At 54.8% G+C, this 137,319-nt stretch overlaps 8 protein-coding genes across 9 annotated transcripts in view; 5 read left to right on the forward strand and 3 right to left on the reverse strand.

The window, feature by feature from the left end:
- Positions 1 to 6,680: 6,680 nt before the first annotated feature.
- Positions 6,681 to 52,430, forward strand: ARHGEF18 (Rho/Rac guanine nucleotide exchange factor 18; the record flags this gene model as incomplete). Its single annotated transcript, XM_082011114.1, has 31 exons — positions 6,681 to 6,756; positions 11,901 to 12,037; positions 12,511 to 13,010; positions 14,628 to 14,832; positions 15,712 to 15,826; positions 16,769 to 16,826; positions 17,042 to 17,086; positions 17,292 to 17,372; positions 17,771 to 17,876; positions 18,418 to 18,592; positions 30,487 to 30,554; positions 32,142 to 32,205; positions 35,278 to 35,422; positions 36,237 to 36,349; positions 36,503 to 36,643; positions 37,145 to 37,395; positions 38,139 to 38,264; positions 39,535 to 39,652; positions 40,074 to 40,322; positions 41,153 to 41,229; positions 43,479 to 43,657; positions 44,576 to 44,667; positions 44,982 to 45,170; positions 45,830 to 45,967; positions 47,039 to 47,160; positions 47,609 to 47,665; positions 48,324 to 48,371; positions 48,966 to 49,433; positions 50,086 to 50,413; positions 52,058 to 52,180; positions 52,270 to 52,430. The coding sequence occupies 31 exons, from the start codon at positions 6,681 to 6,683 to the stop codon at positions 52,428 to 52,430; spliced, it is 4,755 nt and encodes a 1,584-aa protein (XP_081867240.1).
- A 10,962-nt stretch (positions 52,431 to 63,392) lies between these two features.
- Positions 63,393 to 65,162, reverse strand: LOC309413773 (ectoderm-neural cortex protein 1-like; the record flags this gene model as incomplete). The annotated part of the gene is made up of 1 exon (XM_082010982.1): positions 63,393 to 65,162. One exon carries the CDS (start codon positions 65,160 to 65,162, stop codon positions 63,393 to 63,395), a length of 1,770 nt encoding a protein of 589 aa, XP_081867108.1.
- A 2,933-nt stretch (positions 65,163 to 68,095) lies between these two features.
- PEX11G (peroxisomal biogenesis factor 11 gamma) lies at positions 68,096 to 69,238 on the reverse strand (the record flags this gene model as incomplete). Its single annotated transcript, XM_082011008.1, has 5 exons — positions 68,096 to 68,321; positions 68,398 to 68,448; positions 68,647 to 68,825; positions 68,908 to 69,096; positions 69,173 to 69,238. 5 exons carry the CDS (start codon positions 69,236 to 69,238, stop codon positions 68,096 to 68,098), a joined length of 711 nt encoding a protein of 236 aa, XP_081867134.1.
- Positions 69,239 to 69,390: 152 nt separating this feature from the next.
- On the forward strand, positions 69,391 to 73,644 carry SAXO5 (stabilizer of axonemal microtubules 5; the record flags this gene model as incomplete). Its single annotated transcript, XM_082010912.1, has 8 exons — positions 69,391 to 69,925; positions 70,441 to 70,544; positions 70,732 to 70,826; positions 70,918 to 71,033; positions 71,384 to 71,502; positions 71,702 to 71,903; positions 72,871 to 72,956; positions 73,456 to 73,644. 8 exons carry the CDS (start codon positions 69,391 to 69,393, stop codon positions 73,642 to 73,644), a joined length of 1,446 nt encoding a protein of 481 aa, XP_081867038.1.
- Positions 73,645 to 80,126: 6,482 nt separating this feature from the next.
- Positions 80,127 to 83,643, forward strand: ARRDC2 (arrestin domain containing 2; the record flags this gene model as incomplete). The annotated part of the gene is made up of 8 exons (XM_082011055.1): positions 80,127 to 80,403; positions 81,254 to 81,320; positions 81,468 to 81,615; positions 81,955 to 82,057; positions 82,330 to 82,586; positions 82,937 to 83,096; positions 83,348 to 83,499; positions 83,590 to 83,643. The coding sequence occupies 8 exons, from the start codon at positions 80,127 to 80,129 to the stop codon at positions 83,641 to 83,643; spliced, it is 1,218 nt and encodes a 405-aa protein (XP_081867181.1).
- Positions 83,644 to 93,200: 9,557 nt separating this feature from the next.
- IL12RB1 (interleukin 12 receptor subunit beta 1) lies at positions 93,201 to 98,361 on the reverse strand (the record flags this gene model as incomplete). The annotated part of the gene is made up of 14 exons (XM_082010856.1): positions 93,201 to 94,552; positions 94,650 to 94,731; positions 94,812 to 94,908; positions 95,032 to 95,175; positions 95,257 to 95,406; positions 95,504 to 95,605; positions 95,683 to 95,853; positions 95,944 to 96,169; positions 96,249 to 96,331; positions 96,415 to 96,525; positions 97,237 to 97,416; positions 97,484 to 97,653; positions 97,826 to 97,940; positions 98,316 to 98,361. 14 exons carry the CDS (start codon positions 98,359 to 98,361, stop codon positions 94,142 to 94,144), a joined length of 2,088 nt encoding a protein of 695 aa, XP_081866982.1. The 3' UTR covers positions 93,201 to 94,141.
- A 996-nt stretch (positions 98,362 to 99,357) lies between these two features.
- On the forward strand, positions 99,358 to 124,642 carry MAST3 (microtubule associated serine/threonine kinase 3). Its single transcript, XM_082010808.1, has 29 exons — positions 99,358 to 99,802; positions 102,622 to 102,653; positions 104,145 to 104,234; positions 111,400 to 111,488; positions 111,741 to 111,813; positions 112,038 to 112,058; positions 113,128 to 113,206; positions 113,723 to 113,880; positions 115,552 to 115,627; positions 116,017 to 116,226; positions 116,308 to 116,409; positions 116,915 to 117,047; positions 117,558 to 117,625; positions 118,022 to 118,107; positions 118,249 to 118,457; positions 118,795 to 118,933; positions 119,165 to 119,297; positions 119,408 to 119,573; positions 119,720 to 119,821; positions 120,094 to 120,216; positions 120,550 to 120,659; positions 120,802 to 120,947; positions 121,129 to 121,361; positions 121,473 to 121,673; positions 121,757 to 121,983; positions 122,108 to 122,230; positions 122,384 to 122,520; positions 122,723 to 122,904; positions 123,020 to 124,642. The coding sequence occupies exons 1-29, from the start codon at positions 99,764 to 99,766 to the stop codon at positions 124,063 to 124,065; spliced, it is 4,533 nt and encodes a 1,510-aa protein (XP_081866934.1). The 5' UTR covers positions 99,358 to 99,763; the 3' UTR covers positions 124,066 to 124,642.
- A 9,469-nt stretch (positions 124,643 to 134,111) lies between these two features.
- Positions 134,112 to 137,319, forward strand: part of PIK3R2 (phosphoinositide-3-kinase regulatory subunit 2) — a gene marked incomplete at its 3' end in the record, with an annotated part of 9,927 nt that continues 6,719 nt past the window's right edge. For both annotated transcript variants that reach the window (XM_082010857.1, XM_082010858.1), the window contains exon 1: positions 134,112 to 134,520. In XM_082010857.1, coding sequence (XP_081866983.1) covers positions 134,181 to 134,520 — 340 coding nt within the window. In that variant the 5' untranslated portion in view covers positions 134,112 to 134,180. The remainder of the gene's footprint in view (positions 134,521 to 137,319) is intronic.

The raw sequence follows: 137,319 nt of genomic DNA on the forward strand, positions 1-137,319 counted from the left end.
AGCTCTGCTGGTATGAAGAGGCTGCTCTTGGGTTGCTAAAGAATACTCCTAATTTACAGGCAGGAGATCTCTGTCCTCCTAGCTTTGTAATCGTAGCGATGGGTCACTTTGCTTCAGCGTGTTGTGTATAACGTTGGTATCTCTTTGGAAAAATCTCAAAGTCGCCGACGGTGTTACTGACCTAACCGTGACGAAGGCAAATAGGAAAAGACAGGAGCAAGAAGGGTGCCGTGTGGGTTATTCTTGAGCCTCCATTTTAGGGGAGGGAGAGAGGCAATCCAGTTCCCTCTTAACGTCACTGTGAGATGAAGACGGACCCCGAGGTACTCCGGGCCCTTCACCGCACGCAGTGATTCCCAAAACCAAGACTGGAACCTCGTTTTACGAGTCAGAAAGTAAAATGTCTTTGTGCCATAAAAACCTTACTCCCAAGGCTGTGCTGGGTGCTCCCGTGATCCCTGTGAGATCGGTTCAGAGCCTGGAGTGAGCAAGAAACTGCAGCTAAGCCCTCCGATGCTCTCGCTGTGTCCCAGCCTCCCTCGGAGCTGCCGCCGTGGGGAGCCTCGCAGGCGCGGCCACCGCAGGACCCCCTTCCCTGCCGCGAAAGAGCCGATGCCCCTCGTCGTTTCCTGCGCGCGTGGCCCGGGGAGAGGAGCGGCTGAATGGGTTGGAGTCAAGAAATAAGTTACTTCAGAAATACGTGAAATTCGAAAGAAGAAGATTAGCTTGGTATCTGTATGGACTTAATTGAATTTGGCCTTTTTATTACCTTCTGCTTGGCGCTGTGTTGACTCTGCTTGGATTCTGTACGTGAATGTTGGTGTAAGAGCATTAACGTGTTCAGCCTGTTCCGTTCCGGCTTGCCTTGTTACGAGCATCGCAAGAGCGAAGCCAGTCGTACCATTGACTTTTCGAGGAACCTGACTGTTCAAAAGCAATTCTAAAGCTACCATTTTTAGCAAACCTGCTGTCATTAAACGTGTATTTCCTTTTTCAATGAAATTGCTTGTCCTTCTCGAAAGTAAGCACTTATTCTTGCAGTTTTCAGCAAATCAACTGCAGCACAATGCAAGCTATAAGGGGACAGGTAGAGAAATGACTTTTTAAATATTGCATAATAAAGTTAGTATTAACTCCTACAGCGTTGTTATCTTTTTTTGCCAACAGATGTGAAATCGGCAAGGAATCGCGTTTCCAGTAGTCTTTTTTTCCCCGAGCCCAGTGGTCCAACTACGTAGTTTCTTCTTCTCAGGAGGTCCAGAAGGTCCCTGTGGGAGCAGGGTCCGGCCGGCAGGACCTGGGATAGTTCTGGCAGCTAAAGAGGAGCCACCAGCGGAGTTGAAATGTGGGCACAGACGCGCTGGCTTAGCTGAGTCCCAGCCCGTGTGAAGTCCCAGCATCGCCGGTAAAGCTTGAGCTCAGGACTAATTACCTGAGAGATCTGAGCTGGACGTAATACCAAAGCCCTTCTGTTAATCCAGACCCTCCCAGCAGCATCCGGCAACGCTTCCACCATCCCGGTTTCTGAATGTTTCCCCCATAACCCAGCCCCGTGAAAACTGGCCGATGGGGAATTTTAGAAAGGCCACTTCTAAATCCAAAAAGACAGAATGAGATTTAAAGAGGAAAAGCGTTGCCTTTTGCTTTAGTTTGGGGAATGATTTTATTCTTGGACTATCAAAACTGGTTTGTGTTTGAGGACCTGCATGGATGGGGTTACTGGGCATCAGCTTTATCAACCACAGCCAAAAGCAAATGCTTGCTGCTTGCACTTAAATAAACTTTTAAAGACAGTTTTGGTTACATGTTAAGCGATGGTGTGTGAAGCCTTTTTTTTTTTCTTGGTCTTTTTTTTTCCCTGTTTAATCTGGCTGCTCCCACCTTTCTGCATATCTAAGGTCCCAGAATACAAGTAGTATTGCAGATACCCCTGGTTTGAAATAAAGGATGAAATGTGCCATGGTTTTGTTGTTTTTTTTTTCAAAAAGGAAGAAAAAAAAATAAAAACTTTCCCCCTTGATTTACTTTTTCAATGTTTTCATATATAAGAACTAAGCAGCGACACGTACAGAAGATACCTTTGAATATCAAGAAAAAAAAATCTTGCTGTGTGTCAGAATATTGAACAATTAAGTGTTTATATTAAAACTGAATAAATTATCCAAGAATAACTGTTCATTTTGTGTCTGCTGTCCGCACAGCACTGAATGCTGCTTTACCACAGAGAAAGCACTAAATTCGTATCTTGGAATAAGCAACATTTTCAGTTGCAAAATGAATGGTGTGAAGAAAAAAAAAAAACAAAACAAAACAATCTGCCAGTTATAGGCTTGTGGTCTGAAGGCGGTTCAGCTCCTCTGCCTGATGGCTCGGGCGACCCACGCTGGGCTGCGTCCTCGCCGCGGGGTTCTCGGTAGCCTGATGCCATCAGGTAAACGTTGGTAAAGGGATTCCTTCTGCCTGAAACCGCGAGAACTGCAGCTCTGTAATTCTGTTATTTCCACACGCGCGGACCCAGGCTTCCCTCCCCGTGGGGGGACGAACTCCCGCGCAGGCAGTTTTAAAAAATAAAAGTCGGAGGATCTGCTTCATCCCTGTCCCACGGCCGGGCAGAGGAACCAGCTTTGCACCGGGAGCCGTCTCGCCTCCCGTCCTGCCGCTCTGGAAGCGTAAACTCTTTCTAACTTGACTCTTGTTTTGTTTCACCAGAGGTGAGATTTCCTTCCTGATGGGCTGCGCCGGCGAGGTGGGGGACTTACTGTTGCTGGTTTTCCTTTCGCTGTATTGAGCTGCTCGGTTAAGGTATCCTGCTTCCCTCCCCTTCGGCACAATCGTTCCGTGTTGCATCGTTCCTCGTAGCCTTGGGCTTGCCACCGCCCGCGTCCGCAGGAGCTGCCGCTGGCCGGGCGGGATGGTGCAGCTGGTGGAATTAATAGTTTTGCCTTAATATTTCCTCGCCCGCGGCTCTGTGCAGCCGCTGCATGGTTTGCCCAGCGCCCTGGCCCTTCACGTCTCAGCCCTGGCAATGGTCCTTCCCTGCCCCTGGGTTTGGGGCTGCTCCGGCCGGGCGCGGAGCTCTGCCCGCCGCTGCGGGAGGACCCGGGGTATCGTTTGACGCTCACGCAACGAATTGTTATAAAAACGAGTAGCGTGATTTTTCTTTTTGCAAAAAGTGCTTCTTTTTTGGAGGGGTCAAGGTGAATTCCTCACCGCACTCTTCCCCTGTTGCCGACGAGTTCCAGAAACTGTTTCCTCAGCCCAGGGCTGGGATGGGCTGGGAGGGAGATGATGTCGCTGGTTGAACACAAACCGTGCGGTTTTGATGCCACCTAGTGCCTCCGAACGTGGGACTGGACAAGGCAACCAGAGCGGGCCGAGCTCTGCCCGCCGCCCCGCGCCCATCGGGCACCCCAAGGAGCTCAGCCGGACTCCAGCCCTTTCCTAAGCCCAGCTGGAGTTCTCTTGCCGTGAGAGCGATGAGAAACAAACTGGTATTTTAAAACGTTTTGGAGTTGCCTCTTCTGGCACAGGCTTGTTCTCCAGGGGACCCTAAAATGCAAAATTAAGCAAAGCCACAAAACTTGAACTTGCTGTCACGGGAGGTTTGCTGCCTGCTGGGCTCTCTGGGATGCCGTGGAGAAGCTGCCGAGGCTCGGCCAGCCCTCGTGCCGTTACCCCTCATCACTCCTCCAGGCTGCCTCCACGGCTCCACTTCGGTCACCCCCAAACTGTGTCAGACACGGGGCAGGAGGAGAAGACCCTGTCCTCGTCTGAGCTGAAGACAGCTCACCACCCCCTTGGCCGGGGCAGCTGCCTGGTATTTAGGAGCAGCCCTGATCTCTGATACTAATCGAGCTCTTGTGGACTTGAGCGAAATTAAACTTTAATTCCTCTTTGCTCTTGTGGTTTCCTGGAGCACGGGGTAATTACTGTTCCAAGCGCTGCCAAAGCTGCGGTCTCTGAGTAATTGGAGTGTGAGCGAATCTTGTTCTGACTAGGGCTTGGCTGGGGCCGGCGCGTGCTCGGGGCGGTGGGATGAGGAGCGTGTGCTCCGCAGCCCACGGGGCTCGTTGGGAAGGAGCGACCAGCCGTGCCGGGGGCTCTGCCGGCCGGAGCGCATGCGGCGAGGGCAGGGGCGTCGCTGCCTCGTCCCTCACCCCGCTGGCTTTGGGAGCTGAGGTGTCTGTCTCTCACCTGCACGGATGACTGTGGCCAGCACAGGGGTTTCTGCGCTTTGCTGTCGCTTCATCCCGTGTAAGACCCGCTGGGCTTCGGGGTCTCCGTTGCTGCCCAAGGTCAACCCGCGACACCGAAGGCGAAGGGCTTGTTAACAGGAGCCCTGCGCGAGGCCTCGCTGCGCCAGCAGGAGGGTAACGAGCGATGGTGCAACCAGCCTGCGGGCGCAGCCCGTGCGCGCCGGGCTCGCGGGGCACACACCGAGCGGTTTTTCTCTGAACGGAACAGGAAGCAGTTTGCCGCAATTGCTGTCCTCGCAGCCATCGCTGGTTCAGCGGCTTTCCGGGCCCCTGCACCGGGCGCTTCGGGGTGCACCACCCCCGGGCGATCCTGCCGGACCCTCCTGGAGCCCCGGCCACCGCGAGGGTGGGAGCGAGCGTCGGGGCGGCAGCGGGGCCCCCGTCGCAGGGATGCAGCGTGGGAGAGGCGGGTTGGTTTGTGCCGTCGGAAAGGGGAAGCGGTGAGGTGGTTGAGCCAGAGGCCCCCACGAGCAAACCAGCTGCACGGCTGCTGCTTCCCCGATGAGTCTCCGCTTCTCGCTTCGCTCCAGCAGCTGGAGAAGGAGCCGGGGCTGTCAGGTGCAAGCGTGCACGGGGAGCCCGCCAGAGAGATGCCTTCAGCCCTCAGGGTAAGTCGCTCTCTGCGTGAGCTCCATCCCACGACAACGGGGTTGTCACTCATCTTCCTCAGGGCCTCGTGAGGAAGCAGCTTGTCTTGAAGCCAGAAGTCCAAGTGCTGGGTTTCGTTCGGCCTCCCCCCTGCACGCGTTCAAAAGCGAAACGCTGGGGAGCCTCGGCCTGCAAGGAGCTTCGCTCTGCCGCGCGCGAAGAGGAGGGGAGGTCGGGGTTTAACCCGCAGCGTGTCCCCATGGCTGGCGCTGGGACGGCGCTGGGGTGGCTGGACACCCTACGGGTGCTGCTCTCGGCTCCTGCTGCTGTGCCACAGCTGAAGGTTTGCAAGGACGCCTTGGCACTGCCCCCAGCTGGCTTTGGGCTGGGCACAAGAGGGGTCCACACTTGGGTCCCCAAATCCCCCTCCAAACTGCCTGCTCCAGGGCTGGGCACCCATGCTGTCGGGGAGGTGGCAGCAGAGGGGTGTGGGGAGGGCTGTGCTGGGCAGGTGATGCTTTGGGGTTTGTGGCCGGGCGAGGGAAATGGAGCATGGTCTCCGTGCCCTGGGGCGCCTGTGGCCGTTCCCACGGGCTGGGCTCCGCTCAGCGAGGCCGCAAGTGCGAGCGAGCTGGGGCGGCTCAGCCTGGAGACGAGAAGGCTCCAGGGAGACCTTACTGCAGCCGGCCAGGGCTGAAAGGGGCTTAGAAGAAAGATGGGGACAGAGTTTTTAGCAGGGCCTGGAGCAATGGGAGAAGGGGTGATGGTTTTAAGCTAAAAGAGAGCAGATTTAGACTAGATCTAAGGCAGAATTTTTTCACAATGAGGGTGGTGAAACCCTGGCCCAGGGTGCCCAGAGCGGTGGTCGATGCCCCATCCCTGGACACATCCCAGGTTGGGTTGGACGGGGCTCTGAGCAACCTGCTCTGGTTGAAGATGTCCCTGCCCACGGCAGAGGGGTTGGACTAGATGGCCTTTAAAGGTCCCTTCCAACCCAAAGTTTTCTGTGTTTCTATGATTCTAAGTGTGAGCTGAACAGCAGGGAGAAGGTTCAGTCTGGCCTAAGAGCCCAGCAGCTGCACAGGGGTAAAACTCGGCTTCATCAGCCTAATCGAGGGGCTGGGAGCAAAGTTTGGAGTTGGGCTGGGCTGTGGGGCTGGTGCCAGTTGGGACCAGTGAGCTTGGAGACCTCAAGGTGGGGAGTTTGGTCTCTTGGGGCAGTTTGGAGATAGCTGAGATGGCTGCAAGATGACGCTGATGTGGCAGACAGTCAGAGTCTCGCACCTTCCCTTGCAGGGGCTCTGCCACGGCACTCGAAAATGATGCCAAGGTGCGAACATCAAGCCTGTGGTCTTAACTCTTACCCTACGTTGATGGCAAAGGTGACTCTCACCCAGGTGAAGGTTCGGTCCCGGCAGAACTGCCGGTGGTGGTTTGTCAGGCTGACAGTGAGAGTCATGAATGGAGCAGGGCGGTTTTGGCAGAGAGGGGAAGGGGGTTATGGTGTGTTAACAGCTTGTTTTCTGTTTCCATCTGCAAGCCTCGAGCAGCATTTGGGGGCTGTGTGTGCTCCGGGACCACTAATCCCCGGGCCCCGCTGTAGGAAGTCACTGACCCGTCACACAGGTGGGAACGCCAGAGACCAGGAATTTCTCTCTGGCTACAGCTTCCATCAGCTGATACTTCTGACAAAACACTTGGCTTCTCCACTCCCCCTTGGCAGCCCCTGGGCTGCAGCCTGCAGTGCTGCCTGAGACCGCGCTGAGCTCTGCCGTGCTCCGTGCTGTCGTCTCCTGCTCGGGGTTATACCTTGCGCGGGGCTCGGAGGGCTCCCCAATGTCAGACTCGCTGCTCAACCACTCCTGGCCATCGTTTTCAAAGCGCTGGAAGAAGAGATGGTCTTTTAAGCGAGGTAACGGCCTTGCGTGCGGGGAGAACGGTCTGAGCCGTGCGTCGGGAGCTGGGCTGCTGCAGGGGGGTCGGGAGAGCCCATCCCACACGAGCAGGTAGCATCGAGCGCTGGGGACCCCGGGCAGGGCTTGGTGTTGGGTGCACCCCACTCCTCTCTGCAGGGGACACTGCCTAAATGTTGGTTAATGCTTCTCCTTCCATTTCATCTTCTTTTCAAGGCACGTTAATGCTTTTAGGAGCTGGGTAAGGGGTTAATTATCAGCTTTCTGGTTTTGTAATAAATTTGTTTGGTTGCTGCCAGCGAGTTGGAGGTTGCGGTGTTTGCAGACAGCTCTCTCCATGGCTGCCTGGCGAGGGCTGAGCCGTATGTCGAGAGTCCAGTGTTTGAGCAGATGCTGGGGAAAAGATTCCTCCAGCCTCTCAGGGAGGGCTGACGAGTGGAGCCCCCGTGTTCAGAGCACAGGCTGAGCCGTGGCGGTTCGGGTGGCACCAGCCGGGCTTCACGGTGCCTGACAGCAGGGACGGGAAATGCCAGCAGTGGTGTGAGCTGGCCTCATTCCTGCACGCAGTGCCGTGACTTGGAATGAGGGAAGCGACAGCCCTGGGAAGCCGGACGCTTGCGGTCCCGGAGGAGCTGGACACTGCTGTCCTTGCCTGCAAACACTGTCTTCAGGCTGATGCTTTCGGGTACCTTTATCTGTGGCATTAGAGCTCTTGAAAACTCTTTCTGCCTTATTATTCCCCCTGCTCCCTGTCCTCTTCCAATGTGGATGTTCAGGAGACCACGATCCAAACTGAACAGTCAAAGGAAGGTTAATTCAGAGCAGGAGGCTGGGTCGTGCAGGCTCTGATCTGTGGTGAGCCCCGAGCAGCTCCCCTGCGCCCCGGCTAGGACACCCCGCTCCAGCCTCCCTCCTGCCGTGCCTGCTGGGGCGGTTACGGGCTCACTGGGAAGGCTCAGGTGGGCTAATTTCTATAATAAATAAACCAGCCTTATGGTGCTCGCAAGCACTGACTGCTTTGGAAGTAAAGCCCTCTCCCTCCAGCATGTGCTTGCAGAGCAGTTTGTCCCACCGGGGCTCGTGCTGTGGGCACAAAACACTTGGGTCTTGCTCAGCTCCATTCCCGGCACTGGCCTTCTGCACCGCGGCACTCGCCGGCCCGCGTGCGACCTTCCCTCGGTGCCCGGCAGAGCCACTGGAGGAAGCTGCACAGTGACTCTTCCTTGTGACCGGGAGAGTATCAGCGGGGCTGCAAACCCCTCTCAGCTCTGCCGAGACCCTTCAGCTGAGAGGGAGCTGAGGACTGCGCTGGCTCCCCACTCCCCTGGCCCTTCATGCCCAAAAACGAGGCCCCGAACGCAGCGATAAGAGTGCAGCTCGCTGCACAGTATGTTGTGGTGTAGGACGGCTTATCTTCTCCCCTCCTCCAGCCCCGGCCGCATGAGCCAATCCCCACCGCTGCCAACGGCCGACGATGTGGGGCCCAGACCAGGCGAGGGACTGCACTTCATCCCATTTTGGCACGGAAAGCTTAGCGCTTGCTTTACAGAGGTTTCACCCCATAGCTCTGGACATCCTGCACGGGGTCAGCAGGGCAGGAGCCAGGACGAGACGGAATACTTCTTGCTTCTTGTCTGTGATGCTCCCCGTGGTTTCCCAGCAGATGCTCTGGTCTTTCGTTTCCTCCCGTGAGCGTTTCACGTAGCCGAACTAACCCGTGCCTTTGTCCTGCCGCGCTTGGTGCGGCCTTTCCCCAGCGGAAATGCAGCGAGTGCTTGATGCCTGGAGGATGAGACCCCCGCGGCGAGAGCTCACATCCGTGTTTCCTCGGGTGTTCTCCCTGCCAGCCTCAGCCTGGCTCCAGGGCGGCTCGGGGACCTGCAGCACCCCGCACCGAGCGGCAGAGCAGGCACGGGAGGACGGGCCACGGCGGCAGAGCTTCTTCCAGCGCTGGCCGCTCTGGTGCTGTCTCCTGCTGTGACCCTCATGGTGCGTCTCCAGTGACCAGCCTGGCCAAGTGAAATCAGCAGAGGCAGTTGCAGGAGGGAGGACTCAACTGTAGGTCTGAAATAGCAGTATTTATATTTTTGCTGGGCTCCCGGTGGCCTTGCACACACTTAACAGCAACATGGAGTTTTATTCTGGGAGACGAACCAGCTCAGCTGGATCCCACCGTCCCCACGGCATCAAAACCCCCGAGACAGTCCCAGCCTGTCCCATGAAGCGGACGCCTCTCACCGCTTCCTTCCTCCCCGGGCAGGAGCCTGGAGTCCTCCTGTTTCGCCTGCCAGGACGTTCTGGCACGGTGCGGAGGAGCCCGGCTCGTGTGCCGGGACCGGCCTGGCCCGGCCAGCACGGCTTCCCCCCGGCTCTGCCCTGGGAATTCCTCCGATGAGGCTGCTCCCTGCAGCAATAACCTTTTATGGTTCCCGGCCAGAGGCGAATTAAGCAACTCCAATACCTAATCTGCTCAGTGCTCTCCTAAAGCAAGCAGCGTACGCTCTTGAAAGTGTCGTTTTGTCACCCCGTCTGCAGCTTCAGCTGAGTAAAGGTGAACGCTGCTGTCTGCCGTGCCGGGGGAGACGAGATGCCCCATCCCGTTACCACCATGCCGCGGCTAGACGGAGCAGGGGTCCTTCCCAACAGCCTCGAGCGCGGAGTCCAGGAGACTTGAGGGGCTCCGGAGTTCGCCGTGTTTGCTGATACATGGGTGACCACCTCGATCCTGGATACAGGGATGCTCACAGCTCCCCAGACCCGCCTCCCTCCTGTGCATGCTCCATGCTGGTCCCTCCTTGCTCATCATGCCAGAACCTGATGCCTGAAAGCACTTTTTTCCCCCGTGAGCCCCTCCGGCAGCCTCCCCTTGCCCAAGCTGTCCGCACGGCTCGGCTCTACACGTGGTGCCAGCCCAGCATCGACCGACGGAGCCGTTAGATGCGGGGAGCCCTGAATCGTCACGGCTGGTGCTCACACATTGCCTAAAATGGCCTCCCCATCGCTGTAGTCCCGCGTACGCCGCCGAATTCGCCGGAGGCTGGCTGCAAACCTGATTTATCACATATTAAACGGGAGCGTCTGAAGTCTCCCGGGAGGATACGAGCCGTCGGGTGGGCCTGGAGGGGATCTGTTGGCTGTAGCCTATGTCTTGGCCAAATCCTGCGCCCTGCACGGCACAGGCAGAGCACGGGGAGTATTTTCCAGGCCTCCGAGGAGCTGACTCTGTTCCAGGGATCCACTTCAGAGCTACAGGCTGGAGCCTGGGCAGGACGGCCGGACCCTGCTCGGGAGGAAAAAAACCTCTTTGTTTTAGCTAAAAGAGAGCCCAGGGCTCTGGCCTCTGTCAGGCCACGGCGCTGGTCAGCCCCCTCGGGGCCTTCCTGCTTCCTCTGCAGTGAGTTTGCTGCTGCAAGGGGTGGCGAGGGCAGGGAATCTCCTCTTCCTTCCTTCCTTGGACTTGTATGAGGGGAAGCACCATTTGTCCCGGTCCCCCTGGGACCCTCCCCACCACCTGGTTGCTCCCCGTGGGTCCGTTCTTCCTTCGCCTTCATCCCAGCCTGGTTTGGGGGTTCGGCGGCTTTTACTGCCCGCTGACACCTTTGGCTGCTCCGTTTCTTACAAGCTCATGCCAAAACCTGCACTGGTTCAAATGCATATTCACTTCAAAATACTGTTTTTTTAATTACAAGCTGATCAGAGGCAATCGAGGCGCATCTGAGGAAAGCAAAAGGTGGTGTTCGATAGCTCAGTAAACCTCTGCCAGTTTTACAGATAGAGCGTTATAGATGTTGGTCAAGGACATCCTGGGCAGGAGTTTGTCTATTAATCAAAAATGTCTTGTGAAGTAAATTCTACAACCTTGCCAGAAAGCCTGTTTCAAGTTTTCCCCACTCTTACAGTTAGAAGACCCTTAATTAAAATAGTGCCTCCCCAGAGCGCGTTCTCTCTCTATTACTTATAGACCTTCACGTGAAATTACCACACACATTTAAACACAAAAAACACTCCTTAGAACAGAAAATCTGGCATCTGCAGTGTGCAGCAGGATCCAAGGAACAAATCTCCAAACTCTCCCTCACGTTTGCTGCCTTTTTCTAGCTGGCACCGTGCAATTTCTGGCTGCATTGCATAGCATTAAAATCCACAGCAGGATGCAAGGTTTCCAAGAGTGTGTTTTTTAACAATATCGTCCTCATATTCGTATTTTATACTTGGTTTTCCTGGAGTATGATGGGTTTCTAGCAGTTTCTTGCTGTTTTTTTCCCACTGGATAGATATGGCCGCTTACAGTCTCTTGCTATTGTTCTCTGCATCTTCAGAGATCCACCACCGTGCTTCAGCCAACAGCCTGGCTTTTTTCCGTTCGCCTCAGCTGTGTGCATCTCGAAGGAATAAAAGGCCTCCGTGAGTCATGCGATGGTTTAGAGATCGTGGCTAACGTTTACAGCGTGTCTCGTTACATAGGAATGTGCTTCAGTCAGCTGGACGATCTATTGTATCGTGTAGCACGTCCAGACCTGGGTTTTGTTTCTCAATGAGTTATCGGATGGTGTACACACACTCGGGTTCACGCTCGCTCAGCACACCTGCGTGGCGAAAACCCACACGGGTGAGCCGGCACCGGGAGAATGCCGCAGTCTCGCTGTTGCGTGTTCAGTGTTGTCTGGAGTCACTAATGTGCCTCCAGTTTGACCTCCCAGCGGCGTGCTTTATTCCTTACGGATGAAGGTAAAATCACCGTCGGTATTTTTACTCATAGATTTCTGCTTTAAAGGTCCATAATGTCAGTAACAGCCACCAAAATGTGCTTAACTCTTCTGTTTTACTCTGGAAACAGCCTCTGCAGCGCAGGACACCCTACGAGTGGCTGGCTGGCACGATGCGAGCCTGGTCTCTGCTCTGGCACGTGCCGTGGCTCGAGGGGTGACGTTTCTGCTCTTAGGGGACCCCTGCACCAGGTTCCCACAGGATCACGGCTGCCGACGTCCTGAGATTGCCTGCCGGTGCCCGTCTGTCAGGGGCGAGGGAGCAGAGGGCCACGAGGAGCATTTCGGCCATGCCTAATGCCGCCCCTCCGTGCATGGCTGACTTTACATCCCTCCTGGCCATCTGCTCACGTGCCGTGGCCTTCTCTGTCTTGCAGGGTCTGACTGCAAGCCGTGCTTAGGGGAATTCACTGACCGCAGCACCCCTGCTTTGGACTACCACAACCCCAAAAGCTTCCTCCCATCCCCGACTGCTGAGGATGACACCTTCTGCACCAGCATGGCTGAAGAAAAGGCAAGTGTCCTCTTTCCTTCCGCTACCACCGTGCGAGGCAGGAGCCAGGGTCAGCAAACCGGCTGGTCAGCATCATATTCAGAGGGGTCTGTGGTGGAGTAAGAATGGGGGAAAGGGGTACCGATCCGGACTACCACAGAATACAAGGTTATATTGCTTCTGCTGCTGGGAAAAATCATACCTGTGTGCTTTGTATCGGTGTCAGGGGGGATAAGGCACGGAGGGGCCTCGGGGACTGGAGGAGCCGAGCGGCTGGGGCTGGAGCAGGACTGGCCGCAAGGTGCGGTAGGAAAGTGCTGCTCTCAGAAAGTCTGGTTTGAGAAACCCAGCTGCAGGCCTGGCCCTGCCGGCTGCAGGTGGGCTGTTTGCCATGGGATGGGAAAAAAAGCAGCTCCAGCCCCGCATGGGAGGTGTCCGCTCAGCAGGAGGGGTGCAAGGCTCTCAGGCGGGCTAAGCTGCCGCTGTCTTTGCAGGAGGACTCGTCTTCCACGGAGCTGGATGTCCCAGCAGCGGACTCGCACAGCAGCACAGAGGATCTCCTCTCAGACTCCGCTCTCCACGGCACGGAGTATTACAGAGATCTGGGACTCCTGAGCCCACCAGCTGCCAAAACAGCGCCAGAGACGGCCGCGCAGCCGGAACGAGCAACCCAGGCTGTGTCAGCCGTTCGCTTATTGGAAGAGAGACCAGGGGCTCTGAACAAAATGTCTGTGGATGTTGCTTTTTCCAATCCCGTTTCCTGCTCGGTACGTTACGGCGAGGCCGACTGCCGCTTTCTGAACAAAGGCCACATTTGCTCCAGTGCGGCGGTGCCGGAAGATGGTACCAGCACTTCTGAGAGTCCTGCAGAGGCAGACGAAGAGCTGGACACGCAGGAGGCCAAGGAGTCCTTCCCCCCTCTGGTGAGATCTATGTCTACTTCTCGGAGGCACAGCTGGGAGAGCCCTTTGTCCCCGGTGGACTGCAAGCGCAGGTACAGCAGGACTGTGAGCAATATTTGATGTATAGAGCCACACCACGCCGCATCAGGCTGGAGCAGTCACACTGCCCTGAGCGATAGCCGCTGCCGGGTGGTCTCCCTCCCTCGTCAGCATCTGCCAAAGCAGCTGGACGCCTACTGCTCCTGTTGGGTGGGATGTGGAGGAACAGATGCTAGGGCAGCAAGAGGCTTTAATGTCCCCTTGGCAGTAGGAAGACCCTCTTTTCCCAGTCTTGGGACTGGGAAGAGGATCTCTCATCTGGGGAGAGCTTGTCTGGAGGGAACCTTGAACAGCATCAGCTGCCCTGACGGCCTCCATCCTCTGCCTCAGAGGGAACTTTGCCCACCCCGGCAGGAGTAAGAGAGCTCTGTCGAATCGTTCTTCTTCTTGACTGCGAGTTGGCTTGCTGGGGCCTGTGCCTGCGATCACCGCAGTGTCCTCCAGCCCTCTGTCCTCCCCGCGGCTGCAGAGGAGAGTCTGTTTTGTGGCATGATGCTGAGCTCCGGCTGGGAGCGCTTCCCAAGCCTGGCGTTACGGCCGTGCTGTGCTCCTGCCACATGAACGCCTTGGGCTCCAGGCTCCTCCATGCATGCTTTCCCTGCTGACAAATGTATTGATCTCCCGGATGGCTGGGAGTTAGGTGCAAGCCAGCAAGGACTATTTTTATCTCTCCTCCTTATAAGGTACCCTAAAATTATCTCAGCCTGAAATCTTGGCAGTTCTTTACCGAGCTCAGACTACGGTTCTCAGACCTATTGTCGTTCCGTGTGCCACGGATCGTTCACAGTTTATGCTGTGTAACAGGCACACGAGCAACGGCGGCACAGGGCGGCTGTTCGCGTCAGGGACGTGTTCGGTCCCCTCGATGCGTGATGAAGCATGTGTGAGCACGGGGCCAGGGAAGGGGAATACACCCCGCTGTCCCCTAAGCAAATGCTTCCTGAAGCCTGTCTCTGGCAGCGGGAATGAAGTGGCAGTGATCTGCAGACAGAACCCATGCAGAGAGTAAGATTTTCCACTGAGCCCTATCCATCATTCTGCTCCTATGCTGCTGGCACCACGACAGTACTTGGTGTTCAGGAAACCGTGGGGCACTGGGGGAGCTGGTTCACCCCTCATTTGCCAGAAAAGGATTGCTTTTCCCTTCCTCAAAGCTGGGCCCCGGTAGGAGCAGAATTTTTGACATGATGCTACAGTGATGATTCGATAAACGTCAACATCTGCCACTTCTAAATGCCCAGAGGGACTTTCCTGACATGGCAGCTAGCAGGGCAGCAGCTCTCACGCAGCTGAGGCAGGCTGCTGTCTGGGTGGCTGCACAGCCTCGGAGTTGCTAAATGATCAGCGAGAGCCGTCCAGTGACCAAGGAGCTCGTGGACTCGCTAATGGCAGCCAGAGAAGCTGTCTCTTACAGGCTCGAGACTTGGTGTCCAGGCTGACACTTCCTGGCATTTCCTTTTCCATGTGCCTGCTGTGGTGACCCTCCTCATCCCAGTTGCATGAGCTCTTTAGGACCGTCCACCCAAGGCCAGGACACTGCAGGGGCTGTGCCGTGTCTGGCACAATGGGACAGGTCTGCTAAACTGGCTTGTTCCTCTTCCCTGAATTAGGCTCAGCCTGGACGCCACAGAGATGGGCAGCAACCCAGAGCAGGAGGACGTGGAGGAGAGGAGCCAGTCCTGCCCGCAGCCTCGCGTGTCCCTTCAGCCGCCCAAAGGGGAACTGGAAACGTGGAGCAGCGTCGGGGGTGGCACGGTGATCAAAGTGGAGATAGAACCGTTGCGGCCGAAGCTCACGGTCAGCAAGGAGGAGGCGGTGAGTGTGCGAGGGCTGTGTGCGTTTCGGCAGCAGGGCAAGCCGGGGGTGCAGAAGTCAACACACGCAGGTGTCGGCTGCAGGCTGGACTCCTCCGATGCCAGCGTTGAACCCGGTATGCCAGGAGGTCTGCAGGAATCTCTGCAAGGATGGGCTTTCTCTGCTCTGGGACAAGCTGCCCCTTCTTGTGGGATACAGGCCCTGGGAGCTGGCTGATGCACAGCCCTCTTTTCCCATAAATCCAGCTGGAATTTCCCTCGCTGCAGCCTGTGCCTGTTGCCTCTTGTCCTGTCGCTGTGCACCTCTAAGAAGAGTCTGGCTCCATCTTTTCTATAATCCTCTGCTAGGTAGTTGAAGACGGCGGTGTCACCCCCCCATCCTTTCACACTGCTTTCCTCTGGGGAATTTTGTTGGATTCGATTAATATTAAAAGGACAATTGTATCACAGTGCTACGTACCCTGTAAAAGTGAGAAGAGCCTGAGAAAGTTTCAGCCACAAATGTCACTCGCTCCAGCCTCCCTGGAGCCCACAACTGAAGCCGACAAACAGCTGGGCCTTATGGTGTCCTGTCATCATAGCCCTGACAAAACAAGAGAGGGAAGGGGTGACGAGTCAGCCTGTTCCCAGCGATATCTTGGGTCTTGATCTAATCCTGTGCTCTGATATACCACAGGTATCAAACCACGCAAGCAAGGGAATCTGCCCTCGGGCTCTCAGGGTGGGCATGGAGGGTAGGAGGCTGTGGGAAGGTGGGGATGATCACTGGTACTTAAATCGAGATTCCCTGCCTTGCACCTTGTCAGCCATGCTGTGCCCCGATGGTGGCTCCCTCGGTGCACAAAGGACCAAAGTCACCCATGACTTTTTACTTCTCCAGGAATGTGGCAGCAGCGGGAAGAGACTGAGGTCGAAGTCCGTCCCGGCAGCCTGTGAGACGGTTGCGTCCCCTCAGACACCTTGCGGTTTTGACACTTCTCTTCCGGCCATGGAAGGTTACTATAGACTATAGATATGGCATTAAATGAGTTCAAGGTGTTTGTGATTGAGAAGACTAAAAACTGGAGATGTAGCCTCTGCAAGCCTAGACAGCCTCTGCCCTTCCCTTCTACATGGTCCCAGGAGCTCCTGAAATAGTCAGTCAAGCTGACTTTGAGTCTGATCCTGGCTAACAGCATAGTCTGAGCTTGGACGTGCCCGTCCCCCGTGACACATTGCCGTATAACCTCTCTGTGGCTGCTGCATCGGTCACTCACACAAGGCAAAAATGGTTTCCTAGGAACAAAAGGCCCTGCTTCATCTGCCTGGGTTTAAATGTGCCCTTTCTCCTGTACCCCAAAGAATGGGGCAAACACGGTCTGTGTGGAGGCCTCTTCTGACAGCGGTGTCCTTAACTGACCCACCGTGCGCAGCTGGCAGGGGAGCAGGCTTTGGGGCAAGGCTGCCAGGTTGGAGTTTCTGCACTGCAGCCTGAAGAGCCTTAGAAAAACAGAGGCACCCTCACTCCTGTGAACTTAATTTTGGCCTTCTCTGTGCTGGTGGAATCCATTAACCTCTCCCACCTGTGAGGACCGCCCTGGGGCAAAACGCACAGACTTGTTAAGGGCACAGCCTGGGAAGTGGAGGGGAAGCTGGCTGTTGTGGGCAGGGGCTCTGGGGCAGTATCGGCTTCTACCCTCTAGCTGCAAGCAGAATCCTCAGAAGTTAATGTAATACAGACTGGAAAAGGGAGGGATAACACAGAAAAGTGATGCAGCCTTCCCCTCCCTCACAGAAGTGTCAGCCTTTTCTTCCCTAACTGCTCCCAGCACTTCTCCCTCCCCATTAACGGCAGAGTGGGAGCCCAGCAAGATTAATGGGGTCCAGTTGCATAGCTTGCAACATGGTGCTCTTCAAAGGCAGAGCAGGATCCCTGCTGAGAGTGTTTTGTGTTCCAGGTGTTGAACCCCCTGCTCTGGAGATGCTGGAGAAGGATCACGTGTCCCCAGACCACGTGTAGGTATTGTCAGTCCTGGCTGTTTTGAGATGGCTGAAGTTCTCTACTATATCTGAGCTACTGGAGATGCAAGAGCAAAGGAGATCCCAGCTCCATGCTGGGGCACAGCTGAGCAGCTGGTCGTAAACCAGCGCCTGATGCTTTGTGGGGTGCAGAATGCCTTTGCAAGGGCGTTTTCTAATCTCTGGCTTTTCCTTTGCCCCATCGCTGGCAGGCTGATTGTCCAGCAGGTACTTCAAGAGCTGAAACAATATCATGGGTAAGTGTGTCTGGGAGAGGGATGTGGGTGGGGAGGTCAGGGGTCTGCCTAGGACCCCCTGGCAAACGACACTCAGTCCCCTGAGGGGCAAATCTCCAGGGTACCAGAACCACCGTGTTTTTCCAGTGAAAGTAGGGTTTCCACCGACCCAAAAGTTCTCCTCTTGTATTCTTTGCTGTGTGCCTGATGTCTTCTCCCCACACAGGGCGAAGCAGAGAGCTTGTGTGCAAGAAGGCAGCGATTCTTCCCAGCAGAACCTCACCTGGTTTGAGTTCCTGTCTAATGAGTAAGTGAGACAGACAGTAACCCACACATTTCGTGTTCCCAGAGCAGACTGATTTCGAGCCCCCCTCCGTCTAAGCTCTACGGCCCTGCTAATACCATGTGCGCGACACTGGTATCCCCAGTGGTTCAGCCGGGATCGGGGCCTCGTTGTGCATGGCACTGAACAAAAACACAGAGGCAGCCAGAGCTTGCACAAATAACTTGAAAGCTCAGCTCCTTATTTGCAAGTGTCCCATTAATAAATTACATGACTGATGCCAAACCAGATCCTCCAGGAGATGGAAAGCTCAGAGATGGGGTCCTAAAGTAATGCTTCAGATGAACTTCATCAGCGATCCCCCTGAACTGTGCTTGGCCAGTTAACTTCCCCTTAATTAGATGTTTTCGGTCTTGTTTCAGAAATGAGGACAGTGGAAAGAGTGATAAAGCAGAGAAAGGCACGAAGGTAATGCGACGTCTGAGTTCCCTGCGGAGCCGAGTCACTGGGTCCTGGCAGAAGGATAAGGTGAGAGAGAGATGCTGAACTTGTGGAAGGAATTGCTGGATTCTTCAAATAGTAGAGGGGACCTGACCCCAGGGACCAGTTAGTTGGATTGCTTTTGGATGGCTGGGGCCTCTATACTGGTCAGCAGAGTATGATGCACCGGAGAGAGCGATCCCCGACTTTCAGCCTCCCTTGCTCCAGGGCATGTTCTGGCTGCCCTCCTGCTCTCGTAGCATGAGTCGTGCAGACCAGGAGAGAGTGCTGCGGCTGGGTGACTGCCTGCATCACCCGCTGCACCAAGGAGGAGAGCCTGCAGAGGCACAGACGCGTGCTGCGGTGCTGCGTCCTGCCCTTCATCACGCACGACCCTAGCCTAGAGGGACCGTCCCGAGCCTGGGGAAGGCATCTGGGAAAAGCACTACCATCCCAAAGGTTCGGGCACAAAGGTGCCCACCGTACTTGCCGCACGTCAGCATTCTGCGTGCTCGTTTTTACCAGGGGGGAAAGGAATGTGTGGGCAGTGCGAAGCCTGTAACGGAGCTGTGTTTTTCTCTCCTTTCAGGGTAAGAACAAAGAGCAACCAAAAGAGAGAGAGAAGGAGAAAGAGACAAAGGAGCCAAAAGAGAGGTGGAAAGAGATCAATAGGCACCAGCTTGTGCCAGGGGCTTTCTCCAGTTGCACCAGCTGCTCACTGTGTGCCAAACCTCTTGTGAATAAAAGTGGTCTGCAGTGCCTGAGTGAGTATGGCTGTCGCTGTCTGGCTCTGACCCCGCCTGGCTGTAACCCGCTCCCCGGCCTCCCCTGTGGCCCAGGCCGGCCATTCCTCGGCTTAAATCAGCCTCATGGATTGCTTCACTTTTCTGCCTGGCTTGACTGTACCCTGCCACCCAGCTTGGCCTGGCTTGGTTGTTTCTCCAGATAGTCTAAATGATCTCTAAATCCTGCAATAGTTTATCCTCGTTTTCTTTGGCCGCTTGACCATTTCCTGCCCCTTTCCCCCAAGGAGGGTTCTAGGTCAACTTTTCCTTTAATAATTTTTTTTTTCCCTACAAAGCTCTGCTTTGCCCAAGCAAATATCCCTGCTGCCTGTGTGAAGCTGGATCCTTTAGGCTGTTTTTTGCGGATGCAGTAATGTCTCGGCTCAGCATCTGCCCTACCATGGGCACAGGGATTTCTAGAACATCCAAAACTTTGTTAACTAGCATAAAAGTCGAATGGTGCCTCCCAGAAGCCACATGGGTGAGATTGTTGCTTTTCAGATGTAAGTAGTGCAGAGGAATGGCAGCTGCTCCTTTGCTGGTTTGCATGGGACTCCGTCCTCCCACTGCTTTCACTGTGACATTGCTGCATGGCTTTGGCTGAGGGACAAGTCCTGTCCCTCCTCTTTGGGGCAGGTACTCCGGGCACTGAAGAACATTTTAATTCCCAAGGGATTGTCTGTGGGCAGGGAAAATCTTCTGGAATTTAGAGAATTGCTCTCTTTCTCTACCTTGTATCCTCAAGCAATGCTTGTTCTCCAGTAAGGGTCTCTCAGAGGCTTTTAAGGTCAGTAAAACTTTCCTGGGGCATAAAAGAACTGGCTGCCCTTGGACATGTGCTGCAAGAAGCCAATTTTCCCTGCAGGGCAACTGGAGGGGAACTGAAAAGGGCCACAGGCCCCAGCGGTTAGTGAACATTTTTCAGGTGTCACAGCAAGGAGGAGGAAGCAGGGAGCTGAGTAAGAGCAAGGGCTTGGTGGATATTTAGAGAGAACCCAAATATTACCAGAGGAGGCAGAGTTAAGCCTTGTTATTCTTGTCTGAGGAACCTCCTAGCAGAGGCTCTGTTTGCATTCCTGCATGCTGCTTTACAAAAAAATATCTGAACCTGAGAGGATACAGACAGTCCTTGATCCCCAGTGTACCAAGAGCTTGGAGCCATGCTCTCTGTGGTCCTGGGAACTCTGAGATCATTGCCAGTGTGAGTGATTCTGCTCTGGACAACTGCTTTGGAGGTCTGTGATCTGGAGTGCAAGGGGTTGGAGCTAGCTGTTGAAACGAGTGTATGGCTCGGCATATCGTTTTCTGTCATAAATATGTGGGGATTGGACATAAGTTATAGTAACTTTTACCCTGTTTCGCAGCCCTTCCATGAGGAAACTGTGTTCTTGAGTCTTGCTAACATTCTTGGAGAAAAACTCCAAGGTGGCTGAGGAACTGGTATGAGTTTGGGACTCTGTGACATCTCCTTTGGCTTTCTGGGCTGCTCAGGGACACTCTGCCCAGGCTAACATGAGCCTCGGGGCAGCAGAGCTCCGTTTTGCCTGTCCCTTTGTGGTGGCTTGAACTGAAGCTGAACAATTGGGCAGGCTTCTGAGATGTTCATTAAAATTAATGGCCTGTCTGTGATCAGATCTGGATTGGGACTTGCTGCGTGACAGCTGTTAGCCTGAGAGTGCCTATATTTGGATTATGCTGGGCTGAAACCTTTGCAAGCTGCTTCTGGGTGGCTGGGTTGATAGTTGATATCACTCGCTCCTGTTATTGCAGCCAGGAGCAGCGCGTGGTCTCCTGACAAGTCACTGACAGGGCTCTTGAAAAGCGAGCTTCGGGGCCACCGTGTAGCCAGAGTGGCGTGCCCGCTTTTCAGAAGCGCGAGCTGCTCTGTCAGGGCTCAGTCCGAGCTGCAGCCGCTGCCAGGATCTGAGAATATTTGGCTGCTCCTCTCGTTTTCTCATGAACTGACGCTTCACCATCTATACGCTTTGGCGCCCGACCAGCTCTGGGTCCATCTCATGGTCAGGTGCGGTTGGTTAGGTTATGTCCGTGGTATTTTTAACTGCAGCACCACCACGTGGCAGGAAACAAAACAGGCTCATCCAAAGAAAAGGCAAGAAAAGATGGTGGTTAAAGAAAGGGATGAGCTGAAGCCAGGGAGAGGAAGGATGGGGAAATTATTAGGAAGTCTGAGGTCTTTTCATTGTGCAGTAGACACAAAAAGTCTGGTGGTTTCCATGGCTGTGATGAAATCGAGGAGCGAGAGCTCTTCTTACTAGAGAAAGTAAGAGCGGGAGGAATTCTGCTTTTAATTCAGAACAAGGAATTATCGTTCTGCTAGAAACATGCACGTGAGCTGTGAAGAAGGTGGGCGGCCGGGGTGGCCCTGTACTTGCTTCCCTTTCCCACCTGATTCCTCCCATGTGTCCTCACACCGTGTGGTACAAAGTCTCCGAGGGAAGGACGCTGTGGTGTGTGTCAAGAGTACAGATGCAGGAGAGTTTCTGCAGCTCCGGTTTCGGAGTCTTGCAGATGTGATGTTGGGAGTCTGGCAGGGATGAAAAACAAAGAGGAGTGATTGCAGTCACTGGGATCTTGACAACAGTGGCCACCCAAACTTCACCGTTACATAAACTCTGAGCTGTGAGTCTCTAGGTTTATTGTTCACCTGGAAATGGAGAAAGCTCCTTTTGAGCCTTTGCTGTCAAGGGTGGAGAAGGTTCTGTGCCTAAATTAATCCTCTCTTATAAACATGCTTCCAGAGTTTATGCAACAGGAGTTAGATGAGTCCCAGGAAAGCCCTGACAGGAGGAGAGCTCTCCAAGCAGGCTGTGCTATGGAGGCGAGCCAAGGATATGCCCTGGAATACGGATGGCAGGAGGATTGCTTCCCTCCTAGTGACTTGAGCTTGAGCTCTGGGGTAGAGGTGGATCTTCTACATCATCTTGAGAGTTACGTCTCTATTACTTTATGGGAAAGATGGAGCCCTGGACCCCGTAGGGAGGTCAGATCAACCATCCTCTTCAAAAAGAAACATACAGCAGCAACCAAAGCATTCGGTAGGCTTCAGACAAATTCCTCGTCTTTAAGAGAAGGTGCTCAGTTTAATGAATCTTCCTGAATAATACAGGCTGTGCTGGACATCTGACTGTCTACCTGTCCTAGGCTGACCTTTGCTGGCTGCTGAATTCAGTATACAGGCTGATTTACAACAAATTGCTGTAACAAATCGTCTCCAGGACTTATTTAGGGCATGTTGTGAAAGAGGTTTGGAGAGTCATTTCCTTTCTCACAATGGTTCTGTGGATGAATGGAGGGCATGGATCTCTGCAGTTTGTCAGGCAAACTTCCTCCACCCACACTTCTTTATCTGTAAGGAAGAGAGGCCAGAATGGCTTTTGGTTTGGACTTGAAATTCGGTGTGAAATTTACCTCTCACTTGGGACTTGTGCCTACACACTTTTGCTTTTGGGTTTCTCAGTGCAGCACCAATAAGCTAATACAGGAAGGATAGTTTTGGCTTTTAATAAGGAGGAATTACTTAATTTCCTATCCTGAAATTTCTGCTCGTAGCCCACACAGAGTCCTGAGAAATCTGAAAAGCAGCAGGCAACCTGAAACTCTGCATTTCTGGAGAGAGACACAGCCGCCAAAATGCTTCTATTTTGGGGGCAAAAAGGAGGTTTGGCTGCTGTAACATGTTGACAGTGATAAATGGACTGGGAGTCCCACTTGGAATAAATGATTACTGACAGGAGTCCAAAGAAAACAGGCGAAACCAGAGCGACTGCGATAGGCTGTGGGTTAATGTGGTTATAAGCCAATGAAGCAGGATCTGAAGCAAATGTGAAAGTGGTCTGCAGCACTGGTTTCAGAGGAAACGCTGACTGAGCTACGAGTCTGCTGACATAGAGCTGGCCCTGCCGAATACTTGCTGCAACTCTAGAGGTTTTAGAAAAGGAAGCTGAAGAATATACTAATCTCAGTGCTTCTCCTTTTCTGCTTTTCGCTTTCTTTTCACATCTGGGTGGTATCGCCTTCATCTGGAACACCTCCAAGGTGCTGCTCCTTGCATTCCCTGATAAAACCCCAGGCTCTTGTACACTTGACAAATGCAGAAGGCTGCGTGACAGTCATCTACCTGCAACTCATTCAGTAAGAAATCTTTTGTTATTATAGAATTACACAGGATTAGAAAGTCAGTGCTATTCTCTTCTTTTGCAAGCCAAACCTTAGCTCTAAGCTACGGAGTCTTTCAGCTGGTTGCTGTGCCAGATTTTGCACTGATTTTGCGGAGATGCCCTGAGGCCAGCTGCACAAGTACAGCACGTTCTCCCCGTGACAGCTGTAGTTGGGCAATCCGCAATGTTTTACTTTTATATTACAGCGAAGCACGAAGTTTGAAGCATCTAAGGATTAATCTGTCACCAAGTGGCAGCCAGCTCTTTACCCCCAAACTGCTTTATTTAATGATTATTTCTCTGTAGTGCTGACAGGCCCCAATAAACAACTGGGACCTTATTGTACTTAGTCCTGTACAGATGCAGCACAAAAAAAGCTTGCAACTATAAAGATGAAGGGAAAAATAAAATCGATTAAACAGGTTGCAGTGTGGAAACCAGAGACAAATATTGTGGTCCCATGGTAGCCTAGGATTTCAGTACATTTCCAGCCCAAACAGTGGCAGGTTCTTTCCAAGCAGCGCAGGAAAGCTAGAAGGTGGATTTTCAGAGGGAAGTTTGTTTTGTAACCGCATACGTTGCATTTTCAAGCTCGACAGGGAACTGTGGAGACCAGTATTGTAAATCCTCAGGAGTGAATCAGAGATTAGGAGGTAAGGTGAGGTCATGAGCTCTTCTCATTTTTTCCTCTCTGCACAGAGCACTTCAGCAGCCCGGTGCTGGTACTAGGTCAAACCTTATTGGTGTCAAGGAAAAGGTGGTTTTTCAAGCAAGCAGTTTAGTTATACAAGTCAGTGCATGCATCTGCTGATAGCAAAGGTAATTCCCCTTGGCTTTTGCCGTTTGTCCGCACAAGGGTCATTTGCAAAGGCCCGGGCCGGCACTTGTAGTCTCCGGGTTGGATAAGGAAGCCAGCACCCTGCCAGCCCGCCCAGCACCCCAACCTTGCCTTGGCAGGTGCGGCCATAAACACTTGGGCTTGTTTTGAATGGCAAATCCCACCAGGCTTTCAATAACAAATTCTGTACTTAGAGCGAGCCCCGGGCGCCGCGCAAACACAGGAACTACCACGTTAAAGCTGTCGCTCGGGATGCTACGCCCCATGCGTTAAGGGCCTGTTTAGCCTCTGTCCGCGCCGCAGCCAGGCGCTGACGGAAGACGGGTCCCCTGGAGACCCCCCCCCATGGAGCGGGATGTTTACACGCGCCGGCCGGGGCGGGGGAGAGGCCGGAGCGGCTCTCGGGCTCGGGGCGGGCGGCCTGGGACCCTCCTCGGGGAGAGGCCTGGTGTCTTTTGCCGCCGGCCGCCTGCCCCGTCCCGGGAGCGGGCTGCGGGTGGCCGTGCCCTCCCTGAGGGGCAAGCGGGGACTGCGGCTGGCGGCGGCCGGACCCTCCCCGAGGGGACAGGAGGGTCTGCGGGCGCTCGTGCCCGCCCTGAGGGAAAAGCGACCCTCCCCTCGGCCGGGCCAAGCGCGCAGGCGCGCACCCGCGTCTCGCTTTTGCTTCCGGGACACGGGGGCGTTTCCTGTTGCTGTGGCGGCGGCTCCCGGGACCGAGAGTGCAACCGGCGGTTCCCCGGGGAGTTCGGTAAGAGACCGGGGTGTCAGCGCGTCCGCCGGCGCCCCGAGCCTCGGCCTCCGGCTCCCCGCCGCGCGCCCCCGTCCCGGCCTTAGCGAGCCCTCCCGGCATTGGGACACACACCCCCCCACCCCCCCTTCCCCAGGGCCATGGGAGGCCGCGGCCCAGGTGACCGGCCGCCCCCGGTCCCTGCGGCGGGGCAGCGCCGCTTCGGGGGCTTCGCAGTGCCCGTGGGGAGGGTGTTGTCAGCGGGGAGCTGCGGGGGGAGCCCGCCCGCCGGCCGCTGCCCCCTGACAGCGTCCCGCAGCGGGCACTTACACAACGCCGGCCTCCTCCGGCAGCGCGGGGGAGATGCGGAGTTCGGCCAGGGCGGCGGGTTTATCTTCCCCTTCGTGAGAAGCCCTGCAGGGTTTATAGCCCTCCCGACGGTGGCGGCCCGAGGCTCAAGCAGTGGGACAGGCCGTAGCTTGTGAAGAGCTAGTCTTTATCTTTTAGAGGGGTGAAGAAAGGGATAAAATGTCGCTGTGCGTGTTCAGGAGACGAGCTGACGTAGCCTGATGCGAAACTGGTGCACTTCATGCCACAGCTTGAGTCTGAGCATCCTTACGCTCGTGATAATGAAATCCTGCGTCTTGGCTTCTCGGTTGCTTACACAGGTAGTACTAGTGCTGGGGCTGTAGCACTGAGAAAAGTCCGGGATGTACATAAAAAGACCTTAAATGTGTTACGGAAAAAAAAAATGGTGAAAACGTCTGAAATGACTGACCCATTGTAAATATTCCGCAGCCCTGGCGTCTTAAGGAGATGAGCAGGAGGTAGTATCAGATTGTAGACTTAGCTTGTATGTGTTGGAAAGGAAACCTTGGCAGGAGCGGTGATGGGGGTTTTGGAGAAGGTGGGGGAAAACAGGGAGTGATGCAAACAGAAATAGTTTTCTGAATGTTTCTGGTCCTGTATTTGGTTCTGCTGCTCTAATAAATAAGCAAAATTTCTGAATACTGTTTGAAGAGCTTGTGCTGTGGTTTTGTTACTGTAGTATCTGTTGTCATCTGTGGAAAATCAGGAGAAGAAATGGCTGCTTCTCAGTTCTTTCCCATTCCTCTCTTAAGAGAGAGTTTTCTAGGTGGCTCTTTTATTTGGCACTTCTTAAAAAAATTACAAATTTATAAGGTAATACTGAGTTTTTCTTTGGTATGGTAAAAAAAAATAAACCCATGAAATATGGCTCTCAAACAGGAGCCATCAGACGTTGTGTGTTGTAGTTCCACCTAATGTTTACCTATGAAATATTTTAAATACCTTTTATGATTGTCATAGTTGCTGCTGCAGTCCTGTAGCGTTCCTGTAGAATGGGGGAAGGGTTGAGTGTGAGACAACTGAAATGGTACTCGCATTTCTTTTAGGATAATATGCTAATTTTACTTTGCATTGTTTAAAAAAAGAAACACCAGTCGTTCACTTGTTGTGGCTTGGGTTTCTGTGTTTAAAGAAAACCCCAAGCCCACCAGAGCTTGCAGTGTTGGGAATGACACAACTCCACCCCCCATCCGTCTAGCTGATATTTTGACGATAAAACCAGATACAGTAAGAAAGTAATTATAGGTTGTTTTTGGAGACAAAAAGGAATGCTTTAACGGGGAAGCTGAAACTTGATAATTTAATGCTGTTGCTCTCGTGTGGACTGTCTCTGTTTCAGAATGTGAAATATCTCATCACCCTGCACCCTTCCAGTTTTTAGTTTCTGCCTCTACGCAATTAGTCGAGTTAGCAAAACAAGTAAACACCGGTCACTAAAGCCACTAGGACAAAGTTAAACCTGCTCCAAGTTCCTGAATTTACCTGACCTGGATTTACCGAATACAGAAACTTCTTCATGTTCCAGGGAAACTCCTCCTCTTTCCTGAGGAGATTTATCACGAAGTCACACTGCTTTTTCTGGAATGCTGTAGTTGGTTGAAATGTTTCTCAGTCGTTGTGTTGTGTGTCTTTATGTATAAATTCAGATTTTATATTCTATATTAATCATTCACGTGCAAGTTTTTCAGAACTAAAAGTTTTGATTGTCAGTTCAAGAGAGAGGAATTACCTTGTGCAGTGTAAGGGTGAGTAAAGAGAGAAAGTCTCTTTGATTGCTGAAGCATCAGACATCTGAAAGCAGAAAAAGGATTAATTTCACAAGAAAACTATTTTCTCCACAGCTTTCTTCAGCTGATTGGATTTAATAGGTGGTGAATATATTCTTAGCATTAAAGTAGTTCTTGAACACCTTGTATCATTAGAGTCACTGTTAAAAGGTGTCCCTGTCTGAACTTAGCTGTTTTAGAGTTGTATTTGGTTTTGTTGTTGGTTTTTTTTAATCTGCCATTTAAAAAATTCCAAAAACCCTTGTCCTTGAAGAAAAAAGAAGTCAGGAGTTCAATTTTTCATTAATCGCAGCATATCTGTCTGTTAGTTGTAGTCGTTTGCAAATGGCCTTTTAAGAGTTATTTTATTGGGCAGTACCGTTCCAGACCAAAGGTCAGGGTCATAATACTGATAATATCTGGTGAGTCATAGATTTGTCCTGGAATCCAATTCTGGAAGACATTTACAAGGACATTGCCAGTGTCTGATCCAGTGGAAGGTATTCCAGCTGGGGGAGAAAATGTATTTGCCTGCCCTTTTTCAGCTAGGTTCATTGCCCTGTTGCATACTGTGAATCGGTGTTATGCTTTTGGGCATTGTAAAGTGGTGTCCAATAAAATGCTCTTCAGTTGTAAATTGGTTTCTGTGAGCCTTTGGGAAAGCAGCTCATTAATAAGGGAAGGGTTTTTATTATAGCAGATATTAATTTCATTGTCCTCAATTGTGAACAGGATCTTTTAATGACGTTTTATGAGCCTCTTGATCTTTATTTCTTTGCTGGATGAGGCCCCTGCTTCAGTTAGTCTGGCAATGAGTAGTAGGTCATCACTGGCCCATGCAAAATGCTTCGGAGGCAGCGACAGTCCCCAGAGTAAGCAGAGTGGGATAATGTGATGCTCCCCAAATTCTCCGTCTTAATTCCAAAACTGTTGATTTAAGCCCAGAAACAACCATGGTGGGTTTGCTTGGTTCCCATGCTATGTGTGGTATCGACTGCTGTTGCATCCTTAGCTGTAGCAGCGGTGGTCCTGTCCCCATCCAGTTGAGGTACCCCAAATCCTTGCACCGTCTAGTTGTGTAGGCAATTTAACTGATGTTCTCAGCGCTGGTCAGAGCTACAGCCCTTCTGCTGTAGAAATAAAATCCTTTATGGGATCTGTTTTTCCCTGCCAAATTAGTCTTCCTGCAGTTCCAGTGGGTGATTGAGGTAGGAGAAGACAGGGAAAAGGAAGGGAAAAGCCTGGGTGGCAGCCCTCTGGGTTTCTCGGGAATACCTTCTGTGCCTTTCCAGTTTGAGAAGGGCTTGCTGACGTAACTGTCCAGTTCAGTTTTGTACCTTCCCAAATTCTTGATCTGAATAAAACCAAATGCTACCAGTTACTGATGGTACAGGCAAAACATGCAAAACTTAGTGAGGTTTGAATTTACTAATGCTCCTTTTCTTTGGCTGGTCTCTGTGGTGGGTTGGTTTTTTTCCCCTCATGATAAAGTGAAAAAAACCCTTCCGTCTGTGTTTTCTCAGGTTAGGTATCTATTATTTCTATACACCTGTAACGACCGTTTATCTCTGCTCTTAAATATCAGTCTCAATGTATGCAGGTTCCTGTCACTTCTCCACTGTCCTCTGTCCCTCATTCTTCCCGTTTGCTGTTTTCTTGTCCCCTGCTAATACCCCGTTCAGAAAGGCTGTCCATAAAGAATGCAAAGAGATCTTACATGCAGAAAAAGGAAATCAACTTCACTAGTATTCAACTGCTTGTTCTCATTCTTAACTGGAGTGTACTTGGTTCAGCACTGTCTGCGTAAGACTGTCTAATAGAGAAAGCTGGAGCATATTTTATAAAATTAAGGATGCTTATAAAACAGCCTGATTCTTCTGACCGTTTTCAAAATTCTGTTATGTGGGCAAAAATAATGCCACTTGGAAATCATTAAGTTAATTGCATTTCCAATAGTCTCTTAGAGAATCAAGCCCTTGGATTCACCTGCAGTTTTCTGAGGCTTTTCTGTAGCGTTTTCCAGTTTTCTAGTATGTTCTCTCCTGTAGTGTAAAGGCTCTTTCAGCAGCATAGGAAACGGATACACAGCAGTATTAGATACATCAACTAATTAAGTGAAAAATACCTACAGAGAATGATATAAGCTGTTATCTTTAACAGAGCAAGTGCATGTTGCTAACATTGCAATATTTAATAGGAAAAGAATTATCAAGCGTAATCACTGAAGACATGTAAATGTCAGGGAATATGAATGTCTAGTTCAAGTTTGATAAAATGTTTATAGATTACTATATTACACAATTCTAGATGAATGAAGTGGATTTCAAGAGGAGAGGCGATGCCGCGGGGCCGCGGGGGAGCGCAGTGGCTGTATGAACGCTTCCCGCCGTCGGTGTGCCTGTTCTGCCCTGAAGGGAACCCGTCCCTAAGCTAGACTCAAATCCAGCACAGCCTGATGTCATGGAGAATTTTTTCTATTTCCTTTTGTGTGGTGATTTTTGGCCTAAGGTTTGCTCCTTTGTCTCAGGAGGAAAAGGGTTTCTATTGTCAACTGGTTCGTCATTGTTGTGGCATGTCTTTTAACAAGCTCTTCATTTTCTGGAGATAGGTGGAGGCCAAAATAGCCACAATAGCTCATATATTTGTTATCCTTTATTAGTTTTAGCAAGTGAATAGTTTTGATATGTTTTTATCATACATTTGCAGAGGTACGTACATATGAACTTAGATATAGTGCCTTTTGTTTTGTTGCATGGGGTACAGTATTGGTAGAAATATCCCAAATAAGAGAGAAGTTGTGGGAGGTGATTGTTTTTGTGGAAAGTTCGTGTGTGGCAGGCGCTCAAAGCGCAGCATTCTGCCGTTATTTGCCACACTTGTACAAGTTGCATAACACGTAAGCATCGTTCAGGGCTGTGCACTCAGTCTTTCTCTCAGTCTTGTTTTTATATCTTTATTAATTTATTTGTGTGTAAGGCCAAGTAAGCGTTTTCCTCCTCTTCTCAGAGTTTAACTGTAATTATGGAAAACGCTTAAAAGTGAGCATTTCTTTACGTTAGCCAGGAGCCTTCAAGCAGATCACCAGTCTTGGCGCCAGGCGTGGGTGATGGTTCTGTTTGGATGAAGAGACCTGAAATAGTTTTTCCTCTGTGCTTTAAACATAAACAGGCTTTTCTCTAGCAGATACAGTGTTCATCTTCCCAGTTTTGTTCTGTCTCTCTTTTAACAGGCGTGCCTGAAAGGTAAGGGAAGAAACAAATCCTGGTTTCCTTTACTGTCTTAGTTGCCAGTGTCCTGTGTCTGCTTTTGAAGAAGGATCTTATTTTATGGATGAGCAGAAAGACTGCAGAAAATCTTTGACACTACCAGTTGTCGTCTTGTTTTCTCAAGCAGTATTTCTTATATGGAAAAAAAGAAATTGGACTTTACTATGCTATTAATGGTTTTATGCCTTTTGGGTGAGAGAGGGTTGCTTTAGTTCTTTTATCTGGAAACAGTTCCTTTGTGAAGCTAGGAAAGTGGTAGTACCCTGGTGGTGGTAATACTCTGACGCCTCTGTGGTGTGTCTTGAACTTTCCTGTAGTTAGTCCAGCTCCTACTAATACTCTATGCCGAAAGGCAGCTATTCCTATGGAGCCAAATAAATTGCTGCCTTTTTGAATGGTATCAATTTTGAATTGAGATGTGGCAATAGCCTTTGCAAATATGAGGGGAGCGGTGCTCTGGTTGAGTGGAGATCAGGCAGAACGCTGTCAGTAGCGTCTCTTTGTGCTTGTCATTATCACTGATCAATTATCAGTGATTCTGACTCGTACTGAAAAAGCTTGAGTATTTGGTGTAAAATCAAGAACAGAACGTGCACAACAAGGATGCTCACTGAAACACCTGAGCTTACTCTGCATCTCTTCCAAAATTAAGATCTTTTGTGTGTCGCTCTTCCTTTCCCTAGATGGGAATGACAAGAATAATTTAAGACTTTTTTGTGTGTGTTTCAGATTGTGCAGTGAATGTCCATAAGAACTGCAAGAGTTTACTGTCTGAATGCAGCAGCATCAGACCCAAGGTGGGTTTTAAAATTTGTTCTCCTTTTATAATAACAGTGCTTGACATAGTATGTTTAACTTAGTGCGAGTGTGTTAATTTACATGAGTACAGAATCTTGCCTTACATCTTCAAGACATCAAATAGTTATTAACTTGTCATTGTAGTTATTTATGACAATGTATGTAGGGAAAATAAAGTGAAATGTCTTACTGCTCTACTGAAAATTACTTGCCATTGCTTGTGTCTGTCAGAACTGTGACTAACCCTTATAAGAATGCTCAAACCCATCACTTTTTTGGGGAACATAATTGCATTAGATGGTACCTCTGAATTTTATGCCACTGTATTTTAATAGGTTGTGCCATCTCAAAGCTGATGGAAGAGTGTGAGCGGTGGAGGGGAATTTGGTTAGAATAGTTGCATATTATTTATAAGCTGAGCAATGCAGAAAAATTGGTTCAATTTTTGAACTGTGGTGAACTTTATATGTTGCTAAGCTGTTCATTTTTTATCTGTGTGACCATGGTGCCTGTGATTGCATGTAAGGTCACAGGTTGGTTTCAGAAGGCTGCCTATGTGTCGGGTTTTTTTTTTTATTCTGGTATTGGTTTTGAAAATCATTTCCTCCTCCTTACAACTAATTATACTTGAGGGAGTTTTAGTTTGTTTTAACCTGCAAGTGTCGATGATTTCAGAGACTGATAGCAGATTAGGGAGTACCATGAGGGGCAAAAGAGAGAGCAGAACAGCTCAAACCTGGGCAATTAGAGGTTAGAGGAAGTGCTTTCAGTCATCGGTGATTTAGAATGTAACTTCTGAGGGCAGAAATGTTCTTGTGGGGGTTTTGATATATACTTTGAAATTTCTCGAGGCATGGTGCATTTTCCTTTTAAACCTACAAAAAATTCACTTGCTCTGATGCTTTCATTTCCACTCTTTACCATCTGCCAAACTTTCATGGTTGAATCAGCCCTTACAAACCACTCCTGAAGAGAGCAAAGAGGGAACAGCAGCACACAATGATATGGGGAGTGAAGTCAGAAATGAGATCCTCAAAGTGAAGCGAGACTCCCAAAAAGCCATTTTGTACAGACTGTATTACTCATTCGATTTCTTTGCATCTCAGATAAATTGTATCTCCATGAGTTGTAATATCCTAGTGTTGTAAGAACAAGAAAATTGTACAGATTACCAAAGATGGAATTTTAAATGGGCAGTCTAAATTTTGGTTGAAACTGGCTGGGTTAGTTTCATTAGTATTGCAGTAAACTAAATGGCAACAAAGGGTAGGTAAAGACTGTTTACATAAAGGGATTGCTTTCATTTAACAAATTATTTTTTATCATTGCTTTAATTCAGCTGTGACTTCATTTTTGGTTCTATTTCAGCCTGGTTTATACTTGATTAGATTTTTATACAAAGTATTAATGTCTATACGCCATTCTTCTGGCATGTGAAAAATTCAAAACTGTTACTGTGTCAGATCTTTTCTACTTTAAGTATACAGCTTCACTTACAATTAGTGCTACATGATAGGAAAAATAGGATTCATTTTGGACTGAAAGTTTGGTCTGTATGTGTAAGGATATTGTATTTTTTTCTATAGCAGAAAGATTTGCAGCACAGACCTTCTGGATCTCCACAAAGTTCACCCCAGTGCATTTCCCCAGGTTTGTACTAAAGAATGATTTCTGTGCTCAAGGCTTATCTGTTCAATTGTATTTTTTTCTTTAATATGTTTTAAAGGCTATACACAGTGTGTTATTGAAGTATAGAAAAGGTCTCTTTTAATAAGATGGCTTCATTTTTTTTTCTGTTGGGAATGGCTTAGAGGCTCCGGGCAATCTCCTGTGTGTTTTTATCTTTTTATCTTTTTATTTTTCTTTATACCTTCTTGCTGTGTAACCTCAAAATATCATGGTGAAAAGAGATCAATAAGCTAGTTTTTCATTGATTGTCTATTCTCTGACCTCCTGAAAAGACTAGAACTGTGAACTTTGTTTTACATCAGATTTTCATAATTGTCTATTTAAAACTTGCCTGCAGCTAGTGGTTGCTAGAAATCTCTCAGACAAGCTAGTACTAATGGTCTGAACATAAATCTTTGAAACAAAGTAGGAGAAGGGATCTGGGAGAAAAAAACAAGAAGAAAGAACAGCTCTATTGCAGCATGGGCTTTGAAATAGCTTTTTGCTGCTGGAGGAGACGATTGCAGCCACAGGTGTATGATTGAAATGGCGTTTTATTTTGTAGCCATTACGAGGTCTACGCTAACAGAACTCTTGGCTTTCAGATGATTGCCCGTGACTAGAGCAGAATTATTTTCTGCCTTGCAGTTGGTCCATCTGGTTACTTTGGTGGCTGTAAGAAACACAGTTGACATGCGTGTCCGAGTATTGCTATGTGTGGTTCATAGGTTTTTGTTAGGTGTCAGTCGACTTGCATTGCAAGGTGTATTTCTTTATGAAATGATTCTTATCAAGAGGTCGTGCCAAGGGAATAATTGTTATAAGAAGATAAGTGGCTGCTTGCATTACCGAGAACGGCTTTGTGCATTTAGGGGAAAGTGCAGAGGCTAAAATAGGAAGCAATAAGGAATAATGAAAATAGGAAAAGTTGGCTGTAGGGTTTGTCGTTGAAACAGCTCTGTGGTATACAGTCTGGTCTGGTGTGATAGGTTCCCAGCGATCGATACGGACTCTCAGCAGTGTGCAGACAGTGCTAATTGAACTCAGAAAATGGCTTTTGGTTGCTGCAGACTCTGCTAGGCAGCCAGTTCTTATTTTCCATGGCCAAAAGCAGAAGCTGAAAGTTAAAAGGAACAGCTAATAGCACGGGCATTGTACGTCTTTACCCATGGTGTAACGCTGCAGACTGCAATGCCCGGCAAAAAAGGCCGAAGGGATTGCATCAACATAAAAGGGAAATACATTTTGAGAAAGGTACAAACTGTGTTGGTTGTGTCCCCCCATCCCTCTCCCCATGTTTTGCCTCTGGAGATTTCTAGATTTGGCCTACCGTTACGAAACAGAACTTTATGTTCTTGGCTTGTGGAGCCCAGAAAGAGAACTTGACGGCTGATGATTTTGATACTTCCCCAAATGGAAATGGGAGGGCATTTATTACTAAGCCTTTGCTTAAGAATAGATATTAGCATATATTAGCTAGATATTAGTATATAGTATGTATTGAGTATATAGTATATATTAGTCTCCTCTTTTGGGACAATGGGCTTGGAGCTCATCACACAGTTTGTTGTAGCCTGAGAATGCACTCTCTGTGTAGCCAAGAGATTTCAAACCCCAGCAGGTATTGGGAAAGGGATTTCCAGCAGGAAAAGATGCGGCAATATAACTTCTGTTAAGTGTCATTGACGAAACTTCCCCTGCAGCCCTAATACGATCCTAGTCAACTGTTTGAAGGAAGATGAAACGAGAGACAAGGCGATGTAGACTATGAGATATCAAGAAATGTAGAAAAACCTGTTTTATGAGAAGCAGCATGAATACCTTGGTTTAGCAGTGTTTGGTTGAGCAAGGCAGGAGTGGAGGGAGTGATGATTGTTAGCAGAGGTACGCTGAGGAGCGCAGACTAAGAAAGGGGAACTTTTGGGGATGGGTAGACACCAATGTTTTTACGAGGAAAGTTGTAAATTGGTGATGCATAAACCTTGCCTGGGAACTGCTACAACAGCATGGTCCTGAAGCAGCCTCCCAGACACAGTACTGGAAGAGGGGTTCGGTCTGGGTGTAAGACAAAGCTTCCTTCCAAAGGCAGAGTCCTGGGTTCAAGGATCCATGAGATCTCTTCCGCTCCCGTGTCCTTAAAAGCACTTTGAAAAAAGGGCATCTGCAGACCTTGTCAGTGATAAGTTTTAAAGATTGTCTGGCTGATTCTTTGTCTTTGATTTCCCTGAAGATCCTTTTTTAAAAGGATGTATTTTTTCTCCTGTTCCTTATCATTCATTAGAGACATTAGTGCTAAATAATTGTATCCATTTTTTATAAGTCTATTACAGGCTTCCATGTATTGTGTAATAGTGATTAAAGTTTTAAATATCTTTCCAGTTCACAGTCTGTCTAGATTTAAAAAGCATTAAAATGCTGCAGTATTAAATTTAGCTCTAGTATCTATTACGTTCAGTGTGTGTGCATGCAGATATAAATCACTGTGTAGCAATAAGCATTGCAAAGAACTTGTGGTTTTTATGTGATCTCGGATTTTTCTTGTTTGCCATGAAATGTTCTGTGCCCTTATACGGTAGGGTGTGAATAATTGTGTGTAGGTTCTGGTGTTTTACTAAAGGAGAAGATACTTTGCAATTTCCACACTAAATGGGCACAGTAGGGACCAATTTCCTGCACTTCAGACCTGCTGATTTAGCCAATAGAGTAAGTTAAGTGGCAGCTTTACATTTCTAGAAGGATCACAGGTAGTATAAAAACAGTGCATCTCTGGGGCCACTTTACTTTGGTGCCAAGTCTGAGGGCAGCCAGTAGTGAGCATGGGGAATACAAATTCAAAAAGCAGCGGCAGAAGCAATACAATTCCAGCTCATCCTGAGCTGTCTTTTTGTGGTTCCTTTTCAAGAAAATGGAATGAGAATGTTTTTTTGGACAATGAGCTCTTGACATCCAAGATCCTGTCTGTTCTCCGTCCGCATTCAGAGAGAGGTTTGAGAGCAGGCGATCTGCAGTGTACGCCTCATTTTCTGAGTACCAATTCAATTTTTGCCTCTCTAGCCGCTTCTTTGAAGGAGCAGCCCCGAAGTCTTCTCCTGGGACCGGATGGCACCCCAGTACTCTCACGGAATCTCGGTATGACTATCGCCCAAAGAGGAAATTCTCAGTCTTCATTGAATACTGCTGGAGCTGTTAATAAATTTGGGTAAGCAAGCTGCTTCTCTTCTAATTCACTATCTTCTGCTGCCTGCCCCCCGCCCCGCCATGTGAAACGAAAAACAATTACAGAACTAAAGCAAGAACTCACATTGGCTTTCAAGCTCAAAAAAGATTTATCGAGCTTTTAATGCTGAAATTCATTTCCCTGAGCAGTAAGCTTTTTTTTTTATTTAAATCACCTTGTCTTTATTCCCTCTGTACTATGTCATTAAAGATACCATATAAAATAGGGCAGTATTTGAGTATCTCTGCCTAGATTATGGTTTTTGTGGCTATATTTGTCTCCAGACTTGTTGAAATTCAGTAATCTCTTCTGAGTTCAGTTATTCTAGGTTGTATTAGTTCTGACTAGCATAGGAGACAGCAGTGTTTTAAGTTGCAGGATACCTTGATTAAAGTAGTAGACAAATTCAAAGCTATCTGCTGTTTTAAGTAGCTGCTTACTTTTTATGTGCCACAGTTATGCTGCCTTTTCAGTGAAAGTGCCCTTTGTACTCTGAACTAGCTGTGGCTTGTCACCAGGTGATGTCTTTTTAAAATGTCATACCAGAAGTTGCATATTTGTTCATGCTGCTCTAATTAAAACTGTAATATTTCAGTGATGGAGTTCCTAAATTGATTTGACTGTTTAAAGTTGGAGTCTAATGATAGCTTTTATATATTTATTTTAAGTTAATTGCACTATCGTTTAGGAAAGATGTTTGGTAAAGCAATTGGATATTTTCCTTTTTGGTCAAGCAACTTTAAAAAATGTTCATGTTCTGGTTTGGTCCCTTGGTCTAATTTCTTTGGCCATTTAGACTAATTTCAGGAGACATGGATGAAGGGGATTCGGGCTTTATAAAATTTAAGCAGACTTCAGATGATGTGGTCTCGCTTGCACCTTCAACAGCAGACTCCATTTTTCTGGAAGGTATGGGATTTCTGTGCTTTTCAGGATTTTTATGCAATTTTTCACACAGTCTTAAAGCAGCACTGAGATATTGTCACTTTTGTTGTTAATGATGGTAATGACGGATGTGATGGGAAACAATAATAACTGAAATTGCATGTCCTTTCGGTCTAGATGCATATTCTGTATCCCTCCGAAGTGAAATAGAAACGGATGCTCATGAGTTTGAGGCAGAGTCTTGGAGTGTTGCAGTGGAACAGTCTTATGCAAAAAGGCAAAAGAAAGACGTTATAAAAAGGCAAGATGTCATTTATGGTAAGATTTTTTTGTTATTTTTGTTATTCTTATAACTTTTTCTATTTCATAGTGCCACTGTTCTGAAACAAAGCAGAAATCATTATTTTTATTGGCTCCCACTTTGAGTTGAGCTTGAAAACTAAAATTGAGTGAAGATTTTCAAGACTGTTACCTGTCTTAGTGTGCATAAGTCTTCCTATTAATGAAGGATGCTTAATTTTAAGCAACCCATAGTTTTCAGTATGCCTTACTGTGTAAGCAGCAAAGCCCAACTATACAATTAGGGAATAGCTCAACTGCAACTGGGAGATGTCGTTAAGTAAGTCGGGTCAGTCACTGTTTGGTTGGGAGATTAACAGGGCAAATTTAGGAGCTTCACATCCGTGATGCAAAGATTGTGGTGAAGAAGAAGGTGGTGCAAAAAATGGTGGTTTGCGGAGCCTGCTCTTTTGTATTTCATTAGTCACTGCACAGCATATAAATTACTTGTGACTTTTTTTTTTGTTTCCCCTTGACCAGAACTAATGCAGACTGAAATGCACCATGTTAGGACACTGAAAATAATGCTGAAGGTATACTCCAAAGCCATGAGAGAGGAACTGCAGTTCCCCAATGCACTCATCAACAAGCTCTTCCCCTGTGTGGATGAGCTGCTGGAAATGCATGGGCAATTTCTGCTCCAGTTAAAAGAGCGACGAAAGGAATCCTTGGAAGAAGGCAGTGACCGAAATTATATAATCCAGAACATTGGAGACCTCTTGGTAAAACAGGTGTGAATTAAATTCTACCAATGTTGTTGACACTATTAAATTTCTAAAAAGCTAACTGTGAGGTTGAAGTTATGTTATGTAAAGCTTGATTTAATACTGGGTTGAAGATTATCTTCCCAGAGTAATGTGGGAGCATGACTCCCAGGAAAATACCTGGTCACAAAAAATATGACACGTTCATTGAATGTTCTTTGGGGACGTGCATATGCATGTTGTGGGATATGCCACTGCAGATGGTTTGGTTCTATTGTTCATCTGTTCCAAAAGTAAAGTAACATATACCTGGTGTCCGTCCCAAACGTGGCTCTCCTGCATTTAATGCCAAGCTTCGTGGTTCTGACCTTTTAAAAAATACAATAAAGATTCTTTAAACTGATTACAGCTTCTCTTAACTTCAGCACTCCTTCCAGTATGGAGTGGACACAGTTTCTTTCATATACCACAACCCTTTTCTGCCCCTCACCTTTTACAGTCCTCAGTCTTTTTTAAGAGCAGAGGCCTAGAAATCCTTTTAAAAATTCTCATAATGACAACCATCACTTAATATTTGGTTATCTTGTGGTATTCCAAGCTCTCAGATGTCACACTGCATAAATCTCTCATGTCTGGTACGGAAGAAATTGAAATATTGAAGAAATGTCTCAGAAATCCGTTACCATAAAACCATGTTAAACCTGGGTCTTGCAGTGGAGGTAGGTTTACTCTTAATGATTCATGTCTTTCATTCTTGTATTTCCAATTAGTTTTCAGGTGAAAATGGGGAGAGAATGAAAGAAAAATACGGTGTGTTCTGTTGCGGGCACAATGAAGCTGTTAGTCACTATAAAGACCTGCTCCAAAGCAACAAGAAGTTCCAAAACTTAATAAAGGTAAACAACATCCAGAAGTCTCACATTCTGACTGTGCAAAATACACTTTACGTACAAAATAGGTTTTATTTTGTACTTGAAGGTCTCTTAAATTTGAATGAGCAGGGTTAGAGGCATATTCTCATTATTTGATGAGTTGTGAGCTTCTTGTATTTTAGATCTTTTGAGCTTTTTGGACACAAAGCCACAACTAGCAGGTGTTAAATTTGAGGCAGGCTCTTGAGAGCACGTAGGACTGGGGAACAGGGCATTTGTTCTATTCATGGCTCTGTCACTGACTGCCCTGCTGTGTGGCCATCTTGCTAAATTGGCTTGATAATAAATTAAATCAATGATAAATGCTGTTGATGAACTACTGCAGAAAAAGCAGGTGCTCTTAGTCAAGTTTTGCCTACTATGTCATCTTGCCAAAACTAGAAGATTGGCTTCAGGGCCGTTTGCTTGTCTGCTCTGTACTGTAATGTGCAATTAATAGGAAGGGCTGAAGAGACACGGCCGAAGTGGAAGCCTGTAACCTGAGTCTCAGATGGCATTGCCTAGTCCTAAGCATTCTCATTTTCCAGTCATCAGTAAGTGATACTGTGCAAACTTTCCAACGTAGCTCTAGACTTGTAGCTTTTCTTAACCAAGTGTTTTTAAAAGTGAGAACCCTTTACTTTCAAGGAACTAAATAGGTGACCAGAGTATTAACATATATAGCCTCAGTCCCTGTAAAGAAGGAGCTTGGTGCTGTATTCTACTGTCAGGATTGTTCTGTACCTGCAGTCAGACTAACTAGTGGGATTTTAATGCTTTACAGTCTTCCCTTTCTAAACAGAAATGTGTTTCTATATATCAGCCTACTGGGGAACATACGGTGGTAAAATACACACTTAGTTTATTCATTATTGACCTAATTTGGCTCTTAGGTGGTTGGTTCTGGTTTTAAAAATATAGTACTTTTCTATGTATTTAAGGACCGATCCTATTATAAAAGGCAATCAGTTAGCAAATGGGTAGTCAAACAGTTCAGATTTGGAACTTTCTCTGCTGGGCTCCAGTTTTAGTTAACAGTAGTTGAGAATAATAGCTAAAATGTTTTTCTAGTAATAAAAGCAACTTCTTTATGTTATCAGGAGTTTTGCTTTAGTAAAAGAGTGCAGCTAATTTTGTGGTACTATGCCTAATTGTACAAAAATGTTTCGAGACAGAAAATGTGTGAATGGAGAGGCGAAGGATTTAGAAGAGCAAATATATACAATGGATGTGATGGGTCTGTTTTGTCTTCTAGAAAATAGGCAACTGTTCCATTGTGAGGAGACTTGGTGTTCAGGAGTGTATCCTTCTAGTTACGCAGCGCATCACCAAATATCCAGTCTTGGTGGAACGTATTGTTCAGAATACAGAAGGTAGGTTGTTTAATCTTTCCTAGAAGCCTCACAGTTGTCATCTGATCCTTTTTCTCCCGTGTTTTGCATGTTCTTTTCTCAGACAAGGAGGGACAGGCTGGTACTGCCTTATACCTGCTTTCTCACTTCTTTATGAGCTGAAGATGCCATTCTAGGTACAGATCCAGATCAGTCTCACCTCATCAGAGGGTCAAGAGCAGCATTCAGTTTCAAGTTGGCAACCACAAAGCCAGAGTAGTTAGGCCTGTCAGTTCATTAGATATTTAGAGCTTTAGGATATTTTATTTTATTTTTGAACTAATCTCTTAGGAAACACTGTTATATGTTCAGTATGGAACCTTCATGTTAAAATATGTTTGGGTGGCTCATATCTTGCATTCTAGAGTTGAAAATGTGACCGATTGCTACTCTTTTCTCTTAGCTGGAACTAGGGATTATGAAGAGCTGACCCAGGCCCTTAGTTTAATTAAGGACACAATCACTCATGTAGATGCCATGGTAAACGAGTGTGAGAAGGGGCAGCGCCTTAAAGAGATTATGCATAAAATGGAGCTAAAATCATCTGGGAAATGCAAGAATGGGCTTTTCTTCCGGAAGGATGACATGGGACAGAGGCGGCTTCTACTGGATGGGATGCTGTACTGGAAAGCTGCATCAGGGCGACTCAAAGGTAAAGTACCAGGAAGCGGAAAAGTACAACTAGAAAACAAGATTTTTTTTTTTTTTTAATTTTTTTTTTAGTAACTGTTTATTACTGATCGATTGAGTATAAAATAAGATGACAATAACCTGCTTGTTTAATAGGATATTGGAGGAAATAGCACTTGTTCTATTCTTGGCTTGTCCAATAAGCATCTCTGTAATGGTGTATAAGTTCCTTATGCTGTTTGCTTATTATCTGTCTGATCTGCTTTCCAATTCAAGAGGGAGGTCTTTAGATAGCTGACAAAGCATTGAGTCATACTGACGTAGTGTCCTGTGGAAAGGCATTATCTTGTGCAAGCTGTGGTTCACACTTTGAAAAATTGTGTCGTGTCAACCCCATGACACCTTCATTCTGCATAAGGTCTGTTTTGCCAAAAAAATCAAAACGGTATCCATCACTGAGTATTTTTAAGAGCTTCATTGCTCAAATATTCAAGGAGAAGCTTCAATGGCACATAAAATGCAGCCAAGAGTAGGTGGTGCTGTGAATGTCTGCAGTTCCAGAAGAGTCTTCTGTTGAGAGAGACATGTTCCCTCGTGAGTGTTTGAGTCAATGTGTAGGATGCTTATGTAGGTGGTTTTGGCTCTATTTGTATCGTGATGGTTCTGCACGACTGCAAGCTGTCTGTGGACAACCCAAGCGGAAGGCAGTAGCGGACCCAATATTGCAAATGTCGACATGCTATTCCCCAACCCACAGGAAATTTAAGTCAAGTGATTTTTGAGTCTGGCCTAGTCCTTCTGCTTTAAAATCTGCTTTTTTTTTTTTTTTTTTCTTCTCTGTTGTTACTGTAGATATTCTGGCAGTCCTGTTAACTGATGTACTGTTGCTTTTGCAAGAAAAGGACCAAAAATACACATTTGCATCAGTGGTAGGTATTGTTCTCCTTATTTAACGTATTCACTTAGAATATTTATGAAAGCAACAGTAACTACAGAAGAAATACAGTTAGAGATGTTAGATACTTGTTATGATATGTTCAGAATGAAAATTAAGTTAATAAACTGGCCAACTATTATAGAATCATTTTTTCTGAAGCAGTTCTGGTACTTGTCGGATCCCTCCCACTGTCTCTTAGTGCAAAATAGTGTTCCCTTGCATCAGTCGGTTCTAGCTGCCACGTCTCCTATGGTTTTCTGATGCCCTGAGCGTGTTCTGAGGTTCACTGCTTCTCCTTTTCTTGTGCTGTGACTTTCCCTGTCACTGAAAGTTGTTAGGCTGCTATTTTGTACAAGTCATATATGTTACACATGCTAGAACTGTGCTTTGCAAGGCACTTGCAAGGTCTACTTCTGTTTGTTAATGTGAAGGGAAAGAGTCTTCCATTTCGGTTAGGGATGTGGTAACCGTGGTCACAGTAGCCTAAGATTTGCTGGGGGCAGAGAACTTTCCTGAAGTAAATGTAATAAGCATTAAATGCAAATGTAATTACTGCAGCACTCTAGAACACTCAGTGGATTCACTTGCTCTTCTAGGGCGTTTCCACAGGTATCCTCAGAGCAGTTAATGGTGTACATTTTGTCCTCATCTAGTTCAGTTATGGCTGTAATAGAACCAGTAACAGAGAAACTATTTTATGTAATTGTTTTCTTGGGTGTATTTTTTTCAAGACATTAACTTTAGACCTGAATTCTAATGGCAAAAGCTATTTTGGTGACCTCAGGGCTGTAAAAGCAACTGCTTTTCAAATTACCCTTCTTCTAATGCACAGAATGGGGATACTTCCATGAATCAGGATGGCTGGAAGTTGTTTCTTCTTGAACAGCATTAGGTGAATCTTTGAAGAATAGTTCATTTTATGACATTGACTCTGATAGACTAATTGTGCCCTGTTGTGCAAAACGCATTTGAGCTACGAGCAGAAGAGCAAGTTCACAGAGGGGGTAAAACAGACTGTTAATGTAATGTCTCGACTGTTGTGGCAGTTTTCCGTATGACTGCCGGTTGCTTTGAGATAACTGAATAGCTTACATCGAAGCTAGAGCATTGTTCACAAGAAATAAGAGCATACATACGCATTCTTAGTCAGTATAGCTGTTCACGGCAAGGTCATGCCCTGCATTCTATGTCCCCTTTTCTGTAACTTTTCTGTGAGCACATATCGTACAGTTGCTTATCACAGTCCCCAAAAGCTGATCTCTGCTACATGGTGGGTTTTTTCTTTCCAGTAACATGATCTACAGTTACCGACTGATCAATTTTTTGCATCTTTGTATATATACGGTTTGTATTTGAAATTTAGATATCACTTCTCCATAGATAAATCAAGCAAGTGAGAGGAGCAGATGGATCTGCTCAGTGGTTCTGTTTTTGCAGTGACCTCTGTTTATGGCTTGAGTTGCAGTGCAGCTGCTCAGAGGTTGGCAAAACCTAGTGTTCCTGATGTCTGCTTCACAGTTCAGTTTTCTTATTGTCACTCTAAGTTATGCTGTGAAGGTTCGGCAATTACAAAGAGCTGTTTTCTTCTGGGGAGGATCTTCCTAGGCTACATATATTGGACCTATGCTGTGTGAAGCATAGATAGGTTTTTAGTAACCAGTATCCCTCCTGTATTCATTGCAAAGACTGCCAGCTAATCCAGTTAATCCTTTGTTATACAATATACTATCTGTCACCTCGTTTTATTATTCACAGGGCCTGATGGCCTGTTGTAACACCTCTGTGTTATATTTGTTTTGTAGCTAACTTGCCAACTTAGACCTTCTAACACTTCCTTTTGTTCTCCTCTTTCACATAAGTCATTAAGGTTTGTTTTCTTTTTCAAATTTCGTTTTTGCCTCTTTTTGAGTAAAATTTTTGAGCCTGTTCTTAACTTCTGGGACCCAGTGGGAATCCTCAGGCGTTTAAATTGATATGTGCTTTAATATTCAATCAGGTACCAACACCTCTTGTTTTTGAAATGTATATTCTTCATTCTATGTTTTAATCTATAGTTGATGAGTAAAAAAACCCGACAATGTCAAAAGTTTCATGTGAAGAGGCCGTAGCAATAAAGTTATAGTGTTGTGATGTTGTGGCTCATGGTGGCCCTGTATAAGTAGGAAGACGAGGGGAGCTAGGAAGCACAAACCCTAAAGAACGCATACGATGTAGTGCAATAAGTTATATTTTGTTTTGCAGGACTCTAAACCACCAGTTATCTCATTGCAAAAGTTGATTGTAAGAGAGGTAGCTAATGAGGAAAAGGCAATGTTTTTAATCAGCGCTTCCTTAAAAGGACCAGAAATGTATGAAATTCACACAAGCTCGAAAGAGGAGAGGAATTCCTGGATGGCACACATCCGCAGAGCTGTAGAAAGGTAAATTATGAGTGAGAGTGGGAGGGCTTGATTTCTTACTCGTTTGTCTTCTCTTTGCAGGACTCATGGGTGTAAATTTATAGTCAAACACATCCATTTGACTATCCCTAAACTTTCTTTGTAAGACTGAAGTGCGATTCTGTTCGTGTTCATTGGGAAGAATCACAGAATCATCAAGGTTGGAAAGGACCTTTGAGATCCTCAGTTCCAACTGTTAACCCAACACCACCATGCCCCCTAAACCATGTCCCAAAGCGCCACATCCACACATTTTTTTAATATTTCCGGTGATGGTGACTCCACCACCTCCCTGGGCAGCCTGTGCCAATGCTTGATCACTCTCTCGGTGAAGAAATTTTTCCTAATATCCAATCTAAACCTCCCCTGGCACAACTTGAGGGCATTTCCTCTCATCCTATCACTAGTTACTTGGGAGAAGAGACCAACACCCACATCGCCACAACCCCCTTTCAGGTAGTTGTAGAGAGCGATGAGGGCTCCGCTCAACCTCCTCCAGACTGAACAACCCCAGTTCCCTCAGCCGCTCTTCATCAGGCTTGTGCTCCAGAACCCTCACCAGCTTCATTGCCCTTCTCTGGACACGCTCCAGCACCTCAACATCCTTCTTGTAGTGAGGGGCCCAACACTGAACACAGGATTCGAGGTGCGGCCTCAGCAGTGCCAAGTACAGGGTGCACTAAAAAACTGCCAAAAACTTTATTTTGTTAGTGTTTTTTTTTTTAAAGTAAACAAAAAATTTGGTTCACTGATGTCAAATGCAACAGGGCTTTGGGTAAGGGAGGAAGATTGACACACAAGATAAACCAATCCTAGGCAGAAGCTTCAGGTTGAATCCTGAGATGGTTTTAAGTTATCTAATGTGCAAATCAAACATGTATCTGTCTCCCCTTTGTACAGCTGTCCTGATGAAGAAGGAGGAACGTTTAATGAGCCTGAAGCAGAGAGGAGGCTAGCTGAAGCAAGAGCTGCTAAGTTAAAAGATTTTCAAGGTAATGACTTAGTTATATATTCCATGAACTGCTTCTCAGCGGCATTTGTGATTTATGACCGTCTTGCTTTTTCATCACACAATGTGATCAAGTTTCTCCTTCATAAGTCTTTCAAGGTAGTGCAAGATTATATAGAAATACTTAAGTTAAATAAGTCGAATAAGCTTTGCATGCTCCATGAGTTTTTCCCTTAACTGTTAGTTATATCTCTGCATTTGATACTCTGACCATAAAATGAATAATGATCTTCCAAATTGAACATTGTACTCTGGCAGTGATTAGGAAGGCAGAACTGAGTTTGTTTCTTCCTTTAGAGCGTTTGAATGTGAAAGATGACCTGATTATGCAAAGTCTAACGGAGAAGCAACAGATTTATCTGGAAATGTCTGAAATGAATGGGTTTGAAGACCATTCCCAAGGATCCCGATCTAGGCTACTTCTTCGGGGGGATATCTCGGAAAATCTGCAAGGAGAGGCTATTTTGAAGTCTGCAGTGACAGAAGGTAAATGCAACGTGTATGCGTTCGCTCAGATGCGGGGGTGGGGATAAGCACATAGGATCTAAGCACAGGTCCTGAAAATCATCCTGTAATAACATAAAACTTTTATGTAACGCTGTTCAGACTTCCTTATTCTCAGAACCAATCTACAAGATAGGTGAAGTGCAGCTGTGTTTTTAGCTAGAGGACCTTCTCCACAGCTTGGATTTTTTTGTTTTTAAGAATCAACCAGTGGAGTCTTAGCATGGGTCTATTCAGTTGGGTAACAGAGTGCTCTAATAATACACCAATGCTGAAATGTAATACTATATGAGGGTTATATATTAAAATAGCCTATCTAAAGATAGTGTATTTAGAAAGCGAATAAGCATAAACATAATTTTTATTTGGGGGACAGGGAGGGAATAAAAAGCAAACACTCAAGACTTGATAATCTAACTTGCAGTCAAGGAAGAGGTCATCTTTATATGTGAAATATGAAGAGCCTGTTGTAAAGAGCTAGTCACGAAGGAAAACTCATCTGTGCTGCAGGAAACCCCTCAAACTGCCAGATCTTTTCATGTACTTGATTGAAAAAAAATTTTTTTTAACTTGTTAGCATGATGCATTTGTCTTGCTTCCTGGACATGGCTGTTTACATGACACATTCTCCTCTTTCCTAGCTGAAAATCTCCAGAACCTTATCTTCACTCACTTAGGCAATGGATCCTGTCAGCCTGAAGATGGCTCTGGGTCAGGACTCCCCAGGAGAGCAGAGACCTTTGGAGGATATGACAGTAGTCCCTCAATTTCAAATAAAAGTAAGAAGGGGACCATTCAGCAGTCTTCTGAGCTTCTTAGCTCTTCATTGTGTTTCTCTGTACAGAGAAAGAGATAAGAACAATGAATTAAGTGACGCTATGATATAAGGAAGCTTCACTGGGCTCTAAAAGGAGGAGAAGAGCAAACTTCTTACCATGCGGTATTAGCATGTTGTATGTCTTGCTTCTGATGCCGACACTAGAGAGCAGAGTAGAGCTCTCAGTTGGTGTTACGCTAGGGGCATTGCCTTAACCCATACTGTTTAATTACCACAATTCCACACAGAATTTTAGTTTTGTGGGGGGAAAAAAAGAAAGCTTGACCTTGAAAACCTAGGAAATCTGAATTCAGCAGCCTGCTTTTATTATTGCATCATGAAAACTTTTTCCACTTTCTTTTGTATCTGCACAGTCACTAAAGGGTTGCCGAGTCCAATATAAATTGTCCTTTGGCACAATGCTTTTTCAGTAATTAATGACATAAGTAGAAATACTAGATACTATTTATCTCCATTTCTGCTTCATGCTTTTTTTGAAAAATAAAATGATGCTTACTTCACTGGTGGTTAATCTCTAGAATTCTTTCTGTTGTCTCTGAAAGACTATATAGGCCTGTCATGCTATAGGTACTTTATACAGTATGGTTTCCATCTCCCCCTACCTCCTTCCATGCTTACGGTGGTGCTGCTTTGAATAGAATTTTTCTATTCAAGTAGGATAGAATTAGAATAACTAACAAGTATTCCATGTTATGAGCTTGCAATTCTGGTAGCCACAGACGATCATTTTCATACATACATTGTGGTTGCTTCACTTAAAATAGTATAAGGTAATTTGAACTTACTTTCCCTATTTATCTTAACCCACTCTTCTCAAGTTTTTATACTTTTTTGAGCAATCCTGCTCGTCACTGTTGTCTACCCTTCCACTTTGAATCAGCATGCATAAGCCACGCTGTTGCATATTGGTTAACTTCAAAGTCACCATTTTTTTCTGCTTGCTCTGTTATGCAATGAGTTTTCACAGGCTCTGTGCATGGTGTGAGCTGCTCATACTGCACTCTTCTTTCAGGTGGTAGTTTCAGGAAGAACAGTGGTGGTGACCAGAGACAGTGGGACTGGAGAGGCCCTGCAGTAAGTTCAGATGTGCAACTCCATGACCTCCCTTCCGATGCAGAAGAAGGATCTCAAACCGTATGTTGGGCTTATGCATGATTTAAATGCATTTCCCCATGTTCCTCTTCATAATAGTGGTGCAGGACAAGTCCCACAAAGTTAAAAGTCGTAACAGCTGATAGGGGTAGACTACAACAGAGTTCTGTCTGCCAAATTACTAGACTCTATTAAGGATGTTTTCTGGGGCAAGTTGATAGCTTGGCACTTGAGAGGCATGATAATTTGGTTTTATATTTGTTTGTTTGATGCTGTACCATTAACACTGACTTCAATCACCAGGCAACTGTTTCAGCCTGGCCTCTGATTTAAGTATTTTTGCTATGTGTCCTTCAGTGTCTGGGAGCAATCTCTGCTCCAGCGGTAAACACTCTTCCCTCATGACATGAACCGTTCCAACTTGTTCTGCAGCACTACCAATGCCCACAAGTGTCTCCAGCGCAGATGATGTTTTTGTCTTTTTTTACAGAGTGATGTAGCAAGGCTGGATGACAGCAGTGGTTTTCAACCCACCATAGAGTCTCAGGTATGTTACTTCTGCTGTTAGGAAATTAGTGGAAAATAGCCATATAATAATAATAGCATGCAAAAACAAAAAAAACAAAAAACCCCACCAAAAAACATTTTTAATGTCTGTGGAATCACAAGCACATTAACAGCCTGTACCTTATGACTCTAACGCATTATGAATACGAAGATAAAAGTCCCGCTAGAAAACAAAGATGGGTTCTGGGTATGTAGACAGGCATTTCAAAGAGCTGGCTAACTATTTTTCCTGCATCTTTGGAGGGTTTGCATGTTCTTGGCTCCCTCATAAAACTTGGATCTGAATCTCCTGTGAGTGTTACACGCGTGCTGGAGCACAGGAGGAAATGATCATTAAATAGCTCATGTGAAGAAAACTGAAGATGAAGATTGCTCTGTGGAATCCCAGTGAGATTTGCTGGGCACTGATTTACATCTGTGCAAGGATTAATACACTGAAATTCATCGTGCCTCTATATTGCTCTGCTGGCTGTTACTGTGTTAGAGTACTCTTGTAGCCATGCTGCCATTGTGTGTGTTTTTGTACAGATACCATTGATTGTATTCGCTGTTTAAAAAGAAAAGTCTAATGCATCAAAACAGATCTCTGTTCAAGTGTCTAATGTCTTTTTTCCTCCCCTGACTCCCCTCCTTTTCAGCTTGTCCAAAGGATACAGACGCTGTTACAGTTGCTCTTCAGTCTTCAGGTAAACCACTGTTTACTAACCAAGAGGTTTTTTAGGCATTAAATGTAATAAAATTTATGCAGGTGTGGAGAGGAGCTACCTTGAAAATATCCCCTAAAGCTAGAGTGAAGTGCGGAATTTAAGACCTGAGACTCAAGGAAACAAACACTGTGTCTGGTATTTTGAAGGAAGTGTTAGATCTATTGTCTTAAGTAATTGTTTCCTTTTTCCTTCTCACTTAAATGCAGTTCTTTTGCTACTTTGAGCTCCATCTGCTCTCCGTGCTCATTTCTTCTTAAAATTGTTGTTGATATACACATGTGTGTATGTATCAGTCGTTTTTACTGTAACCTTGTCATCAGCAATGTTCTGACTGATTGGATTCAGAGTAATAAGTCTAGGTGCAAGAACTATTAATTCTGGCCTACATAAGCGTAACTTATTGCTTCGCCATCCTTAGTATCATGTCAGTCACGATGGGCTGACCAAGCTGGAAGTTAGATCTGCTCTTGAAGACAAAAGTCTCTAACCTGGTAGACGCTGTTGTCTTTTGTTTAGCGGTGCATGTTTTTTGAACCCATGTGTCTTATGCTGAACTTCTCATTTCCCCTCCAGGCAGTGATATCTCAGCAGGACAGCTACATTGAGATGCAACGAGCCACCATGGTAGACCGGGAGAAGCAATACCGGCTGCAGTCTACACGAGGCAATCTGTTGCTAGAGCAGGAGAAACAGCGGAACTTTGAAAAGCAAAGAGAAGAACTGATGAATGTACAGAAACTTCAGAGCCAGCTGAAGCTGGAGCAGCAACGCCTGGAACGGGAAAGGGGTCGGCAGCAGAGGGAATTTGAAAGCACAGAAGCCCGGCTGCAGGAGCGTGAAGAGGAGACTCGGCAGCTGAGAGAGAAGTTGAATCAGGAGAAGGAAGAACTCGAGAGGCAGCGAGAGGCATATCAGCATGACCTAGAGAGACTGCGGGAAGCTCAGAGAGCGGTCGAGAAGGAGAAGGAGCGTTTAGATCAGCTAAGGAAGCTGAAGAAGCAGAACACGGTGTCGGGCACGTTCTCCCCAGAAATGGGACAGGTGAGGAGTTCGTGTTTGTGGAGTTTTATTTCCTGTTAACCTGCTTGCCTCTGAATGAAGCAGCACTAACCCATGTTCGCTTCTTAGCGGGCTCCTTTACCCATCATCTGAAGTAGCTGGTGATGGCTACTGTGAGGGAGCTCAGAGCTTGGCAGTTCCCCAGGGTCTGTGAGATTACACCCAGAACGTGGCTGACAGGATTTTTTTTTAAATACAGCTACTGCCTTATTGCAGGCAGGTGATTGCAGAGGGTGTGCTACGTTGGTAGCATTTTGTACATTTAGTTGATTTCTAAAAACATTTCTTAATGTTTCAAAATGTGAAGGTTGGGGTCTGATTAAACTGCCTCATTTGTTACTGTCTTAAAGTCCTGCTTTCTGTTCATCCTGTAATCACCTAATGCAGTATGCTTTTGTGTTCTTTTGTTAGGTGCAATATCAAACAGTCTGGAGCTGCTGAGATTCCTTTCAGTGTTCAAGGACTTTAAAATCTTTCTCTTCCCTCTGTTTGCCAGCGTGCTTTGGCTTTGTCTAATCTTGTGTTTTTCACTAGAAACTGTTTTATGTTTTCAGGGTTGAGACCAGTCTCTCCTTATTGTATCTGAGAGGGTGAAAATACCTGTTTGACTTAGAATACCTTTTTCCTCACGTAGAACCAGATGCTGAGTCATTCTGTTAGCTTCAATGGAGAAGGGGCTGAACCATCTCTACCCGTCTTGAAAACCTCTGTAAGAGTGAGCGTCTCTGGGATGGATTACCTGGAACGGCCAGACTTGGTTCGTCGGGACAGTACCACCCTGGAGAATCGCCCGGTTCTTGCACTGAAGAATGAAGTGCCAATACATCTCCTGAGCGCAACTAATCAGATACAGAAACCGGCTGCAGTCCAGCAGCAGATTCCTACTAAGCTGGCCGCTTTTACAAAAGGAAGCAAAGAGAAAAGTGGGAAGAACAAAGCATCTCATAGGACAGAAAGTTCAGGTAAGTGTATTTAAATGCATTTCTGATCTCTGCCAGCATCACAGGGAGACAGATGACTCTGACTACCCATGTGGAACCCAGAAGTTAATAGGCCACAGATTGTTAGTGTGCTTACTGCAGTTAGTAGGCTCTTATAATCCTTAAGTTAGGAGTTACGTATGTATACTATTTAAATTGGAAATACAGCACAAAGAGATAATGTTGAAAAGGCAGTTCTTGCCTAACTGTAGTGTTAAAGGAAGATAGCAAATGTTTGCTTGTTCTGCATGAGGGAAATGTTTTGAGGCCGGCTTAACATTTTCTTGCTCTCTGTCCAGAGTTGTAAGGACATTGAATGTAATGTCTTTCTTAGCACCAGTCAGTCATTAAGTACAGACTTCCAGGCCAGAACTGAGATGCTGTGTGTGTTGTAGAGTGGAAAGGGGCTAATTTTGCCAGAAATAGAAGCAAGTAAAAATACAGTCACCCTGGTGTAGTGTCATTTCTGCTGCTAACTGCTAGGTACTAAAGTTGTGATCTTTGTCAATGACAGACACAGTAAAAACCACTTTTCCTCTACCACTTAAAATAGCCTTACTGCCAGCTTAAGAGAATGGCCTATAATTTTAAGTTACAAAATTGTCTTTTTAGCTTTGTATAGGATTCAGACTTGGCAAACTTACCCGTCACTTGGGCCTACACTAGTGTAGCAGACTCAGGCCCAAACCTGTCTAGGGAGGGGAGGGGGAAAGTCTTTTGCACATTGTAGGAACATTTGTCTCTGTGCCTAAAGTTTAGTACAATTGCAGACTTGCTTATGTTTTTGCACATAAATGAAGCCTAATATCCTCTTACCCTGAATACCAAATGCTGGTAAATGGGCAAGTAAAGCTCTAATACCACATCTCCCCAAGTTTATTTTTAACAGCTCTTACATAGTGATCTCTGCAATGGAAATGTACTTAATGGTGTTTTTCTGGAATTTATATGAAAGGTATAAAACACAAATATATTGGTCTCTGTTGTCTCATGAGCATTAGTGGGATGCATGCTTGTTATGCCCATATGTAGATCTTAGAATAAAATGGAACAAGACTTTCCGTACCAGAGGCAAAATACTGTGTATTGAATTTGGGTTTTGTGACATTTAAAGAATGTGCACTGAGAGTTCTTTGGATCAAGAGTAACAGTTTCATGAATTGCTTTTACTGCTGAAATTCAGAAACTAAGAGGCCGTAACACCAGAATCAATGTACTCTGCTGCTGAGCAGCTGTGAGACAGATGGAGAACCGAGACAAAAGTTCATCACAGTTCTGCATGTTAAAAGTAGCACAAAAAGCCATCGCTTCTTGCATGCTAAGGACAAAGATTTTTTTTTTTTTCCCCTCTACTGTGCTTTATAACGCTAGGTTTTAAATCTGTGGTTGTCGGGGGCTGCTAGTAACTGAATTAGAAGTCCTCAAGGAAGAGGAGAGAAAGTATGCATGGTCTAAACAGCTGAAGAGAAAATTTAAGTAACTTGCAACAGAAGCACCAAGCTCCTTGTGATACAGCAGCTTCCTTGAATATGCAAATATGTCAGTACAGTGGGCCCCAGCATGGAATAGTGAAATTTGTGAAGTACTGCTACCCTCAAATACTAATTTGTGAAATATTTTCTGTAGCATCTGTTGATCAGAAGCAGCTGCTTCCCCCCAGGCTCGTTGGACGGGAGGATGGTGTCCTGAGAGGCCGACGATCGGCAAGTCCAGTCCTCCCAAGCAGCCAGACCACTGCATTCCAGCCAGGTACGTCTCGACCAGCTTGCATGCCCGTGGAAATTCCTTGGCCTCTCTGCGCAGTGTCATGAATATGTCGTCTTCCATTTTTTCTGTAGAGTTGTATGGCCCTACAGATGCTCAGCCAGAAGCACTTTCGTCTGCCTCAGCGAACCTATTCAAGCCCAATAACGTTCACGTTCAGACCCTGGTGACCTCTCAGCCGAGCCTGTTACATGTGCAAGATGATACCAGCAAAGAAGATGTCATTTTCTTCTAATTGTTTCCATTTAAAGATTAATCTTCTGACATACTGTTTCAAGAACTCAGGCCCCAGTGTGCAACGTGAGAGAGACCTGATATGGATGTCTTTTCATCCCTGCCCCACTACTACTAGCAAGAACCAGACCAGGATTACTGTTCTACTTTGTTGGCTTCTCTGCCAGCAGCTCAGAATGAGGGCACAGTAGTAACAATTTGCTTTTAAATTCTCCAGACATGGAAATGTATTGACACATGGCATGGGTATATAAATTCAGAGCATATTAAAATACTGCCATTTATTGTAATTTGCTCTTTTCGGAGAACGTACGCTCTTTGTGGGCACCATCTTGTAAATTGTTATAGTTGTTGTTGAACCGCCCACATTTTTATGTAAAAAGTTTTAGTAGTAGGCCCCAAAATGGCTGCAAATTTTTAAATCCATTTTCACAGGTACATGGTCAGTACTGGACTCTAACAGTGTGTCGATAACTAGTTGACTAGCAAGCCAGCCTCCTTACAGCCAGGCGTGACAGCCATTGCTACCTGCTCAGAGGAGCCAGGCTGGGGTCTCTTTCTTCCGAGAATTCAGTGGAGCACATGCTGAGTGGCCAGGCACAGTGGAAGAGAGAAGGTAAAGCTTCTTAACAGAGTCTTCGAGGGTCAGGAGCTCCACCTGCTTGTGGATGAGAAGGGTTGGACAGTGAGAACATACAGCAGTAATGAAGAGTTGGACTAAATGCACATTTCACTGCCTATCAGCCGGCACTGGGATACCTGTCCCCTTGGAGACACTGGGTAGCTCTCCGTCTTGGTGAGAGCGGTACAGGTGCCCAGGCAAAACTCATGACCTGGTTCAGAATGAACTTGGATTTTGTTCTTTGCTGAAGACATGTATAAGAAGCGTTTGAATGCAGTAATTTATTGTCTGTTTAATCCTAAGTTTTCTGCATTTCTTGTTTGTCCGTTAACTTGTTGGGACTTTATTCCAAGTACCAGAAGATATCAAAGCTGCTGTTGCTGCACAGACTTCTCTGCAGCGCTGTGTTAGGAATGAAGGGAATAAGAACTGTTTGGTTTTAAAACGTAAAAGAAAAAAAAAATACTCTTAGCTAAACCTGTGTTGGTTTAGCTGCTTACAGCTAAACCAGCTTTGATACCTCGTGTTAAATGGGTCAGTTCTTAATCATGGAATGGTGATATTAAGTGTTCTGCTCAGAAGGCATTATTTCCCTTTGTAGTAATTTGCACAGTCATTTTGTTGTATTCTATCACTTCACTCTGTATCACGGTTCTTTATTACGCACATCACCTAAGGATGTGTATTCCAATGTATGTTGAATGTGACCAGTCAGATATATTGTGCACAGGAGAGATTGTTTAGAGGGTATTATTACAGAATTAAAGAAATCAGTATCTCGGAGCTTAAAAACTTAGGTTAATACCTTTCAGAACATGATTGATAATAGTGTTTTTTCCTATCTTTAACTCTGATTTAAAGTGATTTTTAGCACCGGGGGATGGAACGCCTGGTCGTTCTCCATCCAGTCGCATGGCAATGGCATTGCATGGCAATCTGTCCGTCTCCTCAAATCCTTAATGCTGTCTCAGTGGTTAGGCCCTATGTGACATTAGTAATATTCTTTAAGGCCGTAACTTCACTTTGCTTGAAAGTATTTCAGTAGTTACAGTGCAAGGAACATTATAAATTTTCAGCAGAAAATACAGAGTTTATTTTTGAGTGGTGATAATTTGGGTTGTTGTCTTCAGACAAGAAATTGAAAAATCCAAATTTACTGGTCAGTGTGAGAGGGCAAAGATAAGCTACAGAATACTGAACTGGTCTTAGGGAGCAAGCACTCCTTGCTGTAACACTTCTTGGATTTAAGGGTCTTTTTCTTTGCAAAGTGACGCTGGTGTAAACATGAAGCAATGGCACCGAGTTCAGTGAGAGGAAACTCCAAACTGTCTGACTTGTTACCGGACTGGTGATACCCCCCCAAACAAACCATTACGATGACGTTGGACACATGTCACTATAATACCAAAGGACTGCTTGGTAAATCATTGGCAGAATTTACACAGATTATCAGCGGCTAGATTTGCAGAAAACAGTCTGGGGAACATAGTGATTTTTGCACTGTTGTGGTATGATGTTGGTGATGGTTAGAACATAGTTCTACCTTATATTCATTTTTTGCATTCCTAAAAGCTAGGTTGGAATGGAGGGGAATTCTTAAAATTAATGTAACTTCTGATCAAGCCAGCGTGTGAGATCCAGCAGCTCTATAGGACTGATTTTTCAGTTGGCTGATGTGGAGACTCCAGTCACCTCTGATACCCATGTAGTTTCTCCTGTAAACATACGGTGAGGCAGCAAGAATGCACAGTATGTTCTCTCCTTCGTGCTGTGGTTTGGGCCACTCCTAGTGAAAACTCAGTGCCTCCATTGCCTTAAATTACCAGGTTTTTAGGAGTTTTAGCCTAAAGCTCAGTTGCATCAGTGGAATAAACCACCTCAACCAAAGAGGGATGTCTCTGGGTATTTGAAAACAATTTTTGGAAACATTTATTTAGTTTAATTTTGTGCCTGTTCTAAAGTATGGGAGAGAGTGTCCTATGGATGGAAGGCATTTATTCGGCTACTTTCTTCTTCTTCTGTGCAATGAATGAACTCAGCTATAGAACAATGACATCTAGAAAATAAAGTGTGCAGTGAGGTCGCATTTCTTTTAATTTTTTAACTTAAACATAACTGGTTTAATAGTCGTTGCCAGCAGTGCTTCAAATAAGTTATGGCTGCTAAGAAATGGACCCAGCACTGCTACAGGCTAGGCTGTTGGTTCAAGACCCCAGAAGCTCCTTGGAATATGGGTCTTCAATCTGTAACTGAGAAATGACCTTAAAAGTCATTATCTGCCCTCAAGACGCGTGTCTGGCTGCAGCTAGCTTTATGAAAACTGTTTTCAGCCTGAATAGAGACTGCATCTTCTTTCACTTGGGACAAAGTCATGTCAGTGCCATACTAGGTATTCGTGTGGCTTCCTGTTCGGCGTGGAGAAGGTTTTAGAATTAGCAGATGCCGTGATAGCGCATTGCTAGTGCGGAGTTTACCATCCCAGAGTATGGTAAAACTATTTGTAGAAGGCTGAGGGAAGCAAGTGAAAGGTTTTCTTTAATGAATAATGGGTCATCTCTTCGCTTCTGCAAAAGTGAACCTGTGAAATTGGTATCGGATCACTCCAGTTGAGTGAACTAGTTTTGGAGTCTTTACTCAAATCTCGTTCCTAGAAAAGTAATTCTTCTAGGCAAGTTAGTTTGCAAAATACTGCTGTGTCCTGGGCTAAGTAACCTGCTATTGATTGAGTCATAGCCTTTCCCTTTGGCTTTTTGACTTCAGATAAAAGTTTCCTTTTAAGTGGTATCTGAGGGTTAGACAGTTCAAAATTCTGTGCCTCCCAGGTGCCTTTTGGCTTCTTTTTGAGCTGGGGTGTGGAAGAAATTACAGCACGATCTTTGAACTGCCGCCGCCTTCTCTTTGTGTCACAGCCTTAAAATTATTGTCACGTTTGTCTTTTAATATCGTGATGTCGCAATGTAGAGGCTGTTTCTGTGGTTCTGATTTTCAATTTTAACCCTGGTTGTAAAGCATGCTTCCCCTTTCCCTTCCCACCTGGAATATGGTCCTTTTGTATTGCCGACTGAAGATCCCTCCGTATTCACCAGTACCGAGCGCATCCTGCCCTGTGCGTATCGTAAATGCTTTCCTCGTTTTTAACGGCGCTATCTGTGGATTGTAGTTGCGGCGTGTCCCACAAATTGAGATCGCTAATCATTTCCCAGTGTGAGGCAGAAGAATTGGTATTCGTAGAGGTGCTTGCTCATCAAGGTAATAGCATTCCTGCAAAGTTAAGAGCAATTCTCAATAATTTGCGGGCAGTTTTGTCTTTCTGAGTAATAGTCAGGTGATCCCGCGTACATGGAACTTGCTGTTTGTCATTTGCATTTACGATGAAAAGTTTCAACTTAAACTAGGAAGGGGTTAAAAATACGTATTTTGTTTCACTTCTACTTTCGACTCTGCAGAATAGGAGCTAAGGCTCCCCGGTGCTGCTCAGTGGTGTCCCTGTGTGTTGTGCCCCTGTGCAAGGGAATTTGGAACGTTTTGTTGTCTTCCCCAGCAGTTCTCACATTTACAAGAAAAAAAAAATCATCCTGAATAGGTGAAGGAAAAGCCTTTCCCCCTGCTCTCTCTTTCAAGGCCAGACCCAACATCTTTGTAACCACTGGCAGCTCTTTATCATTTACCATCCGCGTGCTACTCATCGGATAGCATTTGTGTGAGCTCTGGTTCGTACCATTCGTGCCATGTTTATAAAGCAGTTTTTTTATATTTTTGTACTGAAAGAAATTGGAGCACTTTAGAAAAGTTTATTTCGAATTCCATTTCTGTTTGTACCCGGAAGGAAATCTCATGGAATTAGATCCTGTTGGCATAACTGCGTGCATCTTGCTCAGAGCTGTGAACTCTCTCGATGCTCTTTAGTCTTAGGTCTGGTTTCTAGGCCCACCTTGCACTGTAAAGATTTAATAAATAATCATGGTCCATGGTTAAATTGACCATTTTGTTGGGGAAGTGTTTGGTTTTGTTTTTTGTTAGGGTGTAAACACTGTAAATAATTCCTTTACTGTTGATACTGCAGTAGCAACATCTTTGTAGTCTTTATTTTATTTGTAAAGTTGATGGTTCAATGTTAATATTCCGTTGAATTGTGCACTCTTGATTAATTGTAAACTTGATCTTAGCACATCAAATGATGATTTTTACAATGATTGCAATGTTTCTCCACTGAAGGATTTCAGAGCTGCAATGGGACTGAAACCAACTTCTAGCAATAAAAAAAAATGCATTTAAAAACTGACTGCCGCTATATATATCTGTTATTATTTATATTTTTTTTTTCTATTTGAACCAAAGATCAAAGCAGCAGCTACTTCTCACGTGCTTCTCATTTTCTACCCTGGACAGAAATAACGTGCCATATGAGCAAAACTCTGACAGATTCTCCAAAGGAGAGGACGGAGGATGCTAACAGCCGCAGACCTTGCCAGCGAGGTGAGCGCCCTAGGAAAAAATCAGCCGGTCTCGAAATGCCTGAGCTCGGCACGCTGGGGGGAGAGTGAACTTGGAGTTGCTTATATTAGCGTGTCCGTACTTCGCCTGGTGCCAGTCTGAGACATGCCTGGCTCTGCCCCAGACAGTATCGGTTCCCATTTGGAACGAGTATAACAAAAATAGAAACTTTCTCCCTAGTGCTTGTGCCAACTTGGCAGCCCTCGCTCCCGGCACCATCCCGTAGCCTCTGGCTGGTGCAGCTCCAGAGTCAGCAAGTTGCGTTTCCTGGTGAAATCCCCACTCGTGGCGTGCTGGCACGCTAGCCCAAACGCCGTAACCTCGCGTAATTTCTAGCGATTAGAACAGATGCAAAATTGGGGGGGGAGAGTGGGAGAACTGGGACTCAGATCAGTGCTCTCAAAGGAAGAGGTACGATTTTTATCATCGGGGTCCGGCGCTGTAGCCCGTGTTGAGGAAAACCTCGGCCGGCGTTGGATGGGAGCGTGCCGGCGGCGCGGTCTGCGAGTCACTTCGCAGAGCGCTAAGTCTTTGCGTCTGTCGAAGCGTCTGTGGAGGACCCAGGTTCTTCGGGTACAGGACTCGGTAGAACACCGTCTGCGTTTTTCGGTCTCTGAAGCGCAGTCGACATCTGGGTCGCGGCACAAACCAGAACTCAAATGGAAAAACACAAGTTTTTCTGGTTTTCCGACATATGTAAATAATCAAAAGCTTCTAGGCGTTTAAAATACGACTTGATCTTTATGGGAAGTAAGAGACTGACGTGTCAGCGAGTGACATTTTCAAGTGTGTGTGTGTACAAGCTTTTGCTGGCGCTTCCGTTAAGAGAATTTTTCTTACATCTGCTCTGTTCAGCTTCCAGGGAGCTGAGCGGCCGGAGCCGCTGCAGGTCACCGCCTCTGTGCGCCTTCGCATCCCGCTCTTTGTCGCTAGAGCAAGCGGAAGAACTTCATGTCTAACTATTTTTCAGCAGCAAGAAATGGAATCGAGGTCATGTCATGGGGGACAGCTGAGAGGGACGGTCTAGGACAGAAGTTACGCGGAGCTGCTTCCAGAGCATGGGTTTAATTCTTGTTTTCTGATTGCACTGTACTCCTGCGCTGCGTCAGAACAGTAGGAATTGTTTCTGGAAAGACAGAAGAGCCTGGATCCGGGAGATCCAGGGTTAAGGCGGCCAAGAGGGGTCCCTGCAGCAGCCCGGAGCTCAGCAGGGGCAAGTTTAAATCTCGGGCAGAATTTGCATCTTAAGAGTCTGGTGCCGCGGCAGCCGTCGGCCTTCAAACGAGCGTGGGTGTTTCTGTGTTACGCTTCAGTTCTTGCCGCAACAGCGGGGCAGGCGTTCCTTTGGCGATTGCGGACAGCTTGGCTGACGGCATCACCGATAACGCTGTCGCTCGTTTATGAGCCGCGTTCTCCGTTTTTCACAAGGCGGGGGTGCGATTTCGGGACGGATGGCGGTGCCTTTGGAGCTGTTGACTTGCTCGTACCGGTATTCCAGCAGCTCCGCCCTGCCTTGTCTCTCGTTAAAATCTGTAGCTAATTAACCCGAAACCCAAACCACATTCTTTCTATTTGGCTGAATCATTCTGAGGCCATAGGCAATGACCAGCCTCACGCTAAACCTTCCTTTTTCATGTGGGCGAGACGCGGCTGATGGCTCCCGTACGCGCATCTGAGATTCATCGGCGAGCCCGATGCTTGAGGACAAACACGCACAGAGGATATCGGCTCCGCAGCGCGCTCCGGCAGCGGGAATGTGCTGGCTTCTGCCTTTCCCTTTCCTCACCCCTGTGACTCAAATCCGGTTGAATTTCTCATCCCAGCGACGGGGCCGGCCCGAGGCTCGACGGACAAGAGACGCGGGGCCTGTCCTCGTGCGCTGCCGGCATCGGTCGCCGCTGCGGGGCCCGCGGGCTCTGGCCGGGGAGAAAAGCCAACCCCTCTGAGCTGGCGGCGCTGGCGGGTGCCGCGCGTGGTCCCCGGCTCTGGGACAGCGTCGCACGCGCAGGAGGCTGAAGCAGAGCGGGGATCGCTTTGTTATGGGCCCCGTGTACGCGGGAGCGTGAAAAATCCTCACGTAGACGCGTTGGTCCCGTGTCAGAGCCGCCGTTTTGGGGCAGAGCGCGTTCCTCACGTGAGGTTAGCCCGGATGACTGCGCAGACCTTCCAGGGGATTTCAGATGGGTAGATGCGTAATGTCCTTTTTCCCTTCTAGAACGCCTGACGTCACGGAGATGACGCCGTGTGTAGTTAGTGCCGTGTTTTTCCTGGGCTGCCACGGCCCCTCGCTGTAAGAGCAGCCCCGGGGGCTTGCAGGCTTCGCGCGAGAAGAGGACCGGCCCGGGGAGGGGGGCAACCTCGCCCTCGGGTTGTTTTGGCGTTGAGGCTTAGTGCTGCCCTTGTGTGGTGGCTCTTCCAGATGTGACTGAGGCTGGGGTCTCGCTCCTGCAGCTGGAGGGGTGCAGGCGCGAGGCGGGGCTCCGGGCTAGGACGAGAGGCCAGGGTTTGAGCTATGTCATAAACTCTATTAATTCGGGAGGATTTCTGTCCCAGTGACTAAATTAACCCCTAAACCAAATTCACCTGCAGTCCAATCGGCCTCAAACTTCTGGCCCCGGCATTGAAGCAGCGATGGGATCAACGCAGGGAAACGTCAAACTGGGAGAACAGGTCTGTGCTGGGATGATGTCAAGCACGCAAGAATAAAAGGTGTCTGGTTTTCCCGGGGGGTGCTTCCCGCTGTGCCGGGAGGAGGTGGAGCTGGAGGGACAGCGCAGGGCTTTCTGCCTGACGAGGGCGGACGAAGGCAACGAGATGCAGCCCTGGCTGGTCCTGGTTGCCCGCAGCACGGAGCTGCTGCGGAGCAGCCCAGCCCGGGTGTGCCTGAAGCGCCGGTTCTCCCGGAGAGGCAGTTAGCTGTCCGTAGAGGCTGAAAGGAGGAGACAACTCACAGACGCTTGCAACGGCTTCAGCTGCGGGGCCGCTCGCTCCCGTAGCTGAAAAGGCCGTCGGTGCAGCGCGGGTGACATCCCGGCGCCGGGAGCAGGAGGCAGACGGAGACCCTGTGTGGCCAGAAGCAACTTTGTCCCCGGAGCAAGAGGCGGCTGTGGCCGGGAGCCAACGCTTATTGCTCGGCAGCAGAAATCAAACAGCTGCCGCTCAAACGGCCGCGAATGAAGCCGCCGCTCCTCCGACTTGCTGAGCGGAGTCGGACTTTGCCCGACCCTCGGGAATAGCTGTAGATATCGTAAAGGTGAAGCAGCTCCCGGCGGGCTGACGGGGATGGAGATGCTCCCTGCCGGCTTCTAGTCCCAGCCGTGTCCCGGGCTGCCTCGCTTGCCGGCGCGCGCGGGGCTCGGCCAAGCTGGAAGCTGCCCCGCGCTCCGGCTGCCGCGTGGTTGGACTCGGTGATCTTAAAGGTCTTTCCCAACCTTCCAACTTTCCAATCTTCCGCAGTTCTGAGACTCTGCGCTGCTGCAGGCCGGGTTCGCAGGGCAGGCTCCGGGCTCGCCTCCCCGCAGCCTGCTGCATGAGCCTCCGCGCCCGGCTCGGCGAGAGGCGGCACAGCGAGGGTATACGAAAAAACGCCCTGTCTGAGGGCTGAAGATGGCGGAGGCCTCAGAAAACAGGACGGAAATGAAGTCAGTTTATCTGCTTCAGCCACCAGCAGCAGGGCAGCTCGCTTCCTTCCAGTCTTGCCAGTTCTTGCCCATACTAGCAGCGCGGAAGGGTTGTGACATTGATTTATTTAACTCCGAAATTGAATAATGGATCACACCCAAACCATGCTTCTGTGGCGAGACAGTTGGTTGCACCTTTGGTGCCTGTTTCCTCTGACCACGCCGACTCCCGTCTCGTACCTCTCACCCTTAACAGAGCTTTTCCTCCCCAACCACTGCCCCCACCGTCGCCTGCAGCAGGGCCCGGAGCACACGGCGCTCGGGGAGAGACGGGGCAGCGCTTCCCCCCGTATTTGGGTTTTTTTGGCAGTGAGGAAACCCAGCTCCGCAGAGGATGACCAGGCGAGGGCAGAGAATAGCTTCGTCTTTGGAGTTTTAAACAGATTTGTGTGTCCTGCAAAGCTGGAAGGCGGCACAGGACCTGAGCCTTCCCAAGTCCCACGTTACAAAGATGTAGGAAGATCTGAGCCCTCTCCGGCCGATGAAGGTTTGGGCTCTTAAGCAGGGAATGCTCTTCGCTATTTTGCTAAACATTCTCTCAAGTGTGGGCTGGGAAAACCTGCACCTTAAGCATACAGAACAGGCAAGGGACACGGTGGATTTTATTCAGATTTATTGAAGCAGCTCCAGGCCGAGTAATAAACACACACGACTGCTGTATAAAAAAAAAAAAATAAATGTACAGAACCAGCCCAGGGGTAAAGTACTGTCGCATGTTAAGACGCTTAACCTTATGTCTTAAGACACTAACCATGCCTCTGGTGCTGCCTGCATTCCAAGTCACGGCAGCCAGCAGCGCAGTCCAGAGCCCGCTGCCAGTTACTTAAGAGCTTCTTTTGTCCATTCTAGTAAATATTACTTAAACAAAATATTGAATGAAAGAAGTAAAAAATATGCCTCTGGTTCCTGCTCTGAGATCACGCGAGTTAGGAGAAAGCTTTTGCCGTCTCGAGGGACAGCGCAAGCCGCCGGCCCAAGGAGGTCCCTCCGTGCTTGTCACCTCCCTGGCCTGAACGAAGGGGATGTACGGAAGCGGATCAAAGCCAAAGCTGCGTTACCTTCAGCCCTGCTGACGAGACCCCAGGACAGTTCACAGACTTGCTAGGAGCACCTCCTCCCACTGCCCGTGTCTTCTGCCTGGACCCTCGGTGAAGGATGGCAAAACCGGGTGCGAAGCCTGTGGTGCAGAAGAGTAGCGTGAGACCAGTGTGCACGCAGCAAACCTGACGCCGCTCCCCGGGCCTCAAAACCTCAAACGCAGCTATCGTGGAGTGACGGCTGCCGATTTCCCTCCGCATCCTGGAATTTTCTATAGGTGTCGCAGGACGTTTTATTACGAGTTCGTTTGGGTGGTACAGCTCTCGCAAGGGGAAAAAGAAAAAAAACCTGCGGGGATCTGTGATTCACTGGCACCTTTTCTGCCAAGAGCCTTTAGAAAGGTTTCATTCCAGTTGCAAATTTTTAAAAAGGTAATTGCTGCGTGGCAGGAAAGAAATGGCACAAAAGGGACACCAGAGAATAATCAGAAGCAGAGAAAACCCTGTGTTTATATGTAGACAGGGCTTGTCTTACAAATGCAATTACCAACCATTCTGGGACTAAATCCCGGCTATAATCTTGTTCTGGCACCCGCTCGCAGCCCTCACGTCCCACAAGACGTTTGGGTGCCACTACCAGATTAACCGTGGCACCAGGAGGAGGCGGCTGCGCTAAAAGCAGCAGCCGGTCCCCCGCGGCACCGCACGGTCTCCCCCAGCTCCCGCAGACGGGCTGCCTGTTAATATAACGATCGACTCGACGAGCCTTCTGTACCAGGGACGACACCCAATCCTCCTCGCTGAGAGCATTCCCCAAAATCCTTGCATAGGCCAAGACTCAGTGGAAGGGCTAGGATGCCAGGTTTAGGGTCTTGTTATTTATACTAATCTTCTCCCCGCAGCATTTCGGCACCTAAAGAGACATTCTGTCTCCTGCAGGGTTTTAGAGCCCAAACTACCAGCCTGGAAGCGTCCGGAGCTGATGTTCGCACAAGGGTAGGACAGCTCCAGTCCGGATCCACGGGCATCTGCCCCTCGGGGCTTAACCCTGGTGCAGCGCAAAGTTCTACAGAGGAGCTCTGGGTTGATCCGCAACCATTTACCTTCCAGGTTCTTCGCCACACCGTGACTCAGGCAGACAGGTACTTCCAGGTGCTGACGAAGGCGGTGGGGATGAGGGAGTAAGGCACTGTCGTGACGCTGCTCCAGGTGTCGGACGATGGGTCGTAACAGTCCAGCGTTTTGCAGCGCTGAGCCCCGCAGTAGCCCCCCACCACGTACAGTCTGTTACCCGACGTAACGGCCCGGCAGCTGATGCGCTTAGCGGTGACGTCCCCGAATTTGGACCACTGGTAGGTGTCGCTGTGGAAGCGGTAAGCGGAGCTGGCGGAGAACTCCGTGTCCCCCCCGATGACGATGATGTGGCTGCCCACCACGGCGGCGGCCGTGTACCGCCAGGGCTGGGGGCAGCTGGCGGGCACCGTCCAGCGGTTCTGGCAGGGGTCAAAGCACTGCACCTTGGGCAGCTTCTCCTGGTTGGCGCTGGTGCCACCGAAAACAAACAGCTTCATCTTGGCTCCCACCACGGCGGCGTTGCTTACACCTTCTCGGAGAGGAGCCACCAAGGACCATTTGTCCAGCTGCGGGTCGTAGTGTTCGACTTGCTTGAGAGAGACGGAGGGAGAGGCCGGGAAGGCGCCGCTCACTGCTGTGTGACCCCCCACCACGTACAGACAGTGGTCCAGCTCAGCGGAGCCGTGGCCGAACCGCGCCACCAGCATGGGAGCGGCTTTCGCCCACTCGTCATGGAGGGTGTCGTAAACCCAGACGTCTTTGGAAGCGCCGTTCTCGGAGCCTTTGCCGCCGGTGATGTACACTTTGCACCCGATGGCGCAGGCACTGCACTCTTTACGAGGGCTGGGGATGTCAGCACGCGGAATGATCTCGCTGGTTTTATGATCCAGCATGTAAATCTTGTCGCACATGAAGGTTTGGCCACCGAGCAGCAGCAGGGCCTGGCTGACCTTGCGGGGTCGGGCACAGCACCCTGTCACCAGCCCATCGTTTTGCAGGATCTTCATTTTGCACCGTACGGCGTCGGCCACGATCTCCTCCCCCAGCTTGTGGCTGGTCACCAGCTTCTCGCAGGCCACTTGCTTCCGCAGGTAGGACTCGGGCAGAAGGGCCAGGCGGACGGAGCGCAGCAACTGCGGCAGAACTTCATGGCGTCGGGGCAAATCGTACCGGATCCAACCTATAACAGCTTCGTAGACCAACGTCTCATCCTCTACCTCCAGCTCCTCGCTCTCCACCAGCTCCAGCAGCTTGTCTTTGGGCAGTCGGAGGAAGTCTTCGGTCTTGCAGAGCGAGGTGAAGTTGGCCAACGCCATCCTCCAGGACAGCTCCAAGAGCCGCTCACAGCAGTGGGCATCGGACAGCAGCAGCATGTTCAAGCAGTTCCCAGGGTAGAGATTCTTCTCCAGAAAGTCGGCCGAAGCATCCCGAATGTCCTGAAACTGCAACATGTCCCCGGCCTCCAGCAAGGACTCCGCGTTCTCCTCGTTAATCAGCACCCGGGCTGAGTACGCGTAGTCCAGCAGCAGCTCCAGCACCTCGGGATGGAGGGAGTCGTGGAAGTTGACCTCGGCATCCCTGCTCTCTTTCAGGCCCCCGCTGAACATGGCATCGAAGTAGCGGCTGCAGGAGGCCAGGACGGCCCGGTGGCAGTGGAAGGCCCGGTTCCCCGCTCGCAGCACCACGTCGGTGAAGAGGTGCCGCTTGCGGAGCAGGTTGAGGTGGGTGAGGAGGCTGTCGGCGTGGCCCGGCTTGTGGAAGAGGTGGATGTTCATGGAACCGGAGCTGGAGCGGGATTTTCGGTTCTCGTGGCTGCTGACGGACATGGTGGCGGGGCTGCTCCGCACGGGAAAACCGGAGAGGCGGCAGGAAAGCCCGGCAGCGCAGTCCCCGGGGCCTGCGGGGGTGCAGCGGGACGGCGGCCGCAGAGAGGAGCCAGCGGCGGGAGCACGGTGCCCGGCCGGTACAGGGAGCTCGGAGGGGGCCTCCCGGCAGCGGCGGGGCTCGCCCAGCGCAGACCGAAGCGAGGCACCGGGCGGTCCCGGACTAAACGCCGGGGTAAGGGCACGGCCCCGCGTAGTACCGGAGGGGGGGGGGGGGGGCGCGATGTGCGCTCCCGGTGCCGCCCGCGCCCACCCCGCGGTCCCGCACCTCGCCGGGGCTCGCCCGGGGCCGCCGCGCTCGCCGCTCGCTCTGCCGCCGCGTGGCCGCCCCGCCGCCGGCTCCGCCCCCTCCCCCGACCGGCGCAGGCGGAACAGCCAATCAGCGACCGCAGCGCCCTCCGCTCGCTCTTTGTGAATGGGAGCCGGGGCCGGGCGTGCGCATGCGCCGCCCCTTAACCCCTTCCTGCCCGGCGGCGGCGTGTCCGTTCCCCACGCCCCACCCGTGTCCTCCGTCTCGCAGCGCTGCTTCCCCCCCCCGTCACGGGCAGCAGCACCGCTCCCTCCCGCAGCGAGGCTCAGGCGGCAGTTAACAGCCCGAAAGGGGACCGGGACGGCAGATCTGATCTCATCCAGCCCGGCGGCAGCCTCGGTCATGGCGTCACCGGGCCATAAAAGGGGCGTTTTTATGGAGCAGGGCTTCTGAGCTGGAATCAGCAGCTCATCTGCTAGCGGCCTTTAGATCTCGGCTTGCTGACAAAGGGAGGTCACGGCCGGAACAAAGCATCCCTGCTCAGCAAATGTTTTCCCTGCAGGAGCTGAGTTGGGCTGATGGCCACAGCAGAAATGAGGAAAAAAAAACCCCAGTTAAAGAAAAGCAGATTTTGGGAGGATTGGGTCTGTCTGCGCCAAGGTCTTGCACTAAAAAAGAGCGAGTGCTCCTTGGACAGCCAGCAGCAGCCACCATAGCTGCTTAAATACTAACCATTCCACAGAAAAACAGGAATTTCAGAAACTGAGAGCGACCAGATTTTGCTTTATATTTGCACATTTCAGTTTGTCCTGTGCTTCACTGGCTGCAATTTAAAATTGCTCAGTGAGGCAGCGGATGAAGCAAACGCACTCAGACCAGTTTACAGTGTCCTTTCTCTATGCTAAAATTAAAAGCATGGTTTAGAGTTTTACTAATTTGGCATCAGAGGTGTGTGTATTTGGGTGGGGTTTTTTTAATCGCTATAGCTACACCTTGGCCCAGGCTAAGCAGGAGAGCATCTTCTCAAAGAATGGTTTAACGAGGTTAAGAGTACAGAGATTGAATCCTATTTCTTATTTAAAAAAAAAAAAAAAAAACACCACTAAATTGCAGCAAAGAGCCACCGCAGCTGGTGACGGGACTGGGCAGCAGCTACAGCTGTCCTGGGTGCTCCTCCTGTTCGGGCACAAGACCTGCTGCGTCACTAGAAAAAAACACAAGATTCTCTTCCAGATAACGCCTGCCTGCCCTCCGAGTTGCACCAAAACTTGTAAATCTGACACCAAATTGTGAGCACGGTCAAGAAGGCGTCCTCTGTGACACTTTGCGGGGTGAAGGTCCAGAAAAACAGCAAGGCGAAGGATAGAGTATCAAGATCTTGCTCTGCTCTTTGAACACAGGAAAGAGATAGTTTCCATGCCAAAAACCAACAACAAAAGAGGTCAAACCTCCTGGGAATGCGGTGTGCACTGCACTGTGTCACAGGGAGCACAAGCACGGCACAGACTGAGCAGAACTGTTTTCAAAAGATGTATCTCGGTGACAGGTCAGTCGGGTGCTCTGAATTATTTTGGGAGAAGACAGGCTGGTAACAGATGGGGAGCTGCAGCGAACACAGCACAAAGGTTTTCTGTCGCCTAGGCACTCTTTGGAGCTTTCTAGAACCAAATAAAGACTGTTTGCCCAGTTATCAAAAGGAACGATCACTCAAGGCCACCTTTGAAGCATTCGTCTCGTTTTTATTGGCACTGCCTAGAAATGTAACTGTAAAACTCATCTTGGCATTGGTCTGATTGGTCCTTTGAAAGGTGATTAACAAATTTGCTGCCTTTTTTTTTTTTTAAAGGAAGAAGTCCGTTGGCTGCTGCCAGAGCCTGGTGGAAGAGCTCCACCCGGTGGCATTTCCTAAAGGCACAGCTGGAGGCCCAGCGCTGCTTCTAGTTTAACTGGGAAGTCTCAACTTCCACTATTCCTCCTTAAATGAGTACTACAGACTAGAAGGAAGCTTCGCAAGGCACTGCTTACAGTAACTATCTCTTTCTAAAGAAACACAACCGTCACAAACAACCCAACAACCTCCCTCAGTCGCTTGCTCCTGTTTGCACTTGGGGCATCTGCTCTGGGCTCAAACACCAAAACATCTGATGGGGAAACTTCCACGATACCGGTCACCTCCCTGGTTCAGAATGAGGCACCAAGTGCTGAGCCTGGAGCTCGAACTTGCAGGATCCGTCCCTTAGAAGTTTTGTGTGACAGAACCGTGGCCATTTCTCCGCCCAACACTGACTTTGTGCTCTTTTAAGTGACAGCAAACACTGGAGAGTTGCATTTGTCTTTTGGGACATAGGAAGGAAGGATGGAAGTGACTTTTTTCCCCCCTCTATTCTATCAGTCCTAGGAGCTTTCTTGCTTTTCAGAGGATTTGCCTGAAAGACTTCTCTGATGAGAAGAGATAAAAATTGTTAACTGCAAACAATCCTCTCTGTTATAGACATCTTGACTACAGTCCCAATTACAGGATGCGTGGAATTACAATCACCGACACCCAAGAAAGTTAAAATACGCCCTGCCTCACTAAAGGCATTTTTACCACGTAAAAATTTGGCTCCCAAAGCTTAATTATGGCTTATACAGCTTCAGAATTTCCTCCTCTAGATGCTTGGTAGATACCAATCAGGGAAGATGTGGTCCCCAGGAGACCTACTAACCATGGAGGAAAGCATCCAGCCCAAAGAAAGCCCGGAGGCAGCCAGTGGATTGCATTGGAGAGATCTACCATGTTCGTGAGGATGCTCAGAACTTCAGCCTTCACTTGGGCTTTCATTTCCTTTCGACTCAGAGGCGAAGATGTACTGTTGGAACCAAAAGTAAATGAGAATGGATGTATTTGGGTTAAATTCACTACATAGCCAAGGAGGGAAATCATACCACTTGTGCTGCCTCAGCTTCCTTCTTAACCGGAACAAGATTCTCAGGGATCTGAAAACAAGACAACAGAGTTATTTCTCCTACAGCACGAAAAGGGAGGGTTTTTTCCCCTCTAGCATTAACTGCATACACGAGGAAGAGCACCCTTCTGCAGCTGAGAGGGTCCTTCATTTCAGCCTGATTACAGGCAACACGGTTCATTCCCTGTCAGTCTCCCACTGCAGCCTGCGGCACCTGAGCCAGCCTTACCGCAGGATGCCCAGGAGCAGGGAGAAGGCCCAGAGCACCATGCTCAGAGTCCACCACTTCTGAGAGCCAACATGGATGATGCCAGCGTCAGCCGCCCACGCGACGTGCTCGCAGGGGTAGTAGAGCTGGTTGGCCAGGTTGCAGAGCACCGACAGCCCCCGCACCAAGCTGTCCTCATCCTGCGGGGAGCACGGAAGACATGCCTTGGCACCTGCGGCGTGGCCAGGGAGGCTGCCGGTGCACCCCATGCCCCGTGCTCACCTTGGGGCCCAGCCCATAGCCGCAGCTGTAGCTGAGCATGGCGAAGTCATCGAAGAGGCGCAGGGCCGTGCGGCAGGCGCTCAGCTGGGCCGACACAGCCAGGAGGCTCCCGGGCAGCCCGGACGGCGGGGCCTGCGGCCCGGCCAGCGCCCCGCCCGCCAGCTGACAGCCGTAACAGAGAGCGCGGACCTGCGGAGGCACAGCCCGGTGAGGGCCCGGCCGCACCGCCAGGGCAAGGCCCCGCCGGGCCGCTCCCGCCACTCACCACCCGGTCGCGGCCGCGGTAGGTCTCCAGCACGGCGACCAGGCCGCTGAGCGCGCCCACGGCCATAGCAACGCTTTCGGGACGTGACGCCACGGGGCGGGGCTGGCGGCCCGCCCGGAGCTGGCGCGGGGCTCGCCGGGAAGCTGGCGGAGCCGTCGCCATGGCGACGCGGCCTGGCGTCCCCCGAAGCCCGATCGAGGCCTCCCGCCTCCTCGGCGATGGCGGCCAGCGCGGCGCCGGCGATCCCAGTCCCGCTCACGGGCCTTCCCTTCCTAAAAGCGACCCACGTTCAGCTGGGGGCCGAGCGCTGCGCGCCCGCAAGCGCCCGGCAGCCATTTTCTCACACGCAGTTCCCTCCTTTGTGGGGGGTTTACAGGCCGGCGCCGGCCCTGCCGCCCCGCAGCGGGTGGGTGCTGAGCCTGACGGGGGGTGACGGTGGGGAAAGCTGCTCGGAAACTCGCCTGGCGTTTCCAGAGAGGCCCCTGCAGCCGGTGGCCCCGGTTGGCCCCCCGAAGTCACATGTCCGCATGCACGCAGATCCCCGCATCCGCGTCTTCGCCTCAGTGACAAGGGAGAGCTTCCCCTGTCCCCACACCCCCCTCCCACGACCCCCCCTGCCCACGGCCAAGAAATCGAAAGATAATATTCCTCGTGGAGACAGAGAGAAAATAAGGCTCCCTCCATCTGTCTACACCTTCTCGTACCCAGCACGTGAGATCCAGCCTGCTGCCAGGCCATGGCACTCGCACAGGGGTGAGCTGTTCTACAGTCCGGTCTGCTCCCAACAGACCTTCCCCGTAGTCCTCAGTGCTGCACAGGCTTCCAGGGCACCGGGGGGGTTCAGTGGCTTGGCTCAGAGTCATGCTGCGAGCAATTAACGCTGTTAGTACTGTTTGGATATTTTGCTTTCTCTTTTTATAGCTGAGTAAATCAATCTGATGCTCATAAAACAGGTTAATAGCACTAACTAAAGCCAAGCATTTCCTGCGTAGCCTTTCCAGCAGGTCATCATCTTCGCTTGCTGTACCCTCAGATGCTGCAGTTTTCACACCAGAGCACCGCATCCACGTTCTGCAGCTCACCTTACTGCAATCTGGTCTTAATTGCTTTGCCATTTCATTGTACAAAATAGATTGAGTAGTACTAAAATGCTAAAAGAGCGGCTGCCTCGAGATTGTTGCTTCAATATTGTTCATATTTCCTTACAAGAGCAAATAGAGCATTTTTAGAAATAACGCCATTCATTTCCCCTTCTGGCTGTTTGGCAGGCTGTGATCCCACTATTAAAGGGGATGGACAGTCCTATTACAACACTTCTTATCAAGCACAGTTTAAGGGTGAATGGAGTCCACCTGCAAAGCCAAGTGAAAAGGTAACAGCGTGATTTTGGGGTGAGGACCAAGACACAGTTAAAGGGCAGCATGTTCCCATGGTGAATTCTGTCCTGAAAGCGGTGGGATCTGTGCAAGTGAAAACCAGATGGATGGAAAGATAGAGAGGGGAAACAAAGGGATTGTGCTTTAAGGGGCTGTTCTATAGCTCTCTTGGCTTCCCTTCAGCACTTGTCTCCTATTACGTTTGGGGATCCCAGAAGCAGTGGATCTATGAGCGAGCAGAAACGTGCCTACAGTGTCCCAGACAAAAGGCCACAAAGGTATCAGCAGGAGAACCCGATGGGCATCCCCAGCAACTGCTCTTTCTGATGAACATTGCTATTTAAGCAGCTAATATCTGATATCCTGCAGAGTCTATGACAAGGAACATGCTGCCTCCCAGATCCACTGCACGAACCTGCAGCTGGGCGATGGTCGCACCAGATTCTCCACCTCAACATCAGAGCTCTTCCCAGTACACAATCTAGGTAGGGCAAGTCTGTGACACAGAGGCAATGCGTACAGACCACTAATGGGGTTTGTAACAAGCTGAACAGTAGGGTTTATCACTTGGGTTTGGTAATATAATTATAGATAAAGATATATAAAGCATTCATATAATATGTATATAATTTTATATTTTTAATGTTTTGTAGGTTTTATGTACTCAGCATCAGTGTCATCACTGTGAGGCTCTGTTTCCTCCTCGCTCCACTTCCCTGGCCGGTTAAACGGCTGTATTCATTCCTGTGCTCTATTGCATGAGGAGAAGCTGCTGTAGCTATAACTTTTGCAGAGACAGGAGTGCTCTGACATCCTTCACTCTTGCTTTTGCCAGAGCCTGTAACCCCTGCCCGTCCAAACAAATACGCCTCATCCATCCCCAGAGGTGATGAAGACCCTGAGAGAAATCAAGCGTTGACAAGAGTTACTACTACACAGCTCTCCTACCCAGAGGTCTGTTCCCAGCTTTGCTGTGTGGGTGTTTCTGTGGTGGAGACCCTCTCTTCTTTTATGTACACTACTCTGGCACCTAAAGCCGATGTTGTTGCCCCTTCTGCCCTCCCCACTCCGGGCAGTGCAGGGTGTAATGTACAATAGGGTGCCTTTCCCAGCTACGGCCTGTTTCTGTTAAAGCAACTCTTGTGTTCTCCAGACCGGCAGGTGGAACCTCGCCCCGAAGCCTGACTTGCTACTGCAGAAGCATCGAAACAACATCTGCTTGGGAGATGAGCGTTCAGGCTCCCGTTTCTTCAGCACAACGCAGCAGTCAGACTACCAGCCACCCTGCCAGAGCCAAAGGGTGACAGCAGACAGCAAGAGCCACCGTGAGAGCCACATCCCCTTCAACTACCACAGTAAGGCCACGTTGCTCAGACTGTGGCAGTGCCAGATGAAGCCTGGTTGAGGTTCTCCTAGTGCTGTGCAACAGACAGCAATGCCTGGTGCTCTGGGAAAGGAGGCAGCCCAGACACCTTGGGTTGGAGATGGCAGGAAGCCACTGGTGCAGCATCGGTGTCTTTAGTAAAATGAGACTGTTACCCCAAAACCAGGCAGGACAGCCGTGCTCAGCCCCATGCCTGCTGCTGCTTGTTCTCACAGCTACTGCTAATCTCAGGCACTTTCACCACCTCAAATGACATCTCACTTACCAGCCATCTTGATGCCTGTGCCAGCCATAGGCATTCACTGCCATTGTACAGCAACATTTAGCATGTTCGGGTGACATAAATGATTTCTGGGACATGAACCAGTGGCTTGATCTTTTTCACTTGCTACATTTGTTTTCAGGAGTTGTTTTGCCTTTGTATTTGGGAGGAAGGAGAGGATTTTGATCAAAAATCTGTGCTTCTGCAACTTCAGGAAGGGATGCGGTTAGAGCTGATCATGGAAGGCATTAACAAAATCCTCCTCTGATGTTGCTTCCTGTTTCTGATCACCAGTACTCTGCAGCTAAGAGAGAGGTCCCTTCATGCTATATATCTGTTTTTAAGCCATTTGTTTTACTAAATGTGGAACAGATCACAGTTTAATTGATCTTTTCCTTGGCCCCAAATTTCTGGAGCAGCTCCATAACTAGCATATGGAGTGATACTCCTGTAACTGCCATGTGAATTTCTTCATTTGCCTTCTCACCCTGAGAATTGTTTTCTGTACGGGCAAAGGTTTTCAGCAAAGTGCTGACAGCAAAGCCTGTCTTCTCCCCTTGTTAGTGGAAATGCATGCAGATCTGTGACTGCAAGTCAAACTGCAAAGCTTTTCTGATGTTGCCTCCTAATTTACTGGCTTGAATTTCATTTTTATTTCAATTCCATCTGTCAGCAGATGAAAGTTCTGTCACAACCATGCAGGCCATGCTGATCCCACACAGACAGCAGAAACAACGGCTCTCCGAAGACATGCTACAGCAGGTACAGCCTTAATAGGCCTGGATTTACCATGGGGCAGCTTGGGGAAGCAGGATTAATACCAAGCAAAGCTGTAGCCTCCCCATTAACATCACCAGTTTTGGTGTGTGCTCTTGAGCCACATGAGGTGGGACAGCCATGCATCAAACCTCTGAAGGGAGAGGAAGGACAGGCAACCAAATCCCTATGCCAAGGAGTGTTGGAGGGAGAGGGAAGGTGATTCTGGTCCCCACAAAGGATCAGAGGAGGAAAATCTCAGGCATGAAGTGGCATGGCCGGAGGTGTCCAGCCAGGGTAGACGTCTCTTTGCACCACCAGCAGAGAAGACTGTGCGTCTGCCAGAGAGGGAGGAGGCAGGCAGGCACAGGTTGCAGCTGCCCAGAGGGGTGACCCTTCAGGTAGCACCACGGGGCTCAGATGTAGGGGCTGCCAGGTTCCATGTTGCCACCTGCCTCTTCCCCAGCCCTGTGCCCATCTGCTGAAAGCTCTTCTCTCTCCTCAGATCAAATGCTCACACCTGGGGCTGCCCTGGAGGGCACAGGACCTCTTCAGGACTGAGCAGAAAGATGAGTTCACGCCCAAGTCCAGAGGGCCAACAGAAATCCAAAAGGCAAACTCCGGAGTGAGCTGCATTCCCCTGGGGACCCTGAAAAGATACCGTCCCCAGAGGAAGGTGCTCTTCGCCCCATGATGTTCTCCCTTCTTCAGGGACAGCCCAGAACTTCCTGTGCCATGGGCTGCCTACACATCGTGTTACCTGTTAGCTGTTCTGGTGCCCTGCTCTTGGCCCATCTGTGTGTTATTACAGGGAACATTTATTTCACAAGTGGAACAAGGACATAAAAAGGTGTTGTGACAGCGAGAATAAACATTGGGAGATTAGCCCAAAGACGTGGGTGACACATCTCTCTGGATTGCGAGACCCACTGAGTGCCTCTAGGCAGGCACGGGGGCAGGAGGAAGCAGGTGGGGTAGGGGGAAGCTCAGAGAAAGGGCAAGAGATCAGAAGCAAAGTGAGAGGCTCTGTCAGGGCTGTGGGTGGGCTGGAATATTCCCTTATTTTATCTGTTTGGATTTTGGTGTCAAGGCCTGAAACCAAAGGTCAGTGAACAGTGGGGCAGAGAGGTAGCTCTCCCCAGCTTATGATGAGCGGGCTGTTTTCCTAGACGTGAGCCATGTATTTTTGTTGAGCTGATAACTTACGTGGGTTTCCTGAATGCTGAGCTTGCACTAACTCTGTTTGGGATATAGGTATTTCAAAGAGGGATCAGTGTGGGCTGGTTAGCCCCTTCCCTTGTGAGGCCAAGTGAGCTGGGTCAGCTGCTGCCCTGTCACAGCTGCTGCTTCACAAGCCCTTCTCAGATTTTAATGCAGCTTGGGCTTGATTCACACGTGCTGTGAGCCAGCACCAAAGCATTTGAGCACAGCTCCCTAAACCATTTCCAGCTGCTGCAGTTTGTGTGTGTGTGTGAGCAGGAGCTGGGCCCATGAACCTCCGTGCTTTCCTCCTGGGATTTGACTCTACGTCTCTCGGGAAAGGGACAGTCTTTGCTCCACATGTACTTCAAAGAAGCCACATACTCAAGTCTTGCAAATGCATGCAGGCACCTCACATCAGTGTCTTACACTGGTACATTGCAAACACCTGGATTCAAACACCTAGACTGCATCATTTGGTGTAGTAACAGGGACTGCCACCAGTCTGCCCCGTTCCTTTTATGTGACCCTGAGGTGGCTTTGCCATTTGTGCTGCTGCAGAAACAGCCACGGTTCACTGAGGATAAATGGTGAACATCACCTTTTTGGTGGAACCAGCTGTCTGGGGAGGTGTTCCTGGCAGGACCCTGCGGTTATTCACTTTCCTTTCCATGTGGATTTTGATGCGACTTCAGACATAGAAAGTAAAACTGGCTTTTGGGGTAAGGGTCTTTGCTTTCTAAACTCTTCTCCCACCCCTTCCAGCAATGCCTGAACCAGGAAGGCCAAACAGCCTGTCTTTGATTCCTCCAGCTACGTGAAATCTGCCAGCACGGTTGGTGGTGCATGACACCCCTCCCTGCCGATGGAGCCACCAGCATGTACCAGTTGCACGTCGACGGTGCCTGTGACTCAGAGATAAGATGAAGTCATGTTATTTCTCGATCAGTTTAAAAACACGTCGCTCGTCTCTGTGGCCCCATCCTCAGCATGGCATCAGCCTCACACACATGAGGTCAATGCTAAAGCATCCCCGCAAAAACAGGGTCTCAGTCCAACCCTGGGGAAGATTAGGCCTGCAGGCTTGGGCCGGTTAGGGGCAGGGATAAATTAGGGGATCTCGGTATAGCCTTTGCTCTTTCCTCCCCTTCCCCGGAGGGCTGCACAGCCTGTCCCGCTCGCCTCAGCCCAGGCGGGGACCACCCTCCTGGAGCTGCTGGATAAGCTGGGCCAGCAGCGATGCAGCCCCCGGGACGTGTACGGAGCTTGGCAGTGGAGCTGGAGGACGGGCGAGCATGGGGCGCTTACGGCAGCGGGGAGCTGCTGCACGGCCGGGTGCAGCTGGAGCTACGGGGTGCGCTGCGGCTACGGGCACTGGAGGTGTACGCTCGCGGGCGCGCCTCCGTGCACTGGCTGGAGAGCCACAGCGTGGGGCTTAACACCGTTTACCGTGACTACACAGCCTACCAGACCTTCCTGTACCGCCGCTGCCAGCTCATCCCCGGTAAGGCTGGGACACGGGGGTGGTTCTCTGCTCCAGAACGTTGGGTTGGGACCCCCTTGGGCTGCAGGCATCCCCTCCAGGAGGACCTCTCCGGGTGCTCACCAACACAATTGTCCCTCTTGGACACCTTCTCACCGAGGGTTTCTCTGTTTGCTGGCTTCTAGCAGGCTGCTTGCAAACTTGGGGCTGGTGAGCACGCAAGGGTTGTGGCTTTATGTTCTGTTTGCACAGGGAAGTGCAAATAGAAGTGTCTGTTCACAAGTGTGGAAAGAGCACTTAGTATTTCGGTAAATATTTGTTTTCAGTTTCCTGATGCTGGGACTGCATGCCCAGCTGGCACGTTGCTTAGATCTACTGCAAGAGGACAAGCCACTTGAATTTTTTGTGTGCTTGGGATGAAATGATCCAGAGCCAAGGGATACGGGACATCTCAGCTGTCCATCCGCTCATTAACTCCCTCTTTACTTACGAAAGTGCATATCTTTCATCCTCCTCCCCCAGTGATAGTGTTACAGTCACAGCTCTGTGGCTTTTTCTCCCCCTTGCCCTGCTTCTGATGGCCTTGTTATTGCCTGTGACACAGTGCTATGTGCCACCCAGCCCCAGAAATGGCCGCAGGACTTCACTCGTGCTGAGGGCATTTAATGGTGTCAGTGGCCAAGTGCAACCTAAAAGTCGTGCCAGCCCCAGCAGGCAAATGTAGAGGTTGCAGGAGGAAACTGCTGTGACGGAACGAGGTTGTGAGCTGCCTCCCTGGAGGTGTTCTTGTCTCTGGACTGCGCTGGCGGGTCATATTCTCTATTTCTGGATGACTGTACCTTGCTATCTGCTCCAAACACTGCATTACTCTGGAGTTTCTGTCTTTTGGCAGTGGCTCTGCCGTGCTGTGCCTAAGGATGACCCTTTTGCACCTACAGCTGTGCTAAGTGTCCCGACTGCAATTAAGGACGTGGGAGAAGCCCTTGCCCTGAACTCCAGCAGAGCGGGTCCTCCGCATTAGCTGTAAGGCTATAGGGTGAGTTTTATTCCCCATTATCCCTGCAGTAAATGTCTGTAGGGAAGCCACAATCTGCTGCGAGCACGTTTGGATTTTGCTGCTGGGATCGTGTATGATAGAAGCCCCTGGAGCCGTCTGGAGACGGGCGCTCGGCCAGGGGCTGGAGGAATTGCATGAGCCGCTCGGCCTCGCCAGCACCCGGCACTCCTGTAGCTCGGAGCTGATGGTTTCTGGCCCTCGCCTGCTGCACGGGGAGAGTTGAACGGGGCTCCTTGGGGAGAAGAGAGCCTCGCCAGAACGTGTGGGCTGGGATTTTATTGTCTCCGTCCACACGCGGATTCCTTTTCTGCTTTGTGAGAGGGACGCGGGCGCGTGATCATAGGAGTGTTTTAAGGGAGCGAAGGCTGCGGAGAAGTGCTGTTCTGCAGCCAAAATCACTTCCTTCGGATCCCGCTGGGTTCTGCTCTGTCCCACTGTCCCCAACGGCAGCATGAGGACCCTCCTGATGTCAGCTAGCAAAAGGCTGCTGAAAACGAGCCATCATCCAAAGGTCCCTGTGACTGCTCCCTTCTCGTTGCTTCTCGATGAGCTCAACCGTGTCTGCGTGGTGTTTAAAAAATGCAGGTTTTGTCATGGTAACACGGCAGTGCAGAGGAGGGAAGCTAGGCAGAGATAAGAGCCCTCCCTTCTGCTCTCCCCTGAGCCGTGAGTTTATCTGCAGTTTCGTGGCAGGGTGGTGAGCGTTGGCACCGGGGTGCTGCGCTGGGAGACAAGGAAAAGGGTGAAGACAGGGCGTTCAGACTGTGTGGCAAGGCTATTAAATGCATATTGTGTAATCATCTTAGGGAGCAGGAAGAGAGGAGAAGACAGGGGTTTAATGGGCAAAGGCAAGGCAAGGAAGGCAGGGAATCTTCTGCGTGAGGTGATGCGAGGGAGCCCTAGGGAACATAAATGCTTTTTGTGCAGTGATCCCTTCGGCCCGAGGGTCCTGCAGCACTTCGCAGAGGTGTAGGTCCTGCCCCGGTGAGGGGCAAACATCTACAAGCCATTTTTAATTTAATGGAGACATCCAGGAGAGTTACGGCACATGGGCTAAGAGCACATCAGGGCTCTTGTTCCGCTGTGGGGTGGCCCTCGATCAGCACCTTAATCTCCATACACATGCCACACTCGCAAATCCAGCACGGACGGAGCTTATCCCTCAATCCAGGAGCGTGCGCTTGTGCAAGGCTCCGCGTTGTCCCGTTTTGTCTCCATATTGTGTCAGGGTAGAGCTGCTGACTCATCTTTTTACCTGCTGCGTTCCCCTCTCTCCGGCTTTCCAGGGACTGTTGTGTGGCTCCAGGGACTGTTGTGTGGCTCCAGGGACCCTTGTGTGGCTCCAGGGTCAGTGGGGAGAAGCCACCAGGTCCCAGGAGTGGGTCAGGGAAGGAGAAGCCCCTTCTGAGCTGGGTGTCAGCTCCTGCTGGGACCAGCTCAAGCCTGGCCAGACTCTAGGTGGGGCTGAAGAGTTGGAGATCTTTCCTGCACAGAGCCTGGCCTGGGTTTTCGTTAGGTTTGGGCACCCAGGAGCATTCTCGAGTGGAAAGCCCTTGGCGGCGGTTCCACAGCCCCTGCACTTGGAGATCCTGGGAGAGAGGCGACCCTCTCCCGGTGTTAGGGTCCCAAAGAGACCAGAGAGGGGCTTCCCACCCCACATGGAGGCGACGAGGGGTAGCTGTGGACATCTCGTGCAGCTGACGCGGGAGGGAAGTTTGCAGAGATTCTCATACCGTGGGCGAAGGCTGAGTCACGGGCTGAGGGGTGCGTGCTGGCAGGCGGGAGGAGGAAGATGCCAAGCGCAGGATGGAGCTGCCTTGGCCCCGCCAAGGCTCCAGCCCCTCTCGAGAGCCCCACCACCTCTAATGTCACCGTGCATCGCAGTGGGGACACCCGGCACCTTCCCAGAGCTGGCGTCACCCATTAACTCATGCTGTGATGTGCCTGCCTTCCTTCTTTCCCTCTCCCGTTGCTGTTGGGCTCCCTTTACAGCGTTTGCTATGATTCATGTTTGCTTGTGGCAGCAAATGGTCGTGCACATAAAATACAACCCGGTCCCCATCCCTTGGGGAGGGAGGCAGACAATTCCAGTTAGCCTTTGGAGACAGCTAAATCTTTGCAAGGCTTTCAGCCCAGCTCGTTTTCGGTGGTTGAGATCAACCCAATTCAGCACAGCAGGTCCTGCCCAGCATGGCTGGGAGCAACTCAAAAATCCTCAAAACTTTGGCGGCCAAATGCTGAGTAACATTTTTAATGCCTGTTTTGTCTTATCCTCAGCCCATGCCCGGGGTGGTGAGCCCTGGTACTCTGCAAATGTGACAATCATGATTGAAGTGGAAGTTTCTAAAGCTGCACTAACCCTTTTGGTGGGGCGTAGACCCCTTTCTCTTCCCTTTCACAACATCTCGGGGTGCAGCGAATGGCGATGTCCACCCTGAGAATCGCCAGTTCCCAGTTTTCATGCTATTAGCCCAGCTGAGCACCGGCAGCAGCAGATGCTGCCCACAAGAGCGAGTCCCCAGGACGTGCCTGCTCATGCAGGTGTAATTTGTCGTTGGGTTTTGGAGCGGCACCACACAAACCCCGCTACGAGCTGGGAGAAAACCAGCGCTCGCCTGGTTAAAAAGCACAGGGAAGATGTATTGCTCACTCCGTAATTGCACAAGCTGAACGGCAGCCAGTTCTTGATTTCTTAGAAATAAGTGAAGTGATGTCCCAGACCAGTTTTCCCTTCGTCGCCAGTTGGCCCGGCCGTGCCGTGCGAGGAGCCCAGATCCAGTCGCAGCCTGTTCCAACCCTTGGGAATGGCTCTTGGGAAAGGACGGACGTGGAGCCGTGTGCGGCACGGCCCTCGGCTCTCGCCTGCGGGAACTGGAAGGAAAGGGGCTGCTGCTCGGAGTGAGGCATCCCCCCGGCACAGCCGCTGGCTGTGACCCTGGGAACGTGGATTTTGGCCGGTGCCGAGCCAAGGACGCAGATGGGATGGGACCGCGGGATGGGAGCTGGAGGGGAGGCTTGGGGGGCACTGAGCAACACCGCAGCAGAGAGGGGGTTATCCACGGCAGGGCTGGCAGCGCTCAGCCCCGGGAGCCGTCCTGCTCCGGCACACATTCCCCTGGGCTGCCGTGGGGATGTCTCGGTGCGGCATCGGGGTCTCAGGGCAGCGGGAGGAGCTGAGGAATCCACGCTGCCACGGGACACGCACCCCCACGCGGCAACACCCCACCCTCCCACGCCCCCCGCGGGCGGCCCACGGAGCCGGGAAGAGGCGGACGGGCCCGGCCCGCACATGCTCCTTGCCTTGTTTTGCAGGGCCCGGCGGGGCCGGCCTGGCCCGGCCCGTCCCGCCCGCCGGGGCCGCCCCCGGGCGCGCCGGGCGCTTAAAGCGGGGCGGGCGGCGGCGGGGCCGGGCGGTGCCGCGGACCGGGCTCTCGCCATGCTCTTCGATCGCCTGAAACGGTTTTTGATCGTGCTGGAGGGGACGGAGCGGGAGGCCCCGGCCGCCTTCAGCCCCGGGCAGGCGGTGTCGGGCCGCGTGGTGCTGGAGCTGGCGGCGGCGGCGCGGCTCGGAGCCCTGAGGCTGCGGGCGATGGGCGCTGCCCGCGTTCACTGGACCGAGTCCCGCAGCGCCGGCTCCAGCACCGCCTACACGCAGAGCTACAGCGATCAGGTGGAGTTTTTCAGCCACCGCGACACGCTGCTGGCACCCCCAGGTACGGCACCCACCCCGGGGCGGCATCCACGGGGGGCGGCGGCACCCACGGGGGTGCTCCGAGGTGCCGGTCGGCTCCGAGAGCCGGGGCGTGGGTGCACCTGAAACCGCGGGGACTGAAATAACGGGTGCGTGGGGCAGCCTGAGACACCCCGGGTGCTGCAGACACCTGAAAATCGGGGTGCATGGGACCCCCCGGGTGCGCGACACCCCAAGCAGCTGCAGTCGGGGTGCATGGGGTGCCTTAGGGTCTGGGCACGCTGGGGCCTGGGTGCATAAATCCTCCACAGACACCTCAAATGCTGAGTGCACCCTGGGGTGCACACTGGACCCTGCTGCTCTGCGGGGCACCCAGCTTTGGGACTGGCCCTGCACAAGGCTTCCCCGCCACTGCGGGCGCTCCCCGGCAGGGAAGCGGCGTTGGAAAACTCCTGCAGAGGTTCAGGAGCTGGCTTTGAGCAGGGGGGTGGTCTGCATGATCCCCAGAGGCCCTGGAACCCGGGGGGGGCATGGGGGGCTTGTCTGGCCACCCTCCCAGCGCTGCTCCTGGCTTGGCCGAGCACCTCTGGGCTCTCGCTCCCGAGGCGCAGTGCAGAGCCCACCCAGGGGAGCTGCCCGGCTCTTGAGGAGGTGCCCTGGGTCACGCGTGCTTGGAGACACGTGGAGAGCAGACGGCGCCCGGCTCTCGTGTCGCGGCTGTGTTAGTGCTGCCGCAGATTAACCCTGGCAGAAATATTCCTGTGCCATCGTGCTGCTCTTCTGCTGTGTACTGTACATCTCCGCCACCGATTTGCTCGGGGAGGAAGGTCTGCAGGAGAGAGATAATCGTCTTCAATCTGGTTTGCCCACAGACAATGGTGAAGTCACTGTCCTGCAGGCAGGAAGGCACGAGTTCCCCTTCACCTTCCAGCTCCCCGAGTAAGTTCACATTTTTCTTGTTGCCTTAATGCAAAGGGGGAGAGGAGCTGCTTGGTGCATGACACAGGTCCTGGGAGGGCCCAGGGCACCTCAAAAACGAGATTCTTTTAGCAAAGCCCTTCTAAATTGCTCGTTGCTTCTACACAGGACCCTGGCTACGTCCTTCGAGGGGAAGCACGGCAGCGTGCGCTACTGGGTGAAAGCCAAACTGCACAGACCCTGGTCGACAGTGAAGAAGGTGAAGAAGGAGTTCACTGTGATTGAACCCATCGACATCAACACGCCTGCACTGCTGGTGAGCTCCCCTGCTCCGCCTCGGGGCAGCGGCACCCAAAACTCCCCCGGGAAGCCTGTGAGGACGGTGTTTGCCTCCCCTCCGGTGTTACAATGCAGGCCTGACTGCCAGAGAGAATATTTGCCCCCCATAACTTGTGCCCTCCGGCGTTACCTGCACTGGGCAGAGGTCACCTGTATGTCTTAGTTTTTTGGGAACTCCAATGCATTGCAACAGCATCTTGCATCAGATAACTAAGAAGTTGCTGATGCTCCCCGGCAGGTTCTCAGTGCCAGGGAGGTGCTTGTTTTGAGTTTCATCCTTTCTTACTAAATAGCTGAAATATTTTCCTTTCTCCAGGCTCCCCAGGCAGGCGCTAGGGAGAAACTCGCTCGTGCCTGGTACTGCAATCGTGGCCAGGTTTCCGTGACTGCCAAGATTGACCGAAAAGGCTACACTCCAGGTGAGATGACATGCCAGTGCCCTTAAACCTCTGCGGGCCCTAGGGCAGACCCCAGCAGGAGGGGACTTGCAGTCGCTGTGAGCTGGGCTCTTGCCTTCTGGCATGAGATCGGTGGCAGAGCTGCAGTGTGTGCACCTGATGTGGGCAGGCTGCCGCTAGACTGAACCTTGCGCCTGCAGTGCCGGATGGCTCAGCTGAGCCTGTGCCGGAGCTCCCTGAGGCAGGACCGGGCTCCGTCTCCCCTCCTCCAACATGTGTGTCTGTTTTGGTAGGTGAGGTCATCCCTATCTTTGCCGAGATCGACAACTGCACAAGCCGAGCAGTGGTGCCCAAGGCGGCCATCATCCAGACTCAGACCTTCATCGCTCGGGGCACCAAGAAGCAGAAGAAGGCGGTGGTGACCAGCATCGTCGGTGACTCCATTGCAGCGGGGAAGCGGGAAGTGTGGCACGGACGGGCGCTGAAGATCCCGCCGGTGGGTCCGTCCATCCTCCAGTGCCGCATCCTCCAGGTGGAATACTCGCTGAAGGTGAGGGACCTCGCGGGGAGCGTTGCGGGCGGCACAGCTCGGTGTTGAGCGTTCCCCTTCTCACCAGAGCTGGGCTCGTTGTGCCTGCTGCTTTTGGCTGGTGCAGAGATTTTGGGGCTGGTCATTTGTGTGAGGTCTTGGGGTTCCCCCTGTGCAGCCGTGCCTGCTCTCCCCATTGCCCCTCACGCACAGCACGTGGGCTCGTGCAGGAGCATTCGCATCTCCCTTTGCATCCCAGTGCAAGAATTCCCTCCTGGCCAGCTCGAGCCAGTGCTCTGGGGAGATATCTGCCCCTCCGGACTGGGAAAACACCAGCTGCTAAGCTTCCCCGCTGTCTCCTGTCTCTGCAGGTTTGTGTGGATATTCCTGGGACGTCCAAGCTGCTCCTTGAACTGCCGCTTGTCATTGGAACGATCCCGCTGCATCCGTTCGGGAGCCGCACGTCCAGTGTCAGCAGCCAGTACAGTGTCAACCTGGACTGGCTGAGCACCATCCCGGAGCAGCCGGAGGGTGAGCGTCTCCCTCTCCCGGGATCTCTCTGGGTGCTGCAAATCCCCCTGGCCAACCCACTCTGGATTGACCAGTTCTCAAGCGTGCCTCTTGCTCCAGGACCAGCTTTTGGTTTGTGGTGCTGCACCTCCTGTGCTCCCTCCCTGGGAACTGGGAGGGTTTGGGAAATACTGGATTTGAAGCCCTTTTACCCGCGCTCCCATCAGTGGAGAGATGTTTCCTATTCCCTGATGCCTCCCTTCTCTCTTCAGCTCCCCCTGAATACTCGGCGGTTGTGTCCAGCCCGGAGGCCGAGCAGAGCCTGGCTCCGCCGTGCCGCAGCGAACTCGGCGGCATCCTGGAAGGTCCCTTCTTCGCCTACATCCAGGAGTTTCGCTTCCGACCACCTCCTCTGTACTCGGAGGTAACAAATCCCCCTGGGCTGGGAGGGCTGCTGGAGATGGCTGGGATGTGCCCCTTGTCGAGGTTTTTGACTCTAAACTTGGCTTTGCAGATTGATCCAAACCCTCCTTCAGACAACATCCGTCCACGCTGCATGACCTGTTGAGAGAAGCGCATCAGATGCGGTTGACAGCGTGGCGATCCCTTGGGATGAAAGCCTGTACCCTTGCAGCACTTCGGTCTGGACATGGGGACAGGGCGGCCGTGAGACCAGAGCTCCTGCAGTGCCGAGCCCCCGGCTCCGCTCACTGCCCTCAACTGCTCTTGTCGTGACTGTCCTACGGACCGACACCACGTGTGGTGGTGTGGACTCGTGCGTGGTAGGAGAGCACACGAGACTCCGTGGTGTGGAGCGGCTCCGTGTGTGGCTGAGCAGGACGCGGAGGGTTAATAACTGCTCCAGGATTTGGGGGGTCAAAGGGGGGATATTTGCTCCCCCCTTGCCTGCAGCGGCCGTGCTCGGACAAATCCTATCATGGAAAACAGGAGTTTGGAGGTATTTCTCGGGATGACTAGAGAATATTTTAATGTTGCTCGGGTCTGAGTCCTGTGGTGATGCAGGTGCAGCCCTTCTGCAGCAGCTCAGCAGGATTGCAGTTCCCTAAGAAAGTAAAAGGCCTTTTTCTGGCCAGATGAAGCAGAAACTTCATCTGCTGCTGATAAACTTTGCCATGAGCCCGGTGATGCCTGGACGGGGGGATGGTTTGGGCTAGTCTGCCAAAACCGTGAAGGCTTCCGTCTGCTCTTACCAGGGCAGAGGACCTGGGGGAGGGATTGATCTGCGGCAGCGTTTTGGTGCCGTTTAGCAAGAACGGGGAAGCTGGTTCCTGTGTGTCAGCACCAAACCTGCATAACGTGCTGATGCCTCTCCCGCGATGGGGCTGAAAACTGACCCCCAAACTGCGGTACTGGCACGGGGGTGCCGGAGCTGCAGCTCTGGCATCACCTTCCTGGAAGGAAGCCCGGCTCCGAGGCTGGTGGCAGCCACAGATGCTGGTGGGAGATGTGGAGCTGAAAGGAGTCCTTCAGGGCCAGGCGTCCTGCTCCGGACGGGCTTGATCCTGCACCCGTCGAGGGGCCGGCAGCCATGGCACGACGAGGACACAGCAGCAACCTCTGCTCGCCGGTACGGCAACTGGTGAGGCGGGTGTGCCGGGGCTGACCCCGGCTCGCTCCGGCACGACCCGAGCAGAGTTTGGGTGCTGAGGACCTTTGCATTCCCTCGCTGAGACAATCCTGCCCGCGGGGCTGCTCGCTTCCCCGTGCACAACTGAAGCCACACGTGCCGTAGCCTCCGCGCTGGGGCCACGCTCTGCGCCCCGGGGATTGCTCAGAGAATTTTTTGTATCTGTGAACGCTTTTGTAATGACCACTCCTGTCTCTGTTCTTTTTGCACAACTTTTTGTTGGGGTATTTTTGCTCAGAATAAATTCTTTAAAGCCAGAGGCTGCCTGGATGTTTTTCTGTTGCTCTTTTCTGCTTCCCGTTGCCCAGCACCGCGCAGGAGCAGGAGATGCAGGAGCGCTCCCTCCCCTGGCTTCATCCCCCCGCACCCACCCAGCTCCACCCTGCACCCCGTCCCGCTCCACACTGGGATTAACTGGGTCACGCAGCCAGCGCCGCTGCCCGGCAGGATTGGTGCCCCGTGCTCGGAGCCCCCCCGGCCCCGCCTGGATGTCGGGCTGCCCCGGCGAGTGCCGAGCGCGGTGCTCTGCGCCGTGCCTCCGGCTCCTCCGCGCAGGTTTGGCTCTTTTCCCCTCACCGACTCGGCAGGGCTGTCAGTGCTCCCGGTGTATTTTTCCACGCGCGCTTCCTCTTTGTGTTGGGGCTGTCGGAGGACGGACACGCTCTCCTCCATCCCGAGCACTGGGAAGGTCCAACCGGGAGCCAGGACACCACCGTGGTGGCTCAGCCATTCCCGAGGAGCGTTGGGATCAGCCCCGCGCTGTGCCGGCTGGGAATGGCCACCGCCGGGCAGGAAGGGCAGGGAGGCTCCTTCACCTGCTTCCTGAGGCTGGGATTTGGTTTTGTCACGGCATTTCTGTGCTCCCCATCGCTGAGCACAGCAAATCTTGGCGCCTGCAAAGCAGGGCTTGAGTCAGGGCTTTAGTTTTGTCTTCCGCAGACCGTGCCGTTTAAAAATATTGCCACTGGAATGTGATTATTGGGGGTTTTCCCCCTTTTTTCTCCCCCCCGTTTGCTGAGCTGCTCAGCACGGCGCCTGTGTGAGAGCACGTGTCTGCAGCCCGCTGCGATAACTCGTCCTGCTGCTCGTGCAACCTTTATTCAAATCTGATTTTTTTTTATTTGGCATTCCCAGCCGCACCGAGTAATCTTCCTCGGAAGGGGATTAACCGGCCTCGCAGAGAATTTGTTTGCATCCTCGTTCGGGGAGGCGTGCGCCCGGATCTGCCGCGCGCCGCAGCCCGTGCGCCGCGCGGCCTCGCGGTGCGGCTGCACGGGGGCTTTTCGCTGACATCAAAGAGGACGCGAACGGCAGCGCTGCAGCCCCCCTGCTTAAAGATGCCTCCGAAGGAAACCCTGTGATCAGCCCCCCCGGGGGCCGGCGTGCAGCCAGCCTCCGCCGCGGCACGGCACAAGGGAGCCATTCTGTGCCGGCAAGCGCCCGGCGGCAGGGATGGCGGGGGGCTGCTGGTCAGCCCCTGATCATCTGCCCCGGCCGCACAAGGGGATGCTTATTCCCTGAGCGGGAGCGGGAGCAGAGCCACCAAGCACCCCTTTCTGGGAAAGCACGTCACGCCGTGACGGTGACAGCCACGGGGGCCAGGCCGTGCCGGGCTGGGGAGCCCAATGCCGGTGGGCACCGCTCCCGGTCCCCACGTGGGAGGGATCTTTCCAGCAGGAATTCTTGCAAACGCCTCCCGGTCTTTCTCGTAAAGCCGGCCAGCCGCGCAGCGAGGCGGGGGGCACGGCTGGTCTGGGTCTCTTGCCAGCAAAGGGCTGCTGAATCCCGGAGGGGCTAAAAATACCTTGTCTGGCTATTCGGAGCTGGGGCGAGGTGCAGACCCCCCCGGGCAGTGCTTTCACAGCCGCCGGTGGTGCCGCTGGTGCTCCTCCACCCTTCGGCTCTTTATCTTCCCCGGCTTCAAAGTCCGTGTTGAACAGCCCAGGCTGTTCGCCTCTTTACTGGCACGGGGGGGTTGGGGGCACTCGGGGGGCCCCTGGGGGTCTGCTGAGGCCGGACAGCCCGGTGCCACGTGCGGCGATGCCGGCCGCGGCGCTGAGACCCGACGCCGGGCAGGAGGCGTTACGCAATTACAGTGCCGGGAGTATTTATAGCTCTTGGCCCCACGCGTTGGAAAATGCTTCCCAGACCACCCGGCAAAACATGTTCCTCGCGAGGGGCATGGAAACGCCGCCCGCCCCCCCCACCTTGCTTTTCCCTTTTGCCCTTCAGTCCCAAAAACGTGGGACCCCTCTGCCCCCCGGCACTGGGGGGCCGGGACCCCCGCAATGCCGCTCACGGCTCTGCAGCCCCTTTCGGCAGCACCCTGGGGGGCTGCTCCCGCCCCCCGGCTCGCCCCGTCCCCGGAGGATGCTCGGTCCCAGCGCAGCGGTCGCGGCCATCGCTGGAGGCTGCTGTCCTCCAGCGGAGGGTCGGCGGCGGGGGGCCAGCGCGGCCGTGCCGCAGGGAGGGTGACATGAGAAGCTCACGGCCGTCCCAGCGCTGGCGGGGACAGAATGTGCCGGCGCCGGCGCAGCCCTGCGAGGGCTGGGGATTAGCTGCGCGGCTGCTGCCTCCCAGCCCGGGCACCCGTCCAGCTCCCAAAACGAGCGTCGCCTTCCCCCATCCCAGCTGGGCTGAGCCCTGCGGGGTGCCACTCGCCCCAAAACACCCGCCGTGGGGGCACCGGGGGCCCATCTGTTTGCCAGGGCGGGGCTTTCGGCAATGATAAATCTGGATTTTGCCCGAACGGGGATGCCCCGCTCTGTCCCCGCACTGGGGATGGCGTCGATTCGCTGCCCAAGTTCAGCGTCTCGGCAGCCGGTGGGATGCTGGGCTCGCCCCGCTCGCCCCCCGGGGAGCAGCGAGTCGGCGCTGGTGGGTGCTCAAGAGCACGGAGTCCTGCTCGTCCCCGGCTTTCGGGACCCGTGCTGCGCCAGCGCGTCCCTGAGCGCCTCGGGGATGCGCACACACGGTCCCCGGCGGCACTGGGCCTTGCTTTGGTTTTGCTCCAAGCTCCGGTGCTGCAACCAGCACAGCTCGGCCCCGGCAGCATCTCCGGGGTCCCCCCTTTGCACGGCGGCGGCAGAGCCCCACCGGGACGCCGGGAAGCACCCTGACATGCCAGGGCGGCATCACGGCCGTCCTCCGCCCGCTGACTCAGCGGCCTGTTTGCCGGAGCCGCTGCCACCCACGGAAACCACAGGCAGAGTCCCCGCATCCCGGCGCTGGGGCTTTCCCTGCCGGCTCAACGGGAACCGCAGTTTTTACCCGGAGCGGTGGCCGAGCGGCGTGGGCAGCGAGAGGGAAGCTGCAGAGGAACCGGGGCTGGGTCATCCCAAAACCCAGGGCCTGGAGAAGCCAGATGGATGTGTGTCCCGGGAGCATCGCGCCGGTGCGAGCGGGCGTCACGGTGCTCACCCGGGCACCCCGCAAGGCCCCATGGTGGTGGGCGCTACCGGCGCTGGGTTTGCTGCGGGGCCGGCTGATGCCACGGACCGCCGGGAGCAAACCGCCGCCTTATCCACCACACCAAACCCAACCCCTCGTTTTTCCGCGGCCGACCCCCTCGATTGGGGTCCCTCGCTGCGGCGCTGCCCGGCCCGTCGCGTGGGCACCGCTCCCTCCTGCGGGCAGTGGAAAATTTTTATGACTTTTATCCAGTTGTTTGGGAGCGAGGAAGGCGCCGGGCGCCGCGCGCAAACATGTCTATGTATAAACAGCGGGGACCGTGCTGGTGGCTGGATGCTGGCGCCGGGTGCCAGCAGGGACCCTCCCCGCCAAGCCGGGTGTTCCCTCTCCCGCTGGGACCCCAGCGTGACCCAGAGCCGTCCCCACAGGGATGCAAATATTTTGGCTTTGTTCAAAACACCACCACCACTAAAAAAATCCCTCCTCTCCCCCCACCCCGCCGCCTCCAAGCCATCCGACAGTGGCGCGTGACGTGTTGGCACACAAACGTGGTGCGTGGGGCTGGCGCGCGCCCGGCCGGGGACGCGGTACGGCTCCCGGCACGCGGGGACGGGCTGGGATCTGCGGGGGACGCGCTGGGATCTGCGGGGGACGCGGCCATGCCCCGCGCCGGGGACGCGGCGCGATGGGACTTCGCTCCCAGCGCCGCTCCCCACCCCGCTCGCGTTGGCAGTCGCTCCCGGGCGCTGCTCAAGTCGTGCGGAAACCCGCGTTCCCCCGCCACGTCCCGGCGACGCGGCGCGGTGGCATCCCACGCCCTGACCGCCGCATCTCCCCGCAGCTGAAACCTCGCTCGCGCGGGGCGTTTGGCAGCGGGGAGGACGCGAGCGGCACCGCTGCCCTCGCCGGCGGGGACGCGGTCGTCCCAGCGGAGAGGCGAGGAGCGGGGAGCCGTCACCCCCGCTGCCCCCTCGGCTCCGCTCCCCGACCCCCCGGCGCCGATCCCTCCTCCCACTCCCCGATCTCAAAGCCTCCAGCAATGAGGTTGTGCTTCTTTTTTTTCTTCCCCTTCCCCCCCGCCCTGCAAGAAGCAGCAATTTTGAGCCGATTTCAACCCCAAAACCCCTCGGGCTGAGCCCAGTTTGGGGGAGAAGAAGGGTCCGAGCCAGCTCCACGCATCACCAGGAGCTCGCAGTTACCCCCCCTCCCCATTTACGGACCTCATTAGCAAGCCTGCAGCCAATTACTTTTAAAAGCAAGGCTTTAGGTGCAGCAGGGAGAGGGATTTTCTTGCTAAGCAGCTGCGTAAGCGCCGGCGTGGCGATGGAGCCAGCGATAGCCCGGGGGGGCGTCAGCCGGTTGCGGGTGGCCGCGGCGGGGAGCGCGGCCGCGGCACCACCGGACGGTCCCGGCGAGCCCCGAGCCGGTTCGCTCCGCTTTCCCAGCGCTTTTGCGTGTGAAAGAATGAGGGAGGGTCAATCTGCTTGCAAAGAGCCGGTAAACACCGGGGGAGCAGGTCTGGGCCGGGGGGCCGGGGGGGGTGCCGGGGGTCCCGTATTTATTGCGGCGCGGCTCAGCCGGTTGCTGCAGCCTTTTCCCTGTGTGCGCGGAAGGGGGGGGGGGGGTTGCTGCAAAAATGGGATTTTTTGGGGATGCTCTGGTTCCTGCTGAGCCAGCTGCCCTTAGCTCAACCCCGGCCGCCTGCTCGAGCAAAATATGTTTATGCCGCAAACCTCTGGACGGCTCCGCTGCCAAGCGCGGGGAACGCGTGCGCCGATAAGGGCACCGCGTCCTTTCCTTCCACATCGCCCGATAGCCGGGAGAGGCGGCCGCCCGGCTCCCAGTGCCCTTGGTTTACGATTTCTCTTATTACCGTGAAGTTTAGTTTAAAAAAAAAAAAAAAAAATAATTCAAGAGCGGTGGCTTTGCTGCGCCAGGCTGCTGCCAAAGCCTGGAAAGCTTCGGCCGTGCCAGAGGCTGAGCTGCGCCCGGGGCTGCCGGCCCTGAGAGCAGCCATCTGAAAACATTAAAGCTGCAGAAAGAAAATATTTCCTGCCATCGCCCGGGCGTTTCTCACGTGGCAGAGGGAGAAGACGGTTTCTGAACCGCTTCTGCCAGCTGGCGTGCCGGGGCACGCAGCATCCCGGTGGGCTTTTGCAGTGATCTGAGCATCCAAGTCAGCCCTGCAGGGGCTGGGGCAGCTCCGCACCCCTCTTGGTGGGGGGAAAAAAACCACATTAAATATTCAGTTTCGATGCTGCTTCGAGTCATTTTCCATTCTCGGGTTTGGAAATAACGTTTGGCCGGGTGAAGCTGTTGCAGCAGGCGAGCTCGGCCTGACGTGAGCAGGAAAGAGCCGGGGGTGCTGGGTGTTTGCAAAGTAAAACTGCAGTTGTTGTTGTTGTTGTGACACCGTACGGTTGCGAAACGCCGGCGCTGAAATACCCGTGACTTTCAAAACAAGGCGAGCCCAGCCGCGGCCAGCGGCCGGCTGCCCGGCTGCGGTCCCTGCAGCCCCTGCACTGTGCTGGCGGTGCTCGAAGCGGGGATTTTTGGGAGGGAAGACACCCCCAAAAGCTTTTCTGAGGGAGGAAAAGCAAAAATTCCCCAGCTGCAGAGGGTTTTTTTCCTACCCTGAGGATCTTGCCGCAGGGGTTTTGCAGTGCTGGGGTGGGGATGAGCCCCCTGGGCCAGACACGGCCCTTGAATTCCACTTAAGGAATAAAATCGTAATTAAAAAAAAAAAAATATATATCCTAGGGATCGGTTGGTTTGCTTAGAGATTAAGTCAAAGCAGCTTCTGAATGGCCACCTAATCCCCCCGGGAGCGGGTGGCATTATGTAGGTGGTGGCAGTGGTGGCTTTTTGCCCGGCAAATAATCCTCCTCCCTGCTCCGGCTCGCGGTCGGGCTGGGCTCGAACGCCTGGCCGGCATCAGCTCCTCACCGGGCTGGGGCTCGGGGAGGGTGCTGGGTGCCGGGGAGGGGCCGTGAGAGGGATGGACGGGAGGGCGAGGGAAGGGGCCGCAGGGTTGCAACTTCTCGGCTACCCCCGCTGAAACCAGGCGGCTGCTCGGCGGAGCTGGGAGCTTCCAGAGGCTGGAAATGGGATCAGCTCCTCCATCCTGGAGCCAAACCCCAGCCCGGCCCCGCCGGGACGGATGTCGCCTTCCCCGGGGGCTCAGACCCCCCAGGGGCTGGTGGGGCCAGAGCAAACCCTTCCACCTGCTTTATGGTTTTCCTCTGGATCCGGCCTGAGCTTCCATCCCCTGAAATCAGGGAGCCCGAAGCCAATCCCCCGGCTCCGAGCATCCTCCCGCACCGCATGCTTCATCGGGGCATGGCACCGAGTCCTCGGCTCAGCCAGCGCAAGCGGGGATGGCACGGGGTGAATCCACCCGTGCGTGTCGCCGGGGCCATTGGCTTTTGGGGACATGTCACCGGGACCCTGTGGGAATAGGGGGAGTGGGTTTTTTCCCCCTTTAGGGCAGGGATGCCCGGCGCTCGGCCCGGCAAACGGCACCGTGGCGTTCGGGCAGCGCTGGCACCGGCGGGTGTAAACAGCCGTACGGAAATAGCGTATCGAGCGATATAAAAAGGCATCGCAGGACGCAATCGGGCGTCCTCCCCTAAAAATAAAAAGCCATGGGTCTGAAATTAGCGGCTTGTAAAGGTGTCGGGGTACGTGCATGCGATGGCTGGGGCTGCTGCGCTCTGCTCGCCGGGGAAGACCCCAAAGCTGGGGGGACCCCCCGGCTCGGGGTGCCTTTGGGATCGATGCTGGCCCGGCCATGCTCCCGCCATCCACCCGTGCTGGGCTGAGCTTTATTTTCCCCGTTGCGGCGGCTTTTTGCTGCTTACCCCGGAGTTGTCCTAGAAGGAGTTCCCCATTTGGTGTGATGAGTTGCCCGTTCTCGGGCCGCAGGTGGCGGTGGCTCTCGCCGGGCGTAACCGATGCCCTGCGGCGCGTCTGGGTCCTGCGCAGGGTCGGATCCAGACGGAGGAGCGGGGAAGGTCGTGTCCTGGCTGCAAAAGCTGGCCCGGTGGCCGTGCTCGGGTCGCTGGGCTGAGAGTGGCTCCCGGAGGCTCATTTGGAAACCAGTCCTGTGAAATTTAAACTAATTAGAAAGTCTTGAGCCACTCGCTCGCGCTAATTGGCAAGGCCAGCTTAATTAGTTTTCCCCGACACGTTGCCCGTAGGCTCTGTGCAGCACCGTGTTCCCGGCAGAGCACCGGCCAACTCGGGACACGTGTGGGAAAGGATGCGCGGGGCTGTCGGTGGGGACAGGGCCGTCCCCAAAGGCATTGGGGGGGATGTGAGTGGTGCCGCGGGCGGGATGGATCCCCGGAGGGTGACCCCACGGGGGCGATGGGGCGGTTCTTCCGTCCCCCCCTCTCCCCAGGGTGTTTTTAATGCAGCAACTGGGACCGGCTCTACCAGCATGAACTTGTTCGTGAACAGCAATGATTAACCGCCGGCGGCACTGGCCCCGCGCCGGCCAATGTGTTTACCGGCGCTGCCGCCCAACCGTGCCGAGCCGTGACCCCGGAGCCGCTTCCTTCACCGCTCTGGCCCCAAAAAAGGGGGGGCCGGGGCTGAAACCCGAGTGCGCGCTCGCGCCCGGCCGGTAACCGAATACTTCCTCCGTGCGTGGCTGCGGTGCTCCGATGGCGAGCCTGGCATTGCCCGAATCCCAGTAAAATCCCTAAATCTCATCTCTCCGGCTGGGTTTCTGGGGCTCGGACGGCACCAGATCCCTGGCCTCCAGCTGATCCCCAGGGATTTGGGGTGCTGGAGAGCAAGGGCGGAGGCTGCTGGCGACGCAAGGGCATGTGGGGTGAAGCGTGGCGGCGTGGTGGGGAGGGAAAGATGCATTTGCTGTGCTGGGAGGTGGGGAAGCACCATGGGGACTTGGGGCTGGTGCCACCTCGTGGCTCCACCGGCAGCCGAGACGCCACGACGCCGGGACGTGCGGTGTCGGACACCGGTGGGCACGGCGGCGGCGGGCACGGCGGCGGGGGTCCTGCACGCGCGCGGCCGGCCGGGAGCCCCGGCCATGGGAGTGACACCATCGCAGCCGTCCTCATCCCCGGAGCGCCGGGAAGAGCCATAAATCCCGACCCAGCCACAGCTGGAGGAGGTCGCGCAGGGGAACGTGCCGAAACGCAGCCATGTGCCGCCCCGGCCGCGCTCCCCGGTGCACTACCTCCGGTCGGCACCGGCGCGGTTTCCGCCCACGCGTGCCGGTGCTGCGAGCCTCGGTCTGGTGCAATCCCTTGCAAAACACGACCGGGGCTAAAAGCAGCCGTGAAGAGGCCGAGCCGTACGCCGGCGGCTGCGGCAGAGGCACCGTGGCTGTGCCGGCGCCGCTTTTCCCCGGCCTTCCCTGTGCCACTAACCCCGTTTTAATTTTTTTTTTTCCTTTTTATTTTTTTGCACTCTCAGCAAGTAAACGTCGAGGCCTCCGGCCCCCGTGCGCAGGGCAGACGAAACCACAAACCGCTCTTCATCTTCAGCAGCATCTCCAGTTCTGCCCCAGATAAAGCCCGAGGTGTTTATTTTAATGTGATTTTTTTTTTTTTTTAACCCCCCAACCCCCCCCTTTTTAAATTTTTGCGAGCAGCCAGGGTTTGGCGCTGGGGCTGTTTGTGCCCCCATCCCGCGGGGGCCGGCGCGATGCTGGCCCCGGCTCCGGCGGGAGGCGGCCGGCCGGGATGAAGCTCTGCTTCTCCTCCCGATCCGGACAAAGAAACTCCCTCGGCACCGGCCGGACGCCGCGACCGCCTTCCCCCGCTATTTCCCGCCGGCAGAAGGTTGCGTCCATGGCCAGATCCCGGCGCCGCACAACGCCGCATCTGGAGGCGTCACCTCCCACGTCCTGGAAACCGGAAAACTCCCTGAAAGCGCTGGCGTGACCGCCAGCCCGCGGGGTGGGTGCTCGGCACCCTGCGGGACCCCTCCTCGACCCCTCCTGCCGCCCAGCCCCGCGGCCCCAGCCTGGTGAGAGCTATGGCACCAACTTCTCCGGCGGCGAGTCCCATCCTTCCTTGTCCCTGAGGATGACGGGTTTGTCGGAGATGAGCAGGGCGATGGGGACCAGGGGCTGGTGCGGCCCCTGCCTTCCCTCCTCTTCCTCTTCTTCCTCCTCCTCCTCCTCGCCGGCCCGGTGGCCGGCGCTGCCAGGTGGTGGCAACCCGCCCGGGCTCAGCACCTCCTGCCTGCGGTAGGCGAACGGCAGCTCCTTCTCGCAGCCCGGCGGGCACGCCGCTGCCGGTTCTTCGGCCGCGGGGCTGGGCTGCGGCGTGCCGGGCCGCGTGCCGCCGTCGGCTGCCTCCTTGCCGGGATTCCGCTCCGGTATCAGCAACTCAGCCGGGCTGAACCTCTCCGAGGGCTCCACGAAGCCCGGCCAGGGCTGGCCCTACGGGTCGGATGCGTTTGGGGCGGGAACGTGCCACGCCAGGGCCGTGCACGGGCGCTTGCCGGGGTGCAGGATCCGGCCCCTCCTTGCATCTCACCTGGCTCATCTCGCCGGCGGAGAACCGGATGGCTTTGCTGGCCCCGGGCTTGGGCAGGGGGGGCAAGAGGAGGCGGCGAGCCCTGGGGAAGGGGTGGTTGGTGAGGGGGTGGGCAACGGGGGGGTGGGCAGAGCGGGGTGGGAGCAGGGGTGCTGCCGTCACCTCTTTTTGCTGAGCTGATAGATGGCAGCCGCGGCGGGGAGGCCGAGAGAGATGCCCAGGTACTGCAGCTGGGACTTCCACGCTGCTCCCCGGGGACCTGAGGACGGAGACAGCCGGATGGTGGCACTTCTGTCCCCGCGTGGGACACGGGAGCCCTTTCCGGGCGAGGGGGGGAGCACCCCACGGGGACCGGGGAGGGGATGGGGTCTCCAGCCGTTACCCAGCGCCTCGGTCTGGAAGTGCCGCCAAGCACCGCAGGTGCCGCTGCTCTCCGCCGTCGCCTCCCCAACGCCCACCCTGTAGGCCGTGCCGGGCCGGAGGTTTCGGAGGGTGTAGCGCGACGCCGCGGCGTCCGCTTCGCCGTCTGGGCAAACGATAACGAGCCGGCGGTTGCGGGCAGCGCCCTCCTCCTGCCCCACGGGGACGGGGGGGGGGTCCCACTCACACGTCACGTTGTCCCCCTCGGCCGCGTGGCAGATGAGGTACTTGGCCAGCGCCCCGGGGCAGGCGGCACGGGGGGACGGGCTCCACCAGATGACGATGGCGTCGGCGTCCCCGGCGCTGGCGTTGAGGTGGATGGGCACGGCCCGTGAGGCTGCTCGTGATGGGGGGCGAAAAGTGGGGGAGCGTTTCAGGACCACCCCCTTTTTGCAGTTAAACGGGGTGCGGATGCTCTACGTTTCCATACGTACGGTTGCCGCTGTAGTGATGCCGCAGGGCGAAGGTGGACCAGCCCCGCGCCGGGGCCCAGCCGTGCACGGCAAGGCGGTAACACGCCGGCGCTTCCAGCACTCCTGCAGCAGGAACCGGGGACCCCAGTTAAACCCCCACCAGGATCCGGCCCCAGGCGGGACTCGGGGCGCTCCCTTGCCTCTCTCCACATGGATGCTCCCGGCAGGGAAATCCCGACGGATGCAAACGCCCTGTTTCGGGGCTCCCAGCAGCGGCTGCTGCTCGAAGCAATAGGCGAAGCCGGGGCTCGGTGCTTCCCACTGCGCCGTCACGGTGCCGCCAGCCGCGCTGATGTCCTTGAAGCCAAGATCTGGGGCGAAACGTGGGGTGCAAGGGCTGGTTGGGAAAGTAGCTCCCTCGAGGCTGCCGGGGCGCTCGGTCCTTGCCCCGGGGACGGTACCTGCACGCTGCTCCGCCGGCACACGGAGCTGCTGCGCCGGCCCCGGCCCGGCAGCGTTGGCCGCCGTCAGCAGGATTTCGTACTCGGCCCCGGAGAGGGTGAGGTTGTGCGCCGTCACCTCCGTCCCCAGCACCACGGCATCCTCCTCGGCCAGCTCGGCGCAGCGGCACGCCGGCATGCGGGTGCGCAGCATGTAGGTGACGTCCCCTTGCTCCTCGGGGGCTCGCTGCGGGAGGGAGAGGGGGCAGCTCGGAGGATGAAATGGTGGGGGGACACCCAGGAGGGTCCCGGGGGTGCTGCCGTACCTGCCAGCCCAGCCTCAGCACCCGCTGCCCGTCTTTCCCCAGTTTTCCCAGCTGGTAGCTCAACACCGGGCTCGCCAGGATTTCTGCAAGAGAAACGAGCCCGGCCGGGCTATCGGCATTTTCGGGAGCCGTTGGGATCCCACCCGCCTCCTCTCCTCTTCCTCACCCTTGGGAACGAAGATGGAGCTGCTCCAGTCGCTCCAGTAGCTGCTCCAGTGGGGAAGCTTGTGCCGGAGCTGGACCTCGAAGGCACCGTCCCCCCCCAGGGCGCAGGTCACTAGAGCGGGGTGGCAGGGTCAGGCGGGGGCTGACCCCCCCCTGCCCCCAGCTTTTGGCCGTTGTGGAGTGCTGGGGGGGAGCACAGGGCAAAGCCCCCCCGACAGGACCCGGCAGCACCCCCCGGAGATGCTTGTCCCTGCGGGCTAAACCAACCTGGGTCATCCTCATCCAGCACCGTCTCGCACATCACCTGCAGAGAGAACCAGGGACGGAGGCACCCGCCCAGTAAAACCAGTATGTTACTGGGACACGAAAGCGGATGCCGCCCTGTGTCCCCCGCACATCCCAGGGAGCTGGGAGAGGCAAACGGGGTGCAGGGGACATGGTGGCCAGGAGGGTCCCCTTGGCCACGGTACCACGGCTTTGGCCCCAGGACCCTCCTGGCAGCAGCTGGGGGGGGTCCCCAGCTGCGGGGGGGTCCCCAGCTGCGCGGGGGGGGGTTGCTGGGGACGAGCGGCCGGTTTTCATCCGTCGGCGTCATTAGTCTAATCTGGGGTTTTGCCCGTGTAATCCCCGCGAATCGCGGCCTGATCCTGTTAGGGGCGGCAGCGGGATCCCGCGGCCCGGAGGACGGGGCAGAGCCGATAACGCAGCCAAACAGATGGGACGTGGATGGGTTTGGGGGGGGGACACGGTGGCGTCACCGAGCCCCCGCGCTACCCCGGGCTGCCTGGGCTGCCGCGATGCTACTGACCGTCCCGGCGGTCACCGCCGGCTCCAGCAAACGGCATTTTTACCTGCGTCCAGCCGCGGTCGCCCGTCCTCCGGAAGCGAGCCTCCCGTTGTGGTGGCTGGCCCCTGCGGTGGCACGGCGGCCACGGCACCCGCAGCCGCAGCCGGCCACCGGTCTTGGTGAAGGGCATCCCGGTGGGTGGCGGATCTGGCTTGACTGTAAAGACGAGGTGGTCTCGCGGTTGCCGGCGCTGGCGCCCAGCCCCGGCCCCACGGGCGCTTACCGGCCTCGTTGAGGTACAGTGTGATGTTGGGGGTCCTGTGGACACGGTCCCCCCAGCGCGCCTCCACCCAGGCCGTGGCGTTGGTGAGGACGTAAACGTGGTGATGCTTCAGGGCGTACGTCGTCCTGGCGCCCGCCTGGAACCGCCGGCACAGCCTGGGCGTCGCGTAGCTGCGGGGGGAGCGGGCGCAAGGTTGGATGCGGACGGGGCGGCGGGTGGGCTTGGGACGCGCAGGGCACCTGTCCCCGCGCGTCCCCACGTGTCCCCGTGTGTCACAGCCAGCACGCATCCCGTGGGGTCCCCGGGACGCGGCGCCCGGCCCCACTGCGGTGCCCGGCTCACCAGAGCGTCAGGAGGTAGGAGGTGTTGCCGGCGGGGCCGTGGGGCGGCCAGGAGCAGAGGAACCAGCGGGAGCCGCATTGCTTCCAGCAGGAGAAGCCGGGGGCCGCGGCAGGACCTGCGGGAGACGGCAGCGGCTGGGGGGTCCTGCACCCCAAACCCCGGTGGGTCGGGCGAGGCCGGGGTGGAGCAGCGGTGTAGCCGTTGCCCGATCACCATGTTGCTCGCCCGGGGGATCGGAACAGCCGCGTGGGCGATTCTTACCCGAAACCCACCGTTACCCCCTCCCCGGGGATGCGGCGCTGGCCAGTGCCGCTCAGCCCGGCTCCTTGCCCGCCGCCGGCGGGGATTCACCCGGCTTTGCTCCGTCCCTGTGGTTTCGGGTGAGCCTCCCCGTCGCAGCCACAGCTCCCCGGGCCTTATCGCCCCCGAATCGTTCATTGAAAGTTTTCTGGAGTTATCTCTCATCTCCCGGCGCCGCAGAAGCACTTACCGCCCCGCGCCAGCGCCGCCAGCGCCGCCAGCAGCCACCCCAGCATCAGCCAGCCGGGGCGTCCCAGGCTGGATGCGGGGCTCCGCTGCCCTTCCCGGCTGCCCAGTCCCCCAGCACCCGGTGGGTGCCCCCCCCGGGCTCGGCGGCAGCCGCGGCACTCGGCGCAGCTCCCCGCGCCCGGCGTTTCCTCTTCTGCTAGAAGCTTGCCGAAGGGCTGCTGTTCCCAGGCCGGGCGCAGGGCGAGGTGTGATTGCATGCCTCACTTTTACCAAAAGCAAAAGAGAAAGCAACCAAAATAGCCCCCTTTTCTGTCGGCACGCTTGCCGGGACTCAGCCAAACCCTGCCCCAGCTGCACCACATGCCCCGGCTGTGCCGCATGTCCCAGCCCAGCAAGAAGTGCAAGGTAAGCAAAAAATGTCTTGGGGGGTTTTTAGGGGGTTTTGACTTTTTTTTTTGGCAAACTTCACAGCGTGTTTTTGATCCCCTGCCCGTAACTGCGTGAATCTCCAACGGCGGCTCCAAGGTTGGGGTCGTTCAGATTTTCGGCAGCGTGCGTGTGCGTTGTGCACCCATGCGTGAGCGCGGCTGCCCCCGAAACCGGGCTCCTGTGCCCATCCCCAGCACGACTTGTCCCCCGCAGCGGCGAACAAAGCCCCAGTGAGGCAGGAGAGCGCGGCGTCGCGGGGACGCCTGCAGCCGCGTGACGGGACGGGTGACCCCGGGATGGAGGAGCTGGGTGGCACCGAAGGCCGCGCACAGTGTCCCCTTGTTCCCGCAGAAAGCGTCCCCTTGTGTGGCCTTTGCTCGGGGCCGGAGGGCGGTGGTGGCGGGAGCGTCCCTGCGCCGGGACGGCACTGCCGGGGCCCCTCCGTCCCGCTGCCGCAGGCATGGCTGGGCTGGGGGCACTGAGGGTCTCCCGGCACCTCCTGCCCTCCCACACCAAACTGTGCCGGGCCGGGCCAAATGGAGCCGTGCCGGGCTTTGCCGCGCCGCAACACACAGTAGGACGGTGCCGTAGCAGGTCGGGCCGTGCCATGCCACGTTAAACCGGGCCACGCTGTACTGTGCCATGCCAGATGGGACTGGGCAGCGCTGGGCTGCGCTGGGCCGTATGGTCCGTGCTGTGCCATGCCAGCCGCGGGACAGACCTGGGCTTGGTCACACGGAGCCGGGGGGCCGTTCCCACCCTGTGCCGTGCCGTGCCGTGCCGTGCCGTGCCAAACCCTGCCATGTTGGGCTGTGCCGAGCCAGGCAGTCTGTGCCAGCCCCATGCCGTGCCGCGCCGTGCCATGCCGTGCCAGCCCCGGGCTCGGTGCTGATGCGCGTCCGGTGACGCGGCGGGGCCGCTGGGCGGCGCCCTGGGCGCACCGGGCGGCGGCGGCGGCGGGGCGGACCGGGCGCACCGGGCGGACCGGGCGCAGCGGGAGGCGGCGGCGGGCGCGGCGGGATGGACGAGCCCAGCATCCTGCGGCGCCGGGGCCTCCAGGTGAGCACCGGGGACCGGGCACGGGGAGCGGGGCACCGGCGGCGGCCCGGAGCCCGGCGGGGCGGGAGGGAACCGGGGGGAGCCCAGCCCCGAGGGTGAGGTGGGTGCTCTGGGTGCGGGTCTGCAAGGGGTGGGTGCTGCGGGGGTGCGGGGTGGGTGCTGCGGGTGCGAGGTGGGTGCTGCGGGTAAGAAGTGAGTGGTCTGGGGGGGGTGCATGTGCAAGAAGTGGGTGCTGCGTGTAGGAGTTGGGTGCTCTGGGTGGGTGCGTGTGAGAGGTGGGTGCTGCGGGTGAGAGGAGGGTGCTCTGAGTGTGTGAGTGTGTGCAAGAAGTGGGTGCGGTGAGTGGGAGTTGGGTGCTTGGGCTGGGTGCGTGCGAGCGGTGGGCGCTCTGGGTGTATGCGTGCGTGTGAGGTGGGTGCTGTGCGGCAGAGGTGGGGGCTGCGCGTGAGCAGCGTGGGACGGGAGCCGGGCACCCAGCGCCGGGAGCGGGGCAGCGGACAAGCCCCAGCCACGCCGTGGGGTGCTGGGGTGGGGGCACCCACCTCTGCGGGGCGCGGGCTCCCAGGGGAGTGCCGTGGTCCCTCCAGCACACGACGCCGCTTGTGCCGAACCACTGTGTCGGTGCCGATTCGCCCCTCCGAGCGGCCGCCCCTTCCATCGCCCCATGTTCCTGCTCCCGGCAGGCCGAGGGGTGCCCATCTGGCACCCGGTTTTTATAGGGACCCTGGCACCGGCTGCCAGGCTTGAAGGGGTGATGACCACGACCCCCTTGGCTCGCGGAGCTGGGTGCCGAGCCCGATTTTCCGGGTGACCTGACGTCTCCATCCCCATCCGCAGAACGGAGCCGCAGTAACCGGCGGGCCCGGCCCGAGCCGTCTGGGCGGTTGGAGGATGGCACGGTGCTGCCTTCGTCTGAGCTGGCGGTGCCACGGGGCAGCCGCGCGCCGCTGCACGCTCAGCCCGGGCAAGAGCCCTGCGTGGGAGCTGCCTCCCCACGGCTGCGGATGGACGGACGGAGCCACGGCCGTGGGGTTCGGGGCTCTTGGCTGTGGGTGTCGCTCCTGGCAGTCCCCGGGGAAGAGCAGAGCCACGGGGCCACGGCTGCGCGCCCACATCCCCACGGCAGGAGGGGTGGGAAGGGGCTCCCACCGGGGAGCTAATCCCAAAGCGCTGAGCAGCGATGCCGTCGCCGATACTGTCCCCGCAGGGATCAGCTGATGCTCCCACCGGGACCTGCTGATGGGAGATGCACCGTGCTGGATGGGTGCATCGGGCACCCTGTGGGTGCTGGCCCTGTGGTGCTGCCCCACGTGGGTCCCCAGGGCCCTCGGGGGATGCTCTGCCTGTCCCCGGGGATGTGGCGTGGCTGGCAGTGATGGGTGTTGTGTGCCACAGGACCGCTCTGCGCCCTTGCACCCACGGATGTGTGGGAAGGCTGTGCCGTGGGGCAGGGGTGTGCCTGGGGGACAGAGGCGTCTGTCCTCTCTCCCCCTGTCCCGTCTGCACGTGGCTGAGCAGGAAAACCCCTGGGGTGACCCTTCTCTGCCTCTTCCTCTGCTCAGGGGCTGGTGGCATGGCCCCGAGTGTGGGTGCGGGTCCGGGCTGGGTGATGGCAGGGTGGGGTGAGGGTGCTGGGGGGCTCCTGCTCCATGCAGGGACCCTGCACCCCCTTCCCCAGCCCTAGGGTCACCCACTGATTCTGGATGCACTGGGGTACCCACCCCCACCCGGGCACCCACCCCCTGCACCCACCCCCAGCACCCACGCCACCCTAGGGCAGATGCACACCCGTGGGCCCCGGGGCTGCCGAGTCCCTGTGCACCCAGGCATGATGTCACCCGTTGCCATGGCGATGCTGCTGCATCACTGCGTTGCAGCGCGCCCCAATCCCGGGATTTCCGCAGGGGCTGCGTGGCGTGGGCAGCAGGATGGGGGTGCTGGCCCCTCAGGGGGTGTGGGGTGCATGGGTGCCTCCGTGTGCCCCCACATGGGTGCCAGCAGCCCCTGCCCACGGGGAGCTCCCTTCCTGCGTTGGGGAATGTGCCTAAGCTGCTTAGGGGTACGGGGCCGGCGGGCGCCGGCGGTGGGCGCAGGATCAGGGTGACAACGGGGCATTAGCCAGCACATGCACCCGCCACGTGTGCCAGCATCCCGCGGCGTGCAGGGCACGCACCGGCTCGTTCCCGCCGTGCCCCTCGCAGCGTGCCGGCGGGACCTGCACCACTCTCGGTAGCCTGCCCGGTGGCACGTGGGTGGGCACCGGCTTTGTGCCGGAGCCGGCTGGTGCCCACCACACCGGCAGGATGGCATGGGCTGGGGTTCCTGCCTGCAGAGCTGCCCTTTACCCTCTTGCACCACCTGCGAGCAAACAGCTCTTGGAAGAAATATTCCCAGCAACTGGAAAAATAAACAGCGGGGGGGTCACCGGCTGCTCCCCACGGCCGGGGTTGGGGCGACGGGGTGGGGGACAGGGCACAGGCTGGGTGCTGCTGCTGTTCCACCACCCTCGTACCCTCATTCCCAGGCCTGGCCACGGGGCCACCAGCCCTGGGGCCCTTGAAAGGCCATGTCCCCCTGCGCTGGCCGCAGGCGGGCCATTTGTCACCCTCACCCAGCACGGCAGAGCTGGGGCACCCCGGGCACGCTGAGCAGGGACCGATCCTGAGGCGATGGCCTGGTGCCGGGGGCCAGCTGCGGGCAGCGGGGATGCTGCCGGGCACGTGGCCGTGGCTGGTGGGAGGTGAGGGTCCCCCTGCGTGGGCATCCCCCGACACCTGGGGCCACGCTCTGACCCCGCTTCTCGCTTTTTTTCATTGCAGAAGGAGCTGAGCCTGCCGCGCCGAGGAAGAGCGTAAGTCCCCGAGCTGGGCCGCCGGCGTGTCACCGGGAGGGGACGTGCCTGGCGATGTGGCACCGGCACCGCGGGGGGCAGTGGGGACGGGCAGCGGTTGGCGCCGGGGCTTGTTGTGCCCAAATCCGGGGTGGCATCGCCATGTTCTCTCATACTGGAGGGACCTGATTGTGCGTGTGCTGGGGTGTACTGGGGTGTACTGGGGTGTGCTGTGCTCTGCTGTGGGTGTATTGGTGTGTATTGGGATGTTCTGGGGTGTTCTAAGCGGTACTGGGGTGTACTGGAATATACTGGGGTGTGCTGTGCTCTGTTGCAGGCGTATTGGGATGTATTTGGGTGTTCTGGGGTTTTCTAAGCGGTATTGGGGTGTACTGGGGTGTACTTGGGTGTTCTAAGTGGTACTGGGGTATACTGGGGTATACTGGAGTGTGCTGTGCTCTGTTGCAGGTATATTGGGATATACTGGGATGTTCTAAGTGGTACCGGTGTGTACTGGGGTGTGGTAGGAGGCTGTTGCGAAGTTGTGCTGGGGTGGTGCGCTGGGGTGTGTTGGGCTGTACTGGGGTTGTTCCGGGATGTTCTGGGGTGTTGTGGAGGTAACACAGGGGGGTGGTCTGTCAGGGGGTCACGGGTCTGTGCTGGCGGGCGTAGGGGCTGTGTTAGGGGTGCACTGGAAGGGCTCTGGGGCTGTACTGGGACTGTACTGGAGCTGTGCTGGGGCTGCAACGTCTCAGCACTGGCTGTGCCCCGGCACATCCCGGGAGCGCTGCGGATCGGGGCTGCCGCTGGACCGGGCTGGGCAGGGGCGGGTCTACCGGGGGCTGCGGAGCCGAGCCGTGCTGTGCCGAGCCGTGCCGTGCCTTGCCGAGCCGTGCCGCAGGGGCGGACCCGGGCCCTTGGGCCGAGCAGGGAGCCCCGTCGGGGCCGCGGGAGCCGCCCAGCGCGGGGGCAGCCGGTGCGGCGGCGGCGCGAGGAGCCCGGAGCCGGGAGCCCGGAGCCGGGAGCCCGGCGCCGGGAGCGGGGCGGCGGCGGGATGAAGTCGCGGCGGGACAGGCTGAAGATCCCCTCGCTGACCTTGGAGTGAGTCGGGGCCGGGGCGGGACGCGCCGGTACCGGCCCCGGGCATCGCCGTCCCGGAGCATCCCCCACCCCGGCCCATCCCCACCCCCGGGCCGCAGGTCTCAGCCCTTTCTCCCGCATCCACCCCCCCGGTGAGCCCCTCCCCGCAGCACCGGACCCCTCAGTGTCTCCCCCCGCCCAGCCGTGGCCCCCGCAGTGTCCCTGCTGTCCCCTGCGCTCCCTCTCCAGCTCTGCCCCACTCCTCACCCTGCCGGGCACCCCCCAGCTCTGGTGTCCCCCCCCCTCCAGCCTTTGCCCTCTCTGCTCTTGGCCCCTGGCCCCCTCTGGACCCTCAGCCCAGCCGGGGGTGCTGTGCCACCAGGGTGCCCCCCAGCACCCACTGACACCACGCCGGCACCTCTTGCCTTGCAGCTTGACTCCAAGCAGCCAGAGCCCGACGCTACTGAGCCCCTGCAGCCCCTGCAGCCCCTGCAGCCCCCTACTAACCCTGCACCCCTGGAGGTAAGACCCCCCCCAAACCCTCCCTGGGCACCGAGGTGGAAACAGGGGCATCACAGTGGGTCCCCCCCCACCAGGGTTATCTTCTTTGGGGGGACACGACATCCGTGGTCTGTCCCCCAGCTCTGTGCACCCCGAAAGCGGCCTGGGCGTGCCGGTGGGCTCCGTCTCCGCTAGTGACCGATCCGTTTTGGGGAGTCCCTATGGGAATGCCATCGTGCTAGCTTGAGCTCAGCTCAAGTTTTGGGGAGGGGTCATCTCGAAATCGGACCGGGGCAGGGCATCGTGATGGGAGCATGGGAGCATGGGAGCAGGGATGGTGCCTTCATCCCACCCGGAAAACCTTCTTCGCCGCCTTTTTCTGCTCTGCTGTGGGGGAAGAGGGGTTTGGGCGCTGCTCTGGGGGATGGGTGCCCCCCACCCAAAATGCCGCGAGCCCCTTGCGGTGCCCTGCCGTGTGCTGCCGTCACAGAGGCGTGTGGCTGGACCCTGCGGCACGTGCTGGCTGTGCTCTGCCCTGGGGACAAGGTGCAGCGGGTGTGCTGGCACCCGGCTGTCACGCCCCGGCCCTGTGCCCCGTGGCACCTGGTTGTGGCCTGCCCAGCACCCGTGGGTGACGCCGGGTGCCTCCATCCATCTGCCGGGAAGAGCGGCTGGCACCGGGTGAGGGAACCGGCGGGGAGCTCTGCCGCTGCTCAGCAACAGGCAGAGCCATTTGTTGTGGGCAGGCAGGCAGGAGCCAGGGTGCTGCCTGCCCCTGCCTGCTGCGCTCCCTCCGCCAGCCCTGCCTGGCCACCCCTTGCCCGCAATGACTGCGGCACGTGGAAAACCAAGCGTGGCCACACGATTGCTCAGCTGAGGCCTCAGAGAGGACGTTTTTGGGATGCTCGTGGTGGGAACGGGATGAGGACAGGGTGAGGACGGGCAGTTTGGCAGCACCCCTGGGTGCCTCCACATGTTGGCATCTCGCGGCTGCCGGGCAGTAGGCGAGGGGAAGCCCGGTGCTGCCGGGCTCGGTGCTGCCCTTCCGCCACGCTGAAACCCTGCCCAAACCCACCAGCATCGGCATTTCTGGCTGTGGCGCTGGCCGGCTGCTGCCCGGCGAGCGTGGGGACGCCGTCCCACGCGGCTCAGGAGGCTCCGCTGGCCTCGGCGTGCCGCCACGCGGGGTTTTGTCACCGGCGCTAGGGAGCACGGATGTCACTGGGTCTTTGCTCGGGATCTCCCCGATTAAACATGAAAGCCGGCGTGGGAGGGAGGTTGCGGGGCGCTTGCCGGGGTGCTGCCGGGCGCTTGCCCCTCCAGACATGGCGTCTCGTGGGTAGCAGGGTGCCATTAGGGGAGCACTCGCCCCGCAGGAGCCCCAGGCTTTGGGGCTGCCCCCACTGACCTGGGGGGGATTTGTGCCCCTCGAATGCATCAGAGGCGGATGCTGCATCTCCTTGGTAACCCTGACCCCATTTTGGGGTGCTGCCCTGTCTCTATGGTAACCCCAAGCCTCCATTTTGGGGTGCTGCCCCATCTCCATGGCAGCCTTGAACCCAATTTTAGGGTGTAGGGTGCTGCCCCATCTCAATAGTAACCCTGATCTTATTATGGGGTGCTGCCCCATCTCTATGGCAACCCCGAGCCCATTTTGGGGTGCTGCCCCGTTTCTGTGGTAACCCAAAGCCTCCATTTTGGGGTGCTGCCCCATCTCTACGATACCCCTGACCCCAATTTTAGGGTGCTGCCCCGTTTCTGTGGTAACCCCAAGCTCCCATTTTGGGGTGCTGCCGCGTTTCTATGGTAACCTCGTCCCCTCAACCCCCCCTCTTTTTGGGGGTTGCTACCCCCCGTCTCCATGGAAACCCCGACCCCGTTTCGGGGCGCTGCTCGTCTCCATGGTGACCCCGGCGCCGCCGGGCGGGAAGGGGCGGGCGGCGGCGGGAGGCGGTGGCGGCGGGAGCCCGGCCCCGGTCCCGGTCCCAGCCCCCGGCGCCGTCCCGGCCCCGCTCGGTCGTGCCGGTGGATGCGGCCGGGCCCCGGCGGGACCGAAGCGCCCGCGATGTCGGACCCGAGCTGCTGGGGAGCCGCCCCGCCCGGTTACCGGGGCCAGCGGGCCGCCGGCGCCCTGCTCCAGCGCTCCAAGAGGTACCGGCCGGCGGGGGGGCTGCACCGGGGGGGCACCCCGGCCGGCGTGGGCTGGGGGCCTGGGCACCGGGGGGGCACCCAGGGGTGCATGGGTTTGGGGGGGGGGGGCGCTTTGCTCCGGGGGGTGCGCACCGAGGTGTGTGGTTTGGGGGCTGGGCACCGTAGGTGCATCTTTTTGGGGGGGTGCTGTGCACTGAGGGTGCATCCTCGGAGCCCCGAGGTGGGGTGGGGAGTGCATCGGGGGGTGCGTTGGTCGGGACCCCAGCGCCATGGGGGGTGCAGAGTTTAGGGTCCCGCGGCATTAGGGGATGCAGGTTTTGGGGTGCTGTGCAGCAGTCCCGGGGGGGGGGGACTCTGCATCAGGGTGCATGTCGGGGGGTGGGGGTCTTGCACGCACAAGGGGGCAAGCACCCCTGTGAGCCCCTGCGCCGAGGTGGGCACCGTGCTGATGGGATGTGTCCTGGGCCAGGGTGAGGGTCCCCAGGGTGCCCGGGGGGGTGGGAACCGGTCGGTCGCTTGCAGCCAGCCATGGGCAAGGCTGTGGGGGGCAAAGAGCTCTCGTACCCTTCAGCGGGGGGGCTGGGGTGGTGCGGGGGGGCTGCTGCATTAACGGGTTGCTAAGGGAGGCTACCCCAGCTCTCACCCGCAAGGCCAGGCTTGGCACAGGCAGGGAGGTGGGACGTGTCCCCGAGGAGGGGGACGGGGAGAGACGCAGCGAGCACCCGCTGAGGCCCCTGGGTGCGGGCGGCGGAGGCTGGCACCCTCATCCAGCAGATTTGGGGTGCTGTAGCCAGCTCAGGCATAAAGCCTTGTCACAGCTTTATATAAGAAAGGTGTTTAAGCCAGTGCGGAGGCAGAGGGGAGATATTCCCATTGTGAATGTCTTTTAATATTACTGTGGGCTGGTGCAAAACGACACGGTTGCTTAGCAAATGAATCCATCCAGCACCGATCCCATCCCGGGAAGGCGCTTACCTCACCTGCGCTGCGGGAATTACCGTTCCTGGCATGTGAGGACGGGCGAGGGAGACCCTTAATAAATAAGAAAGGGCGTTGGATGGGGTTTTCCAACCTGGGGTGGCCGAGCCGGGGGGGCCCTGGGAGAGATGTATAATTGGAGCGTTGATCTAGGCAGTCATCTGTCTCCAGCTGAGCTGTAATTCTCATGAAGGGCGGAGGATTTGCTCTTCTTTCATCGGTATTCCTAGAATCCACGCTGGGAACCGGTCTGGCCTATTTTACAGCAGGCAGAAAGCATATGAGGTTATTTAGTGGGATTAAGAGGTCTGAGGGATCCTAATTTCCTGTGGGGTGGATGCCGAGATGGCCGGCGTGGGGCAGGACGGCTGACGGTTTGGTGGCTGATGGGGCTCTTCTCCTCTGTGGATGCTGCCCGTGGCCGTTCACACCTCGCACGCTGCAGAAAAACGTGCCAGCGGATGTACCAGGTACTGTTTCCCACCCACTCATGGGCAACTGTGGCACAGGGACACGCAGGGATGTGCCCCAAGGAGCAAGGCGGTTTCTTTAGCACTGCTTTCTCGCAGTGCAAAGAAATAAATAAATCTCAACACGCCTTGGTACCCCGAGGTACCAGATCCCGGCGAGGATTTGGGGTTTTGCTCTTGAGAGGTGCGCGGCACGTTGCTCGGTACTCCGGGGCGGCTTAATAAGAGCATCCGCGGCGCCAGGCTTTTTTTGGCTGGGGTGGGACAAGGGGCCAGGGCGGCTCCGCAGAGCGATGCCGGGTGTCTGGCGGGGTTGTGAAGATGCGGTGGGGTTGCGCATGGCCCGCGCCAGGCAGCACGGTGCATTTTACCACCCAGACCCCGGTCCCCAGCCTCCCTCCCCGGAGGCAGCCGAGTTCAGCGCTGTGAGAAGTCACGGAGAAGAAATGTCGTGGAGAAACTTGGGATGCTGCTGCTTGGTTCAGCAGGTTTCGACGTTAAACACAAACTTATCCCACTGGAAAGCGATTTTTCTGGGACGTGGTAATCCATGGCACTTCCCCAGATCTCCAAGCACGTGGGCACCGTGCGCCCGTTTGGCGGATATGGAGGAAAAACGTCCACGGCCACAGAAGAAGGGAGCCGGGAGCGCTGACGCGGGCTCTCAATCGCGCAGCCAGGAGTGGAGCCGCCCGCTTGTACTTTGAGACTGCGCCCGCTCCCTTATCGGCCTGACCCTGCCCTCGCAGCCGCGCTGCTCCCACCGCCGGGCGCCCGCTCTGCCCCAAACCGCCGGCTTTCTGCCTGGTGTTCACCCGCCGGCGGTGCCCGGCACCGGGCTGGCATCTGACGGATGAAGTTTTACCGTCCCAGGAAGTTTTAGGGGTCGGAGAGGAGCAGGATGCTGCAGCCCCTCCGTGCATTTCCCGGCGATGGTCCTGCCTACAGGGTTAGCATGACCCTCGGTGTTGCACGGTGCTGACTCCTTGCCACCCACCGCCAGTCGCCCGGACCCCGGCGGAGCCATTTGCCACTCGGAGCCATGGGTGTTGCGCTGCGCAGCCGGATCCTGCCCTTCCTGCAGCTCCGAGGAGGCAGCCTGCGGGAAGCTGCCAGATCTTGCTCTGTCTCCTGCCTGTGGACATCCCGGCCGTGCCGAGGCTGGGTGCTGGTGAGGGTGCCGGCAGGCAGCGGGAGATGCCGGTTCCTCCTCTCAGGCAGCCTTGGGATGCGTGACGCATTATTTCGCTCCAGGCTTCGGGGTCACGCTGGCCGTCACACACTTTCCGCATCCTTTGAAATAGGTGCTGGATGGCAACGTCAGCGCCGAGGCCGAGACGGCCTCAGCACAAGCAACACGGGAGATACCGACGGCGATTTTCCACTCCATTTTTGGTACCAAATGTGCAATTAGGTGATGGAGGCAGAGAGGGCAGCAGCCCTAGCTCCTGCCTTCGGGGCTCGGCAGCTCCTCTCTACCCCGAGGCTTGTTTCTAGCCCCAGTTTCCATGCGGTGAAGCATGGGAACCAGCTGTAGATGATGCAGCAGGAGAAGGGGGGTTAAAGCGGTGCAAGATGGTTGCGGAGCTGAGGGTGGAGCACGCGGAAACAGGAAACGTCGGCCTCCCTCTGTGTCACCATTACTGGAAACTGCTTTTGCTAAAGGTTTGTTTTCACTCCCAAAATGAAACCGAGCAAGCAGGAGCGAGCCCCTCGTCCCCTGGGATGTCCCCTCCCTGCAAGACAGAGAGGCACGGGCACCCCAGTCCCCGCGGCGGGACTGAACGGTGAAGCAACGCCGAAGCCGGCCGCTTCCCGCAGCCCTCTCGGCTTAGAAACCTCCGTTCGCGCCGCTTCGGCGGCGGAGCGGGTTTGCTTGCAGTGCCTCGGTTTCCCATCCGGCGCGCAGAGCCGGCGGTGGCAAGAGGCTGCGGTTTGCTCTTGCTCCGGGGGCGGGTGCTGGGCTGCGAGTTTGCGGCCGTGGGTGCTGCGGTGGGTGTTCGAGCCCGTGTTTGAGCACGAAAAGCAAACGGAGGGGCCGGGCAGGGGCGGGAAAGGGGGGAACGGTTGGGGGGGTGGAAGGTTTTTGCCTCCCCACCGGCATCACGGCTCAGCTCCAGCGCCGAGCAAGGGGTTCTGAGCCCGCTGAAGCCGCTGCAGCCCTGGGTGAGCTCGGGGTGCATGTCCCAGGGGCCACCCAGGGACCCTCATCCTGGGTGCACACAGGGTGCAGCTGGCGGAGGAAGGTTTTGGGGGGGTCCTGAGCAGCATCACCAGCTTGGCCGGGACCTTCAGTCTCGAGCAGAAGAGTTGGGGCTCCCAGTTTTAGGGGGGGGAGTGGGAGGAGACCCACAGCAGGGGTGATGCCGGCGCGAGGTGACAGGGTGCCGGGCGTCGCGTGCGGCGCTCTGACCACGCGTCGCCGGCGTTGGCCGCGCATCGGTGCCGCGTACATCTGTCTGGAGGGACGGCGTGTTGCAAAACACCATCCTTTGCATCCCGGGTACCGCATCTGCTGTTTGCTTCTGGTTTTGGGATCCGGGCAGAATCCCTCCGCTCCAGGTTCATCCCCTCGTTTTTGCGGGTGTACCGGGCCACGGCGTGACGTTAGACGATGTCCTTTAATTAGTGTCATCCATGTGAGTTCCTGTTCCCAGCCTGGCAAGGAAATTCCATGTCGCCTTTGCAGAATTTGCAGCCCGAGGAAGCGCGGAGAGAGGAAAGGGGACGTCGTCCGCGTGTTTGCACGCCGGCGCTGGGTTCTGCTCCGCGCTGGGGATACCTGCAGTTCCCTCTCTGCAGAGCGAACGAGAACTTAAACGAGCCCATCGTATTTTAAATGGGGTTCAAACGGGCTGCGCGTGGTGGGAGCGGGGCTGCAGCATCCCCGTGGGCAGGTGGGCTTTTCGAGGCTGGGCCCCCCTTGCAAGGCAGCCTTGGGCTCGGGGCTTGGAGAAGGGCTGAAGGGAAAGGAAAAAGGAAATTCCTGCAAGAAGGAATGAAATCTTGGGAGTTGGGAGGGTGGGAATGGAGACGGTGATGTGGAGACCCGGCGCTTGCGGACGTGGCCTTTCGGTTGTTCCAGAGGAGCTCTGCGGGATGCTGGAGCGCGGCACTGGGACGGGAGTTTTGGGGTGTTTGTGGTGTCGAGGTGCCGGCGCTGTCACGGCGACCCGCTGTCCTCCCCACGGTGACATGGGGACCGCCAAGTGTGGGGAGGTTTATAGGAACTGGGAGTATTTTCTACGCGACGGAGCCAGCTGGGTTATGACTTGGTATTTCCATCGCTTCCTCCTTTTACATCCCTTTTTCTATTCCTGCCCTCGGCCCGTTGCCCAAGGGGCCGCCTGCTTCTGCCCTCCCCAGCGAGCCCAAACCAGAAGTGGGACCTCCACGAGACGGTTCGTCATTAAAAATAGCCCCATCGTCCCGTCTCCCGCGGCGGGAGACCCGTAATCGATGGGGTGATGGCAGCCGTGTCCCCTTGCGCAGGGTATCACGTGCACGCGGCCCCGTACGTGCCCGAGCCCCTCCAGCCCTGTCCATCCTTTGCTTCCCCAAATTAATTCTCTCTTTTTCTTCCCCAGTTGCCGAAGCAGCAACAGGAAGAGCTTAGTGGTGGGCACCCCCTCTCCAACCCTCTCGCGGCCTCTCTCCCCACTCTCCGTGCCGACAGGTAAGGGACGTCCCAGGGGGATGGGTTGAGCATCTCCCAAAATTACCTAAATATTTTGGAGGGTAACCCTTCTGCTTTTGCAGCACCTTGTTAGCAGCGGCGGGCTGGCTCCTGCCCAGGGTGCCTTTTCCAGAAGGGAATAGCTTGGGAAACGATTTACCCCCTTCTTTCCTCTGAAGGAGCCGCCCACGGCACCCTGGGCATCGCGCCGGGGCAGGTATCGGGGTGACTTTTCCCCCTTTCTCCCCGCAGCCGGGAGCAGCCCCTTGGACAGCCCCCGCAACTTCTCCGCCAGCACCTCCGTCAACTTCCCCTTCGCTCGCAGGTGAGCTCCCGGCCCCGCTCCCAGACCGGGGATAATAATATATATTATTATATATAATAATATATATTATTATATTCCCTAATAATTATAATCCACCATCTGGGACTGTTCTGTTGATCTCAAGTGATTTGTTCTGATTTTTTTTTTTTTTTTTCTTTTTTGCTCCCTGGTTTTTGATCTGGTGCTGTTTGCTCCGCCGTGACCGGTGCCCCCCGCGCCCCCAGCCATGCTCCTCGGACTGACAGGCGAGTACCGGGCACGGGCTGGGGCTGCGTTCGGGGCAGACGTCCGCTCCGCGGCGGCGCGGCCCTTTGTGCGCATCCCCGGGCGCGAGACGTCGCTCTGGGACCGGGCTCCCTGCAGCTCCGGGAGCAGAAATATCCCCGTTCCCGGACCATGAGTTCAGCCCCAGCTCGGACCCGCTCCGAGCGCTCCCGACGGATTAATTTGGGGAAGCGTCCCGACGGATGCCCGGGGACGAGCAGATCTTGCCGCGTACCCTCCCCAGCCCGTGCTGCTCGAAACGCAGATGCCCAAATCCTATTTAACTAATTAATTAACTGCACGCGGCGGGGGCAGCCAACTGATTTTAACCCATCGATCATCGCGTGGAAAAATGCTGGAGGGCCCCGGATGGTTTTCACGCTTCTCGCGGAGCGAAAACCCAAACCATGGGGCCGGGGGCTTGTGAATCTGCCCACGGCGAGGGCAGGCGGTGGTGCCGGTGCCGGATCCGACACCCTGCCGGCTCCCACCGTCCTTGGCCCCGCACGGGAAATGGTGCCGGGAGGTGAAGGGCCTCGTCTTGACCTGGACGTTGCCCCATCCGTTAGAAACGTCTCCAAGAGGAAGCATTCGCCCACGTACGAGCGTTTGCCTTCCTGTTTATAGCCGGGCTCTGCTCTGCGGCGCCTGTCGTCTCTGCACGAGCTTTAGGAATGCTGGTTGCTCACAGAACAAAGTCCCAGAAGGCTGAATTTTGCTCTAATTAAAAATCAGAATCTCACCGGGGGCGGGGGGGGGGGGAGGAGGCAGGTCCCGCCTGAAACGGATCCGCCGCAGCCGAGCCCCGGCGCCGTCCCTTCGCGGGGACCCTGCTCGCCGTCCCCGTCCGGGTCGCAGAACAGCCCCCCTCACCTGCAAACCCCCTCTCATTTCACCCGGTTTCAGTCCATTCTGAAAAGAGATTTCAGGGCTTCGTTATTCCAGCCAAACCTGCGTCCTCGTCCCCACCCTTACGGCGCTGACGTTATTTACTTGCGTTTAGGCGTTGGCTTTTTTCCCCGTATGTCATGGGCGCGTTTGCACTTGCAGGGCTGATGGCAGAAGGTGGTCACTGGCTTCGCTACCCTCCTCCGGCTATGGGACCAACACCCCCAGCTCCACCGTCTCGGTAACTGCTTTCTCGCGGCAGCAGGCGAGAAGAACCCAAAACCCTTGTTTTTTGGTGAAACGCCTCCCGAGCCCCGCGGCACCGGCTCCCGGGCAGCCCGTCCCTCCAGGAGCGTGCGCTTTAGTTGTGTCTTACTTTCCAAAAGTGCTTTTAAGAAAGCCGCGGAGCCCGGCGGGTGGCTTACGGCATCCCCGGGCGTTACGGCATCCCCGCACGCCGTGGGTTGAGCGCGTACGGGGCACGTCCCGGCCACGCGGGCGAACGGCCGGGCAGGAGCCGCCTGGGATGCTGCGGGTACCAGGGATGGGTGGTCAGCAGAGCCGGACTGAGCGGGAGAGCAGGACCTCCCCGTCCGTATTTGACGTTACCGAGCACGGAGACGTGCTGCCCGTCAGCGTTTCCAGCCTCCTAAGAGGCTCCGAGGAAGGTTTTCCTCGTGGGCTTGCCGGTTTCCACACCGCTGCCGAGAAGAACGGACCCATGTCCTGATCCCCCCGTGTCTGTCCTTCCTCCCAGTCGTCTTCATCCTCCCAGGAGCGCCTGCACCAGCTGCCGTACCAGCCCACCCCCGATGAGCTGCATTTCCTTTCTAAGCATTTCCGCAGTACGGAGAGCGTCACGGATGAGGAGGGGCGGCACTCGCCCTGCCTGCGCCCACGGTCCAGGAGCCTCAGGTACTGTCACCCACCGTGGGGAGCACCCATGGCGCCGCCGGGATGATGCGCCAGGTGCTGGCACGTCCAGCGCAGCCTCTGCCCTCTCACGAGCCGTTCCTGGGATGTCCTGGTCCTGCTAAGCCCGTCCCAAGGTGTTGGCCCCGACACGGGTTTTCCCCATGGAGGGGAGGGGAGACGCTGTGGCTTGAGGTGGTGGATGCCCCATCCCTGGAAACACCCCGGGTCAGGTTGGACGGGGCTCTGAGCAACCTGCTCTGGTTGAAGATGTCCCTGCTCATGGCAGGGGGTTGGCCTACATGGCCTTCGAAGGTCCCTTCCCACCCAAACCATTCTGCGAAGCAACGATTCTATGATCCTAAGCTCTGTGATTTTGGGTGTTAAGGTCTGGTTCTCAGCATCTTCTCGGCTGTTGGGATGTGACGTTGCTCTCCTGGCAGCCGACGACATCTGAGAGCGAGGTTTCCTGGGGCTGAAGCTGGAGAAAGTGGGATTTGTTCCAAAATAGTTGGTTTGCAGCTTCTTGCTCGATCGTCTCAAAGGTTTTGGTGGAGAGGAGGGGACCGCTGAGCAGAACCCCAAGCGATGGCCGTCCTTGCATTTTTGGGCTTGGGTCAGGAAACATCACCTGTGTTTGCTGGGACTGAGCATCAGCCTGGCCTTTGCCTATGAAAAAAACAAGGAGTGCAGGCGGATGGGTATTTGTGGGCTGCAGGGACGAAAATTTGGGGAGAGCATCAAGCTGGTGGCCGTAGCATCATGTGGGCTGACCCTATGGACCTGCCGAGCTCCGTGTTGCCGTATCCCGTGCAAGGAGCCGGTCACGTTTCTGCTTGTCCAGCATCGGGAGCTTGAGCTTTTTGCAGAGGATGCTTCGGTTAAATCCTCTTTTCCCTCTGAAAAAGCTCCCAACCCTCTTTGCGCCTCAGGCTTGGGGAAGCAGAAGCCCCGTGTGTCGCCGGCTGAAATTTCATTAAAATCAGATTAATTATCTGACAAGGGCTTTGCAGGTGGCGAGGTTTTCACCGAGGAGATGCCAGCTCTGCGGTCGGCACGGCACGGCAAAGGCTGAGCTGGGGCTGGAAGCGAGCGGCTTGGGTCTGGTTTTAATTCCTGCTTTTATTATATAGCGGTTAATGAGTTGCCGGCTGCTCCTGTGACTTTCTTTGCATAGCGGGATCGCCGGGCAGGGGCCTGAGGGAGGCAATGCTGGATGAGGGGAAGAGAGAAGCCTTGTTTGGTGAAGGTCCCTGCGTCCACCCTGGGGTTTGGTTGGGGTTTTTTTTTTGCTGATGAGCTGCAAAAGGGCAACGATGGTGACAAATTGTGGGATCCGGAGGAAGGGAAGGATGAGCTCGCTCTTTAAAGCCAAGTGACTGATGCACCAGCCTCTCAGCTCTGGATTTTCAAGTGACTTGAGTTTGGAGACTTGGGTTTGTGGCAGGTTTACCTTCCCTGGACCAGGTCCCACAGACCTCCAGGTCCATGCATGGTGGGAGGGATGCTGCTGGAAGTGCTGGCCTGAGGCTGATGGCTCTGCTCGGATGAGCTTTAACTGCTTGGGATCGGGAGGTAGGAGGAGGGGACAAATTTCTCTCCAGCGGTAGTAGCTCTTTGCATAGATGTAAATGACTCGGAGCTCGTAACGCAACTGGCTTCCTCCCTCCACAGCCCTGGACGGACGAGTGGAACGTTTGATAACGAGGTTGTGATGATGAACCATGTCTACAAGGAGCGGTTCCCCAAGGTAACTGCTGGGACTGGGGAGGATGAGCACGTTAGTGCCTGCACGGCATCCTGACAGCATCTTCTCCAGAACAACCTCTTCTCCGTGCTGGAATATAAAATGCTTGGGTAGATATACTGGCGGGGAGTTGGAGGACACTGGAGATGTGTTCGTGAGCTGGGGAGGCAGGGACCTGCGCGTCTGCCTCATCACACATGCAGGCAGAGGTCTCTGGAGACTTAAGTGGAGCTTTTCCAGCCTGCTGGAAGCTGGCTCCCAGGTGGGGCCATGATGTGCACGTGGATATTGAAGCTGCAGGAGGTGGTGGTGTGAGATTCTGGCCAGCCAAACCCGATGCATGGTAGGAGGGGCACATGTTCCTGGGCATCACCATCCATTCTGCCTTGCAGGCCACAGCCCAAATGGAAGAACGTCTGCAGGACACCATCACAAACTTCTCTCCAAGCAGCACTCTGCCGCTGGCAGACGGGGTCCTAGGCTTCATCCACCACCAGATCATCGAGCTGGCCCGCGACTGCCTGGCAAAGTCCCAGGGAGCTCTCATCACCTCCCGCTACTTCATGGAGCTGCAGGAGAAACTCGAAAAGATGCTCCGAGATGTGAGTATGGGTCAGTTCCCTGCCCGGTGTCATCTCCTGAGGCCACTGGTAGACACCTGGTTTCTGTCTCCTCTCCGGCAGGCTCAGGAGCGTTCAGAGAGTGAGGAGGTGAAGTTCATCGACCAACTGGTGAGGAAGCTGCTGATCATCATCTCCCGCCCTGCTCGCCTTCTGGAGTGCCTGGTAAGACATGGCAGCTCCTGATGGGTCTTGTCTTCCATGGCCCAAGGCATCTTCTCACCGCCTTGTCTGGTCCACCATGGGAACCACTGCTCCTCACCATCCTGGCCAGGCTGGAGCAAGGAGCTAAGACCCTTCCTAGTATTAAAGCCATCTCTCAGAGAGGAAAGGCTGTTTTTTCCTAGTGGAGTAGGGAGACATGAACTTCTTGGCAAGCTTTCTCATCCATTTTCAGAGGTTTTTTTTAGCTGTTGCACTGAATTTCTAAGGCACTCACCTTTGTGCTGTGGTTCCTGTAGCTGGAAGAAGGACCTCATGGGCTTTATTTTTTCTGTCGACCCTTTACATGAGGAACAACAGGGGAATGATGCTAGAAACAGAAGAGCATTTGGCTTTCTCCTGCAAGCATCCAGAGCCTGTCCTTAACTACAGATGTCACCTTCTTTAGAGGAAAGGCTTGACTCTGGAAAGTCTTACTGCTCAGCTGTGCTTGGTTTTCCTCCTCCAGGAGTTTGACCCAGAGGAGTTTTACCACCTCCTGGAAGCTGCAGAAGGACACGCCAAAGTTGGCCAGGGAATAAAGACCGATATTCCCCGATACATCATCAGCCAACTGGGACTCGTCAAGGACCCTCTGGAGGGTAGGGAAGTGCTTGGGTTGGTAGCCCCGAGGTCTGCAGCGGAATGTGGCCTCCCAGTTTGGCCACTGGCGATTGTGAACGAGCACTGGGAGGTGGCAGGAGGACTGGCAGGGCTGAGCTGGTGCCATGGGGTGGGTAACGGCAGGACCAGGACAATGTCCAAGTCTCCTGGCCAGCCCCACATCCCTTGTTATTGCTCCCAACACGTTCAGCAAAGCAGATTAAGCTCAAGAACGCTTAATCCATAGGAAGCCATGGCCTCGGGGGGGGAACCGTAATCCCTGAAGAACACAGGAATGACTATGGAAAAAAAGAGAATTATATAAATGTTTAACCTTGCATTGAACCTCTTAATGCCATGACCTGAATTTCTCCATACGATAGCTTGAGCAAAGCGTGTGGCTAAATCTCCGCGGGATCTCCAAGTTTGGAAGGAAAGTGGTTGGTGGGGGGGTTATTCTGGTGGGAGTGGAGCATGAAGAAAGTGAAAACCATCCCTGTCTTCGGCAGAAATGGTCCAGCTGGATCACTTTGACAGCGGGAACACCATCACGCCGGAGAATGATGACGCCTGTGAGGTGAGTGTGGTCCTACCTGCGTGTCCCACCTGCTGCCTCCAGCTTCATCCTGCCTCACCCCACACCAAAGCTCCTTGCAGCAGCTCCTCTGCTATCTTCGACTGGGAGATGTTAATTCGTGTTGTCCCCAAGGGCAACTGCTGTCTTCAGGTGTAATATCTCATAGTCCCTCAACTGGCTTCTTGAGTGGACAGAGCTCAGAGTGGGCTCTTGATCTGCAGAGCATCTTGGTCTTCTGGTTTGGGGTTTGTGGCTGGAGAGGTCTCAGGGAGGGATGTCCTCTGGCAGCGAGATGAGCACTCGGAGGTGATACGTGATGGTGCTCGGTGAATTCCTGCCTGCACTCAGAGCACCAGCACCCTGGGAAACATGAAAAACCTTCCATGTCTTCTTCAGAGCCAGCCTTTGGCCACCGCTCCTCGGAGGAAGCCCTGCGAGGGGGACTTTGAGACCATCAAGCTGATCAGCAATGGGGCTTACGGGTGAGTTGGGAAGTTCCTAACGCTTGTCTCCATCTGTAAATGTCTCCAAAGTCCTCTCTGTCCAAGCTCCACGGTGCTGCGTGGTCAGTCCTGGTGGTTGGAGGACATATTTTGAGGTCCAGCCATTTTGCCCTCTCCTAGGGCCGTGTACCTGGTGAGACACAGGGAGACACGGCAGCGCTTCGCCTTGAAGAAAATCAACAAGCAGAACCTCATCCTGAGGAACCAGATCCAGCAGGTGTTTGTGGAAAGGGACATCCTTACCTTCGCAGAGAACCCCTTCGTGGTCAGCATGTTCTGCTCCTTCGAGACAAAGCGACACCTCTGCATGGTGATGGAGTATGTGGAAGGTGAGAAGAGGATTCGGGGCTGGAGAGAGGGGGAAAATGTCAATGTCTGAGTACTGAGGACACCATCCGGACATCTCCTGCCCTGCTTTGCTCCAGGGAGCAGAGGGAAGCACGAGGAGATGCTCTGGTGATCCAGAGTCTCACCTTGATGAAGGTGGTGGCCATGCTCACCTAGGAGAGCGTTTGTGTCCCATGCCAGGGGATCAATGCTGCTCCAAGGAGGGGTGGGAGGGTCTGGCTGGGAGCCTGCTTGGCAGGAGAGGTAGCACAGCCCTGCCCGGTGACCTCCCTGCCTCCTCTGAGCCCCCCGCGCTCAGAAGGACCCGTGTCCCCACAGGGGGGGATTGTGCCACGTTGCTGAAGAACATGGGCCCACTGCCTGTTGACATGGCGAAGATGTACTTCGCCGAGACCGTTCTCGCGCTGGAGTATCTCCACAACTACGGCATCGTCCACCGGGACCTGAAACCCGACAAGTGAGGACACGGGTCAGGTCTGAGCAAGAACGGGGTTGGGTTTGAATGGGGAAGGGAGAGGGACTGATCCAAGCCAAGAGGATAAGGCAGAATGAGGTCATGGGTTTTGATGCCCAAAGACCTGGGTTTGTGCCATTGCACCAGGACCAGAGGTCCTGGGGTCCTGCTGGTCCTGCCCAGGTCTCCCCAGAAGCAAACGGCGTCATTGTGGGGCGTTGTCTTCTCTTGCAGTTTGCTTATCACCTCCATGGGCCACATAAAGCTGACGGACTTCGGTCTGTCAAAGATCGGCTTGATGAACATGACCACGAACCTCTACGAAGGGCATATGGAGAAGGACACTCGGGAGTTCATGGACAAGCAGGTACGAGGTCCTGCTCCGCTTGGCCGGTCTGCCATCACCAGGGACCGGGACAGCCGCGGGACTTGTTGCAGAGGTCATTGCAGAGGTGTCAGCCGCTGCTTCCCGCGCAGGTGTGTGGCACGCCGGAGTACATCGCCCCAGAAGTCATCCTCATACAAGGCTACGGGAAGCCCGTCGACTGGTGGGCCATGGGCATCGTCCTCTATGAGTTCCTGGTGGGCTGCGTCCCCTTCTTCGGGGACACCCCCGAGGAGCTCTTCGGGCAGGTCATCAGCGGTGAGTGTCGGTGGCAGCTTTGCTCCTCGGTTCGCCCTTCCCAGCCACGCCGGCAGTCGTGGCTCGTCCTTAACACGAGGAGAACTTTGTTCCTTCGTTTCATACTTCGTTTCCTACTCCAGACGCCTTTTCCCCTTTCCTCGCAGATGAAATCATGTGGCCAGAAGGGGACGAGGCTCTTCCCGCGGACGCCCAGGACCTGATCACGCGGTTGCTGAGACAGTGTCCCCTCGAGCGCTTGGGCACCGGTACGCGTGGCAGCCCCCGTGCAGCGTTCGGGGAGTTACCTGGAACCCAAAATTCAAGCCATTTTCGGAAAGCAAAGCATGTCCCGCCGTCTTGAGGAGACTCGGAGGAGGTCTCCCGCCCCGGCTTCACCCCGGGAAGGCGGCACTGGGCTCCGGCCCGTCCTGTTTTCAGCCATTTGCTCTGCGCGGAGGAGAGAGCGTGCCGTTCGGGATGGGAGCAGGAGCACCCCGCACCCTGCCCCGTCCCCCTCACGTGGGTTTCTCCCTGGCAGGAGGTGCGCACGAGGTGAAGCACCATTCCTTCTTCCTCCACCTGGACTGGAACGGGCTGCTGCGGCAGAAGGCTGAGTTCATCCCCCAGCTGGAGTCGGAGGACGACACCAGCTACTTCGACAGTGAGACCAAATCCATCCCCTTTCCCCGCTCCTCTGCCAACCCCTTATCCCAGTTGCAGGTCGGATGCTCCTACGGGAGATGAAAATCTCCTGGGTGAAGCCGGTTGCTTTACAACCGGAGTCACGAAGCAGACGCAGTCCTGTTTCCAGGTGGCTCGGCTTTACCAAATCCTTCCTTTCTCACCCCAAAACTCTCCTGGGACTTGAGCCTGGGCTGTCAGCCACAATACAGCTCCCCGTGGGTGCAGGTCCCCCCGGGGCCAGGTGGGCAGGCAGGATGTGGTGCGTTGCAGGCAGGGTGACAGCCCTGCCTGCTCTGCCTCTTGCTTTCAGCTCGCTCCGAGAGGTACCGCCACTTGGATTCGGAAGATGAAGAAACCAATGACGAGGAATCGTCCGTGGAGATCGGGCAGTTCTCCTCCTGCTCCCATCGCTTCAGCAAGGTGCTCCGGTCCCTCCGCCAGCATCCAAAACGACGGGTGCCGTGGCTGGTGCGGTTGTGCCAAGCATCTGTGTCTTGGCTGACGCCGGAGCACCTGGATTCCCGAATTTCTGCTCCTTGCTGATGGCTCGTCTCCTCCTCAGGTGTACAGCAGCTCCGAATTCCTGGCAGCTCACTCCAACCTCAGCCTCTCGTCCTCCGATCGGAATCACAGCGAGGACAAAGAGGAGCGATGGGACAGGCACTCGGGAGACGAGGAGAGGAGCCGGCTGGCGGGCGCGGAGCCCCGGTACGTGGTGAGATGGCGGATGCGACGCTGATGTGGGCTCGTGTCGGCACTGAGGGCTTGTGCCAGCACCAAGGGTTTGCAGAGACATTGGTGGGACGCGTCCTGGGGTGCTGCCGCGGCTCAGCGCCGTCCCCCTCGCCCGTTTTCGGTTGTCCCGAGCCCTCCCGCTCTCCCCGCGCAGGCTCCGCTCCTGGACGTCCTGCAGCTCCACGCCGTACACCTCCCGGCACGAGCGAAGCCGCAGCCCTGCCGCACTGCCCAGCACCTACAGCCTGGACACCATGCCCAAGTTTGCCTTCTCCTCCGAGGATGAAAGCCCTTGTGTGGCGTCCTCCAAGCCAGAGAGACCCAAGTTTGTGCTGGGAGACCCTGACACGGGGACCAGCGGCACGGTGAAGCCGTCGGCGCTATCCGGTGCGTAGGCTGCGGGCGCCGGTGCAGGATGCTCCAGGGGCAGCCGGGGTCCCGCGTGGTGTGGGGTGGCTTCTCCATGTCCCCAAACTCTCCCTTCTCCCCTCTGCGCAGCCGATCTCGTCAGCCTGAACCGCATCCGCCTCCGGAGCAACAGCACCGGCACCAAAAACTCAACCCCCCGGGGCCTGGAGCCGGGCGGGAGCCGTCGGCTGAGCAGCCAGAAGGACTTGCCGGACAGGCAGAGAGCCTCACCGGGCAGCCGCGTCCCCAAATCTGCCTCTGTCTCAGCCCTGTCCCTCATCATCACATCAGGTCCGCGTGCCGCGCGGATTATCCTGCCGGATGGCGGGTGCTGCGTGGTTTCCCTGGGCTGAGCCGGCTTCTCCCGCTTGCAGACGACTTCGGCGGCGGCGCCTTGATGAGCCCCATCTCCCCCCACTCCCTCTCCTCCAACCCCTCTTCCCGCGACTCCTCCCCAAGCCGAGACTCGTCCCTCGCCATCGCCAGCCTGCGGCCCCCCATCATCATCCACAGCTCGGGCAAGAAGTACGGCTTCACCCTGCGAGCCATCCGCGTCTACATGGGCGACAGCGACGTCTATACCGTCCACCATATGGTCTGGGTACGTGGCCTGGGCTCCGTGTGGGGAGGCACCGGCGGTGCTGGACACCGCGTTTCCCCATGGGAAAACCCCAGGAGGAAACTTAGGTTTGTATCTGAATAAAAGCTTGGTCTTTCGACTGCAGAGCGTGGAAGAGGGGAGCCCTGCGCAGGAAGCGGGGCTGAGAGCGGGCGATCTCATCACACATGTGAACGGCGAATCGGTGCTGGGCTTAGTTCACCGGGACGTTGTGGAGCTGCTGCTGAAGGTAGGTGACCGGCGCCGCGCTGCTCGCCCGGCTGGCCCCCGGCACTGGCGCGTCGGTCCAGCGGCTCCCCGTCATCGCCTCTGCCGGCAGCTGAGGCGGGAGCCGGTTCGGAGCCGGTGCCTGGATTGCAGCCACTCCTTTTCCACCCCTCAGAGCGGGAATAAAGTGGCCCTGCGGACCACCGCCCTGGAGAACACCTCCATTAAAATTGGCCCCGCTCGGAAAAACAGCTCCAAGACGAGGATGGCGCGGAGGAGTAAGAAGAGCAGGAAAAGGGACGGCCAGGACAGGTGGGTAGAACCGGAGCAGGATAAAATGGCATTTGGCCCGGCGTGTCCTTGGAGCTGGGGGGGATGCTCTGGCTCTGCCGTAGCGGGGGGTCCAGCGGGGTCCGGTCCTGCCAGCACCGCCTCGGCAGACTCATGGCCACCATCTTTAAGGAGAAGCTGAGGCTCTTGCTGTCCCCACCACCTTTGTGTCCTCCCCCTCCAGGAGAAAATCCCTTTTCAAGAAGATCTCCAAGCAGTCGTCGGTCCTGCACACCAGCCGCAGCTTCTCCTCCGGACTCCATCACTCACTGTCCTCCAGCGAGAGCCTCCCGGAGTCCCCCACGCACAGCCTGTCCCCCGGTCCCGCGACGCCGTGCCGCAGCCCCGCTCCCGACCTGCCCCCAGGTACCCCAACCCGCGGCGCTGGCCGGGGCGGGGGGGGAATATTTGCTCTGGGCACGGCGGGGATGCCGTGCGTCCCTCCGTCCCTCGCGGTGACCTCTTTCTCTTTGCGCGGCAGATGCTGCGTCCCCGCAGAGCACCTCTCCCTCCTCCAGCACCCCAACGTCACCCGCCGGCCACGTGCGCCCCAGCTCGCTGCACGGGCTGGCACCCAAACTGGGCGGGCAACGCTACAAAGTGGGACGTCGCAAATCCACCAGCAGCATCCCCCCCTCGCCCCTCGCCTGCACCCCTTCCTCCTCCCAGCGCCCGCCTTCTCCCCAGCGCTCCCCGTCCCCGCTCCCCGGGTACCCCAAAACACCCCATTCCTTCCAGGGCAAGACCCTGTCCCCCCCCACCATCGTCCGGCAGAGCTCGCGGCCCCGCAGCGCCGACTGCCCCCGCTCCCCCCTCCTCAAACGCGTCCAGTCGGCCGAGAAGATCGTCACCATCCTGGCGGAGAAGAAAACCGGCAGCGGCCGCAAGCTGGGGCTGGAGATGCCTGCGATGGACGGGGAAGCCGTCGGGGAGGGCGAAGCGCCGACGTTCCCCGGGGAGCACGGTTATCACCCCGTGGGCTCCCGGCTTGGGGAGAGGCACGACCGGGACCAGGAGGTGGTGGTCATGCGGCGCTTGAACCTCTCCGAGCGCCGGGACTCCTTCAAGAAGCAAGAAGCGGTTCAAGAAGTGAGTTTCGATGAGCCGGAGCCGGTGCCAGCAAGTGAAGATGGTGGCAAGAGCGACGGCGGGCACAGCGCGGCTCTCCGGTGTGGCGGCACAGCCGGCACGGAGCCGAAGCCGAAGGCCAGCCCGGTCCCGCAGATCGCGGTGCAGGGCTCCGAGAGCGACGAGCAGGAGCCGGCGGCGGCCGAGTGGGAGTGCCAGGGCTCCTACCCCATCGGCAGCGCCGAGCAGCCGGACGGCAGCATCTCCTTGCTGCGGCGGGAGGGATGCGAGCATCGGGACCGTGGCTCCCGGCAGCACCGGAACTGCGGGGTGGGAGCAACCGGTCACCGGCAACCGCCACGGGTGCCACCGGCGCTGCCGGCATGGGGTCAGGAGTCGGCTGGTGCTCGGCGCCCGGCGCCCCGGGGTGGCACGTGGAGCGGAGCCAAGCACGCCTGAGCCCCACGCCAGCACCTGGGGACGGTTCAGGCTCCCGGTGGCTTCCCACCATCTCCCTGAAAAACCCATCCCGCGCGGCGTATCCGTGAGATAAACACCCCCGGAGCCGTTTTGCACGTCGGCACTGGCCGGGCTGCTGCGCCCCGGCGCTTCGCCTCTCCCGAAGGCTCTTTGTACTCCCCAAAAGATGCTCATATTTTTTATAGAGACGCGGGAGCTTTTTCGGTGGCGGCGTTTCCCCGGCAAGGACCCCAACCTTTGTGTATAGAAAGGACTGGATGCAAATATTCGTGAATTAATTTATTACTTTTATAAGCTAAATGGGCAGTACCGGACCGTCGCAGGGTCTGACCCAACCCCGGGGGGTCCCAGGCTTTTCCGTGCGGCTCCCACCTCCCAGCCGGACGACACAATGTTTTCTAACCTTGCAAAGACCCACTTGCTTCTCCCCACTTTTCAACTCCAGTTTTAGCTGGAAACACCCAAAATCTCCTAAGAAACCCCCATCAGGGGAGTAATTGTAATATTTAAAATTAAAAAAAAAAACCCAAACCCACAGCAACATCCCCCAAATGCTGGCGGTCCGAGCTGGGACGCCTCTGGGTGATTTTATGCGCATCTGGTTCATCATATAACGATGCATATGGTTCATTTTATAAGCATATAGTGGATATAAAGGTCTTAATTTTTTGATTCAGAGTCTTTTGGAGCCACCAGGCTCCATCGGCCCTTCCAGACAGGAAAAGCAAAGACCTCCCCGTGGGGTCAGCAATCGGATGCGAATATTAACAGGATTTTTAGGGTTATTTTTTTGCTCTTTGCATTTCTTCTGCCACCACATCCCGCAGTGTTTATCGGTCGGTGCATATGGACATCCATAAAAAGCCAATTTTTTTTTTTTTTTAAAAAAAACCAACAACCCAGTGAGTACCTGTGCTGTAGCTTCATTTGTAATTTGGAAATTTCACCTCCCTTTTCTCCCCCCATCATTTTTTATTCAACAAACTACGGCTCAACCCGGCATTTCAGCCCCATTTCTACTGTTTTCTAGGATATAAATATTTTCATTTGATAATGCATGTACCGGCTTTTCCCCTCACTGTGGTTTGCCATCCCGGTGCTTTGAGCACCGTGCCGGCGATGGGGGGGGACCGTCCCCGCTTTGCCAGCCCCGCTGCCGTTGGGCAGCACCGCAGCATCGCCAACGGGCGCGTTTCCTACCCCAAAGCAGCCGACGGATTTTTTTGGCTGCATGTTGGATTATTTTGTGTGCGTGCGGTTTGTGTCAGGCTCCGTATCCTGCTTCTCCCTCCCGTTAAACTGGCGCCGTTCAACCCCAAAAAATGAGCAGCCGGAGCTGCTCGCCGTTTCCTTCGCGTCTTCCTCCGCTGTCTGTATTAAGGTTTTGGGAAGGCAGCGGGGTTTGGGGGGGACCCCGGGCACCCCCTGCCCGCCAGCACCACGGAAAGGGGGGTTTGGCCGCACACCAGTGGCGTGGATACGGTGGGAAAAGGATTTTTTGAATGGAAAATATCTTAAAAGCCAAGGGATTCGTATCTTCCTGCCCAGCGCTCGGCTCCGTTCTTACCTTCGGGAAGTTTTATGTCGTATTAAAATTGTTCCTTGCGATGACCCGCGGCGTGGTGTCTGCAGCCGGGGGGGCTGGATTCGGCGCTGCCGGCACCGGAGTGCACCCTGCATGGGGTGATGGCGAGGGGTAAATGGGGCCTGGCTGGGGCCGGTGGGTGCCGGAGCTGCCCCAGCTCGGGCAGGGAGGGCTGGGGGAACGCGGCCCCACCGGCGGCACGCCTGGCGCCGAGCCTGGCTCCGGCCCTGGGCCTGGACTGTGGGTGCCTGGCGCAGCACCCAGTGTCTGCAGTACCCGGTGCCCAGGGCAGTGCCCACTGCAGTGCCTGGTGCTCCGTGTGGTGCCCGGTGCGGCACCTGGTGCCCCGTGCAGTACCGGGTGTCCGCAGCACCCAATGCCCGGTGCGGTGCCACATGCCTGGTGCAGTGCCTGATGTCCAGTGCCCGGTGCAGTCCCGGTGCCTGGTGCAGTGCCCCGTGCCTGGTGCAGTGCCGGTGCCCGGTGCAGTGCCGGTGCCCGGTGCGGTGCCCCATGCCCAGTGCAGTCCCAGTGCCCGGTGCAGTGCCGGTGCCCGGTGCGGTGCCCCATGCCTGGTGCAGTCCCGGTGCCCGGTGCAGTGCCGGTGCCCGGTGCTAGACCCGGTGCCTGGTGCGGTGCCTTGTGCCCGGTGCAGTGTCCCATGCCCGGTGCGGTGCCCCATGCCAGGTGCAGTCCCGGTGCCCGGTGCAGTGCTGATGGCGGTGCAGTCGCGGTGCCCGGTGCGGTGCTCATGCCCGGTGCAGTCCCGGTGCCCGGTGCCAGACCCGGTGCCCGGTGCGGTGCCCCGTGCCCGGTGCAGTGTCCCATGCCCGGTGCGGTGCCCCATGCCGGGTGCAGTCCCGGTGCCCGGTGCAGTGCTGATGGCGGTGCAGTCGCGGTGCCCGGTGCGGTGCTCATGCCCGGTGCAGTCCCGGTGCCCGGTGCCAGACCCGGTGCCCGGTGCCAGACCCGGCCCATCCGCGCTCCCGGCCCGCCGCCAGGGGGCGCCGCCACGCTCCCCCGCAGCGCCGAGCGGCGGTTGGGGCCGGCAACCATTCGGCTCCTTCCGGAGCTGCTCGGGCGAGGGGCGTGGTCCCGATAGCGACCGGCTTGCCGGGGGAAGGGGCGGGGCTGCCGAGGCTTCGGGGAGGTTCGTTCCTCTCCGGCATCTGTCGGGCTTTTCCGGGGCGGGTTCGAGCCGTTCCGGCGGCGCTCGGGCCCTTTCCCAGGCTGCCGCCGGGCTGGGAGGCAGGAGCGGGCTGGAGCCGAGCGGCGGCAGATGGGACCGGTGGAGAGGTGGGCCGGGGCCGGCGGTGCGGGGGGCGGCGGAGAGGGAGAGGGAGAGGGAGCGGGAGCGGGAGATGGAGAGGGGGGCCGGGATCGGAACCAGGGCCAGGGCCTGGCGGGCAGGCCGGCGCCGGGATCCGCGGTGAGCGCGGCCCCTCAGCGTGAGGCGCCCCGGGGACCCTGGCTGGGAGCGCCTCGCCGGGCGCCCCGGGCCGAGGCTCTGCCTCCTCCCTGGAGGCAGCACCGGGGTTGTCCCCGTCCCCCTCCCGGTGCTGCCAGCGCAGGGTGCCCCGCTGCCAGGGCCGTGCCACCCCCGGGCTGGCCCTGTCCACCCGCCCCGAGGTGCCAGAGCAGGTCTCCTGTGCCAGAGCTCTGTGTGCGTGTCCCGGTGCCGGGGCTGTCCCCGTCCCCGTCCCCTCGCTGTGTAAGGGCTGTGCCCCCCGACCCCCCAAGCTGTCTCCGTGCCCAGCAGTGCCAGCACGGGCACTTTTGTGCCGTGCCCCTTGCAGTGGTGCCAGTGCAGGGACCTTGCCTTGGCAAGGTGCAGCCCCCACTGCCGGGGGTCCTGGGCACCCTCTTTGGCTGGCAGAGCCGGAGAAGAGTGGCCTGTCAGGGCTGCATGGCTCCAGCCTGGGCTGAGGGCTCGGCCCCACCGCGGTTCTGCCCCAGCAGACCCCCGGCTGGGGCTGGAAGGCCCGGGGGTGCGCCTGTCCCTCTGGATGTGCCAGAATCCGGCCTGGGGTGCCAGTGGCTTTGCTGGCTTGAGACAAGAGTTGCCCCCAAGCCCTGTGAGGGCTTTCCAGTGAGGTTTGTGCCCTGAGTCTTTTCTAATGCTGGGGATGTTTCTCAGCTCCGTGAAGAAGAAGCTTTCCGTGGTCACATACCTCCCAAACTGAGGGCCTGTGTTCCATGGGAGATAAAAGCTGGGGGGAAACCTGTCTAAAATGAGCTCTGCGAGAGCTGCAGAGAACTGGATTGGCACCAGCATTGCACCTTTTGGCACCCCTGCCTAGCGTGGCAGAGGAATGGCTCTCTCTCTCCTCCCCATTAATGCGCGGCTTTTATTTCCCGAGCAGCTCTTGAAGCCACTGGGGAACTGGCCCTGTGACTTTCTCTGTGAGAGTAGAGAATGGAGACAGCTGAGTAAATATAGCCTAAATCACTGCTTTCCTGGCCATTCCCCCGCCCTTCCCTAACATGCGAAGGGCTGGTGTGTCCCCAAGGCTGGGTTGGCCTCTGCTCTAGTCATCGACTCTTCCGTGATGTGGGAAAGTCCAAGCGATGGTTTGGTTTCTTTGGTGACTCTCTTCTCTGACGTGGGCAGATTGTGCTTCGATCTGCCTGTGTGGTTTGCAGCAAGGCTTCGATCCTCTTAAAGGTGATCGCTGCCCCAAACCTTTGGTTTTTAACGCGCTAGAACAAGATTTTAGGCACACAGGAAAATCCTTTCTGCCCGTACTTGGGTCTCACTGGACAAAAGCTCTGGGTTGGAAGAGAAACTGCGGCTCAGCTGGAATGCGGTGAGGAGCAGAGTGGTTTGCGGAGCCAGTTTGGAGCCGTGTCAGAGCGCCGGCGCTTCGCTCTGAGTGCTGGGGTGTGTTTACAATGAAAAAGAGTATTTATAATATCGAGTGCTTTTTTTAATTCCTCTGGGAATATTTGGAGCCGCAGCTTGGAGCTAAAGTAACCAAGAAATGGAAGACAAAAAGCAAACAGAGGAAGGGACGGTGGATTTCTCAAGTTGGAAGGTCTTGCTTCTCTCAACCGATACCCGAATAATGTTGGCCTGCTAACATGGTTGTTTCTCACCTTGTAGGTTACTTCATGTGATTGCTGCACTGTGCAGAGCTGCTAATAAATCATCATATAAATTCCAAATACCCGAGGGAACATGATTTTAAGCAGATGAGTTAGCAGGAGCAGTTGGATTTTTTTTTTTTTTTTTTTTAAACTCAGTCTTTTTAGAACTGTAATTTTTGAGGGAAATAGCCAAAATACAGCTTCTGGGTTTATTTCTTAAAAAAAAAAAAAACAAAACCCAAACATAAAACCTTGCCCCATGAATGCTCCTAAAGTGGAAGTATTGTGTTCTTGCTGCTTGCGGGCTGGTGTAAAGGGAGCCTGGTGCTGGTATAGGGTGCTTGGTCCTTCTCCGCTTTTATAAAAGTCTCTGGCCAAGTAAAAGGCTCTTGCAGGGAGGAAGAGAAAGTTTCTGAATTGGGTAAGACAGGACAAGCTTCAACTGAAGCAAGAAAGTCTGATGTGCGGAGAAGCCTCCGGACAGTATGAGAAGTCTTGGAGTAGGTCTGCAGATTGCCGGAGGCACTCTCGGACTGTCCAGCCTATGAGGAGGAGGTTGTTGAGATCTCTAGTTGCCTCTCAAAAATGAGGTCGGTATCGGTCATCCCAAGGCAGGGATTTATTAGGCTACTCAGGTCCCAGCTAATCATAACATTTACTTTTTCAGTGAAATTTTTCAGATATTCTTTCACTTCCTTGGGCTTCAGTGAATAAAGCAAAATATTTAATGAAATGTAAGTCTGAGCAGCAAATTCCCCCTGTCTTCAGCAAAGGGTAGCTGGTGGCCATGGGCAGGGCGCTGCTACTCCTTGGGCTCTGTTGCTGGCTGCATGGGAAGCATTTCTTGTGAGAAAAAGAGGTGGAAATGGCCTTGGCTGCCCCACGCCTGTGCCGCGATGTGGTCGCTCAGGGCAGCAGGCCTGGCTTGGGCACAGCTCACAGCGTAATTCGCTGCCCCTGCTGCATTTCCCTGTTTGGAGGGAAATAGTAGCTGCTTTGGCAGCACCGTGGCCGTCACCAGCCTGGGAGCACGAGCCTCCAGCATGGCTCCGGCTCTCCTCCCTCCTCTGGCCGCTTCCCCAGGGGCAGCTGGTGGAGCGTGTCCAGCTCTGCTTCCTGCCCGTGCCAGCTCCCTGCGGGCTCACCCCGCTCCTTCCTCCGTGGCTCGTTGCAGCATTGCCACCTCCGCCACGGCCTCCCTTGTGGCTCAAGCCTCACGAGTCGTCGTTCAGGCTCTTCGGGCAGAGTTGGGGAGGGAGCCGGCCCGGGAAGCTGCCTGGGAGGGCGGGGGATTGCGGTGCTGTCTGTCCTGAATTATAAACCAGCGGTTCCCAAGCTCTCACCCTCTCCAGCCCGGTGCAGCTCAGTGGTTCTGGTGCCGTACAGCATGACCCACGGCGTGCTTGGCACCGTCGGCTTCTGCTGCTCCGGTGGAGTGTGGGGCCAGCGGAGCTGCCCTGGCCGTGTAGGTCAGGAAGACTAGATGCAGCAGCAGTTGTCGCAGTAGGGCATGATGTGGCAGGTGGTTCTGTGTCCATTTTTATTTCCATCCCTAGTTGCATTGTCCTATTTTCTCTTTTTATTAAAGGAAAGGGTTGTTTTCATTGTTTGTAACCCATTAATACATAGCATTTTACAGTTCAAAACTGGATTTGGTGTTTTGCTCACTAAGGATCTGATGTAACCTGGAAAGATTTGGGCTGTGTAGATTGCTGTAAGCATATTCTTCGTTTAAATATTTTTATGCATTCTTTCACCTCACTGGAGGGAAAGGAACACTCAGTCTCGCTTTGAGTCAAGCTGCACTTTGAACTGCGCTTGGAACTGGGTTAAAAAGCACAGGAACCACATTTGAAATGTTAAGATGCTTTTATTTATGTGCTGGGCACACACAAAAAGACTTGTAATGTGTTTTTTGTTTCAAAGCGATGTATTAAACAAAGAAAGTATTGACAGCAGTTAATGAATCAAGGGATTGTTTCTGGGCACTGAGATAGATTTACCAAAGGTATTTAGATGTCTGATGCATGGGATTTTCAGAGCAGCTTAAGCAAGTGCTCGCCAGCGTGGACACACGAGGTTCCTCTCCCAGAGTCGAGCAAACCTGGAGCTGGGCCCAGCTGAAATCTTTTGGCAAGCTGCTCCCTCTCTCCTGTGCACGCAGAGCCCCGGCTCGGAGGTGTGCTGCCAGCCGACAGGCTCGTGCCTGTCCCGGGCTCTTGGCGCTGCCTTCCCCAACTCGCCTTCCCTCCAAAGAGCCCTTTCAAGGCTTTGGGAAGTGTGCGTTGCCTCTCCCGAAGACACGGTCAGCTGCTCTCTGTGGGGTGCAGAGCTTTCCTGGCCGGTGGCTGCCATCCTGCACGCACAGCTCAGCCTGGGAAGCAGCTTGCTGAGTCCGTGGCAGGACAGAGGACAAGTGTTTCCTGTGGAGAGGACAAGCGCTGGTGTTAGCCGTGTGGATTTGGGTTTCCCGAGGGGCTCCTCACCCCCATTTTTGGGTACTTGATCCCCATATAGGCTGAGTGCACGGAAGGCAGGCGAGACTGCCCCAGGAGCAGGCTGGCTCTAAGTTATCTGTATTTTTTCATGTGCCCAGTGACCTGCTGGGACGTGGAGAGCAGGGTGGCACAGAGCTGTGTCCCTGTGTTCCCACCGCAGGGAAGGAGGCTGGAAGGAGTCAACGGAGCAGGAGCTGTGGGACCTGCTGTTTGGAGAGACTCGGTGCTCCGGAGCTCTTCCCACCCCTCTGCACAGGTCTGCTTTGAAAAGCTACTGAACAAGTTTGCCAGGGCTGAGCATTTTGTCCTTCCAGCCTCTTCGGCTGCACCAGCTTGTCTGAGGCGCCTGGGATCTGCGGGTGGAAGCTGGGGAGGTGCCTGTGGAGGAGCATCAATCCCGCTGGGTTGGGGCTCTGCCGCCTCTGGGTGCCTTACAGGGTCTGTCCTCGCCGGGAGGAGCGGGAGCTGCCGATGCCTTTCCCGGCAGGCAGGAACCGCTCGGGCCCCTGGCAGTCAGACATGCCCCCGGCGCTGCCGGCTCGGCTCCGTCGGACCCTGACAAGCAGCGTTCAGAGGGGCGAGGGGCAGGCAGCGAGCCTAGTTATAAATCTCTCTTTATGCTCTGGGTTATGAAGTAATATTTTCCTGGCTGGGGCTGGTTGGATTGGGGAAAAGTGGGCTCCGCTACGAGTTCCCTGCGGCTGCCATCCCAGTGTGGTGGGAGCTTGCACAGCGGCTCTGCTGGGATGTGCTGCTTCTTCCACAAACACTCTTTGTCCCCAGGGTCTCGCCATGAATCCTGCAGCCTTGTGTTGCTCCTGGAGCTCCGGAGAAGCTCTTCAGCAAACCAGATCAGGCTCAATCCTGTTCCCCACCCACCAGAGCCTGGCTGCAAGTGTCCTACCTCCCCCAAGGGCAGCGCCCGCTCATTCATGGCAAAGAGAGCCGAGCTGGGACGCTTGCCCGAGCTCAGGCAACTAGCACGGGCCCTGGCTGCTACACAGATTTCATGTGCCATGGTCTCTTTGTGCTGTCCTTTGTCAAGGGAAGGAGCCCGCAGCGTGGTGCCAGGCTGGAGAGCCTGGCTGCGGAGAGGTGAAGCCAGCTCCTCATGGGGCACTCGCACCAATCTTTGACTTTCTGGTAGCGTGCAGGGGCGGTAGCACGTGCGGGAGAAAAGCGGGGCTTGTAGCTGATGTGAACTGTAACATGTTGCTGGCCGGAAAGGGTTATTTTGAAATACTGCAGATCACCAACGTTAGTCCAACCAGTGGTCAAAGCAGCCTTGGCTTCATGCCGTGCTTGGTTATGCATTGACCCCGCTGGGAAGGGTGCCCTGGCTCCCTTTGCCTCCTTGCCTCCCTCTGCAGAGGCTCCAGCAGCCCTGAGAAGCGCCTTCCTGTTCGCTAATAGTTTTCAGATGAGACTCAAGAGTTTGAGCTGGATTGGGTGTTTTCTGGGCCAAAACAGCTCAAGCTGTTAATAGGACCTGCAGCATTTCAGCATAGGCGTAGGGTGTCCCTGGGCAGGCTGGTTTCTGGCTGCTCCGGTGGCTTGTAGGTCCGGTCCTTGGTTGCATGCCGTGGCTGCGGGAACTGGAATGCTGAGATTTGCCTGAGGGAGGTGGAAAACTGGCCCGTGCGGCCGGGAGGGGATGGGAAAAGAGGACGTGCTCGGCTGATGGGAATGCCCCAGCTCATACATCCCATCAACAACATGTTATAACCCAGGTTTGTTCTTTTTGGTGGATTTCTGGGCAGGGCAGGCAGCATATTCTTCAATTTCTCTCTGAATAGCTGAAAGGCAGTAGACTTAAAGGCTTCTAAAGACTATTTTAACTCCTCTCACCTCCATCTCTGCAAAAAGAACCCATGCCCGCACTTGATGCTGTTGCTGCTTTTGAATAGTTCAAAAATTTACTTTGCTTAGAGCAAAGCTTTGAAGTACTGCTCTGTGGGAATGGCAAAGCATCTCAAAAGCCTTTCACTGAAAGCTTGGTTAACCTACGTTTGTGGGCAGCTACCTTCAGAAAATGACTTTGTGGGGGATTGCATGGGGAGATGTAAAGGTGAACTGTGAAACTGAATCGATTTAACAAGAAAAGGTTAAATCTGTTTGTTTTGCTCCTATTCAGGGCATCCAGCTGGTGGTTGCAGGGTCACCCTTTTCTGTATGCAAAAGTTCCTGCATAAAGGCTGTTTTGTCCCGCTTGTTGTCTTCTTGTTTGCATAAGTGCTGCGAGGGTAAGCTGAAGAAGCAGGAGTGAACCTCTTTAAGATGCAGGGCTGGTGCCTGATTGTAGCAGAGAGGAGGTGGCATTTCTGCCTGCAGCCGCTGGCTCTGCTCTTGCTTTTGGGAGTGTAAATTGGTATTAGCATGTCCTGGTTGGATCCAGGGCTCAACATCAGCTGGTAGGTAGGAGAGAATCAAGTCCTACCTCTCTCGGCTGCTCAGATGAACCCCTGGTTTGAATGTTGGTGTCTTGGGAGAGTGCGGGGTGCCTGGCTGTGCGGTGACAGGTCTTCTTCTCTTTGCAGGCACTGGGAAGGGAGACGTAGCATGCCACGCTGTTCTGGGCTGGAAACGCTCCGTGCTTTTGGCCCCCGGACTCCAAGAAATCTGCTGCTTTTTTGGTGAAGCAGACCCTGATCTCCTGTTTCTTTGCTGCATGCCCACTCACAAGTGCTGGATTATGTTTGTCTCCTTCTCCCTTTGCTCCATAATTTGGTTGAATCGTGGTTTCAAGCTAAGGAAAAGGGGCTGCACCTAAGTGTGCCGGGTCACCCAGACCAGGCTCCTGGGGTGCTGGTTCATGCAGAGACATTCAGAGTGCTGATGGGGGAGAGCTGCCTCTGAGGTCCTTCTTCTCCCACCCGAAACACACTGCCTCACCCTTCAGAGCTGTTCTCCCCTCAGCAGAGAGAATGGGCAGCACCGACGGATTCCAGTACCGCGCGCTCTACCCCTACCGCAAGGAGCGCGAGGAGGACATTGATCTGCTGCCTGGGGACATCCTGGTAGTGAGCAAGGGGGCCTTGCAAGCCTTGGGCTTCAAAGACGGGGATGAGCAGACCCCCAATCAGATTGGGTGGATCCTGGGCGTCAATGAGCGGACCAAGCAGAAGGGTGACTTTCCCGGCACGTATGTGGAGTACGTGGGGCCCGTGAAGATCTCCGTCCCCTCTCACCGGCCCCGAGTGCAGAGACCCCTGCCCGCAACGCCGGGGGCCAGCGGCTGCCGGCTGCAGGAGGCTCTGGAGCAAGGTAAGCCCTGCTGTGTGCTATGTTGCTCTGAGACACCTCCACCCTCAGCATGCAGCGGATGAGGGTGTGTGAGCGGCTTTGCGAGACAGCGATGAAGCCCTCGGCTCGGCAGCACCAGACTGCCTTGCCGGCAGCAATGCATTCGAGTTGCCTGGGCTTTGTGGGCTCACACTTAGTCCTGGCTGAGAGAAAAGCACATTGTTCCTCCAGCTTATCAATCTACTTAGCAGAGCTTCTTGGAGCAAGCCTTGTACCGCTCTTACCTCTCCAAGATCCTTCTCCCTCTGTGGCCCCTGACCAGCCAGGATCCCTGTGGTCCTTGGTCCATTTCCCGGCTCTGCTGAGGGTTCTGCTCCAATCCCTCCCTTTAGGAATAAGTCCTGACCTCTCCCAACCACCTCCCTGCCTCTGCCTCTGGAGCGCCCGGGGCATTGCTCCCTGCCAAGAGCCACTCGGCTGTGCTGAGACACACAATTACTTGTCTCTGGGCAAGAGGAGAAAAGTCAGGGTCTAAAAGAGTACTTCCGAGAACTGGAGTTAATTGCTTGTCTGCCTGGCACCCATCCTTCCCCACGGATTGCAGAGCTCTCGCTTAGGGCTGGGCAGACACCCTCAGGCAGGGTATGGGCCGCCCTGCACCTGCGGCTGCCTCCCAGCCAGCGCTGGGCTTGGCACAGACCAGATCCGGGAGCTGGGAGAACCACTGTGCCTCAGCGCTGCCTGTAGAGCTGTGGCAGCTGCCTTCTCTTTGCCTATTTTTCTTTTGGCTCACAGGCCCCATGGTATGGGCTTGGCAGGCTCCGGGTGCTCTGAGACGGCAAACAGGGGTGATAGTCATGCTTCGCCTGCCTTTGCTTTTCCCGTGCCTTGCAGAAGACTTTGTGCTGGTGTGCACGGGAGTATTAGGGTCAGCAGCAGGAACTGGTGGGCATCTGAGCACACGCCCGGTCCTCCCCATCCCTCTCTGCCTGGGAGCCACGTCTGTCCCATCAGATGATTTTAGCTGTGTGAAACATCTCTGGGGTCTTAATGAATGGAAGGGAGGCCCTGTCTCAGAAAGCAGAGTGGTGGGGCTGGGTGTGCAGCTCCCCACAGCTGCCTCCCGTGCTCCTGCTCCCAGAGCCGGAGGGACAGCCCCAGGAAACATCTCCGCAGGGTGGGAATGCAGCCGGGCCGTGCGTTTGGGTTGGCAGTGAGAGCCGCTGACCTGAGTCATCCCACTTGCAACCTGCCTTTCCAAGAAAGCAGCTCCTCTTGGGAGCCTGGGGCATGCTCTGCGGTGGATGCGTCGGCCTTGCCTGCATCCAGCCCTGCGCTCCCTCAGGGGCTGTATTTATGTCTTTGTGGGCTCTCTCCTTCTCCTCTTCTCCAGTGGGGCTTGGTGGACTTGTGTCTGGGTGGTCAAAGCTGCTGCCCTGCACAGGGGTGGGGATCTTTGGGATGTGGAAGAAGATATGTGCCAAAGCTCCTGACAAACGGAAGAGATGTGTTTGGGAAAGAAACCAAAAGCCAGCCTGTCTGCATCCTGCCCGGGGATGGAGGGGGTCAGGTACTAGCGCACGTGACAGAGATGCCAGCCCTGTCCCTCTTCTCTCTGGGTGCATCCCCCCAGCCAGCCTCCACCCTGGGCACAGCCGGGGCCTCCATGGTGGCAATTCAAATGCCCAAAGCCATTTTATATGCAGCCTGTTAGGATGCTGGTGGGGAGACACATATTTGCAACTGAGAAATTGTATTTAAGCCAAGCCCGTGTTATTTCTTTGTGGTCTGCACTTCGTGAGGTGCAGAGATGTCTCCTGGCTGCCCCACGAAGCTCATAGCTGACAGCATTTCTGCCCTGTTTCCCAGGTCCCCTCCTGGCTAGCAGGGATCCCTTAGCCCTCCCGTGTCACACGTGGAAGAGGGCCAGTGCCACGGCGGTCGCACAGCATGGGAGCAGGGCTGGCCTCGCAGAGCAGCGAGGCCCAGCGCTTTCTGCCGATGAATTTATGAGCTGCTGGTGTTTGCCTTCCGCAGAGAACATGAGCGGAAAATGTGGCTCGGAAATATTTCCGCAGCTGCCCGGGCCGTGCTGTGAGCAGCCTTGTTCACGGCAGCCCAGCCCGGAGGCCCGGCAGGCTCGGGAGCCGCTGCTGGCTCCGGCAAAGGCTGCCTGATAAAAAAAGGCAGGCTGCTGCCTGCTGAAGCAGCACATTCCCGGCCAGGCCACGTGGGCAGCACCAGTATTTACTCTCCCTTCAGCCCTTCCCAAGGGTCAGGCCCAGAGCTGCCAGCCTGGCAGCTTGCCTGCAGCTTCCCCACCCCAACCAGCACCATTCTGGGCCCCTTCCCATGCCCAGGGACTCTCTCTGGTGGGGGATTGCCCCCCACAGCAGCACGGGCCCTTGCAGAACTGCTGGTTGCCTGCTCCCCTGCTCCCTTTTCTGCAGCTGCTGAGTCAAAGGCTGCTTCATGTCCTCAAGAGGCTGTGGGTGCAGGAGGCTCAGCCGGGTGCGGAGTTTCAGCTTGCTGCGCCTCATGGCAAGACCACACCGAGCGAGTTTGGGTCAGATCCATGACAACAGAGCCCTGTTTCGCAATGGGAAGCAGCCTTTTGGCTCTGCCTCCCCAGAATGGAGCGTGCTGCGTGTCCTCGCCGACCGTGGGCTCCCCAGGGTCTGCCTGGTGCTGTGGACCAGCTCGGAGGAGCCTCTTGCACTGGCTGGTGCTGAATTAGAAGCAAGCGAGGACCTGGCACTGCTCATCCTTCGGCAAACCTCCTGCTGCCAGCTGCCTGGCCGGGCCTGTGTGCTCCTGCCC

This window comes from Phaethon aethereus (assembly GCF_964289735.1).
Source record: "Phaethon aethereus genome assembly, chromosome: 26".
NCBI lineage: Eukaryota > Metazoa > Chordata > Aves > Phaethontiformes > Phaethontidae > Phaethon > Phaethon aethereus.

Excerpts from the sequence above, each read along its gene's own strand:
- MAST3 (XM_082010808.1), top strand. The coding sequence starts at position 99,764 with ATGGACGAGCCCAGCATCCTGCGGCGCCGGGGCCTCCAG. Across the intron at positions 116,410-116,914 it reads CTCGCCTTCTGGAGTGCCTG|GAGTTTGACCCAGAGGAGTT; the intron begins GTAAGACATGGC and ends TTCCTCCTCCAG. Across the intron at positions 121,362-121,472 it reads GAAGCCGTCGGCGCTATCCG|CCGATCTCGTCAGCCTGAAC; the intron begins GTGCGTAGGCTG and ends CCCTCTGCGCAG.